This window comes from Toxorhynchites rutilus, chromosome 2 (assembly GCF_029784135.1).
Source record: "Toxorhynchites rutilus septentrionalis strain SRP chromosome 2, ASM2978413v1, whole genome shotgun sequence".
Classification (NCBI taxonomy): domain Eukaryota; kingdom Metazoa; phylum Arthropoda; class Insecta; order Diptera; family Culicidae; genus Toxorhynchites; species Toxorhynchites rutilus.
In genome coordinates, this window is record NC_073745.1 from 5,713,800 (window position 1) to 5,857,978 (window position 144,179).

Genomic DNA, 144,179 nt, shown 5'->3' on the forward strand with positions numbered 1-144,179 from the left:
AAATTATACGCTGGGCACTAGTGGGTTAAGAAAAGTGACATACGATATTTCTCCTGTATATTTCGACATTTTTAGGATAACAATTATTAGCAAAATAATGAAACTACAATTTTTAACACGCAAAATAGCACTGTAGTTTGGAATGGTTACTGTTAGCTTGCTTGGATACTCAGAAAGTCATTAATTGTATTAATTGTAATCATTCACTATTCATTCACAAATACAACAAAGTATATAAAACAATAGCAAAAATGTGTAATGCAATGGTTTTGTATCACAACCACAAATACAAATCTTTCTGATATTATACTAGCTGACCCGCCAAACTTCGCCGGGTCAGCTAGAATAATATTAGAAAGATTTGTATGCGCGTGATAAAATGTGACAAAATCCATTTCCACTTTCGAACGAAGATCAATTTCGTTACTGCAAGCATCAAATGGACTAGCAACGGTTGTCAATATGTAATTGTAGAACACATGCGAATTGAATTCTTCGAATTTTCCCATTTTCCTTCAGAGTTTTCCGAAAATTTTCAATTATCATTTTTGGTTGGAATATGTTTGGTTAAAATATGTGCATTATTATGCTACCCCCTCTTTTTTCCAGAGGAGGAAGAGGTGCCATACCATCATAGAAACATTACTCGTACCCAAAAACCCTCACATCCCAAATTCCGTTCCATTTACTTGATTAGTTCTCGAGTTATGCAGAAATTTGTGTTCCATTTCTATGGCGGCCCCCTCTTACAAAAGTGAGAGGAGTGTTGAACCACCTCAGAAATGTTTCTTGCCCCCTACATGCCATATTTGGTTCCGTTTGCTTGATTAGTTCTTGAATTATGTAGAAATGTATGCTTCATTTTTATGGTGGTCCCCCCCTTCAGAGAGAGGGGAGGAATGAATATTCGCCATAGAAACATTTCGAGTTCCCTAAAACCTTCGCATGCCAAATTTGGCTCGATCTGCTTGATTAGTTTTCGAGTTATGCAAAAATTTGTCTTTCATTTGTATGGCAGCTCCCTCTAAGAGAGGGGAGGAGGGGGGGGGTTTGGTTTTGTTTGCTTGATTAATTCTCGAATAATGCAGAAATTTGTGTTTCATTTGTACGGCAGCCCCTCGTAGAGAGGGGTCTCGAACTATCATAAGAACCTTCACCGACCCCAAAAACCCCTACATACCAATTTTCATGTTGATCGGTTCAGTAGTTTTCGAGTCCATAAGAATCAGACAGACAGACAGAAATCCATTTATACGAGGGTCACTATTTATATTTCGGGAATTGGCAACACTGATGTCATGTGAGTCCATCTGACGGTTCCATCGTAAAGTTTGACATTTTTGACGATATACGTACTCAGAACATTTTGTCATACGGACGCCATTTGTTTATTTTATATTTAGTTGAAAGTTTGGTCCCGGCAAAAAAATGGAACTGAATCGTGAACATTTTCGTGTGATGATTTTTTACGACTTTCGACGTGGATTATCACAACAAGAGTGCGTCAATCAACTTAATTTGACTTTTGGCGATGAAGCTCCATCAAAAACCACTGTGTCTCGCTGGTATAGTGAATTTAATCGTGGTCGTAGTTCGCTGTCCCACGAGTTTCGTGAAGGTCGTCCAAAATCGACTGTAGTGCCAGAAAACATCGATGCTGTGCACGAAATGATTAAGCAAGATTGTCATGTAACCTATTGTGAGATTGAGGCATCCCTAAGCATTAGTTCCACCAGCATATATGCGATTTTACATGAGCACTTAGTTGTGCGAAAATTATGTTCACGTTGGATCCCACATAATTTGACAATCGCTCAAAAAAAAGGCTCGTGTCGATTGGAATAAATGCTTTGAAAATTGGTTTAAGCGCATGCAAAAGTGATCATCGTGGCGAGTGCTTTGAAGAACAATAAAAATATATTCGCAGCTTAACTATTTGTTTTTGTTCCCATTCCCGAAATATAAATAGTGACCCTCGTATATATAGGGTTGGGGAAAAAGAAATGTCGTATTAGAGGCGAATGAACTGCAAAGTTTAAAGCCTCTTAAAAACAAAGAAAGAAAGAAATGTCGTATTACTGATCGAAATTTGACGCTATACTCAACATACTTAAAATTATCCAATTTAAGTCAAATATGCGCCGTTTTGTTCGCAAAATTGCAACTTGCATTATTCCCCCCTTATAAACACCCCCCCCCCCCTCCTTATTTGCATAAAACTCAGAAAGCCAGTTTTCGCAAGCATTTTTTGAGGGCAAGTTAGTATCACCAAGAGCGTTTTGTATGGACCGGAAGAGATGATAATCACTTGGAGGGGCTATACGGTGGGTGCAATAGGACATCCCATCCGAGCTGCCGTAGCTCCATCAAATATGTGTGAGGCCGAGCGTTGTCCTGGTGGAAAACAACACCATTCCTATTGATCATTTCTGGCCGCTTCTGGTCAATCGCCTGTTCGCCGTTTGATCAAGCTGCTCACAGTAGAGAACCGAGTTGAGGGTCTGGCCATAGTTGAGCAGCTCATAGTGGATGATTCCCTTCCAATCCCGCCAAACATACAGCAAAACTTTCCTGGCCGTCAATCCGGGCTTGGCGATGGTTTTGGCCGGCTCAACGCGATTCGACCACGACTTTTTTCGCTTTAGGTTGTCGTACGTGATCCACTTTTCATCACCAGTCACCATCTTCTTCAAAAATGGATCGAGTTCGTTCCGTTTCAGCAGTGCATCGCAGGCGTTGATTCGGTCTAAATGATTTTTTTGCGTCAACTCGTGTGGCACCCATACATCCAGCTTTTTTTGGAATCCAATTTTCTGCAAATGTTTCCAAACGGTTTTATGGTCTATACCCAGTTCCTGGTTCCTGGCGAGCGAGTGCTCACATGCCGGTCTACTTGGATTTTTTTCCCAAAATATATATTTTATTAAGGCACATGTGGCGTTAGCCTGACGGGGCCGGGAGTCCAATATTTTGACAAATTTTTGTCTTACAACTATGTTAGTAATATGTAACCGATTACTCGCGGTTGGCTCGAGGTTAGTATTACAAAGATTCTCATAATTGGGATGTTGCAGTCTTCAGTGTGGCCAACACGGGATACTTCCTATTGGGGTGCAACTGACCATTGATCAGCGACGCCCCCTAGTCTGTACCTCATATCAATCGTGATGCATCTCTCTTGACTCGAGGAATCCAGGGTAGAATGGTCACTGGGCGTTACAATCTTCAGCTCGTGTAGAATTGTCATGAGCGGTACAACCTTTGGCTCTTGTTGAATGATCAGTGGCCTGCACAACCTTCGACCTGTGTATCTGTAAAGAGTATGTGTATGTATTGCCGCGACTAAGTAAAAGTTTATCGATTGGATAGGAGGGATATGATACAGGGATACAACGGAGGAAACATCATTAAACGTTGACATCGGCGTTTCTGAGGAACAGGTATAGATGAAGCAGAAGATCAGAATCACGACTACCTAAGATATCCCGAACGGGGATATCCGATTGTCTGCCTAGTGCCCTCAATGCTCTAAAAAGCTGAGAGCGGGCAGCATGGATGTACTTGGATGATTTCAACAATTTTATCGGTTTCCACGACGATTGGCCTACCAGTACGGGGTGTATCTTCGACAGCCACTACAACAGAACGAAATCGATCAAACCAACGCTGTGCTGTGCGAATCATTACAGTATCGGGTCCATAAACTACACGATTTTTTTCGGCCGCCTTCGTTGCAGTTTTACCTCGCAGGTAGTAAAAACGTAAAATATGGCTTGGTGGACTCCATCTTTGACGCGCTATAACTTGAGACTGAAAAGGACAATCACAACACTGTCAAAACGACACTTGTCACACTTGCACAGATTGTCGTCTTTAAATAGCCGTATAGCAGGGGACAGTAACTTCAAGCAAAACAGTGGGACCGATTCGAGATTGCTTTTATGTAAACAGTGAACTTTTTTTACACTCTAAAAATCGAACCGACTTGCACTGACAACTGAATGATATTGTCAATTTGTGCGAGATGCCTCAAAACAGCTGGGAATAAATATTGTTTATATACAGTAAGTTACATTTAATGCGACGTTTAGATTATTGAACAGACCTTTAATGTGACACTTTTAATTGGACATTTTTGTAAACATCGAGTTCGGGGACCAAATTATGGCGCCACATTAAAGTTGCCACCAGACGTCGACACTGTACCACTCACATCGCCAATGTTCAATTACAGGCCAAAATCGCCTCCAAAGCGACACTGAGTGATGCCTCGGCATGTCGCATTAAATTTAAATTCCTGTATTATGTTGTTATTTATGTCATAATGCATAATGTCATAAGCAATGAACACACATTTATTTTCCACTTGCAACAGTATTCACGATGATTGGATGGATGAATATACGACTCCTACATGCATCTAGTACGACTATTGTCATGCGTATATACGATTTACTACAGACAACCCAAAAACGAATGGCAGAAAACGTTCTTGATAATTATGATAGTTATTATAGATTATTGTAAATACATGTATGTTTGGAATATTAAGTTAAAAATTATTTTTAAGTCAGAATATTTCCGGTTTTGAGAAAAGTGAAAGTTAAAGTTGCTTTTTTTTATTTTTAACATTTAAGAACGAAAGATTATCTGTTTGCCGGTCTTTTGAGTTCTGATAAACATAGTGACAAAAATAAATTAGTTCAACTTCGTCATTCAATTGCAATTAACTCAAAACTGTAGACATGAGATTATGAACTTGACAAACCAAGCTGCCAAGTATGCCAACCCAGCAAACATTAAATCGTATAACTATCGTATATGCGCCCAAATAGCATATACAGTAAGTTACCTCTAATCCTCGACATACCGAGACACTACTCAGTGTCGCATTAGAGGTGATTGGCCTGTAATTGGACATTCACAATGATAGTGGTACAATGTCGACGTCTTGTGGCGACTTCCAATCTGGGGCCATACTTCGTGTACCAAACTCGATGTTTACAAAATATCCAATTAGAGATGGAAGAGTCCTATTATTTGTATCCCATTACAGGTCTGTCCAATTTTCTAAATGTCGAATCAGAGGTAACTTACTGTACATGCAAGGTTATTAGGCAATACCTAATAACATAATAAGTCTGTTGTCATACGAATATACGATTCATCACTGCCATAAAATGGCGGAAAATATTAAAGTAAAATGTTCGGCCCAGGGAATCACCATTTTTGTATGTATATAGAACCTTTATAAACATTATGTTTGTACAAATAGGAATTAATCAATTGACTTTCAGGGATATAAATGTTTGATATGAGTGGGGCCACGCTTATAAAATTGCTTCGATGGGATTTGAACTCCGGTTGTTTGGATTATCAAGCCGTAGCTATCTCATACGGCTACCTGAAATATGATTCTAGGGCAATTAAAGTTCTTACATATGATACGAAAGAGTTGCACTCGGATACTTCATTCCTGATTGTTTATTGTGCTTTAGTGGAAATATCGCTGAATTTATATAGAAATGGTTAAATAAAATTCAGTACTACATGTTTCAAGTAATCAAATAACATGAAGTAAAAAATTTCATTCATATTTTTACAATTTAAAACTGCCTTCGGGCCTGCCCAGCAGACATTAAATCGTAAAAAAAATTCGAAGGGTTGTATCAGAGACACGACCGCTTAGAACGTAGGACTACGAAATCTTTTTTCTTTTGAAATTTGATGGTTTATCATTTCGAATATTATTTGCGAATACGTCGAAATTTCATAAATAACTTTTTAGTAAAAAGTTCCGGGGACCCTGAAAATGTTTAATGGCTTGCGTAGTTTTGTAGACTCATTTCGAGAAGTAACGATCATTTTTTGCCCTTGCGAGAACAATACGCTATGGTCATATGTCGCAATTCGTTTCTTTATATCAATGCACGCATTGCACTGAATATTAACGAGTGGCATCTTCCGTGCATCGCCATCGAAGACGAATGAACTCTCTGAGTTTCAAGTGTCTATAATTCAAAAAAAGAAGAAGTGTATCGCCATTCAACTAGCATCAAACACGCGTCTAACAGATGCATACAGTTTCAGTGCTAAAAATGAAACATCGCAAGAATGACCGTTTATGAAAAATCGTTTCTCGACTCTCGGTCGATACCGTCAACAAAGTTTCTAAGTTCTATGTTTTGCGCAATGAAAACAAGCTACACACACAAAAAACAAACACTGATGGTTAGAAGCGACCTAGAATCACTGTACTCATCTCTTTTTTCGCCTGCTTTGCCATGCCTCGGATGGTTGTGTTAATTGCAATGCCAGATGCACTTAAAGTGAAATATTCACTAACGTTCACAGCTCGAAGGGATACATTAAACACAAAACGAGCAGAATAAGCGACCTTTGTTGTTTCGGGCACAGAAATATTCTGGGAATTTTCCTCAAGGTGGCCGTACACTGTTTGCCCGGAGGTCAAATATTTGATATTTTTTGACAGATAAGGTTTGATTTGATATTTGTACAAGCACTATTTTGTTTGCCACTCTTCAATTTTCAACAGTAGTAAACAATATCAAACACCGAACATGGAAAAAATCAACTGAAATATTCAAGGTAACCTAACCATGTACCGACAGGTTCGAAGAACAGACTGAAAAAATATTTAAGGCATCCAATAATTGAATATTTGCTTGTCGTGTTTTGTGTAGAATATATTTGATCAGTACACGTTGACCAAATTTTATCTGTCAAAAAGAGTCAAATATTTGGCTTTGGTCAAACAGTGTATGAGCACCCTCAGAGGAGATGTAATACTTATACGCTAGCGACAGCTTACATACTATGCAAATTTTTTCTTTTCGCTATCCACCCTTCGTTATTTTTGTTCTAGCGGCTGCATAAGTTACCCGTTATTGACAGCTCTGTTCGGGAAAGCACACAAATGGACAGAACAAATGTATGAAAAAATAAGAATGCTTCAATTTTTCATCAATTTAAACCATATACAGACTATGGGATTGTAATGTATAGCATATCATACAAAGAAAAATCTTAGAAAAATTTCCAATTCGATTGGTATACAAAACGTTTAAATCCGTTCGTAGCAAAAAATAGTTATTAACGTTAACTTTATTTAATCAAAAAGTGACCTGTTTTCTTATTTGGCACCCTTAATGTAAGACGTAGCCCTACGTCAAAAATCGAAAATTGGAGGCGATATACATACATCTAAGACACATTACTTGTATAATGTGTATAACTGGCATATGCATATGAAATTGGAGGCCATATACATGTATATGGGGTATATGATGTAATATAAACGATAATTATATGATTTATTATTTTCTAGGATGTATGTATATCGCCTCCACGTTTGCATGTATGAGCTGGCTAGGCGCATCATATACATGCAATATATATTAATCATACTTGTATGTTTGTGAATATAATCCTCAAAATAAAATAATTACACTAAACCTTCATTTCAAACAACTTATACAGTCACCAAATCACGCAATAAACATCAAGAATTGCTGGAAATCTCTTATCAATATTTGTTCAAATTTAAAAATGTGCTTAACTCCAGTTTTGTTAACAACTTTTATGCATTCAATTAAATCGTACGATAAATCATATATAAACATAAACATTCCCACCTTTCATCCTTCATTAAACACCTCGTAGTAGAAATCTGTCAGTATGCATACACTCTCCTACGAAACATAGTGGAAAAAATATATTCGTCGATGTAAACAAGCAGTGAAAAAGGAGACACTTTTCGACGAGTGATTTGTATGAAGTTCCACTGCCGTGCGTATAGTATGACCCGATGCGATAAGTACAACACAAGATATGTTTAAGTGTTGCCATATATTGACAATATACGACATTTCTTTTTCACCAACCCATTATATAGATGAATGTTTGCACTGGTCAAATGACTCGTTGCGGTAGTTAGGGCCGATTACATATATTTCTCAGTAAAAAAAAATAACACTGAAAATTACGTTTGATGCATGTTTTAAGAAAAGTAGTGTAGGCAAATTATGTTGTGACAATGTAATCTGCAGGAAAATTTTGACTTAAAGTTTAAAATGGGTCATTTGACCCCTCGTGGTAGAGTTAGTATCAAAGACCCAGTGTGTGAATTTATGATTTATTGAGACAAAAGTTCAGCTTCACAGGAGGTACAAACCAGACTTTTTTTTATTGAAAACGGTATGATAAACTCATAAATTCCTGCAAGCCAGATGAATCATTCCGTTTGCAAACGTTATATCTCATCAGTCTCCATTTGTTCCCTTTTCGGCGAAACTTTTATGAGCCGAAAATTCTTCGCTGCCGAATAACTTTTGAAACTGAATTCACCGAGAAAAGATTTCATACAAACGGGAATCAATAAGTAGGTCGTGAAGGAGCAAAAGTTATTGGTGATTCCTGATTGAAGTTCAATCTGTTGTCCGTTTATCAGTTTTCTCTTCATTGATTGGATTCGGATCGAAGATAAGCACAAAAAAGTCACATCGAAGAATACTATCCTTCGCCTCTTTAACATCGTAGTAAACATGTAAAAACAGCATTTTTTACATACCGTGAAACTTTGTGTTATGTTTTATACGCTTGAACAACTTTTCCCATCGATTACTTTCCTCACAAACAACGAATCAGATGAAAATAGTCCCAATCGTGATCGTTATCATTTTATCCGCGTTAACTATTTAACCCCAAAGCGTTGTTCACTTGCCTGCCCTTCAAGATTCGGAAACGCGGGAACTGCACCATGAATCAACTCACATCGGTAACTAGACACCACCGCCTACTGCTGCATCGGCCTACTACTATGGGCACCAATTTCGATTTCCTTGCCACTTAATCAAGATAAATAGAATAATGAGATAATGATCAACCCAGACCCAGGCATCCATGCTCAGGGTTCATGCACCAAAGTTAGCGTGATTCCCTTTAAGGTGGCAGGCACACCCGCGCATTTCGAATGCGCAATTACACTTACTGGGATCTGCACGCGAAAGAGCAGCGAAGGAAAAAACTTTTTTTTTAGTTCAAGTGTAGATAACTCGGGAAGAGTATAAAAAAACCGTTGCCGAAGAAAATGCTCAGCCACACCGTATGCTAGTTGTACCTATGTATTTGCATGCAACGATTACATTTTATTTATACGTGAACCGTAAAGTTACCCCTATGGTGAAAATAAAAAAACAAAACGAGAGAAGAACTTCCGGAAACTTCAACCCGTCTAAAGTATGTCGACGCGATGGAGGTGGGGGTGGATCACAAATCAAGAATAATGCGACACACGGCAATCGGGGTGAAATAGAAGCTGGTAGTAGCAACGGCAAAACGAGGACAGAGCGCAATCAGTAAGTTATTCAATTTTATTCATTGAAGGGATGCAACTCTAGAGAAGCGGAAAAAGTTTTTCGAAATCGAATTTCTTCGATACGCACGGAGCAGATGCTCTTGTATAGGATTTGGTGTCAATCAATATTTTCGGCATCTTCAATTTCAAAGCCAAACGACACAATCACAAGGGTTCACGGAATGGTTAATTTGTTCAATGTTGACTTGACAATATCTATAAGTTTCATTCTCACCGGTCACAACTGTCTACTCTGGTGACCTATGAATAAATTGTTCATTGTTTCAGAACTGAAAGTGACCTTCCATTGTTGCTTTTCGAAGAGTTGCAGGCTGAGGCATCTCATCTTAACTGTGAATTTATTTTAAACAATGAAGTTTGAAATCTCTTGTTTTTCTAAAATAACTCGCTATTAAGGGGGTATTCTAGTGTAGGGATAAAAATTTCGGACGTTTTTTTGAGCTTCGTAAAAATAAAACAAAAAATATTTTACTATTCATTATACCATTATTTGTTCATCTATCTTTTATCAATAAAACAAAAATTGAACGGAGAAAAAATATTCATAACTAGAATAGTTAAGAGCTGATTAAGCGAATGGGTTAAAAAAAAAGTTGAAAAAAAATCGAACAGATTTTGAATCAGTAAAGATCCGCTATCGCGTAAACCTCAGACAAGTAAAAATGCGGTTTAAAAGGTTTTTTCTTGATTTTTTAAAAATTGTATCATTAAAAAAATACCACTTTTTAGAAGTTCATTCGATAGAGAGATGCGTGCAGATTGTATCCATATAAATTCGACATCAATCGGTTGAGTAGAACTTGAGATATCGTGTACGCCAGCATGAAAAAAATAGTTTTGAGAAAAACGCGTTTGAAGTTCAGTGTTATGGCCGTACCAGGTTAGATACCGCATCACTAAAATGGCTCTAACTCGGTAAATAATAGGATTTTCGATAAGTCCTTTCTAGGGTATATTCTTGAATGCCTAAACTGCAGAAATATGAAGGAGAAAAAATTCGATTTTTTTTTAAATTTCTATACTAAAATACTGCCTCAATGTGTTTGTTCAAATCACAAGTTTTCCATCACCATTGGGTCGAATTCATCTAAATCTATAAACATGGCATATGACCTCACAAGACACATTGACTGGAAAAAATATGCGGACGCGATTGCTCTAGCCATCAATTCCAGAGATGGTTTGCCTCCATTGGAGGAGTATAACTTCATTTCTCGTTTGATCTATGACAGCGCGGTTCGCGCTAGCTAGTGTTCGAAGCTTTATCAGGATAAATCGAATGCATTTAAAGCTTTTCGGAAACGTGGAACCATTGAAAATTTTCAGTCGTATTTGAACCTTGAAAATCAATTTAAAAACTTGATCAAAGGAAAAAAACGTGCTTATTGGCGAAATTTTGTGGGAGGTTTGTCAAGAGAAACGTCAATAAAAAAATTATGGAAAGTGGCTCGAAACATGAGAAATCGCTTACGCTTACTCAATTGGCTTACGACGAAAAAAAACAAATGGCTTCAGTATTCTTGGACATAAAGGGGGCCTTTGATTCTGTTTCAATAGAGGTTTTGTCAGACAAATTACACTCTCGGGGTCTGCCGCCTCTATTGAATAATATGTTATAGAACTTGCTTTGTGAGAAGCATTTGAACTTTTCTCACGGAGATTCGACAGTAAGTCGGTTCCCTTACATGGGCCTCTCCCAGGGCTCATGTTTAAGCCCCCTTTTGTACAACTTCTATGTAAGCGACATCGACAATTGCCTTACACAAAATTGCAGCCTAAGACAACTTGCAGATGATGGAGTGGTGTCTGTCGTAGGATCAAATGAATCCGATCTGCAAGAACCCTTACAAGATACTTTGAACAATTTTTCAACCTGGGCCATTGGGCTCTCCGAATTCTCCACGGAGAAAACAGAGATGGTGGTTTTTTCTAGGAAGCATAGACCAGTAAAACCAAAGCTTCAACTTTTGGGTAAACCGATCACCCATGCTATGTCATTCGAGTATCTTGGGGTCTGGTTCGACTCCAAATGTACTTGGGGGGCCCATATTAGGTATCTGAGTAAAAAATGCCAACAAAGAATAAACTTTCTCCGTACAATTACCGGCACCTGGTGGGGAGCCCATCCAGAAGATCTTATAATGTTGTATCGAACAACTATTCTCTCAGTGATGGAGTATGGCAGTTTCTGTTTTCAATCAGTTGCCAAAACACACCTCATTAAACTCGAGCGAATTCAGTATCTTTGTCTCCGTATTGCGTTGGGATGTATGCCCTCAACGCTTACCATGAGTCTCGAGGTTTTGGCAGGCCTACTCCCACTAAAAGATCGCTTCAATTTATTATCTCTTCGGTTCTTTATCCGGTGTAAGGTCATGGACCCATTGGTGATCGGAAATTTTGAGCAGCTGATCGAGTTAAATTTTCACTCTGGATTCATGAGTTCATATCATGAATTCATCTCCATGCAGGTTGATCCTTCTTCGTATATTCCCAACCGTGTTTGTTTACCTGACTAAAGCGTGTGTCACATTAAATTGCATCACGGAAAAACCGCTGTAGAAATTCGCCCAGTAGACCGATCCTTTTGAAAATTTTAGACAGTAAAATAAAAACTATTAAACAACTTTTGGCATTTTCTTTTTATTCATACTCCGAGCCCAAGCCCGTATGCTCGCACCTTCCTCTTTACCCCGTCCATAAGGTTCTGTACAACGTCAGTTTGTAGTTTTTTTTTAACAGAAATCCATTTTCTCTTGAAGTCCGCCTCCGATTTGACAACTTTTGGGTTCTTCCGGAGGGCCTGCTTCATAATCGCCCAATATTTCTCTATTGGACGAAGCTCCGGCGCGTTGGGCGGGTTCATTTCCATTGGCACGAAGGTGACCCCGTTGGCTTCGTACCACTCCAACACGTCCTTTGAATAGTGGCACGAAGTGAGATCCGGCCAGAAGATGGTCGGGCCCTCGTGCTGCTTCAATAGTGGTAGTAAGCGCTTCTATAGGCACTCCTTAAGGTAAACCTACCCGTTTACCGTGCCGGTCACGAAGGGGGCGCTCCGCTTTCCGCAAGAGCAGATCGCTTGCCACACCATGTACTTTTTGGCAAACTTGGATAGTTTCTGCTTGCGAATCTCCTCCGGAACGCTGAATTTGTCCTCTGCGGAGAAGAACAACAGGCCCGGCAGCTGACGAAAGTCCGCTTTGACGTAGGTTTCGTCGTTCATTACCAGGCAATGCGGCTTCGTCAGCATTTCGGTGTACAGCTTCCGGGTTCGCTTCTTCCCCACCATGTTTTGCCTTTCGTCGCGGTTAGGAGCCTTCTGAACCTTGTATGTACGCACGCCCTCCCGCTGCTTGGTCCGCTGGACGAATGAACTTGACAAATTCAGCTTATTGGCGACATCCCGGACCGAACTTCTCGGATCACGTCTAAACTGCTTAACTACGCGCTTGTGATCTTTTTCACTGACGGAGCATCCATTTTTACCGTTCTTCACCTTCCGGTCGATGGTTAGGTTCTCGAAGTAACGTTTTAGTACTCTGCTGACCGTGGATTGGACGATTCCCAGCATCTTACCGATGTCCCGATGTGACAACTCCGGATTCTCGAAATGAGTGCGCAGGATTAATTCACGACGCTCTTTTTCGTTCGACGACATTTTTCCAAATTTACGAAAAATTTACAGTGAAGCATGGTCAACGTGATCTATACACTCTTATCTGATTATAAGCGAAAGCTGAAGATATAATTCCTAAAAATTAAATTTCTACAGCGTTTTTTCCGTGATGCAATTTGATGTGACACACCCTTTACATCAATTCCTCTGTGCATTTTGATCTGTCCATGAAGCAAGATATCCATGGATATTCAGATTACCAACGATCGAGGATCGCTCCAACGATCTTCGATGCAAAATATGGGGGTATCAATTGTGATAATATGTACTTTACTGATGGGTCCACTATAAACGGGTCCACAGGATTTGGAGTGTTCAACAAAATTTCCAGCACCTCCCATAGTCTTCAGTTCCCTTGCTCAGTGTATATTGCTGAATTGGCAGCGATTCACTGGGCGCTGGACAGCGTCGCCTCACGACCTGTTGAACACTATTACATTGTAACGGATAGTCTTAGCTCTGTCGAAGCTATCCGTTCAGTGAGGCCGGAAAACACTCGCCGTACTTCCTTAAGAGAATACGAGAAATTTTGAGTGCTTTATCCAGACGCTGTTATGTCATTACCTTTATCTGGGTCCCTTCACATTGCTCCATTCCGGGTAATGAGAGGGCTGACTCATTAGCAAAGGTTGGTGCAATTGAAGGCGATATTTATCAGCCTCAAATCGCCTTCAATGAATTTTATTCTTTAGTCCGCAAAAATACCATCGCTAACTGGCAACGCAAGTGGAATGAAGATGAATTGGGCCGGTGGCTCCACTCAATTATCTCATACCGTGGTTCAAAAGTCTGGAATTGAGTCGGGACTTTATTCGCACCTTCTCCCGACTCATGTCCAATCACTGTTCGTTAGATGCACTACTCTTCCATTTCAATCTTGCCAGCAGCAATCTCTGCGTTTGTGGCCAAGGTTATCACGACATCGAGCGAGGTGTATCTGGTCGCCAGATCGAATTTACAAAACTCCCTTCGGGCCCGCGGATTACATGTCCCATATATATGTTTTTCTTCTATAACTGTAGAAAAGTTGAAAAGAAATATTAACAAGTTGTTGAAAACATAATGCACACCTTGTGAAAGATAAGTCCAGTTGAAAAAAGTCCAGGAAGCGAAATCCACGGTCGGTATTTTTAAATTTTGCGATCGTGGGTCTCTTCTAGTAATTGGTTCAGTGAATTAACAAACATCGATGATGAAGACTTGTCCGTAGCTCTTGTTGTAAACCATTATACACTGCGTTTCACAACTATAGAACCACTCTTTTTTTTTTGAGTTTCCAGAGATATGTGAGAAGTCGGTTGAATTGAAGTATAATCACAAAAAACGTCGAGATTTACTCTTATCTGAAAAAAAAATTCGTCGGTTTTTCGTCTGAGAAATCGACTTCTCAGACAAAAAACGATGAGTGGATTATACCCATAGTTATATCCGCAAGCTTGACGTAGGACTGCCGTTGGCTTCATTTGTGTTTTTTCAATTAGCATTAATCGCACCTCGGAGGTTCCTCATTGGGCACGGATATCGCTGCTGCGCAGAGCTATCTTTTGTGTATATTGATTGAATTATTGATTAAACTAGTGAATGAATGAAACAATTTACGAATTCAATTGCAGACAAATCCCAATTTAGGTCAATTGATGCATTATGGTAGTGGTTATCGCAACAAATAATTATCAACATTTTGCTAATCATCAAACGGTATGTCACATAATGTGAGCTGAGCTGACGATATGAAGGGATATCTTCCAATGCAGTCTTGAATAACCAGCCAAAGCGATACATTTGTACCCGCTTTTGTAGACCGTGTTAGCAAAACGAATTCTGGAGTGTAATAAAAAAATACTGCCTGTACTTGTATCTGCAACGTTGATTTTCCCAACTTCTTGGTTTCGGAATCTGTGTTGGGAAAACCCATTTCGGTTTGCTAAAATGCAAGCGAGTAGAAAAGTACCCACAGCTTGCATATATTATGCATAGTGATCCCCGATAATCGTTCGATTATTCGATTAATCGAATCCTTCCTACAGAAATCGATTATTAATCGAACGAATACTGCACAACCGATAATCGAAGCGAACGAATAATTTACGTCGATTAATCGATCCAAACTCAGAGAAAAAAAAACGTACGGCCGCTGCAGTTTTATCCTGAAAATCAATCATTATCTTTGATGCTCCCCTAAGTTCGTAAACGATGCTCAATGGCGTCAAAAGCGTAAAAGATGATCATTGATTTTCAGGCGGAATGAACACGTTTTGATTCCATATGGCTTTCTAGCAAATGAGAAATATTAGTCTAACTAATTATTTCTCTCAGTGTGACGATTAATCGATTAATCGATTATTTGGGCCGATTAATCGTATCGAATAACAAACTGCTTAAAACTATTCGATTAGCTGATGAACGATTAATTTCAAAAATCGGGGATCACTAATTATACAATGACAATTTCCCCAGGCTTGAAGTTGGTTTTGAAGTCTGTGTTAGAGAAACTCATTCCGTTCGGCAGAAATGCAAGCGAGTACAAAAGTACCCACTGCTTGTATTTATTTTGCAATGCCGATTTCCCCTGGCTCCATGGTTTTGAATTCTGTGTTAGGGAAACATCCCAATTTGCATGAATGCAAACGAGTACGAAATTACCCGCAGCTTGCATCTATTTTGCAATGCCGATTTCCCCAGACTCCATGGTTTTGAAGTTAGTGTTAGGGAAACATCTATTCATTCCAGCGATCCTACCTCAATCGTTGCGCAATCATAACTGAGTAGATTTCCAAGCGGCACTCGCTTAAATATTATTTAAAAATATTAAATAAAATAATTAGTGTGATTTCAATAGCCTGTTTTGAAAGCAATTTTAAGACTATTGAAACTAGTTTTTGCATCAAAAAGTGACAAGTATATAACACGTAGTCATTTTATCTTTCAAATGAAGTATGTATCATACCATTTCGTTCAGTTGTTCAGGAGGTATTAACGCTCAAAATCTCGTTGCTCCGGCTCCGGTTTGCCATACAAATGAAGCATACATTTCCGTATAATTCAAGAACTAATCAAGCAAACGGAGCTAAATTTGGCATGTGGAGGTTTTATGGGGAAGAAACCTTTCTAAGGTGGTTCGACACTCCTCCCCCCTCTCTAAAGGGGTCTCCCATACAAATTAAACACAAGTTTCTGCAAAACTTGAGAACTAATCAAGTCAACTGAAACAAATTTGTACATTTGGCACTATCATGCAATTGAAGCCAAACTTTTTTTTTATCCCATTTATTTATTTATTAGGCTCATTAGCATTTTAGCTGTAACAGAGCCGGGTTTTAATCGTGTACATGTACATATGTTTATGTTTCTATAAACTGTAAATTACACAGTAGTTAGTAGTAGCCATTTAGGCGTTAAGTTTTTCTGTTCCATTACATTATGGTAAATTACACAGTAGTAGCCATTTCGGCGTAAGGGCATTCTTTCTGTTCTTCCATTGTTCAGCAGACCGGACAGCGGAGACAGTTGATATTGATCATTGTTGAGTTATTTATAGAACAGCAGCCCGATGTTTCTTGCAGAGCAGAGCAGTTGTATGGATGAATCGATCCTATTTCGACCGTGGATCGATTTCTATCGCTGATGATGTTTGCGTGGACGTAGTTATTCTATAACAACACAAAGATGGTCAATTGAGGGCCCTGAGTTTGAACTCACGACCGATCGCTTAGTAAGCGAACGCGTAACCAAGTGGCTACGAAGACCCCCTGAAGGCAAATTTGGCATGTGCAGATTTTAGGGACACGAAACGTTTCTATGGTGAATAGACACTCCTCCCCCCTCTCTAAGGGGAGATTTATACAATCATATTTTCTGTATCAAACATTTATTCCATGTAACGGAGAAACATGTTATTTGCAAGTGGTTGAAAAATCTTGAACGAGTATTGTGTCTGAAAATAATCTGATATTATAATGATGAGTTTTGGTAGAAGTACTAGGAATTTTTTAGTAAAATTTAAATTCAACGGGGTCGATTAGAAGATCCATCAATAAACAGCTCTGCGATGGGCTCATGAACTTGCACTTAGTAAAAAAAACGTGAATGTTGGAAGGTATTGATTACAAAAAACAAATTTTGGGCGGGACGAAGTTTGCCGGGTCAGCTAGTTTATTATACAAATGCTGTATGAGAATGGAAGAGTAGCAATTTTTTTGTTAGTTTTATGCGCATTTAATGTTATAAATCAGGATAGCAAAACATTTGCTAAAATCAATTTTGGGTGTACAATCAGATCGTTGACATCATGATCCATGTATAAATAAAATCCTGAGAGATGTTTTGACGCTTATGTTAATAGTTAAATAAAAATTAGATGTATTATTCAACAAAGTAACGAACCCAAGTACATGATTGAAGAGATATTACACATTAAGTATTAGGAAGATGGAATTTTTTTTAATGTATTTCATGGTAGAATGAACCTGAACCTGTTTCGAAATATGCATATGTTTTCTATCAGCTATCAGTATCAGTTTTCTATGACTTATTATAACCCGTTAAGAAACAGTTCTATGATAACGTATGGTTGATGGTAACAAATGTTTTGCCCAATACTGTAAATATATGTAGGACAGTTTTTTACCTCGTCCGAACTATGATAGAGTAAAACTATTAAAAGAAGTATAAACCGACAGTCCTCTTCATTGAATATTTTCAATGAACTGAAATAGACAGACCGCAAGGGTAAAAACCCCAATCCCCAACCCAAACACAAGACCGGGACGACACTAAGATGACAGAAGTAATTGAAACTCCTCCAAAATGGCACCGGAAAAGGAAGGGTCGCGTGCTCTCAAACATGCCATGGTTTAAGTTGATCTAGCACATTCCAGCACATATTTGCACACAGAAACCCAGAGAAGCACAGCAAAAGCGCAAAAAAAGCGCTGCAATAGAGTGTATTGCAATGCCCTGGCCTGACATCATTTCGTAAACTTTGAAAATGAAATGAAAAGACAAGCGTACCGCATTTGTACAAAATGTGCACAGAAAGAAAACAAAAACAAAACCTTATTTTCAAATGCGCATTGGCCGCCACCGCCTCTGTGTTTCCACATTGTTCTATTTGCACATACCAAACCCCCATCGCATCGTGTTCTCGTTTTCTCGACGCCTCTCGCTTCCATTGAGGCGCATTTTTTTAAGGTTTTCCCTCGCAAAGTCATTCAAACATCGAGGCGAGCGCCAGTTGTCTCGGCTAATCATGTTTAAACCGTTTTGGGCTCGAAGAAGGTCTCACAAACATCAAGAGGAGCTGCTGTTACTATTGCTGTTGCTGCTGCTGCTGCTGCTGCGAAAGAGTTTAAGGTCGTTGTTTTCATTCCCAAAAAGGTAAAACCCTTGTAGCAAACAGAACGTTTCACCTGAGCGAGAGAGAGCGAATGACGGAGACGGTAGAGGATCAAGTTACTCAGACAATTCTGCGTTTGCGTTTGACCGGGCCCTGTGACTTGTTGCATGTATGGGGCTTCCATGATCGGGACCGTGTTTACCTGTTTCGATGTGCACTTTGGGTCCCCCGCCGGGAACTAGGATTGTTTAAGTTTTTCATAAGTTAATTCCCTCATCTTGGACGGTCTTTCTGCATAGGCATCCCAACGGATTCCACCTCCACCACTACATCCGACTCTCACGAAATGGAACCGTCGCTGATGCCTATATTGAACGCACAGACGCGATCAAGACATACCTGCGTACTAACGAGTGAATGAAAAGCACCTTTCCGAGTGCAGATGGAGTCCACCGAATGGTGGTGTTGGTGGGGTTGTCGGGCTAAAGCATAAAGTCAGTTGTGCATTTCATTATGCTGTGAATGCAGCAGTGCCGCAGACGTGGAAACCAGACTAATAAGGATGGCACAGGTCACACTGGTTAATCTTATCAAGTGAAACTAAAAGTACAAGATCTGAAGTTTTGTTGCGTTTGGTTCAATAATTAGGTAAATTTTGCGGTTTATTTGTTGAGTAAGCGCGATTCGTTAAACATCGCATTGGGGCGGTGATGTATTCGTTTCTGCTGTATACACGGGTTCGATTGGCTTCGGCTTCGGTGTTTATCCGGTAACGGCGGACAGTGGTTTGTAGTGGTGATGTGCTGCGTTGATTGCAAGCTGGTTTATCTGTACTTGCAAGCTAGGAACGCAAAACACAGTTTTACCTTGCTCTCTAGTGGATGCTGCCTCTTAGTCACATTATTTATGGATATGTAATCATCACGAAGCGGTCTCGGATAAATGACATAACACAAAATGTTCGCTGAGATGGAAATAATCCAGCTGCCTAAACGACCGTGAATACCAAGAATGTCATGTGAATCGTACTTTATCCTTGGAATCATTAAATGTGGATTTCATGGTTGTTAATAGTGTCGGGGGAGAGATCAACAATCAACTGTAAGAACGAGGTAAGTGAAATTATTATCTTGTTGGAATGAAAACAATCTTCTAGTTGTTTGGTGATGAGTTGGTCCTGCGAAAATAATTTGTGTTTCTGTTTCCTTGTTACGAATTTTCAATACATTTTGTTCCCAACTGAGAATTCTATATTTTAAAAATCTTGCGATCTTTTTTTTTTCACGAAAGATCGTTTTCCATGTCACAATTCCCATCATGTAATGAACATTTCAAGACTTCTCACATAAATGTTCAGTTCTCCCAAAAATTTTCCCGTGAATTCCACTTGCTACAGTCTTATGATCCCTATACCAACAAATTATGATTTAATTATTGAGATATCTATCATAGAGATTCTAGATTCTAGAACATAAACGTTCCTATTAAGGAAAACCCCTTAGTTCCCATATACTTAATGGTACCACAATAGTTCTAATCACAGATCGAGATGAGCGGTCTGCTTCCAGTATGGTCGTGATCATGACTCCATCAACACGATGAACCCATCGGAGCGGTGTTTTTATTCCTGTAAACCGTTGTCGATAATGTTGTGATAATGTCTAGTTATTTACTTTAAGTCACTCTTGCTTTGATCGAGCAACGCCATTATACTATGCTTAACTTATATTACTTCCAATGTTATCGATCAACTGCTAATCTACCGAATTTCTTCGTTTTGTTGACGAGAAATTTCTCAAAATACCAGATGGAATTCACGATGTCTACGTCTCCGTTACACCCTATCATCGGTCATAACTAGTCCACAACACCTTACCATCATTGGCGTTGAGAATAAAAATAGGATAAATCAGGGTATAACCGACATGACCTCGACCAAGACCTCCCATGTTTCTTCGACTTCAAATCGTTATAGAACCTCTCTTAAACTATACATGAACACTTCTACAGTATTTGTTGGAATTAGGAATTTGTATCATTTTTCGAGAAGAACTCGAATTTAATAGAAAGTTGCGGGTAAAACCGACCGACGCAGAAAACTTGTTACAATAATTTCAAAGTACTAAGAGGTTATCCATATATTGGGTTGGGGAAAAAGAAATGTCGTATTTCTGATCGAAATTTGACGCTTTATTTAACATACTTATAATTATCCAATTGAAGTCAAATATGCGCCGTTTTGTTCGCAAACTTGTTGCCATTTAGAAGGCAACTTCATTATTGCGTGGATGCGATCTGGCGTAGCGGTAACATCTATGCTGAAGGCCACGAGTTCAATTCTCACTCCCGACATTCTTCCAAAAATGGAAGTAAAAGTGACGAACCAGCCAAATGAGTTGAAAGTCACTATAATACAGATAAAAAAAAAGGAAAAACAAAAATATTATTCCCCCCCCCCCTCCTTATTTGCATAAAACTCAAACAGCCAGTTTTGAGGCCAACTTAGTATCACCAAGAGCGTTTTGCATGGACCGGAAGAAATTATAATCACTTGGAGCCAGGTCCGGACTATACGGTGGGTGCAATAGGACATCCAATACGAACTCCCGTAGCTTCTGGCGGGTCTTCAAAGATGTTTGAGGCCGAGCGTTGTCCTGGTGGAAAACAACACCATTCCTATTAATCATTTCTGGCCGCTTCTGGTCAATCGCCTGCTTCAAACGGTCAAGCTGCTCTCAGTAGAGAACCGAGTTGCGGGTCTGGCTATAGTTGAGCAGCTCATAGTGGATGATTCTTCTTTAGGTTATCGTACGTGATCCACTTTCCATCACCAGTCACCATCTTCTTCAAAAATGGGTCGAGTTCGTTCCGTTTCAGTAGTGAATCGCAGGCGTTGATTCGGTCTGAAAGATTCTTTTGCGTCAACTCGTGTAGCACCCATACAACCAACTTTTTTTGGAAACCAATCTTCTGCAAATGGTTCCAAACGGTTTTATGGTCTATACCCAGTTCCTCGCCAATCGAGCCGGTCTACTTGGATGATTTCAACGATGGCCTACCAGTACGGGGTGTATCTTCGACAGCCACTATACCAGAACGAAATCGATCAAACCAACGCTGTGCTGTGCGAATCGTTACAGTATCAGGTCCATAAACTACACGATTTTTGACGTAGGACTACGTCTAACCGGAAGATATAGGGGGTGAAATGGAAATCTAGGCACTGAACAAGTAGGAAAAAATGCAAGATTTGGAACGCTTATAACTCGAGCATTTCTCAATAGATCGCAAAGGTTTTTGCATCAATTGATAGGAAATATATCTACGCATCTATCATAACGAATAACATTTCATTTTTCTTGAGATAAATAATTGAATAAATGTGAAATATCAAGCATTGTCAAAATGCACTATGTGCCCATTTTTGATTGGTCCATTTTGTGCTCCTCAAATCGTACCGACCAAAACGGGCAACCAGAGCAGCAGCGAAATAGAATGAAGCACGATTGGAAAGGAAAAAGAAAAAAAATTAACGAAACATTGATCGCAGTCTCACACATGCGTAATTCTCGAGCCAGCCAGTCAGCTTAAAAATCCCCGCTCCGCTGCCGTAACGATCATTCTTTGTGTGGACACCGACTGGACAACATCGTTGCTGGACGAGCTGGACGGCGAGGGATCGAGTGCCTTTCTCAAGGCAAGAGGGCGGAGGTGGTAGCGCTGGAGTAGAGTAGAGTAGAGTTTTCAAAGGGCCTTTCTCAAGGCTAGAGACGAATGCAATAGTTTAAAGTCTCTATAATTCAAGACCTTCCTTCCTTCCGTAACGATCATTCTCATCCAAACCGTACACCACATCGGTTCGCATCACAACACATCAACAAACCAACCCAAGCAGCCATGTCTGGACATGGTAAAGGAGGAAAAGTGAAAGGAAAGGCAAAATCCCGCTCGAACCGTGTTGATCTGGAGTTCCCCGCAAGGGTAGCTAGGCCGAGCGCGTTAGTACCAGTGCACCAGTCCACCTAGCCGGCGTTATATAGTTTCGGCCGCCGAAGTGATCGAGTTAGCTGGCAAAGCTGCTCGCGACGATAAGAAAACCCGCATTCGGAACAGAACACATTCGGTTCGGTGGACATCAAGACAACAGGCAGTTGCAGCGAGTGGCGAGTGGCAAACGCAATCACAAAATGGCATCAGGTAGCAGAAGAAAAAAGTTTGTTCTTTATACAAACTGCTTTGGTGGCAAATCCAGAACAAGGCGGCATCGAGGACGTTCGAAATGGTTTTTTTCAAAACCACGAGTACAAAGTTTTCTAAATTGGAACCATTCCATAAAACAAGGCGCTTTTCAGGGCCATTAAACCTTCCAAAAAAGAGTTTAGGAAATACAGTTCAATGCTTTCTAAACCAATATCCAAAATAATAATAAAACACAAATTGATTTTTTCATAATTTGTTTGCCAGGATATGATGAGTATGTGAATTTGGCAGTTGTTCTGAGCTTATTGATAGTTGGGGACTTTCCTGATTATTCAATTTTCACAAATTCTTAAATTGTTTCCAGATTGAAAGTACAGTAATTTACAATTAGTTCGACATTTAGCTAATTGGACGGACATGTAATGCGACTTATTTAGTTGAACATTTTTGTAAACATAGAGGTCCAAATTATGACCCCACATTGAAAGTCGACACTGTACCACTGTCATCGCAAATGTTCAATTACAGGTTAAAATCGCCTCCAATGCGACACTGAGTGGTGCTTCGGCACGTCGCATTGAATGTAATTTACTGTACAACATGTCACAAAGCTGGATGGGAACAAATTTTCCAACTGTGAAAGCTGTGGCGAGTGGCAAACGCAATCGCTAAACAGAGAGGTTTAGCCGAACAAGATGGGGATATCGAGTGATAACAAAACAATAAACTCTTTAGATTGAAGCTAATTTTGTGATCCTGAAAAGGACCCTTTTTAGCCTGCATGTGAATCCAACGAGCGAACAAATCGTAATGAATGTATTTTTTTGCCATCGCTCCCTTTTAACGCTCATTCGTTCGTCTCGTTGGACTCGCCCCTTTGGCTGAGTCTGCCGATTTGTCTCTATCCTGTGAGTGTGTACCGCTAGAGTACAAAACGCGCGCTGATGACCACCTATGCATTCCCTATCACAGCCATCATTTTGATTGTACGATATGTGCATACGCCAAAAGTTGCCCGGCGTTGATAAGTACAAAGGTTTCAGAAAAAAACGCAAAAACACAACGCCAAAGGTTCTTTTCAGAACCACCAACATGTTCATAAAGAGTAAACAGTAAACTAATCCATTTTTCAGGTAGATAGGTAGGTATTCACGTAGGAGAAGAAAATCAAACAATATATTTAAAATATATATTTAACAAAAGCTGTCCCCTTTGTATAGTCCTACGTCACTCCGGTTATGTCCCCGACATTACCCACCCGTCTTTTTTTTTCGGCCGCCTTCGTTGCAGTTTTACCTCGCAGGTAGTAAAAACGTAAAATATGGCGAATTTCTTGCTTGGTGAACTTCATCTTTGACGCGCTATAACTTGAGAATAAAAAGGACAATCACAACATTGTCAAAACGACACTTGTAGCACGGATTGTCGTCTTTAAATAGCCGTAGAGTATGACCCGATGCGAAAAGTACAACACAAGATATGTTTAAGTATTGCCATATATTGACAATATACGACATTTCTTACTCCCCAACCCAATATAAATAAAATTGTCTTTTTCGTGATTTACAGTAATTTTATAGAATATTTTTACGGATTCACATGTTTGTAAAGTCCACCTTCTGTTGGTATCAAAGCGCCTCTCATTTTAGCTAACTTTCAATCTAACTTAACATCTAACTCATGTAATCTCGATGACCTCAACTCTGATCATGGTTTGTCCAATGTGTGTTCACATGATTTCTATGACAGCCGCTTGGCACGCCGCAATTTGTTTATGGTATCCTTCGCGCATAGCAGAAATAAAGTCTATCTGTACTGAGTGCTGTTCACCTTCAAAATGCCCAAAAACAGGCAATATTCTAATGAAAACCTTAATTATGAATGAATCAATATGATGACAATACAATCAGTACAATGAGAAATACAATATCCACTTGAAAATACGAATATCTACTTTCAAAAACGGTGATTTTTTGAACCGGACAAACGATGATTATTTCTCAGTAAACCATGATCAGAGATGGACAAACCATGATCATAACTTCTCTTTGAAGAAAATCGTTTTGTTCATATCATAATGAAAATTTTGATTTTGAGCAGCTACCATCATATGTACCAAGCTTCAATAAAATTGAAAATAGGCGCGTAAAAATTTGCTGTTTCAACTGATTTGGCGTGGAATTGCTCAAAAGATTCTCGAACAGGCCAAAAAATGTTTTAGATAAAATGGCGGTCGTTTGAAGAAAAAAATACTGCTTCACAACAATGAATATAACTCAGTAAATAATGACAATTGGGGAAACTCCTCCCAAGAAAATCAAAATTTCAGATATACGAAACTTTTTTATTTCAAATTTCTTAACTAGAATATGTGTTTTATTCATGCCATTATGTTCAGGTCTTAAACATCCTCACAGCTGTATATCGCCCAGATAACTGTAATATGAGTGATTACTATACCACCATAACGACACGATCCACAATAGGCTCAACAACTGGCTTAAGAGGTCCCGGTCTGGAAAATCGAAAAAATCGAATTTTTATTTTTTGCATTTTTGGAAAGTTGTTGTCCCAAAAATTTTGTCCTAAAAGGATTTTTCGATATTTGCTTTTGTTTGAAAGTTACAGCCAAAAGTGTGAGGTCACCTCAGAATAATCTATATTTATACAGATTTTTCAGACTTTTTGAAACCAAGAATCTGCAGATACAGATTACAGATTTTTCTGGTTTCCATACAGATTTACAGATTTTCCAAAATAACGATCCATTATTAGTTATGGCTTGATCTCGATATTTTTTTCCCAACTTACCAATTTTATACATATAGCATTCGAATCAGTTAGAATGAAAGTCATTTTGGCATTCACATGTAGCGTGTAGTAGTACTTTCTCATGTTCAATCTAAGGTAAAAAGATGCAAAAGACGCAAAAGTCAGCGTCATCGGCTTGCTTTACAATAAATAATTAACACTGTTTATCTTTTTGCTACTAAAGCGCAGTGAATGCGAATTTTTACGTGGATACCACCAACATCGTCAAATTCATAATTTGACAATCAATGACAATCTATAGCTAAGATTATGCTTCAAACCCCTTTACACTTTGCGGTCGTATGAAATTTCGACATGTATGTCATGCTGGTCGCAATCATTTTTACTTGAAAAAGCAGTTATATATAACTTTGTGAGATTATGGAAGATGAACAAGATTCCTTCTATTTTTTCTAAACTTCTGATAAGTATTTACTAAACAATGTTTATGTTCAAAAAAAATTCTATAATGCTTCTTCGTGTGATATCTTTCGCATGTATCACAAAAATAATTAGTTTGGCGTCTTTCACTTTTTATCCTTCTGTTTGAACATACAGAACAATGCTCTTTACACAGTGCTGCAATACATGGAGTTTTCCATTAATCCTTTCCAAAGCATAGATGACAACTTTTGTTTATACTAAGTACCGTTATCTATCATTCATAGTAGCACCGTTTTGGCTCGTGAATAAGTTAAAATTCGTTTAGAAAAAGTGTGAGCTGATACTTTGTTGCATAAATTATAATATTAGTATACTTTTTATGGCAACCCTGATTGCTGCATGAATTTTTAAACGCGTTTTGCTTCTTAAACTGGTGGCATCGATATATCAGGCCGATCTCGTCCGATTTGGCAAACAAAAATTATCAGCATATAAGAATGAATTATCTAAAGCGTTGATTTCTGATTTTTATCGATTTTTCATTAAAAATAACTCATTTTTAATCAAAATCGAATTTTCAAAAATCCCTATGCAACGCTTTAGATATTGTCCTAAAGTTTCAAAACATCTGTTTTCAGACAGCATTCACGCATCCAGTTGTCAACAGCGTAATAATCATTATTCGTGCACTCAAAAAATGGAAAACACAACTTCAAATATAACTTAAACAAAACCAAAATACCCGAACACTTCTCTTTATTCCTAACAATCGAAAAAAAATTACGAAAATTCATTATTTTCCGACCTTCCAGTATATGTGGCAACCATGGGGGGAAAACCACTCCGCCCCCCCCCCCCAGGGTTGCCACATATGCAGAATATTCTGTATTTCACAGATTTTTCGTCAAATTTAAGATACAGAATCTGTATGTACAGAATTGCAGATTTTCAGCAAAAATACAGAATTTACAGATTTAAAAAAAATTCTATTTCAAATATTAAATTTATTACAGTGCATACATAGATAACTTGACTGATAAAAATGTTGAACGCAACGCAACGAGATACAATGATTGGTAAAAATTGGCCCCAATACTTTATTGGATACGCTAAAATGTGCGATTCTCGGCAAACATTTCCAAATCTGAAATGTAATGTTTAATTGAACAACTTCGCAATGTTTGAAATACTTTCGTCAGTGAATGATGATGGAACAGACGATGAAAATTACAGAAGACCATATAAAAGGAAATTGTACAGCATTTTCAAGACTTTTTACAACAAGTTAAACTTTAAACATATTTTTCTTATATCAAAGAACAAATTTGGGCATGGTTTGAAACGCTTTCCGTCTCGCAGTGACGAAAGTTTCATATCAATTTCAGAACAAACTCATCGATCTACAAATGATCGACTGTTATCCTGATATGCGGAATAAGCGGTACGAGCAGGGTTGCCAACTATAATTTTTAAAAATCAGGGAGAATGAAAATAAAAATCAGGATAAATCAGGATAGCTCATATTGGGTTGTCCGAAAAGTTAATGTCGATTTTTGGGAAAAAAAACTTAATTTTCAATCAAAGCATCATAATTTATTTGTATATCCATCGTTCTGTTTCACAATCTTTCGCTATCTTTCACACAGCTTAAATATTCTATCCTCCCAGAATATGTTTGCTTCCTCGTCGAAAACTGCTGCGAGTCATACATATGAGAAACAGTTTGCTTGGTAGTAGCTCATAAGACAGAATCCATTCCAAATCTCACCAGAAACCGAGTATATCTTCCTTCGGGCGAAGACCGGAGGCGTAAAAGAATTAATAGGCATGGTATAAATCCTCGCATAAGCGGAAATGCTTGTGTGCACTTGATTTTTTGATCGTTTATATTTTTTCCGAAAATCCAACAACATCACTACAGTCAGTTGCAGAGAAATCAATATTCAAATTTTCACTGAATTCTTCATCCATGCTTTGAAAAGAATCTTTACTGGACAAATAAGGAAAGCATAATAGCAGTGGTAGACTTGTTGAATTTTTCCTAATTTTTATGATATCTAGTACTGTTATAGATATATCTATAACATAGTCCCATAATTAAAGCTGATTCTACTTTGAATCAGACGAACAAATTATACATAAAATCTTTTTATATTGACAGTGGATTCGAAATTTTTCTCTTGATTAATTTTGGAAAACCACGAAACAAGTGAGGGTAGAGATAAAAAAAAGTTAATTACAGATTTGCGTCTAGAGAATTTAAATCAATGTATGATATATACAAGTGCGAACCGGAGAACTATCATGACAGAAAACTTTGGCATGGAAACCAGTATATTTACTACAAATAATGTAAAGAGTAAACAAATTAGAAAAAATCAGGATCATTTCAGAAAAATCAGGATAAATTGAGTGTTCGTCAAGATATCGGAGAGTGTGCTAAAAAGTCTGGGAAATCCTGAAAAATCAGGAAGGTTGGCATCTCTGGTTACGAGTGTTGTTACCTTTTGCGTAGAATTTTTGTGAATCTGGAATTCCTACAATGCTACTGATGGGAACAAAACACCGTAACAGAGTGGGTATCGACGACATGAGGTGTGCTTTTCGACAACGTTCTCAAGAATTACGATTTTGGCGGAAATCGTTCAGGCGCAGGTGCCATACTGACTTGCCAAGCTTTATATACCTTTTTTGTAATCAGATACAAGCATAACATCAAATGTGTTGCGAATATAACTTGAAAACCGTTTGTATTCTTACATTACTTTACTGATATACTACATACTTTCTTACAAAATACTGATAGGGGTGAAGCACTGGGAATAATTTTCGTAAAGGGGGGAAATGAGCAAAAAAAGGTTAAAAACCACTGGGTTAAACGATCCTATGACTAAATAAAAAAAAAGTTCTCAATCTTGCGAAATTTATATTGAGACAAGAATGTTATTGTTGTTGAAGGTATCAATGATCACGGCAACACTGCTAACTAACTGTCAATGTGCTAGAAGTTTCTTTCCCTCACTCTGTGAATCATTTCGTTGCGTTAAGACGTTTATATTTTTGCTTAATAAGAAACTATTATTCTATTGTTAACTTTATCCGCATATTTCATTATTTACGCTGGAATCTATTGTACGAGCCCCAAAAGGTTATGGGCCCAGTGTAGAATAGTGAAAAACGTAATAAGTTTGTGAACATTTGAGCTTTTTTTTCCCGTGATCGAGAAGTAAGCCATTTTGTTGCGAGTTGGCTAAAATGGCGGATGCTAGAGTGATAGTAGAAAAAATTGAACAATGAGAATTTCGATACGTGGCGGTTTAAAATGGAACTACTTCTGTTTAAGGAAGGATTGTCGGAGTTTGTGACTAACCCCAAGCCTGAAATAACCGATGCGGCCTGGCTTTTGAACGACGGGAAAGCACGTGCCATGATCGGGTTGGCTGTTGAGGATAGTCAGCTAGTACACATCATCCGGAAGACAGCCGCTAAGGAAATGTGGGATTCTTTAAGAAGTATTCACGAAGCAGCTTCACTTAGCAGCGCATTGTTTATTTTGAGGAAATTGTGTTCCTTACGACTACCTGAAGAAGGTAACCTTCCAGAGCATCTTAATTCAATGACGGCCCTTCAGAACCGCCTGGAAATGATGAACGAAGGGCTCAAGGATTGGCAATTCATGGCGTTGATACTGTCTAGTCTTCCTTCGTCATACGGCACCCTCGTCAATGTCATCGAAAATCGCCCGAACGCCGAGCTTACAGTTGAATTTGTGAAAAGCAAACTTCGTGAAGAGTATCGGCGGCGTTTGGAATGCGGAAGCGGTATGAGTGACGAGAAAGTGTTAAAGACAGTCAGTGGTTATTCGAATACGACCGAAATGAAGAAGAAGAAAGGTGAGTGTTACCACTGTCATCAGGAAGGGCATTTCAGACGTGATTGCCCGAAGTTGGATAAAGCACGACATGTCCAGAAGAAAGAGGCGAAGGCGAATCTTGCTGCGGAAGTTTCGACTGGTATCGAGATGTGTTTGGCTGTTATGGATACTTGTAGCACAGGTCGGTGGTATTTGGACTCCGGCGCCACATCTCATATGACAAACTACACAAATCTTTTGTCCGGTATCGATCCTGCAAAGCAGCCGGAAATTTGTCTGGCGGATGGAACAAAAATTAAATCTGATGGTGCTGGAAACGGAAAGCTAGTATCTATGACTGGCAGTGGTGTGAAGATGAAGGTTCAGCTGAAGGATGTGTACCATGTGCCGACACTTGCTGGTAATCTTCTCTCAGTAAGCAAAATTTGCGATCTGGGATACAAAATTTCGTTTGACAGTGAGGGCTACCAAGTCACGAAAAACGACGAAGTGATGTTGATTGGTGAAAGGAGCGGTGGTTTGTATCGCTTGAAACAGTTTCCGGAACAAGCTATGACTGTTGAAGTCGGCATTCAAAATTTTGTGAACATTTATGGCATCGACGCTTCGGCCATCGAGACTTTGACGCTGTGAAGAAAATGGTACGTGATGATTTGGGATTTGGACTGAAAATGAGGAAATGCAGTGTTAAGTGTGTTTGTGAGATTTGTTGTCTAGGGAAAATGAGCCGTTTACCATTCCCTAAGAAATCGAAAAGTAAATCTTCTGCAGTAGGTGATCTTGTTTATTCGGATTTAGGAGGTCCGATGGAAGTTACGACGCCAGGCGGAAACAGGTTCTATATGACGATGGTGGACGACTACAGTAAATACACGATGCTTTACCCTTTGAAGTCTAAATCTGAAGCTGCAGACAAGGTGAAAGAATATTGTGCTTTGTTGAAAACACAATTTGGGCATTTTCCAAAGGTGATCCGAACGGATGGTGGAGGGGAATTTTGTAATTTAGAATTGAGAAAGTTTTTTAGTGATAATGGTATCTTACATCAATTGACAGCCCCTTATTCACCTCAGCAGAATGGACGTGCAGAAAGGAAGAACAGATACGAAATGGAAATGGCCAGATGCTTGCTAGCAGAAGCGGGGTTAGGTAAGCAGTACTGGGCAGAAGCCATATGTGCAGCAAATTACCTACAAAATCGGCTGCCATCTTCAACGATCGAGAAGACTCCCTACGAAATGTGGCATGATAAGAAACCATCGTACAGCCACCTCAGAGTTTTTGGATGTGAGGCATTTGTTCGTGTACCAAAAGAAATGCGAAAGAAATTCGACATCAAAGCGGTAAAAATGATATTTATCGGGTATGCTGAAGGAAGGAAATCTTATCGTTTCTTAGACCCGAAAACAAACGAAGTTCGTATAAGTAGAGACGCGAAATTTATAAGGCCTATAGCGAGATCGTGCGAGAACATGGAGGTCGAGCCATTTGCTGACACTGATATAGCAGAGGTAATTCCAAATATTGAAACCATGACTATTGAAACTTCGTTGAACAAGCAGGCTGCTAATATAAATAATACTGATGAACCATCGGAAGAAAATTGCGCGACTGATCAACCACAAGAAGAAGGATGCGATCTAGACGAGTCTATGTACGAGAATGCGTCGGATGGAAGTGTTTCGTTCCATGGATTCGACGTTGAAGAAATTGGACGTCGTTCTACTAGAGGATGTAAAGGGATTCCACCAAAGAGACTTATCGAGGAAGCATTTACTGCAAACCGTTTACCTACGGAAGGTCATGAGGAACCGAGAACATTGCGAGAAGCATTGAGTCGAAACGATTGTGCTGAATGGAAAAGGGCTATGGAAGACGAGATAAAATCACATGCTGTCAATGGTACCTGGGAACTGGTGGAACCACCAGCTGGCAAACGACTAGTGGGATCTCGCTGGATATACAAGCTCAAACGGAATGCAACAGGTGATGTGACAAAGTATAAGGCTCGTTTAGTAGCGCAAGGCTATAGCCAGAAATACGGAGAAGATTACGATGAGATCTTCGCTCCTGTAACGAAGTATACCACCCTACGTACATTTTTGGCAGTAGCGAGCAAGCAAAAGTTGAAGCTCAAGCATTTTGATGTTAAGACTGCATACCTTTATGGACAACTGGATGAGAATTTGTACATGAAGCAGTCGCCCGGATTTGAGGTCAAGAGTAGAGAGCACTATGTCTGTAAATTAGCCATTAGCGCTGCTGGAACCACAGACTACATGCTGTATTGATTAGACTTGGTTTTGTTCAAGGTAAATATGATATGTGTCTGTACACTAAAGTAGCCAATGGTAAACGTGTGTATTGCCTAGTGTATGTCGACGATATTCTGGTTGGATGTGCGTGTGTAGCAGAAATCGAATCAGTTCACCAATGCCTTAAGGAGGAGTTCGATATGACAGATCTTGGAGAAGTAAACTATTTCCTGGGTTTAGAAGTAAGCAAGTCGAATGGAAATTATGGAATTTCGTTGCAAGGATACATTGGGCGAGTAGCTGAACATTTTGGATTGAGCAATGCTAAAGCAGCGAAAACGCCAATGAATGAAGATTATAGGAAAACATCGATCGGGAGTCCAACGTTCACTGATGTTTCCATATATAGAAGTCTAATCGGAGCTCTTCTTTACATCGCGGTTTGTGCAAGACCAGACATCACAGTTTGTACATCCATACTGGGAAGGAGCGTTAGTGCTCCAACAGAGGCTGACTGGGTGGCAGCAAAACGTGTAGTACGCTATCTATTGGGCACGAAGAGTTATTGTCTGGAATACGGCGACGTAAACAGCAACTTGATCGGTTATTCAGACGCAGACTGGGCGGGTGACCAGAAATCCCGCAAATCTACAACAGGGTTGGTGTTTCTTTTCTCAGGAGGTGCTATTTCTTGGGCTAGCAGATTGCAAGGCAGCGTAACTCTATCTTCGATGGAAGCCGAGTACATGGCTCTTAGTGAAACCAGTCAAGAAGCAGTGTGGTTGTTGAACTTACTACGTGATCTTGGAGAACCTCATACCGGAGCACTAGCCATACTAGAGGATAATCAGAGCTGTATAAAATTAGTTGGATCTGAACGGGTAAGCCGTCGGTCGAAGCATATTGACACGAGGCAATGTTACGTCAAGGAGCTATGTGATAACAAAGTTTTTCAATTGGAGTACTGTCCAACAGAGGAAATGATAGCTGACTTACTAACCAAACCATTGGGACCAATTAAACCCGTAAGTTCACAAGAATGCTGGGTTTCGCCGGAGTTCGTGATAATTGAGGAGGAGTGTTGAAGGTATCAATGATCACGGCAACACTGCTAACTAACTGTCAATTTGCTAGAAGTTTCTTTCCCTCATTCTGTGAATCATTTCGTTGCGTTAAGAGGTTTATATTTTTGCTTAATAAGAAACTATTATTCTATTGTTAACTTTATCCGCATATTTCATTATTTACGCTGGAATCTATTGTACGAGCCCCAAAAATTGTTTGATTTGATGCATACATTTCTTCAATTCTTTGAAGAGGCTTGAAAAACGAATGCGAGCTACTCAAGACGAATCTCACGAAGCAAAAATTGAGTGACTCAGATATGACATGGTCCTAGCTGTTGGACGACAAAAGGCGTGATGTGAAATTTTTGTATCCATTGCTAAGTTCGTTTTTAAGACTCTTTTTGATATTGTCGCCACAGCACTATCTTGGAATTCGTTCGTCAGTTCAACGAACGAAATTTCCAACGAACGACATGTCAAATAACCAACCGATGTCATGAGCAGCAGGCCAGTCGTTGTGCTGATATTCAGTTTGTTTTTGTTTACTTTCTAAAAAAGCAAAATATTTCGAAGTAGTTTGCGATTAGAAGCATTTTCGGTTAGTTTTGCTCTACAATCTGTTCCAAAAGTCATTATTGAAGACGTAATTGAAGGTAAAATTTGTCTGCTTAGTTGAATGCTGAAATTATTGAACCATTCAAATTACACACATTTCAGATGGCCGATATAATCATTCATTCCGTTCGCCAACAACAGGCCAGTCCTGGAACCGTATACCACGCCCTTTATGGACACTACTTTTTGGGTATTTCCCAAAAGAATTTGGCGATCATTTACGGAAAAAGCCTGTCCACTATTTATGGTTGGATTCAAAAGTTTGAAAGCGAGGGACTTTACCGAAGGAAAAAACGAGCTCAGGTCTTCAAAAAGTTCCAGTCGGAAATGCGACAATGGTTGGTGGAGCTTTATTGCAAGCATCCTCTTTTATTTTTGGACGAAGCCAAGGAGATGTTCCAGGCACATTTCCAGATGACAATAAGTACTTCATCCGTCTGTACTATTCTGCACGAGGCAGGCCTGTCGTGGAAAACCATTGAGAGAAGAGCTATTCAAATTCGTATGGAAGAAATAGTGCGGTTTGTGAATGAGCTCCTCGCCATACCATGGGATATTTTCAATTTAGTTTTCCTCGATGAGGTGAGTATTGACAATAGGGGCACGTTACGTCAGAAGGGATATGGTGTCGTAGGAAAAAAGTTAATTTTCAGAGGAGAATTTTGTCGCCGTGCTCGTTCATCGTTCTTATGTTTCCTTGGCGCTGATGGAATCCTGGATAGTTTCTGGACTGAAGGCACTTTTAACAGGCTAAAGTTTTTCGAATGCTGCCGAGAGTTTGCCTTGCGGAATCCTAAGGTTCAAAGATATCCAGGATTCCATTCAGTATGGATCATGGACGGTGCGAGGATTCATTGCGACGCTAATCTCATTCGCTATCTTCGATCCATTGGGATCATACCCATATTCCTTCCGGCGTACTGCCCCTTTTTCAATCCCATCGAGGTGATCTTTGGCCTCGTGAAAAACCGTCTTCAGAGAGTACACCGGGAAGGTGAACAAATTCTGGCTGAAGTATGTGAAGCTATGAACTACTTCAAAGTTTATCCTTGCCAGAAACTGTTTGAACACTGTGGATACTTCCCTGGAGGATTTTTCAGCCCTGAGAAAGGCTTAACGCAAGATCCAAATGAGGTCGATTTGAATATTGTTCCCAATTAATATAAGAGCAAGTTTTGAAACGTTTACTGTTAACAATAATGAACTATCTGAAACAAATAAATAAAACTCATGAAGACCGTGAAACTATTGCAAATAAAACTTATTTTATTTATTCAAAACCGTAAAATCAAAACAAGAAAAACACTTTAAGAGTGATCAACATCGGGACAATCAGTTACTTTCTCCGCCAACACTTGGCTCACTTCGGACTCTTCTGGTCGGATTGCTGATTGCACTGCGGTGATAAAATCTCCAGCGGCTAATCCTTTTGTTATCATTGCTTCGAGCTTGCGGGAAACGTTGTTAAGTATTCCAAGTGCTGCTGAAATTTCTTCCCTTATTTCAGCCGCTTCTTTCACCCAACCAGCATTCACAGTATGAGCCACTGTGACACCCCGATGTACTGACTGCAGGCGGGCTGCTTCTGACACATTTGTCCATCGGAAGTATTTGGCGAGCTCCAAAGGCGGTGCGGGATCAATTTTCAATTGCTCTTGCTTGTGAGCAGGCGAAGAGTGGATGAAGTTGGCCCACAACATCCACGAGCTTTGATGTCCCTCTAAATCCAAGTGAGTTTCCTTAAGCTCTTTAGCCAAAGCAGCACAATCACGGGTCGAGTGGGCTCCGGCTCGGTCTGAGTTTGTTGGCGTAATGAGCGTCTTCAGTACCATTTGGTGCTGGGCATGCGTCTCCACGTTGGTCGCATATGGATGCACAAAAACTTTGATGTTTTTATCCTTCCATGTAGCAAGGATTCGTGGAGTGATGGCAGAAACATTGTAGGTCTTCCTTTTGGTCGTGTCATGCAGAATGATGAATCGTTCAATGTCTTCTTCATCTGGCATTTGCTTCTCAGACCATGTCGGAACGTCATTGTCAAAATCAACTTGCCGAGATACGTGTTTCTTTGCAAGTTTCCACATGAATCCGATCACTTCCGGCACTGTATCTCCACCGACATTCATGGTTCCGATTTCTCGAGGGCGCATTTGACTGCGAAAAAGTCGTCGAAGAAAGGTCCCTTTAAAGAAGAATTCCAAACTCTTCGCAGCATCATCTGGCAACAAAGTCACATCATTTTCCTCGGATGCACCACTTTCTTCGTTTTCAGCTTCCTCCGTCGTATTATCGGGCAACAATGAGAATTCGACATTCCTCGAGTTCCCATCGTCAGAGACCTGGGTCGTATCCAACAAGGATTTCGAGAATCTGAAAGTTCCCGACGATCCAGCCACCGGAGATCCCGCTGTTTCCTGCTCCAGGAACTCTATTCCGTCGTAGCTGCAAATAGTTCAATTCTGTTGAAGATCATCCTATTTTTTTAATAGTTTGTTACTTACTTGTCCTTGTTATTATCCATGTTAAACTGGAACTGGAGGATTAATGTTCTTCAAGCATTTTTTTTTATTTACCACAACGAGGTGAAACAACGAAAATGTAAACAACAACAATAACGTTGAGGTAAACAACTAACCATGGTGCACCAATCCATGCAGGTTGTTTTGTTTGTGGTAGTCGTCTTTTTATTGTACAAGATCAATAAATGTCAACAGATGAGCATTTCGCATAAACATTCATAGTGTAAAAAGAAGATTTTGCTACGTTTTTTTAGCTGCATGAGTTTTGATTAAAAAAAATCTTAATTCCGTTGCTTAAAAGCAAAATTTGAGAGTAATCAAAAATAATTGCCGTTTTTCATGCTTGAAAGAAGGACTACCATGCATCTAGAAACTATGGAACTTCGTTAGTCAAACGAACGATGTTCGCTTCCAATTTTTCTCCGGATGGCCGATAAAATTCATCAGCGTGTGTCGAGTGAATATTTTCGCTATACAATACCAACAAAACAAAGTCCGGAAATCGGTTGGAGCTCATTCATTTTCATTTTTTCTCTTAATTTTTCGATACAGATTTTTTATACAGAATTTTAGGCTCAAAATACAGATATACAGATTTTTTTAGAAAATTTTACAGAAATAAATATGGTAACCTTGGGTTCCCCATTAAGTAACGTCTACCTTTAGAGCTGTACTTATTAGCAAGATAATGTAGAATATGTATCTCATAGTTTTACCACAACACCTGAATTGGAAACAAAATGCTATATTCAAATGAGAATGAAACATAAAAGCAAACAATTTGCAATGATTCGCCCCAGGTCTAAAAAACACATCTGACCACACATAAAATGCACTTCCGCCCGAAGGGTTAATGATGAAAAGAACACCCTCCAGCAACACCCATAGCCACCAGCATGAAGATACCTCGGACGTTCGTTAACCATATGCTGTGCGATCATTTGAGTCCGTTGCTATACGATGCAACGAACATGCCCTCGAATGTTAGACCCGCGGTGTACGGACTATGAGCGTCGCGTAATTGGAGCAAATGTTGAAGTCCAACATTTGAGCTACATCTGAATTTCGCCATTCTAAACTCCACAACAACCGTTTGAGGAGAGCGACACCATTTGGCGTCGCGCACCAATCCAAAGTACCACAAATGAACCGAAGATGACTTGCTCAAATCTCTCATTCTCATTCTCGCTCTCTCGCTCTCGTAGCACACGTGTTCATTGGTTGTCATCATCGAGCCCGAGAGAGGATCTTTTGAAAACAATTTGGGCTACTTGTTGATGTGCGATGTGAACGGCTGCCGTGTGTAGTCCATATTGGGACACAATTTGAACGTGTCGCCGTCTGCGAAAAACCGCACACCACATCGATAAAGCTCGCGTTCCGAAAAAAAAAACGTTCGCGTTCACGATCGTTTATATGTGCGACTGTGCGACCTGTGGCCCACCCGTTTGTCTGGGTTTCGGTGTTGTTCTGCGGGTTGAGAGACTCTCCGAGGTGATTTTCGCGAGTGTTCAGGCCAGCGACACGAGTTCTGCGAAAGCTCCCGACCAGTTCGGATTAACTAGTGTACCCGGTCCGACTAGTCCTCGCTCGACTCGCTCTTTCTCCATGGTAGTTGTTGACCGCGAGTCAAACAAGGTTCAGTGCGGGTCGTCGTTCCCGGTTTACATGTTTTGTTCCACCTTTCGAGGGCGGCCCCGGTGTACCCTGGCGTATCGTGGAAAGTGCGATTGCGAATCAAAATTGTGACCTAACCGTACCCAACGGAATGTGATCGGGATGGAAAGCAGTGGATTATGACGCGATTATTTTTTCCTGCTTGAACTCGTTGCCTGATTGTGCTTAGTGAAAAGGGGGAGCGGGGTGTACATAATATGCATTGAATGTGTGAGCTCCGGTACAGGAAAGCTAGTTTTCGCGTTAGCTACCGTAGTGAACCTGCCCGGATCTTGAGTGTCAGACAGGACGGGATCGTTTCATCTGCAGTCATTGGCAACGACTATACTCAAAGGTGCGGCGATAGTTGTGTGTAGTGGCGATAAAAAAAATCTTGTGCAGTGTAAGATGTGCAAACAAGTAACTCAAACAATTGGGAAAACAGTCAGAGTCAAGTACACGAGCCTGATAGAGAGAGCGTGCGATAATCAAGCGGTGTTGTGAACTTTCAAGAGCACGGGAAATGTACATTTGTTGTTTAGGCGTGATAATAGCGCTGAGCGAATAGCACGTTGCAAAGGTGATAAAAAACTGAATGCTTATCAAATCTATGGCTGTGTCTGTGTGGTAGCGAATTGTTGTTTCAACGATGATTCCAAAAATATATCCATGAATATTGAATACGTCAGACGAATACGAAGTGAACGTTCAAATCATTTTTGGTCTATGAAAAACAGTGAACCAGTTTCGTAAAATGCACTAATCTCTGTTATTAACGGTAAAGATCACTTTCGGATTGGTTAATTTTCCATTTTCCAACTCCTCACCCACCTCCCACTGTGTCCAATCGGATCTCTTTCACTACTTTAATTGTGTTATTTTATTCGGCGACTCCAATGTTAATGTAACGGGGCCGGGTTTGCGAAGCGACACTATGCGTATGCGAAGGGAACATAGCTGTGTATTGGAGAAAACATCGGCTTAGCGTTTATGGCTTGGTTGCGACATGGCTTTAGATTAGGCATGTTTTGACGCTTCATTATCGAAATCGCCAACACTGAACCCAAAAAAATGCATAAATTCCGATTATTTTGCTAAACTTTCCGCTCCGATAAATTCCAGCTACTTTTACCGGCTATGAAGTCGAAATCAGTGAACCTCCGATTACTTGGGGATCGCTTACAAAGCAGACTAAGTAAGGAATTCACTTAAGATCTTTCCAAACGATCTGGAGAAAGAACTATTTTGTTTACAAAATTCACAGGGAGTGTTAATCTTCTACACTTTCGCTAGTGCCGTAAACCCTGTCCTCACATTTGGGAAAACTTCAAAATATGGGGGAAAAGTATCAATAGAGCATACAATCCAACAGCCGAAAGGCTTCACAGGCGCCGAATGTATGTCAGACCGAAAAGAAAAACGAAAACCCAAATACAGAAACAGAAACGGCGTACTTCACGCGGACGAAGGAAAGCGAAAAAAAAAGGTAATGGTAATCACTTTTAATTCAGATCAAATTATGGTTACCTGGTTCGTCGGCCGGTCGTGTTGTCCGTGTAATTCAGATTCGCGCGATTCGTATCGTTCCATACGTAAGCGCGCGGACTTTTGCGCTCCTATTCCGCCATTTGCCGCAACTGCAACGACACGTGATGAGAGAGCTCTTCCGAGGTGTTATTGCTTACAGAAAATGATGTCATTCTGAGTGCAAAATTTACACACAATTGTTTTGTGTTGCACACATAATGCAGTAGAGTAATGCCCGCGAGCAAATCACAGTAAGCCAGTTTTGGAAACTTGATTTTCGATAAGTGCTCGAAAATTTTGCTTTCTACGGCTTCAACTTTCAGCTTTGCGGGCGGTGGGCTTAATTGAGGCGAACGTGATCATCGTCGTATATATTGCCTCCGATGGCCGTGGCATTCGTTTGTATCGTTAACATTGCCAACGCATTGCTATTAGGTGCGGAGGTCTTGAATTGGGATGCTGTGACACTGGCGAATTAATTGGCTAGTAGCTGGCACGCTTCCGATTTCGATAAAATCTGTAAGCGAAACAAATAATTAACAACGCTGGATTTCATAAACAGGAAGAATTGCTTTAATGGTTTTTTCTTGTACTTCTATTTGATATTCTTCTCAAACAATCCCAAAGACATAAGAAGATTAAACTAGTGTAGTTCTAAACTCATTCAGTATAATGCTTTATTCTGCAAAAAATGGTTACAAATTTTATATTCAAAGTATTGCCCATCGCTAATCACAACGTTTCCCATCTTTCTGGCAATTGACGGATCCCTATACGGAAATAATCAGCCGGTTTGTCGGCTAACCACGAATCGAACCAATTTTTGACTTCATCAAAATTGGAGAAGTGCTGGTCAACCAGGCCATGTTGCATCGTTCGAAAAAGATACTTATGAGACGGAGCAATGTCAGGAGAATACGGCGGGTGGGGTAGGATCTCCCACTTCAGAGTTTCCAAGTATGTTTTGACCGGTTTTGCGACATGCGCCCGAACATTGTCGTGCTGCAGAATAACTTTATCGTGTCTTTGCTCGTATTGTGGCCGTTTTTCCTTCAGTGCACGGCTCAAACGCATCAATTGTCATCGGTAGAGGTCCCCCGTAATGGTTTCATTCGGTTTTAGCAGCTCATAGTACACCACACCCCGCTGGTCCCACCAAATAGACGGCATAACCTTCTGGGCGTGAATATTCCGCGCGGCCGTCAATGATAATGCATGGCTCGGGTATCCATACGTTGCCCGACATTTAGGATTGTCTTAATGGACGCACTTTTCATCGCCAGTAACGATTCGATGCAAAAAAACCCTTTCTTTTATGCCGTTGGAGCAGTGAAAAAACGGCGTTCGACGTCTCGTGGTTTCAATTCATACGGCACCCAATGTCCTATCTTTCGGACCATTCCCTTCACTTTTAAACGATCGGATATGGTTTGGTGAGCTACTTCAAGTGTATCTGCAAGTTCTTGTTGCGTTTGTAACGGATATTGATCGAGTAAGGCCTCCAATTCTTCACCTTCAAACTTTTTTGGTGGTCCGGAACGTTCTTCGCTTCCCAAGTCAAAATTACCTCTTTTAAACTATTAAACTCAGTTGGAGCATGGTCACCATAAACTTCCACCAAAATGCGATAATTTTCAGCAGCCTTTTTCTTCATATTGAGGTAATGTAGCAACACTCCCCGCAAAAACACTCTCGTTGGTACGAAATTCGACATATTCGAAGTGGCAAAAAACTACGTTGTTTACACTTCAACTTTTTGACATATACTGAAAAAGACGCGCAATGACAGTAGCTTTCCAACGAATGTGTGAAATTTCTTATATACAAACAAAGCCACATTAAGGTACATGACGACTTTTACGCCGCAGTATCGCTTGGAGCGTTTTTTTTTTAATTTTAATTCATAATAAAGTCTGCTTCATTTAATATTGGAACACAAACAATTGCGTGTAGTTCAGTCATTTATTAACGAATTCATAATTTGTTTTTCATACAAATGTAGCATTTTCTTTACTCTTTCATAAAAAAAAATTAAAAAAATTATTCATTGCTGTTTCGAAGAAATTCTCGTACTTTTCCCGTAATACGGCACATTAGCCGGCGCACACCCTTTTCGTCCACCGTTTTGGCGATTTGATTCCACCAGTTCTTCATTTGAGTCATGTTCCTAACAAGTTTTCCCTTTGCCTTAAGCCTCCGCTTCGTGATTGCCCAGTATTTCTCTATCGGCCGGAACTGGGGGCAGTTTGGGGGGTTGAGGTCCTTCGGTATTACGCTGACCCCGTTCGTTGCGTACCATTCCATAACCGTTTTGCTGTAATGGCAGCTTGCGAGGTCCGGCCAAAACATTACTGGACGGTCGTGGGCACGAATAAACGGCAGAATCCGTTTCTGTAGGCACTCTTCTTTGTAGACTTCTGATGTCATTGTCTTGTCAGTGAGAAAGACTTTGGTTTTCTGTCCACAACTGCATATCCCCTGCCAAATCATGTACTTGCGGGCGAATTTATCCGCAAACACGAACTTAAATTTTGCAGATACATCCCCCCGAGCCGTCGCCAAATAAAATTTTTGACCTGGGATTTGCCCAAAGTCCGCCTTCAAGTAGGTCTCATCGTCCATCAGAATACATCCGACGAACTTGGTCAGCACTTGGTCGTACAGCTTTCGAGCACGGATTCTGGCCACATTGTTCTGCTTCAGCGTCCGATTTGGCTGTTTGCTGGCTCGGAATGACCTTATTCCTTCCCGGAGACGAATTCGTCGCACCGTACTGTGAGCGGCCTGGAACTTATTGGCCAAATCGCGGTCTGAAAGATTGGGATTCCTCTTGACGGCCTTGATGACTTTCCCACGCAGTTTCCGGTCGACAGTTCCACTCCGACGCTTCGAATGCGGCTTCCGAGCCGTCGTCAATGTTTCCTTGTTCTGCTTGATAACACGCCATACGGTATTTCTGGGCATTTTAAGCTGTTTAGCTAGCTTAGATGCCGACAACAATGGATTTTCAAGAAAACTGTGCACAATTTTATCTCTCCGTTCGGCTTCCATGGCGGTTGTTTACAAAATGCTATCGTTTGGTGTTATGACATAAATACATGGTGAAAGGTAACGAATTTCCCGACACGTGGGTGAAAAAAGTTTCCAAATCCGTCCACTAGGAGCGCCACAATGAGCAAAAGAATTTGTTCCAATATTAAATGAAGCAGACTTTAGTACGCAATCTAGATTCAACAAAACTATGTATAAGCATTATAAAGCACACGAAGGACTTGCAAATGTAAATGTAGTATTTGTAGTAAATCGGGATCGCTTTCCATTTCTTCCAATCGCAATCGACGGTGTTAAATTGAATATGACATCTTCAGAACATTTGCAACATTAACACAACAATGAATACTTATCAGGAAACGAATCATCGAAGAGATGTTTGCCTTGTAGCATACATAATCGATCAACGACAGTTGGCAACAGATGAAACCATGGAACTATGAGTGGAGGACGATAAAAACGCAGGAAGATTTAGTTGCTATAGTGTTGTAGACCACTCCAAACTAGTGAAGCTAAGGTCAAGGACGCGATTGTCTCCATTGATATTTACTCTGCACAGATGAGTCGCATTGAAACTGTCCACAGCGCCATGTCAAATTATTCCTCGGAATGAACATCAGAAACCGTGTTAATGATTTTTAACTATTGCAAGACATACTTAAACTATACAGGAATGTGTTATCATTGATCTTAATTTTTTGTAATGGGTTGTTTTACGATAAGGAAGTATATATTAGCCATATCAAACAAAAAACAAAGCTGCCCATAGTTATTCCACAGTGCTTCCATTAACATGTATTGGAATCAAATAAGATGAATAACCGGAAGCCTAACGATACTCAAACACATTCCAAGTCGGTTATACAAGGTGTGGTTCCGATGGTGAATCTTCTCTGTATAGTAACTGTCCGTGGAGCGTACGTTACGTCCATTAGCATGGGCGTAAACTATCTCCACGAGCTTTGACCCATATAGCTCACAATGTGCACAGAATATTGTAAATGAAAATTCATGTTGAATTTCTCATTTCTTCCAAAATGAAGACAACGACTGAAGAGGTATTATGATGTACTTTTAAATCACAACCCTAATGATACTTTAATATTATACCTGATTTAAATTCCTATGATTCGCTATCCAACACTATTCAACGAAAGCAACACGCTTCGAGCCAATCAAAACAACAAACCGCCAACTAGATTCCACTGCAATCTCCGCAGCCGCCGCTAACAATAAACTCGTAAGCGAGGCAAACTAGATTTCGGTGCTTCGAGATAATCCGAAGCATAAACTTTTGTTATCTTGTTAGCCTAATCGAGAGACACATGAGCACAACGCCACCCCCTCATCGGATCGGATTTTTCCAGATCATTACTTCTGTTATAATGCTATTATTTTTAATTCCCGCCATTCTTTAACTCATTCTCATTTCCTTCCATATTTCGCACTCTTTTTTTATTTTCTTCCAGCCATAGAAGCGTAAATTGATATTCCGTTGTCGCCACCGGGAAAGAGCTACATCATTAAGCCGTAAGCCGAAGTGTCGCGACGCGAGGGGGCGTTTGTGTTCGCGTGAATGATAGCTATTTGCTGTATCGCTTTTTATCGAATATTCAATTCGGATGACATCATTACAGCAACCGTAGTTTACACACGACCAGAAGAGAGAAGTAATAAGCATCCGGGGCGAGAACCGATAGATTTTCGAATTGGCTTCCCCCGCAAGAAACTAGAAACTAAGTTGAATGAGAAATATGAGCGCCGCCGTCAGCGCCGAGCAGCAGATAGCGGCAACCAGAGACGTCGGCGCGGAGAGCAACGGTCGTGAGCCTCCGCGCAACAATGGCACCCACACGTACGGGACCATTTCGGAGTCGACCGTCTCGACGTCCAACTCATCGGCCACCATCCAGTCCAGTAACAGCTCCATCTTCAAGAGCTCCATGACCACCGGAAGCAGCACGAGTCGATCCTCATCATATCATCTGCAGCATCTCAAGAGCGCTTACGGCGCATCCGGTGAGTTGCGATTCTATACTACTCAACTATAAATTGTAGGATCGACCACCAATGACCACAATACTATTTAATTTAGCCCCAACCATTAATTCCCACAATTAGTCATCTCCAAAAAAGCAACAGTGTCTCCAAATGGCAGTGGATATTTACGCACGTCTTGTTGGGGTTAAACACTGAACGATCCAAACACTTTCAATCCTCAGGATATTAGCGGAATTGACTAGCTAGCAAATATTTACACTCATTCCATACCAGTTCCAATGTGATGATGATGGTGATGATCACAGCAACTACTCCTACGGGTAGATTTGTAAACTTTTACGTGTGTTCTCGGTTACGGCCGTGGCCGAAAGTGACCACCACCCTCAACCCCGAAACAGCAACAACAGTAAACAGTTGGTTAAGGTTATGGAAGGGGCGTTGTCTCGAAATGGCAAATGCAAATTTGGCAATCGACGTCGCGGCGTTACCCCGGAACAGAATAGCGTGGCATCGGCTAAAGTCAACAAACTTGCCGCTGTACGCAATTTTTTTCCGAAAAAACGTAGGGAGGGAAATACAATTTGCATGCATTCGTAATATAGTTTAGAGACGGAAAAATAAATAAAATATGGTTTCGGATGGCTTCTCGTTATTACCGAGGGCGTCTTGTTTTTTTTCTGCATGTTTCACACCACCTATTCAAACATGTCAGCACTTTCATGGTATACTTATAAAAAGTTGTTGTTTGGGTGTTTTTTTGACTCCCCGCCTGTTGTCACAAGGAAACAGAGATTGAGATAAACAAATTAGGGAACCAATTTGTCAGACAGGCTTTGAGCGATCTTGCCATGTCTAGTTATAACAACTGACACAAATTTGTCAAACATTTGATAATCGATTTCAGTACTTATAGTGGAATTTGAAATGATTCAGCCGCAGGTTGATAGTAAAGCTTTAACAGCTTCAAAAGTTAAAAGTTCGAAAGCATCACCTTTTCGAATTAAACCCCATCACTCTCGTGTCGTTCTATCATTTGGTCACAAGAAAGAGACAACAAACCAAAAGGTAACAGTTTATTTTGGCTGTGTTTAAAATGCACACGATTCTTCTGCTCTCATCCCAAAAATTGAAGTTTACAGAAAATGATAGGATACTCAAGTAACAAGGGCAGCGAAAGTCAGGGCCGCTATGCTTCCAGCAGGTGAACGCTGACCGCGAAATTAATTTAACATGATTATTAAATTGCCGCATTTCATAGGCCTCATCAGAAAAATTATATTTACCAATTTGCCCAATTCCACGGGTCAAATATGTAAACGCGAAGGTTCGGCTGTGAAAATTAAGATTCGAGCAATATTATTATAACTATGAGCCGCTTTTTTTCTCGCTCATTCGTTATTAACTATTTATTAGTAAGCTCAGTCATTACCTTATAACGCATCAAGGTTTTTCGACTATTGAATATAGTATTATTCTAATACGCATCTAAAAGTGCGGCTGCAAGTCGTCTGCATACTTCTTCTCATCTGCATATAATTCCTCTCATCACGTCATATTAACAAAAAACTGTAAACAAAAATGCAGGAATCAGATTGGGACTAGTCCTCCAATTTTGTGGAACTGGCAAAATCCAACTTCGTTCATTAACACTAAACCTACCGATGTTTCATGTATACCTATTCCTACCACATCGGGTCAAGTGACCCTTTATGAATAGTTAGTGAGCAATGAATCGATTTATATAGTTTTGTTGAGAAACGTGACAAACCATATTTCTCCTGTATATTTTGACATTTTTAGGATAACAATTATGAATGAAATTTAAATTTATTTTAATAATGAAATTGCAATTTTTGACACGCGAAATAGCACTGTAGCTTGAAATGATTACTGGTTAATTCTAATCATTCACTATTCATTCACAAATACAACAAAATATATAAAGCAATAGCAACAATGTGCAATACAATAGTTTTCTATCACAACCACACATTCAAATCTTTCTGATATCATATGAATGTTTGCACAGGTCAAATGACCCGTTGCGGTAGTTAAGGCAGATTAGAAATATTTCTTAGTAAAAAAAATAACAAGAGAGGAGTAAACACTGAAAAATACATTCTAGGTATGTTTTAAGAAAAGTAGTGTAGGCAAATTATGGTGTGACAATGTAATTTGCAAGTAAATTTTGACTAAAAGTTTAAAATGGGTCATTTGACCCTCCTTGGTAGGTTTAGGGTTAAAATAGTATTGGAATCGTAGATTCATTCCAAGTATTTTCTATCATTTTAATTTTTTTTTGTTTATAATCTACGATTAAACTACGATTCAGTTTCGACTTTTCGAATTTTTGAACCAAATTTCCTTCTCTGAAAATCTTTATCTTAATATTCGCTGAAATTCGATTGCGGAAATTGAATTGATTTTAAAAAATTTAATTCTCATTTCTCTTTTCAAATGCCGTGTGAAAAAAATCTAAAAAGTAGTCATGAAATAATTTTTTAAACTTTATAATCTAACTTGAATTCTAGTTAGATTATAGGCCCTATTCCAGAAAACGAGACGAGCAATTCGTCTCGTCTCGTCTCGGCTTCAGTCACTGTCGAGACGAGCAAAATATCCTATTCCAGTACACGAGTTTCATTGAAATGCTTTATTTGGTAGACTGGAAAGACTTCTGTCACTTTTTCTCGATGTGATCAGTGATGTCAGATGTGAAGACATGTTTTTATTTTGAGAAAAACAACAACTATTTTTAAAATTGATCAATCGATTTTTTTTCTCAGTGCCAAAACACTGAAATCATAACAAAAAGGAATTAGATTCATAATTCTTTTGGTTTCATTTATATTTTTTCTACCAGCATATGGTTTCATCACTCAGACGTTTCGTTATTATGGATTTATTAAAACCAATTTTTGTTCACCTAATCAACGATTTATCAAGAAAGGTTTCGAATCTATATGCTTGTATTTCCATTTACAGTTATAAAATAACGTAGTCTAGTTTTTTTCACATTAATAGCAATAAGCTTCGAAACCATTAGGTGCGACGAATGAAACGCATCATTGTAAAATGTGAATCAGTAGAAAAAAATATTGGCTTATCAAAAATGCACATTTGAATTATTCATTTTCGTTCAATACGATGTTACGAGACTTTTCGTGCCGTGTTAATATATTCAAAACAGTCATTTGGAATCCCTGGATATGAGTTCAATGTTTACATTTGATTGTGTTGTTTGGAAGAGGCCCAAAATTTTGCAATTACTGAATTGAATTTAATGGTTGCAGTTGAAAACATACATTGCTTATACAATACTAAGTTTTATTAAAGTAAGTAAGTGAAACAATTTTTGAAAATAAAGGCGGAACAGAAGAATACCGATGCTTTCAATCAACAAGGTGAACAAACACATCAAACAAACTAGACGACTCGACTGATTTATCGGCGAGCGCGGCCAAACGGTCGTCGAGCCAGACGAGCTACTCGTCTGTTTTTAGTCGAGCTCGGCTTCTGGAATACGAAAGCAAACGAGACGAGCGCTCGTCAGTTCATCTCGTCTTCTGGAATAGGGCCCTATGCCAATACAACTATTACTTTTCATGAAAAAATTCACAGGAGGGTTGTGTCTGAGACACGTCCGCATAGTTGACGTAGGATTACGTTAGGCTATCTGTTGATTTAGAATATGTTTGAAGAATTACATCGTTAAACTCTTTGATAATGAGTTGGTGGCCCTGAAAATTGCCGTTTTGTTTGGTTGTTGGGTTGTTGGTGTTGTCTCCACCAGTGTTTACCGAGTGATGATGACAGAAGGATGGTAAACAGTCGTTGGATGGTGCGTATCATATAAAAGACACCGAAGTAGAACGAGATATGACGAAAACCGCCCTTTGTGATCCTAGACGAGATGCTCCTGTGGATGAAATAAAAAAAAACTCACCAATGTAAGATAATTACCAATGCCGAACAAAATTATTATTTTTTCACATCAGTAAAAACATGTTACTTTAATATGGAGAAAACATATTTGAAATGGAAAAGGTAATGTTATTTTATAATTTTTACTTTCTGAGTGTTTAATCAATCCAATGTAAATTTTAATTGGACTAACAACACCTAATACTATATGTAGATCATATAGGGAATATTTTTTCTAGAATTTCTTCGCTTTTCCAATTATTCTCGCCATATAAATTTTGCTTGGGTGAAATGAACACAACAAAACAGACTTAAACCAAATGACCCGTTCTCGAGCGGGAACACACCTTGGATTATATTTATGAAAATTGAAATAAATCGTGTCATATATCAAGTCATTTTTAACACAACTGCTACCATATACAATTTTACACTTACACTTGTGCTAAATTTTTCACAATACACGATCGGTCATTGATCTGAAATTTCACGAAGCAACTAACATTAAAGGTCCAAATTTACCTTACTTGCAAGACATAAATGCCCCCGACTTGCATATATTTGCAATGCCGATTTCCCCCAGGCAGCTTGGTTTTGATGTCTCTGTTAGGGACCTGCCGCATGTGTCGTCAATTTCGACCAATCAGAAGTGGGTATTTCCGTTAGGATAGGGGTTGAGATTTTTCTATTGTTCGATAGTTAATTTTATGACATATAGTTTTTTCTTCAATATAAAAAATTGTTATGGAGTGCCGAAATCGATTGACGCAAAAATTTCATCAATCCTTCATGAAATGACTGAGCAATAAGCGTTTGAAATTGGACAATTTTCACGATGTACTCAATTTTCGATTTTCAATTTGTACCCCAATATGTTCACGAAAGACGTAATCCTACGTCAAAACGCCATACTTTGTAAACTTTCTGGCTATTTTTATTGTTCCTTATTACTCTTCTTCTTTTCAAATGGCACTAACGTTGCTAGAAGAACTTCGCCGTCTCAACGTAGTATTACTTGCGTCATTAGTACTTAGTTGAGATTTCTATGCCAAATAACACGTCTTGAATGCATTCTGAGTGGCAAGCTCTAGAATACGCGTGACCACAGTGCAAGACGGAGGGAATTTCTTTGACGAGAAATCATACTTGGCATATAGTTTTAGGGATCGATAAACGTTTCTATGGTTCGACACTCCTCCCCCCTCTAAAGGGAAGCTAACTAAAGGGTGTGTCACATCAAATTGCATCACGGAAAAAACGCTGTAGAAATTCGCCCAGTAGACCGATCCTATTGAAAATTTTAGACCGTAAAATAAAAACTATTAAACAACTTTTGGCATTTTCATTTTATTCATACTTCGAGCCCAAGCCCGTATGCTCGCACCTTCCTCTTTACCCCGTCCATAAGGTTCTGTACAACGTCAGGTTGTAGTTTTTTTGAACAGAAATCCATTTTCTCTTGAAGTCCGCCTCCGATTTGACAACTTTTGGGTTCTTCCGGAGGGCCTGCTTCATAATCGCCCAATATTTCTCTATTGCGCGAAGCTCCGGCGCGTTGGGCGGGTTCATTTCCTTTGGCACGAAGGTGACCCCGTTGGCTTCGTACCACTCCAACACGTCCTTTGAATAGTGGCACGAAGCGAGATCCGGTCAGAAGATGGTCGGGCCCTCGTGCTGCTTCAATAGTGCTAGTAAGCGCTTCTGTAGGCACTCCTTAAGATAAACCTACCCGTTTACCGTGCCGGTCATCACGAAGGGGGCGCTTCGCTTTCCGCAAGAGCAGATCGCTCTCCACACCATGTACTTTTTGGCAAACTTGGATAGTTTCTGCTTGCGAATCTCCTCCGGAACGCTGAATTTGTCCTCTGCGGAGAAGAACAACACGCCCCGCACCTGACGAAAGTCCGCTTTGACGTAGGTTTCGTCGTCCATTACCAGGTAATGCGGCTTCGTCAGCATTTCGGTGTACAGCTTCCGGGCTCGCGTCTTCCCCACCATGTTTTGCCTTTCGTCGCGGTTAGGAGCCTTCTGAACCTTGTATGTACGCACGCCCTCCCGCTGCTTGGTCCGCTGGACGAATGAACTTGACATATTTTTGCCCTGAATTCAGATTCCCCGGAGCGAAACGATTTTGAGGAAGATTGCTGCCGTCCACGAAGCTCTGCAGCAACGAGCAACTTGAGTTACCAACCCTATAGTAACTCTTCGAGCTACGGCAAAGCTCGCGGCGCCCAGGTTTCGCTCGACAACATCCGGCCGGCCACATCACACTGACATATACACAAATGTAAGTTGAATAAACAAAAAAAAAAGGAATCTATCTGTGTTTTTACTTGTGAACTGAATCCTTGATTTGTGCCCAAAAAGAGAGTGAGCCGATCTTGAGCCTCCGAGTGTCAAGCTCGAGCTAGCCGAGTTAAAAGAGGCAGTTGAAAGCCCACCCTCAATGGTCCCCGTGGCTTAGACCAGGGATCGAGGGCTTTTCTAGGATTAGCCCTTCTGGCTAGTCTGACATAAATAAGAGAAAGTAACAAATGGCTTATTGGCGACATCCCGGACCGAACATCTCGGATCACGTCTAAACTGCTTAACTACGCGCTTGTGATCTTTTTCACTGACGGAGCATCCATTTTTGCCGTTCTTCACCTTCCGGTCGATGGTTAGGTTCTCGAAGTATCGTTTTAGTACTCTGCTGACCGTGCATTGGACGATTCCCAGAATCTTACCGATGTCCCGAAGTGACAACTCCGGATTCTCGAAATGAGTGCACAGGATTAATTCACAACGCTCTTTTTCGTTCGACGACATTTTTCCAAATTTACGAAAAATTTACAGTGAAGCATGGCCAACGTGATCTATACACTCTTATCTGATTATAAGCGAAAGCTCAAGATATAATTCCTAAAAATCAAATTTCTACAGCGTTTTTTCCGTGATGCAATTTGATGTGACACACCCTTTAACCAAGCAAATCGAACCAAATTTAGCATGTGGAGGTTTTAGGGGGCACGAAACTTTTCTACGGTGGTAAGATACCCCTTCCCTTCTCTCTAAGTGGTGGGCTGCCATACAAATGAAACACAAATTTCTGCATTACTCAAGAACTATCAAGCAAAAAGAACCAAATTTGGTATATGGAGGTTTTAGTAGGCATTAAATGTTTTTTATGGTGGTTTGACATTCCTCCCCCCTCTCTAAGGTGGGAAGCAGTATTACTCGAGAATCAATCAAGCAAACGAAACCAAAATTGTGCATGAAGGTTTCAGAGGTGGGAGTTTGCATAACTTTGCATAACACTTGTGGTTCGACACACTTACCCCCTCTCTGAGGGCGTGGGGACTGTCATACAAATGAAACACAAACTTCTGCATAACTCGAGAACTAATCGAGTAAATGGAGCCAAATTTGGGATGAGGGTTTTTGGGTACGAGAAATGTTTCCATGATGGTATGACACCTCACCCTCTTCTGGAATGGAGGGGGCCCCATAAAAATAATACACATATTTCAACCAAACATGACAATTGAAAATTTTCGGAAAACTCTGAAGGGAAATGGAAGAATTCAATTCGCATATGTTCTACAATTACATATTGACAAGCGTTGTTAGTCCATTTGATGTTTGTGCTAACTAAATTGATCTTCGTTCGAAAGTGTAAATGGATATTAATGTGATAAAACGCACTCCTATATCGTCTTCTATCTGTAAAAATAAAAATGGATCGCCGAATGTGTTGATAAGAGCAAAACTCGAGAAAGGAATTGTCCGAGTTAGGACTGTCTTTATTCTATCATATTTTCTGTATCAAACATTTATTCCATGTAACGGAGAAACATGTTATTTGCAAGTGGTTGAAACATTTTCAACGAGAATTGTGTCTGAAGATAATCTGATATTATAATGACGAGTTTTGGTAGAAGCACTAGGAATTTTATAGTCAAAGGTAATTTTCAAGGGTAGATTAAAAGATCAATCAATGAACAGCTCTGCGATTGGACTCATGAACGTACGCTTAGTGAGAAAACGTGGATGTGACAACGAAAATTAAATTTTGGGCGGGACGAAGTTTGCCGGGTGAGCTAGTTTGATATAAAATACTCGAATTTGCAGAGAATTTTGAATATTTCCGTTGACAGTTCAAAACATAGGGTGAGGTATAATATAAAATGATTCGGACAAAATGTTTAAAAATAAAATGTAGATTTTTTTTATTCTTTATTATAGAGACTTTCAGAAAAATGTAGATGATATACTATACAGTAATCGTTCACTAACTGGTCCTGGTTTAACTGGGCGAACGTTAACCTTGGACCAGTTAAAAAGCAGAATTTCGTAAACAAACGACACCATATTCGAATGGATGGTTTGCAGTGAGGGGTATTCGAATGTAATTTTATGACAAAAACATTGATTAAGCTACAGAAAAATAATTTCCTCAAATTATATTTCACACCTGTTGTCGCACTGAATGCGGAACTTACATTGGAATCCTTTTTTTTTAATCCAATTTCATAATCAACGCGAATCAAACAATTCATTGAATTTCCCCTCGATTTGATTTGACGTTTAATATGCCGGACCAGTTAAAACGCGAATGTCGATAACTGATCTTCCCTTTTCGCCCAGTTAGTGAATGTTTACTGTATTAACATTTTTACCTTTTCTTCTCTATTGATTATGTTATCTCAAGTTGTGCAAAATGACAGTTCCTATCACTAAAATACCGAAATAAAACAATATTTTGACATTTTTTTATGTGTGCGTTAATCCAAATCCGTATTGCAAAATCTAGTTGGTGGTTTTCACTAGATCTCTCTCTTGTTTTTCAGTAAGACAGCTTGAACTGACCCAACTTTCAAAGATCCAATCTACTGGTTTCTGCCTGTCTATCCAGGTAACGCCAAATAAACGTCTTTTCAAGCCGGGTTCATACGTTGTCAGTTACTCGGTTGTGTGTAAACGTCAGACGATTCAAAGAATTACGAACGTACCCATATCAAAAAACAAAAAATTGTAAAAAATAAGTAAAATACAATTAGGTGCCTATTCTGTCACATTTGGAAATCTTATTCAATATTTCTGTCCAGTTGAAGGATATTATCGGCAAAAAGAGGGCCTAGGAGATTTTCCGGGGTTAAAACATATTTCTTTCCATTTGGAAAACGATTACGTTTATGCGAACAATCAATCGTTTCAATGAACATTTGTTCGCATAGCTAGACGTAATCACCAGGCTGCTCTGTCTGTAGCGTTGGTATTTACATTTCCGATAATAGTCAAAACGTCTCCGTTGGTAGTTTCAGTTGTAGCAGGTTTTTCATCTCATAGTCTTTATTTTTGGTTTTTCCAAAACAATACTCGGAACATGACAGTTCAGTATAGTTGTATTGGTGAACCCGAGTGCGAACCCGTGAAACATCTCAGTGCGAACCCAACAGCTTTCAGGTTGAACCTGGTGCGAAACTAGGTTGAAACTGAGAGAATAAAAAAAAAACGTTTTGACAGCAGTTAGGTTGAAACGGCGAAATGCAACCGAATAATTGTCAAAATGAAAAAAAATGTATCACCTCCTTCACTAGCAGTCTTTTCAGGGTGTTCAGTGAATCCGGACTTTTTGGGGACCATTCTATGGTTTTGATACGGGATGAATGAACGATCGACTTGGTTTTCACTACTGTGTGAGTGATTGCTGGAACGTGATTTCTACGATAATTTAGTAAACGATGATCATAAACCATAACCAAACCAGAAATATGATTACATTACAACAACATGTTTGATTTAAATTATAAATAGGGTTAATGATCTTGGTTTGTCCGATATGGGGTGTTTTTACGCAACTAGTAAATGCAAATCGATTTTTCTTCATGAAAATCACATATAATCGATACGAGTTTGGGTTTGTTGAAAAGCCCCAAGTCTCTAGTTGCTAATACAGGTCGGACTCGTTATATACAGACTCGATTATATACAATTTTGGACTCGATTATATACAGTTCGAATTTTTTTTTATATTTAAAATATGACTTATTTTAAGAAAAAATGTAGCCTTTCAACGTTGAGGTGAAATTTAAGTGGCTATTACATGTACAGTGGGGTAAAAATCGTGCTTTTTGAAGATTTTGCTTGAATTTTCACCAGGAATTATTTATATCGATATTGCTGCGAAATTAAGAACGATAAAAGTAGGGTGTCGAAGAACAAATTGTAGAGCGGTTAGAGAGCTTCAATTTAATTTATGGAAACAATCAAGGTTAATATAAATTTTGAGGATAAAATTAAAAATATTAACTTTGAAATTTTTCACTTCCAAAATGTTATTTAAATCCACTAATTTGGATGTTCCACTACTATATCCTATACTAAATTTTCTCATCCGTCAAATGAAAGCAACAGAAGCGTCATCCATAGTGTACTTTTAAATGTAGAGCCAGTTTGAGGTAACAGAGTCCGAAACAAAAAAAAACAGTTCTATAACTCTGTCATTGTTGAAATTTCAACATATGCGAAGACGGATTTTTTTCATAAAATATGATCGTCTATTACCTTCTGAGAGAATCTTGTAAAATAAATTTTTGTCATGTGAGAAATGTGTTTTTTCACTTTAAGGGGATGAATCAAAAATCAAATACTTATTCTAAATTCAAAAAACAAAACATACATGCATAAAAAAACGAATAATAGAAAAAAATTTTTTTGTCTCGATTATATACAGGATTCGATTTTATACAGTGAAGATAAATCCGAAACTGTAAATAATCGAGTCCGCGCTGTACTACCATAAGGCGTTGAAACTATTCAAATTTTTATACTTTTCACGATTTTTCTCAAAGAGGAATTATGATCATGGTTTGTCCGTCCAAAAATATGATCATGGTTTGTCTGGCTTTAGAAATCACAAGTAGACAATAAACAAACTGCAGCGCGCCAAGCGGTTGCCATAGAAAACATGTGTACAAAACAACCATCCCCTTTATTCCGCGCGGCGAATGAGGTGAGATGGACCAAGTCACTGCATTCCCGTAGACCAGGGGTTCTCAAACTATTTTGGGCAAGAGACCCCTTTTTCGAGAATGAAGTGATACCTTAGACCCCTATAGCCAAACTTCTTAAATCTGCGAAATGTATAACAATTGAAAAACTTTGCTGTTCATTAACCCTTCCTAAGGCCGTGTAAACTAGGCAAGGACTCAAACTTCAGAGAACATGTGGAAGAACACATTTTTACCTTTGATAAAAAATAAACTGTTGAAACAGTTGATAGCTGCCTTGGAAGCTCACCTTATTGCACCTTTGGTTAAGCAAAAATTAAAACAATATTTCAAGTGCAGCGAAAAAACTTTGTTTTATATAGACTTACAAAGATCGACTTACAAAGAATAAATTGAAAATTTTAATTTTCCATCAAATACACCATTTATTGAAAAACTGCATGAAAATTGAAAATGACAGCGAAAAACTTATCAACATGTTGCATTTTCAACGAAATTAAACAGAAATTGTTGCCGGCAATGTTGGTGATTGACGAGAGAATCGACGAAAGCAACCAAATTTTTTCAGCAAGTGAAAACAGCTTCTTCAATCAACGTGTTGGTCTCGCATCATACGATACCACTCAGTGAGTGAGCGAATCCAAACATGTGGAAGACAAGTTCATTCTGTCTCGTAAGTAGAAAGAACAGCAGTTCTGTCGACCAATGATTCACTCTCCATCGATCGGATTTGTGTGTGGATGAGACAGAGAAGGATCGCCAAGCGATAATTTTCCCGTGATTGCACTCATTTGAACAATTATCATACCGACAGCAAGCGTTTTAGGGGTCAATGCAGCAAATTTCTGTATATTGTGATGCATACCGTACAAAAATTTATAAGCAGGGAACAAAGCTGCGATTTTTATTCGATCAGTTGTTTTTGAATGTCCCCTACTTATTCTTAAAATTTATCAGGTGTAATACATATTTTAGATTAATGTGGACTAATTGTATATGCGATAAAAGATGTTATATTTTGTAAATGCTTGTGGTACAGTAGTTTGTTTTTGTGGTACAGAAGTCTGTTTTTGTTTGTTTGCAGCATTAAAGGAAATTGGAAAACCGCCAGTAGGTAACTTTTAACGACAAATGATCAGGACCACATGGCTAACGTAAAGAAGAAAACATCGAATAAAAAAGTCTGGTGCATGCGAATATACACACAGATGTGATATGAAATTGATAGCAAGAATTTTTCTATTATCCGGATGGTCAATATTTATCAGTTTTCGCATGGAGTATAGCGTTTCACCAATCGATGGAAAATAAATACGATACAGTAATCTTCCGAATATACATATTTCAGTTTTTGCGGAATGTTTCTTCAGAAAAGAAATGAAGTTCTAATGTAAATCCGAAAGAACTTTTCACACAATCAAATAACGTTACGTTTTTAACCCTAATATACTCGCGCAAATGGTCGCCCAGACCGACAATCAATCATTTTGTTTTAAAGAGGATTAATTAATTGACTTTAAAAACTGAGTGGAGATGAAGAACACATATTAACAGAGTATTACGTTTTCTGCAAGGAATATTGAACAGATTTTCTTCTGTTAAGAACTTAATAACAGAAAAGGTTACAATTATGATTTTTTGGGGATATATTGAAATAATTTTAATCCGGAGGCTCGATTATCGGGAATTTTAAACTCTATCATCCGGAGTATTTTGGTTTTGATTTTTTTTTATCGAAAATGTTGAATAATTTGTTAATATACTTTATAAATATGATTATTTGAACAAATTTGTACGAAGCTAGATAGAGGAGAGGACTGTAAAAGGGGTTGGTCAATACAACTAGTTTCGATTATCTGCAGTAGATTTATATACGTTGGAAATTCCAAATTTAAATGAATACATCGATTTAATATTTAAACATACGTAATATGATAATTTAATGCTACATCCATGTTGATGAGCAGGGTCTGTTTAGTATGTTTTAATTCGGTTATCCACAGTGCATCATATATAATATGATCTTTCGAATAATCATGGATGTAGTAAAGAAAAGTAAAAGTTGGGGTAGGAGTGTTGAGATTGTTGCAAAGAATACAAAATAAGTGATAAATCTTTGAATCCGCTTGGATAGTCCTTTGATTTACTGGATTCTCAAAAGATGTCTATTTAGCATCTTCATATGTTACGATATTATCGCAGAATAGATTTAATTTAATTTAATTTTTTTTCTTTCAAATTATTATTTATTTCGGTTTAGAAATAAATTCATGAGTAACGATGTGCATTAGAGTTCCAGTGAGAATGGTCATCTCAAATTTACGAATGGGACTTCCTGAAAAGTATTGATTACCTCGAACAAATACACTATACAACATTTTAGCTCATTCAGACTTTACTTACTATTGTCGTAAAGACGCCAAAGTTTGAGTCTTCCGAAAACCATAGAATCACCGTTAATGCGTTCATGCGTTCTTTTACAGTCAACAATGGGATATCAACATTTTCCTTGACTTCACAATGCAATCAGTCGGTACCTCGTCCAAAGCCTCGGCCACCCAAAACATAGCATCCCTAATGTTGATTCGGTTAACCATCTTATCGAACTCTCCTTGGCTCCTGGATGCCAAGCTTTTGCTTGTATTTGGACTTAATCATTTGAATAATATTTCGGTTCATGAGCTGTAACAAGGCAATGATTTTTTTTTCGAATTTCAAAACATTACTCCTCCCTCATGAGGCGCTAGTCAATTTGTGGCTAAGATATTACATTATACAAATAAGTCAGTGCAAATCATAGTTATTTTACGTTTACCGGGAGATTTCCTCTTAATTTTTTTATAATTCGATTATCCGGGAAATTTTATCATCCGGAGTTAAAATAAAATCAACATTCCGTTTCATCTCTAGTCGAGAGTGAGCAGTCTGAGAAACTGATCATCCATTGCAGACAATTGGACAAAACGATTTCTACGAAGATTTGGTGTTTCTGCGAAAGCCATAAAAGTCCAGCGTGGATACAACCAGATTACAAAACTAGAGGGACGAGATCTAGCTTCATGAGGATGCATCGTATACCTTTTCGAAATTTACAACAAATCAGTCTAGCCAGCAAGTAATCAACTACCCATCCCCTCTTAGATGGTGCCTACACACGCTACTAATGATAAATCATTTATTTTTGATACAAGTTTATTTCAATAAGTGCGATCGTTTGCTCCATAGGCTACGAATTTGTGCCGAAAAGTCCGCATTTGACAATTTGTATTATAATAAATATTGGACAAGCAAAACTCGAAGTATTTATAAATTGCGTTTCGAAGGTTATATATAGTTACTATTTGGTAAGCAAACTGAACCCTATTGGCTTTCCTTTTAAAAGTTATTAGACGACAACTGTTAGGTGCGTACCTGCGAGCATTAGCACATCGAAAAGCTAAAAGATTCAATTCTTTTCTGAGAGCGACACCACTCTATCACAAAGCGATTCGATTCAAAGCTCCGAGGCTAAGCACCCAATCGGATCAGGAAACGAAAGTAGAGCGACAGCAAAAACTAACGAACGAATCATAAAATGATACAGGCGAGCATCGATGAACACGCGCACAGATACCAAACGATGACTCTCACGCTGTGTTCATCCAGTGTTTTCGTTGACACGTCAGTTTTCTGTTTCATGAGTGATTTAAAACATATTATTGTGTGCGTTGAATGAATCAAATAAGAGAATGTAACGAGCGCTCGTTGATACGATTGGAACCATCCTTGGTTGCCGGTGCTCTAAAATCGCGGTTTTCCTAACGGGTGTTAAATAAAAAATGAGAATTTTTTCAATCACATATAAAAAAAAATATTTTTTTTTCATCGATTTCAGTATTTTTTATTAATAACATAATATATTTTCTTCAAAAAAATGTCAGTGAATGTTTGAGTAAGGGCCGTGGTCTGCTGTTCGACGCAACTTTGTCGCGATGCTCTCACAAGAACGTTGTACGGTTCTGCGAAACGCATTTCCAGCAAGGAAAAAAGTTCACGGTGGCACATTTTAAGGAAGAAAATGTACCTGTCAGTACAGTATATCGTATCCTGAGTTCCCTGAACGTAGAGCAGAAGGTCGGAAGTGGTCGTCCGGTAACGATAATGACAAAGCAGAGGAAGACATCGTTAAAGAAGCTGTTTGACAACAAGGACGCAACCAGCCTGCGTGACGCCAGTCGGAAATATGGCTGCTCCCACGTATTGATCCATCGGACCCTCAAGATGGAAGGAATCGTCTGCAGGAAGAAGACGAGGTCGCCGGAGTACACGGAGGAGCAGATTGAGACGGTTAAAAAACAGTGTCGGTGAATGACCAAAAAATACCGCGGGACGTCTTTCGTTCTGGACGACGAAAGCTATTTTCCGCTGTCCAAAACGCATATTCCAGTAAATGATAATTACTACTCCAGCGACAAGTCATCCACACCGCCTGAAGTGAAATACAAGTTCAAGCACAAGTTTGAAAAAAAAGGTTATGTTGTACATCGCCATTTCCGACCGAGGCATTTCAAAGCCTTGGTTTAAGCCGAGCGGTCTGGCAATCAACCAACAAATCTATCGAGAAGAGTGCCTCGATAAAATCCTGCTGCCGTTCCTGAACGAGCATCACGCGGATGAGAAGTACGTCTTCTGGCCGGACAAGGCGTCTTCCCAGTACGCCAAGAAGACGCTGGCGTATCTTAAGGAGAAAAAGATACCGTTCGTGCCGAAAGATCGTAACCCAACAAACTTGCCCCAGTGCCGCCCAATAGAGAATTTCTTTGGCTCACTCAGTGCCAAGTGTGTATAAAAACAATTGGAGGGCCAAGGACACGAAGCAACTGACTATAAGAATCCGGAATTGTATCCGGAAAATGGACGTAAGTGCCGTACAACGTTCTTGTGAGAGCATCGCGACAAAGTTGCGTCGAACAGCAGACCACGGCCCTTACTCAAACATTCACTGACATTTTTTTGAACAAAATACATTATGTTATTAATAAAAAAAACACTGAAATCGCTGAAAAAATTCTCATTTTTTATTTAACACCCGTTACATAAAAATGACTCGCAAATTAATATCGTAAATTTTGAGCAACCTCAAAAAGTGGAGTATTGCCAGATACCTTTAGAAGTCTTTGGGTAAGCAAAATATTGAAATAATATTCGAAGTGCGGCGAGAAAAATATTTTTGTGGGTGACAATATAGTTGCCACGGCTTTATAAAGGGCTAAGTGACCTTACCTTAATTTTCTCAAAGTACCTAAGTGCAAACTTGTTATACAGTAAAATAAAAGGACCATGTTTCGACTTATATTTGATCATGACTGCCTCCTATTAAATCGAGTATATGTGTCAAATATAGCACAAGTCAAAACGTGCCTGAAAGACTTGTACACTCAAGCACATTATTTCGCACGAACTAGTTCACGCTTTTTTACTTGCCGATTTTCCAATCTTGTACGAATTTATGAACGATGAGCCTTGTTAATATGTAATAATATTGAATAATATTTCCATCTGAGAAGCCTTTATCAAACGGAATCAAATAGACCCATTTCTTAAAGTTAAGACTCAAACGGATGAAAAATGGGTCACATACGACAGTATTGTGCGAAAACGATCGTGGTCAAAGCATGGCGAAGCAGCTCAAACGGTGGCCAAACCAGGACTAATGGCCAGGAAGGTTTTAGTGTGTATTTGGTGGGACTTAATTATCATTTGTTCATGAGTTACTTCCGTATCATTGTTTATGAGTTACTTCCGTATGGCCAAACACTAAATTCAGATCTCTACTATCAACCAGTGTTGCAACATTTTAATCTGTACCAGAGGGGTATATAAAAGAGGGTATAAAAATATTTCTCATCTGTACTTTTCCTTCCAAAAATCTGTACCATCGAAAATATTCCTTATAGTGAAAAATCTATTTTAAAAGCATGAAAAAAACACTCATTTATTTACTGCAAACACTATATCCACATTTGCAAGTCATTCGTGTGTTTGATGATGATTATACATAGGGCCTGATTCTCGAATACACTTCACGGTGGGAACGAAATAAACGGCACGCCATTAAACTACGTTTTACGAGTTAGTGAAGTGTCGGAGATAATAATGAGTTTTCAGGCAGAATGAGCACTTTTCAAATGAAAATCATTAATGAAAATTAACTTTTTCGTATCAAACTGGTGTTCAATGTGAGTGGAAAACTTTGTTTTCTTCATGTGGTATAATAATCTCATACAAAAATTTTATCTGAAGATAATTTGATCTTATAATGATGAGTTTCAGAAAGAAACTAATTTCGTATCCAGATGTCGACACCGTACTGTTGGAATGGCGGATACATTTGAGATTTCGATACGATTGCGATTGCGATACTGCTGCCTAAATGTAGTATGATACCTTAATGTTGCATTGTTCAAATGTAAGAAATTCCACACGCGGAAAAAATCTGTACCAGTCTGTACTTTTTGACGAAAATTTGTACTCTGTACCGTACAGAATATGTACCAAAAATAACGAAAAAATCTATACCATTCCAGTTAAATCTGTACGTGTGGCAACACTGCTATCAACAACTGGACTGTTTGAAGCTAGCGATTGACCAGAAACGGCCAAAATTGGCTAGCAGTAGAAATGTTTTGTTCCATCAGGAAAACGCAAGGCCCCACATGTCTATAGTTACTCACCGGAAACTCCGGGAGGTTGGCTGGGTAATAAAATCTAGTCCTAACCTGGCACCAAGTGATTACCACCTGTTTCTCGCATTGCAACATTTCCTGAGTGATAAGAAATTGGAATCAAGAGAAGATTGTGAAAACGATTACTATAGTTTTCGCCAATAGGAACCAAAACTTCTATGAGAGAGACATTATGATATTACCTTTAAAATGGCACCACAAAAAAACGATGCATATTTGACCCAAATCGGACAGTTCTAAATATCTCAAATAAAGTTTTGAGTTATACGCAACAAAAACGGATTACTTCCCCAACCTAATATATTCTACTAAAATATTAGTCATTCTTATAACAAATTGATTCGCGTAATACAACTTAGGCAGTATTTTGAAAGTTTCGAATGAGAACTTGCGTTATTTAATAGGAGTTGATGTTTTGACCTCGCCGACCCCCAAAATCAGTTTTCGTTTGTATCGACCCCTTGGAAGCCGAAATATCGACCACTTTGAGGAACCCTGCCGTAGACGAATGGCGTGACGATAGTTTGTCACTAGGTGAGATTTAAAGTCGTGTCCTCATATGTTACCGACTCGGGTATCAAAAAGAAGTTGAAAAATAAGGTAGCTTCCACAATGGAGCGAGAAACTTTGCTATCTCACGTCACTCGCCGCGTGGAATAAGGGGGATTATTAAATTGGACAACTCATGATCAGAATTGAGTTCATCTTCTTCTTGAATGGCGTTAACGTTCTCTGTGGAAATTTTGCCGTCTCAACGAATGCTAGCGTCATTTATTAATACTTAGTTGAGATTTCTTAAGCCAAATAACACGCCTTCATTGTATTCCGAGGGGCAAGCTCTAGAATACGCGTGACCACAGTGCAAGCCGAAGAAAATTTCTCATACGAAAAATCCTCCGGCCAGAACGGGAATCTAACCCGAACACCCGGCATGATAATGTGAGACGCTAACCACTCGGCCACGGGTGCACTGAGTTCATCAAAATGTTAATTTAATTTTAATGGTTTAGCTATGTAAATCTGATACAAATGGTGTTCAAGAATGATGTTTACAATATTTGTAAGTGTTATAATCCGGAAAAGGTCTGAATACGTGCGAAATAATCATCTGGTGATCGATTAAAAATTAGCTCGAATGAGGGACGCATTGACACCAATAGATGGTGTATTTTATAACCCTTTAAAACATGTGATTCTGTAAAAATATACCATAAAACTACTGTAAATCATGAAAAAGACGATTTAATTTATATGTTTTGAAACATTCGAATACCTGATTTGACAAAGGTGTGCTGAATTAGAGCATTCAAAAAAGTGGACAAACCATGATCATATTTTCGACTGAACAAACCAATTACCAAATTACCTTACCAAAGTGAAGCAAGATTCGAACAGTGGTTCACTTGTTTTTGATAAGCAGTATCAATGACCCTGAGTACCTATGTCTTCTTATCTGCATTCCATCTGCACGCACATTTTTGCAAAAAAAAACTTTCTGATAACGATTGCAGCTATTCAGTCAGTCCCTCTATCAGCCCGGATGCTGCTCATTGTAATCGATAGCTCAAACACTGCCCACCGATGATACCCCGGACAACATTGTATATAAATATCTCTCCAGCTGGTGGAAGGCCAACTAAACTATTCATGCGTCGCAATTTGTGTCCCGTCTGGCTACCAAGACTTGCACGTAAGAAAATCGAACGATCTCGTTCGATACCCACACCGGTCAGTCGGTCGAAGACGACGAGTGTTTACCGATAGCCAGCCAATGTTTATATGATATCGGTACAGAGATAGAGGAGTGCGGTGTGAATCACATTCACACGCCAATTCCCAAAGCTCTCGGTTTTGTCGCCCCCCGACGGTGTGCGATAATGCCGGAGCACAACACATTCCAACGCTTGCGCAGCTCTGTCCCCGGTGCCAGTCGCGGTGGCCCTGCTGGCTCCTTGACAGGCACTACTAGAGCTACCACCGTCTGGAGCCGTTTGTTCGAGCGTAGTGTTGTGTGTTTTTGTGTCCCTTCTTGGGCCGATTTGTTATCCATCGTTTTTTTTGTGTTATAGAATTCCAATTGTTTGATGATTGATTAGTAGAAGTTGATTGTTTTGCCTTTCGTTGTTACATTAGCCAAAATTGCGATAATGTGCGGTTGTTTTGATCGATGAGTTTCGAGGAGTGTGTGTTAACAAGTACAAATTTAATTTCACCGAAGCAATGGCTGCTGAAGGGGTATCGACGGTGACTTCAATCGAAGCCTCATCCCCTTTGAAGGACGTTTACGATATTCAGAAAGGATGGCGTAATAATGCTTTTTAATTAATTATCTACCAATCGATACAGTTGGCAAGCACTGAACGCTTCGTTTTTATTCATGTTCTCCTTGCAGAAGAGATGCTTGCGACAGAGAAGGCCAGTCTGGTGGAACGAGTGAACGACTTGGAACGGGTGGTGCTAGAACAGAAAGATGAGATTGTGTGTCTCAAATCCACACTGGCCGATGTTCTCCGGCGGATGAGTGCGATTGATAACACATTTGACAACAGCAAAATGACAGAGGGAAGCTCGCACAGTGGTTCGACACTGTCCAGCAAGAGCTTTCGATTCTCCCGCAATACCATTACTCGGTGTAAGTATTTTGCTAATAAGTTGTACACACACTGCGATGATAATATAATCACTCCTTATAGTAAATTCCACTGCGGACGAGAAACGCTTCGGTCGGGTCCCGGCCCGGGTTACCAGTTCTCCCTCGCGCAACATAGGAACCGCAAAGGCTAGCAGTTTAGCCCAGAAGGCGATTCATCATTCCAACGGATCTCTGCATTCCGACTCCATGAGCAGCCACTCGATATCGCCTGCACCGTCACCTTCGCCTAAGCAACCAAACATGCAAAATCTAAGCGCCTCAGCTATCGGAATCGGCGGAGGAATGAACGGCAGCGGGAGCGGCATGGGCAAAAGATGGAGCTCCACGGGAGATTTCGTTAGCGGATCGCCGGGCCCATCGGTCAGTAGTACAAGGTAAGCTTATACCCATCACTAGCCGACACGGCGAATTTCGTTCCGCCGAAAATTTATTTTTTGATATGAATACTTTCAAACATTCACGGTTTCTTACTGAGCGAATGATCGTGGGTTCAATCGCAGAACTCTTCATACATTGATTACCCTTCAACTCTTTACAATTTCCTTTTACCATAAATTTTCTAGTACCGTTTTATCTCAAATTCCAAACACTTCATTTTTAAATGTGAATTTACAAACTTGTATGTTATAAATAATTGAATAATGAAAACAAGACAAACAAGCATCGTTCATTTTTCAGTTTTTGTAGTTGTTTCAACTTTTTGGTTTGCTGTTAACATGAGAGAGAGTGCTAGAGAATGTAAAAACCTACAATAACTGTGAAAAAAATTATACTTTATGCAGAAATCTTCATTAAAAATTTTATTGAAGTAGTGTTCGGAATATGAATCAAATTTCTACGCATGATTCAAATTCCGAACGCTTCATTTTCAACTGTAAATTTACTGAACTTTAATATCATAAATAATTTAATAATCAAAACCAGTGTTGGAAAAAAATCATCTTCCCTAAGATCAAATGCATAGATTTTCGGGCTAGGTTGCATCGAAAACCTATGTATTCCAAACGAAAATTAAAATGACAGATCCAGGCAACCAGTGAATATGAGCAAATGAACTTTTGTCCTTCAATATGTTTTGATGTTTATTTTTACCACCCAGTGTCATTTTCATCTTGATTATCGGAACTTATTAGAACTGAATTTCATTTCAACCAAATGAATTTCAGCTGTTGTTAACTTCTATCCTGAGGCTGCTGTGTGCGGTTGGGTTTTGCAGCTGCCGGATGCCGTATTCGGAAATACCTTATGAAATTCCCGATGTCGCAAATGACTTGACGGTAGCTAAAACCACTCGTTGTATCCATTCTGCATATGCCGTTGCTACCGTCCCGGCAAATAGAATTTATTTTGAACTTACATTCACTGCCAGAACGAATATCGTTTCGGATGTGATGAATATCAATTTGTTGCTTTTGATATCCAAAGTATAAATAACAGCGAAGTTAAGAACCCCACTCAATGTCGCATTCATTTATAGCAAATTTGTTCAAGCAACAGCGATGTGAACAAAATGAACTCGTTTGTTATTGTCATCAATATAATGAGGGCAGTGTGTTTCAAGCTGAAAAAAAGTCATCTACACTGAAATAAAATCATGTTCGTTACTCGTGAATATTTGTTGATATTCTAAGACACTGATCAAAACCCTGACACTCTTTGGGTTATAGACGCCCTTGGTCCCGAAACCATGTAAACTGTAAAAAACAAATACAAAGAATAATTACGAAAGCAAAATACAATGTTTTGCGAGTATAACATTTTTCCAAAAAAGACTAGCTAATTGACTTTAATTTGATATATCGATCATATGAATCTGTTCAGTAGTTCAAAAGTTCTGATTTTTTACAAAAAATTGCATTTTTGCTGCTCGTAATTTGAGACAAAATTGTTTGGAATATGAGTCAGTGACAAGAATGGTGTTCGGAATTTGAGACAAAGGTGATTAAACATATTTTTAGTTTTTCACCATGAATATGTATTTGTAAATCAATTTTATTGTAGTCAAATGAAAATGAAGGCTCTATTGTATCCAAAAATCAATTTAATTTCGATAAATAGTACCATTTTGAGTAATGAGACACTGTTTAATGGCCATCAAAGCTTAAGTTTTCGGAATGTGAGACACTTAAAGGGTGTGTCACATCAAATTGCATCACGGAAAAAACGCTGTAGGAATTCCCCCAGTAGACCGATCCTTTTGAAAATTTTAGACAGTAAAATAAAAACTATTAAACAACTTTTGGCATTTTCTTTTTAGTCATACTTCGAACCCAAGCCCGTATGCTCGCACCTTCCTCTTTACCCCGTCCATAAGGTTCTATACAACGTCAGGTTGTAGTTTTTTTTTAACAGAAATCCATTTTCTCTTGAAGTCCGCCTCCGATTTGACAAATTTTGGGTTCTTCCGGAGGGCCTGCTTCATAATCGTCCAATATTTCTCTATTGGGCGAAGCTCCGGCGCGTTGGGCGGGTTCATTTCCTTTGGCACGAAGGTGACCCCGTTGGCTTCGTACCACTCCAACACGTCCTTTAAATAGTGGCACGAAGCGAGATCCGGCCAAAAGATGTTCGGGCACTCGTGCTGCTTCAAAAGTGGTAGTAAGCGCTTCTGTTGGCACTCCTTAAGGTGAACCTGCCCGTTTACCGTGCCGGTCAACACGAAGGGGGCGCTCCGCTTTCCGCAAGACCAGATCGCTTGCCACACCATGTACTTTTTGGCAAACTTGGATAGTTTCTGCTTGCGAATCTCCTCCGGAACGCTGAATTTGTCCTCTGCGGAGAAGAACAACAGGCCCGGCAGCTGACGAAAGTCCGCTTTGACGTAGGTTTCGTCGTCCATTACCAGGCAATGCGGCTTCGTCAGCATTTCGGTGTACAGCTTCCGGGCTCGCATCTTCCCCACCATGTTTTGCCTTTCGTCGCGGTTAGGAGCCTTCTGAACCTTGTATGTACGCAGGCCCTCCCGCTGATTGGTCCGCTGGACGAATGAACTTGACAAATTCAGCTTATTGGCGACATCCCGGACCGAACTTCTCGGATCACGTCTAAACTGCTTAACTACGCGCTTGTGATCTTTTTCACTGATGGAGCATCCATTTTTGCCGTTCTTCACCTTCCGGTCGATGGTTAGGTTCTCGAAGTATCATTTTAGTAATCTGCTGACCGTGGATTGGACGATTCCCAGCATCTTACCGATGTCCCGATGTGACAACTCCGGATTCTCGAAATGAGTGCGCAGGATTAATTCACGACGCTCTTTTTCGTTCGACGACATTTTTCCAAATTTACGAAAAATTGACAGTGAAGCATGGCCAACGTGATCTATACACTCTTATCTGATTATAAGCGAAAGCTGAAGATATAATTCCTAAAAATTAAATTTCTACAGCGTTTTTTCCGTGATGCAATTTGATGTGACACACCCTTTATACCAGAACTTTTCATTATTAATTAAAATTATTTTCAGGCACAATTCTCGTTCAGGAAACACTTGCAAATAACATGTTTCTCTGTTACATAGAATACATGTTTGATACAGAGAATAAAATAAAATAAAGACAGCTCAAATCGGACGATTCCTTTTTCGAGTTTTGCGCTTAGCAACACATTTGGTGATCTATTTTTTTTAAATAGATAGAAGATATAGAATGCGTTATTCAAAATGAAAATCTATTCCCACTTGCGAAATAAGAGCAATTTTACTAGGGCAAACATCAAATGGATTAAAAATGCTTCTCGCAATGTAATTGTGAAATATATGGGAATACAATTTTCCGATTTTCACAGTTTTCCAAAAAAATTTAATTACCATGTTTGGTTTAAATATGTGTTTTATTTGTATGTAATTTGTATGTAAGCTTCAATCTAACTTAGTAATAATTTAGACGAAAATGTCAACTTATCCAGATCAATATTTTGAACAAATTCTTTGAATACACCCAACCTCTAATGTGTAAGGTAGGAAAAGAAGAATTTGTTGAGCGACTTTTTTAGAACGGATATTTCATAAACATTAAACAACGAAATCCTGCCATAGGTATTTCATTACTAATTTTGAATTAATATTTCTCAGAATGCGGGATTTTCATGTAGATAACTCCTAACATTTTTCAATTGTTCGATGGTTAGTTTCATAAAATATATAATTTTCTTCATTGTATTAAATTATTAGGGAATACCTAAATTGATTGATGCAAATTCATCGAAAGTCCATCCGCAAATGACTAAACAATGAGCGCTTGAAATCGGACAATTTTCGCGATGAGGCAGATTTTTCGTTTTCACATTGTACCCCAATATGTTCCAAATAGACGTAATCCTACGTTAAAAAGTTTTAACCCAAACAAAAATTACATTTCTTTTTAAATTATTAAGTTAGACGATTTCAAAACAATAAGATGAAAATGATTTTTTCAGTTCTTCCTTTCTCTTCAGCCAAAATCGTTTTCGATCGTGAGTATTCTATACTCACACTGAAACATCGTTTCTTCAATTTCGTTCTCTTCAGCTGTCGCTTCCTTTGAATTTGAAAGCAAACGTTTAACTTGAAGATTGAATTGATGAATCAATCGTATAAGTAGCGTATATACAGCATCATATATTCAATATTTTTGGTGGAATATGGTGCGCCTAACTGGCATATACATGCAAAAGTGGAGGCAATATACGTATAAGGCAAATACTTTCGAATTAGTTTGTATAGTCAACTTATATGTGACCTGATACGACTATTGTCACACGCATATACGATTTATTACACACAAATGAAAAATACGAATTTCCGCCATTTGTATATATGATAATCTTTATATTTGTAGAAATAGAAATCATTTCATTGACTTTCAGTGCAAGGAGGACATAAAAGTTTAAAATGCGTGGTGGTGATTGCTTAAGAAAATTTCTCCGATGGGATTCGAACTCCGGTTGTTTGGATTATCGAGCAATAGCTATCTCGCACGGCTATCTGAAATATAATTCTGGAGCTGTGCTATGATACAAAAGAGATGCAGGTACAAGCTACTTTTGGGCCTGCTGGCGTCTAGCAGATGGTAGAGACTAAACACGTACATATGATACAAAAGAGATGCAGGATAAAAAAAAAGAGATGCAGGTACAAGCTACTTTTGGGCCTGCTGGCGTCTACCAGATGGTAGATACTATTTGCGTCCCTAAATTTGAATAACCACCAGTCATCGATACTATATATGACTAGCTGACCCGGCGAACTTCGTCCCGCCTAAAATTATTGTTTTGTTATAAATTCTTTAGAACAAATTTCTAAACTTTTTCTCATTATAACATTGTTCTATGGTCAGAATACAACAAATACAACAAAATGAAGATGTCTACGGGTAGAGACGAACACATCAAAATAAAGCTGCCTCAAATCGGTCGATTCCTTCTTCTGGTTTCGCGCTTAGCAAACACATTTCGCCTTACATTTTTATTTATATAGATGATTTATCGCAGTTATATATTGATTTTAGTTATACGTTTATGCGACTAACGAACTGCATCTGCCTGACATGCGTGTATATTTTTTTTATCCCATTTGCTTATTTTTGGCTCATTAGCATTTTGAGCTGTAACAGAGCCGCATTTTGATCGTTTTGATACATATCACATCTATAATTAGCACATTACACAGTTGCCATTTTTCAGTGTAAGAGTATTCCTTCTACACCATTGCACATGGTACATTTACACAGTAGCCATTTAGGCGTAAGAGTATTCTTTCTGTTCTTCCATTATCCAGTTAAACCACCGGACAGCGGTGACAGTTGATATGATTGTTGAGTTATTAATAGAACAGCAGCCCGATGTGTCTTTCAAAGCAGAGCAGTTGTATGGATGAATCGATCTTATTTCGACCGTGGATCGATCTCCATCGCTGATGATTGTTACGTGGACGTAGTTATTCTGTAACAACACAAAGATGGTCAATGAGGAGCCTGAGATTTGAACTCACGATCGATCGATTACTAAGCGAACGCGCAACCAATGTGGCTACGGAAACCCCCGACATGCATATATGATGTAGTGTATATCATAGTAATCGGTTCTATGATATACACTACCGTAAAATAAAATTGTTATATTATTTTAAATATACACGATGTATACTTTGATCGATATTATATATGATTGTAGTTCGATCCCACTTTATACGCAAATTGGAGTATGTAAAGTTATACGATTGAATGTTTGCTGGGAAGAGCAGCATTACTTTTACCCTGCATGTGTTTGCATTCAAAGGTGATAGACATATTAGGCTAAATCGGAGCGCCCCAAAAGCATCTCAAAATTAGGACATATCCTGCTAAATCAGAACAGTTGGTAACCCTAGACATGAAACAAGCAAAACAGAGCGCTCGATGGATTTTTATGTGTATCGTGTCACTTTATCGACCACCATTCACTAAGTACCGGTTTGGTTTCACGCGCGTTTACTCCCAGTACCGGCTAATGTTTCGTTACATATCGTGTTATGTTCATTACTTTTTGTTTCAACGGAAGGTAAACTTATTGAACTTATACTTTATTTTACATAAAGAAGTCGATAGCTAAAAGTCGATTAACAGGCTATCGGTCGATAAAGTATTATGATGATTCGACACGGTCAATCTACGATGTCGTGAGCTGTGTTAACAACTCATGGTCGAAATTGTGACATGTCCCACTGTGCGTTCGGGTGGTTCAAATCTCTGTCCCCTCCTACGGTGCTTAACATCTATATATTAATGGTACATAGAGGGAGAACACACGGACATTTCTACGAATAAAGCTAGCTAGAATATTCAAAAACCAACATATACTGAAAGAAAATAAAATCTAAAATTACATTTAAAATGAATAAGAGAAGGAATAAGGATAGATTTAAATGACGGCACAGGGCTAACACCACACAAACCAGAATGTATAAACAGCCAAGACAACACTACACGACACAATTCACATCACAACAGTTGGCAAGATTGTATCAGAGGCGGTGTAACCCGACCCGAATGTAACCTGGCGGGTTTGAGAGAGTTCCGCCATACTCGAGGCGGACACTTTTTCTAAACCATCGGACAAAGACGCACCAACTTGAAGACGTTATACGATACAGTCGATACAGTTCGCGGAAAAGGGTAACATTAAATCCCAGAATATTGAAGTGGAGATTCCCTTCCGTTCCTTCCGAACAATCCATACCGTTTCCGGAGGAAGTTTTACTGCTTCGTCGTCAATAACCATTGATGTGTCAACGGATAGTGAGGCGGACTCGTAATTTACACGTGTCCTATCCAAACTTCCGTCTCCTGTGCACCGGTCAAGGAGCGGAAATAGGACGAACCAACACCAGCAGACTGAACCAGTTTACTGTGATTGAGCCGACCCTGGGAAGGATCAGAGAGTCCATTGGGGCTGCTAGGGCGTAACAGAGCCTTGTTACGAAATGTACGTGAAGCTAAAGAGCGATTTAGTGCGATTTCTATAACACAACAAACAGGAGCGGTGCGAGAAAAAATACATTCACTTGCGCGGCGCTATCATGAGCAAGGCCGACACAGCCTTTGCTATTACCAGATCAAAACGCAATGCATAGTCAGTGCATTACAGCACGTGTGTTTTACTAGATTGCACGAATTCGGTCCCACACGTTCGACATAGACGACATTGAGCTCCATTTCTGTGAAGTGAAAATGGAAATGGATTTTTGGGTGGAATAAACACGCTTTTAAAACACATTCTCTATTACTGGGAGAAAATCTTGAAACAGAAGATGCGTCTTATAATGATTTTATATGATGAATAAAGAATTAACGGAAAAAAACTAGGAAAATAGTTAAGGTTAGGACTATGAGATACAGGGTGGGCCATTTAAAGTGGAAGGATTTGTTTTTGCAAAAGCAAAGTAAAGAAGTGGAATTTTAAATTTTTATTTTTTTTGAAATTCATTTATTTTGGTCCAAGGAGATTTGTTCTAACTACTTTTTGATTATGATATCTCGTAAATGATCGCCTCTGGCCTTGACCGCAAAATGTGCCCTTTTTTCGGCATTTTCCATCACTTTGCCCAATGTTTCGGCCGATATGGCAGCAATTTCTTGTCGGATATTGTCTTTCAGCGCATCCAGGGTCCTTGGTTTACCAGTGTATACCTTGGATTTTAAATATCCCCATAAAAAAAGTCAGGAGGCGTCAAAGTAGGTGATCTCGGTGGCCAGTCATAATCGCCGTTTTTCGATATTAATCTTCCGGGGAACATTTCGCGCAATAATTTGGTCGTGGCAGCCGCTGTATGGCATGTAGCGCCGTCCTGTTGGAACCAGTAATTGTCCAATTCATTTTCACGAACAAATGGCAATAAAAAGATGCCTAACTCTTGCGAACGATGGCGACCTGATGTCGATGGAGTTTCTGCAACACTGACTCGAACGGCATTAATATTCTCGTCGAAACGTCTTGGTCGTTGTCTGGACAGATGACTGGCATTACCAACACTACCAGACGATATAAATTTGGCATATAATCGACGTATAGTGTTGTCTCCAGGCGATGTTTTAACTTTATTTTTATTTTTCCACGCACGTTTAGTTAACACAATTGAGAAGCTATTTTGAATGTACAGCTGAACAATTTCAGCGCGTTGTTTAGGTGTGTATTGTTCCATGGTTAAAATTGTACTGAAATGACGCTTCCAACGCGGTATGACATTTGTTAATCTGACATCTCTGTCAAAAGTTATGGAGTTGCCAGATGCTTCCACTTTAAATGGCCCACCCTGTATTTGAAAAACAAGGAGTAATAATCTTGGTTTTTTTATATTTTACATTTTCCACTTACATCGAATTAAGACAATGAGCGATTTGTTTGTTGTCATCGTCTATAGCACTTCATTTCTCATTATGCCATAATGTTATTTGTATGGGAGCCCCCCCTCCTCCAGAGGAGGGTGGTATGTCAAACCAACATAGAAACATTGTTCGTACTCAAAAACCCTCCATTTGCTTGATTAGTTCACAAGTTATGTAGAAATTTGTGTTGCATTTGTATAGGAGCCCTCCCTTCTGGGGTCTCGAACCATCATAAGAGCCTTCCCGGCCCCAAAAACCCCTACATACAAATTTTCACTTCGATCGGTTCAGTAATTTCCAAGTCCATGAGGATCAGACAGATAGACAGACAGACGGAAATCCATATTATATATATATATATATATATATATATATATATATATATATATATATATATATATATATATATATATATATATATATATATAGACTAAATTTAGAATAAAATTCTTTCAATGCCATCATTTCAGTAACAGCATTTCCCGTTTCTCCGCCAAGTCCCTGCTGAACCTGAACAGCAACATGAGCGGCAGCGGCTCGAGACAGGGTCACTCACACGCATTCGTCCAGCGTAAGGATGAAGACGACTATCTGAAGCTTTACATCAGCGGCCGTCCAATAGTGTTACACATTCCAGAAGCTCAAATTAGTACGTACGACACCACGAAGGTTCAACCGGCACCGAACAGACGTCTGCGTCTGGACTGGGTTTACGGTTATCGCGGGAAAGATTGCCGTTCGAACCTGCATCAGCTGCCAACGGGAGAGATGGTGTATTTTGTGGCCGCCGTGGTGATTCTGTACAACATGGACGAACAATCGCAACGACATTACACTGATCACACGGATGATGTGAAAAGTTTGGCGGTTCATCCAAACAAATTACTTGTAGCGACAGGTCAGTGCGGGGGGCATGACGGCAGGGATACATTGCCACATATAAGGGTGTGGAATTCGGTTTCATTGGTGACGATGAATGTGGTCGGCCTTGGTGAGTTTACCGGAGCGATCAATTGTTTATCCTTCAGTCGGGCCGACAGTGGAACCATCCTGGCAGCGATCGACGATTCGCCGGATAAAATTATCTCGATTTGGGACTGGCAGAAGAAAGAGAACGGCAGAAGGATCACGGAAACCAAATGTTCGGTGGATACGATTGTGGCCGTTGAGTTTCACCCACTAGACAAGGGTCAGATCATCACCATCGGTAAGAATCACATCGCTTTCTGGTCGTTGGATCAGAATGGAATGCTGTACAAGCGGATGGGAGTGTTTGAGAACCGAGAGAAGCCTAAGTACGTGACAGCGATATCGTTCACCCCATCCGGAGATGTTGTGACCGGGGATTCGAACGGTAGTGTTTCTATTTGGCCCAGAGGAACCAACGTGATCAGTCGATTCTTGAAAAAACTTCACGATGGATCAATTTTCTCGATTTGTAGTCTCCGAAACGGAGGATTCGTTACCGGTGGCAAGGACGGGCGATTAGTGCTGTTGGACGATTCCATGAGAATGAAGGCAGAGCAACTAGTTGAGTCACATTTCGGTGCTGTCCGTGTGGTCGCACAAGGCAAGGGAACACAGCTGCTCATTGGCACAACCAAGAATTGTATTCTCTCGGGCGATTTCACGCTAGGCCTCGCACCGATTGTGATGGGTCATACGGATTTGCTGTGGTCACTTTCGACGCACCCGCAGGTGGCACAATTTGTGACGGGAGGACGAGATCGATTACTACAACTGTGGGATTCACTTTCACACTCCGTGGTGTGGAGTAAAGATATAGGAGAGCCCATTCAGTCAGTGCAGTTCTCGAACAGCGGTAATACGATCATCGTTGGAGGTACCGCCGGTCGATGGATGGTGTTCGATACGACCACACGGGAATTGTTGGCAGTTTACCAGGATGGGCAGGATGTAATCCAGACGATCAAGTTTTCACCGGACGGAAATCTGCTCGCTCTCGGATCAAAAGATGGCAGCGTTTATATCTATCAGTGCGCCAAGGCGATCCATCGATTCTCTAGAATCGGAAAGTGCACTGTAAGTACAGCTTGATTCATTCAGAATACGGAATCACAAAACCAGTTGTATCTTGAAATTGGTTATAGATATAAACAGTGTTTTTATATTGAAATGCAGATAATTGTTCTTTTCACAAAAAAGTATTCCGTACCAGTTTTGATGAATTTTCATAGTTTTCTTCGGAAACCTCCATGAAAGTTTGAACGCACTGTTGATCAACTTTAGTTCACGATCTCTTCATGTCTGCCGCATCCCGAGTCACTTTGGCACCCTTCTCCAATTTCCGCTTGACAATTGCCCAATATTTTTCGATTGGACGGAATTGAGAGGATTCAGGTCTTTTTCAATGTAATCGACCCCATCGATACACTGAAGCACCTATCGGCTGTAGTGGCAGCTTGCCAAATCTGGCCAAAGCTTCACCGGCCCTTTGCGAGCCTTAATAAACGGAAGTAAAGGTTTATGCAGACATTATTCCCTATACATTTCCGAGTCCATTGTCTCATTTGTGACGAGAAATTTGGTTTTCTGTCCACAGCAAATCCCTTGCTAAATCAAGAACTTCCTACAAATTTATCTGCGAAAACGAATTAAAATTAGCTCTTCTCTGACAGCGGCAATGACATACTCCTACTACGACCGCTACTATAGAATGACCAGTGATTCCGAATTCTAACTGAATAAAACCTTATAACGATAATTTCGGCAACATTTTTGATAATAAATTTATGTTTTTGCTAGGGTCACTCGAGCTTCATATCGCATATGGATTGGTCCAAGAACAGCCAAGTGTTGCGAACAAACTCCGGAGATTATGAACTCCTATTTTGTAAGTGAGAATAGTTTTAAGCGTTTACATATTCTTCATCAAGCCAATTCCCACAGGGAATCCTACTCTCTGTCGTCAAATCACATCTCACGCCACGGTGAGAAACCTCGAATGGGCGACCCAATCCTGCTCAATATGCTTCGAAACGGTTGGCATCTGGCCGGAGAACTTTGACGGAACGGACATCAACAGCGTGTGCAAGGATGGCGAGGAGCAATTCCTGGTCACAGCCGATGACACGGGAAAGGTTCGTCTCTTCAGCTATCCGGCATCGCAACCAAAGGTTAGTAAACTTTCTGTCACAGCGAAGAATTTTTGTTTGCAAACAAACCTTTTCTCGCCCCTTGCAGTCACTATCACATTCCTACCGAGGTCACAGCAGTCACGTAACGACGGTAAAGTTTATGTTCGATGGCGTGCGGCTTTTGTCGGGCGGTGGCCTAGACACGAGCGTACTTCAGTGGCGCGTTGTATAAGCGGGCGAGCAGCATAGGCGCGTAGGCAACGGCAACACAAATGCAGTACTAATTGTTACATTAGTATTTAAATTAAAACAATTTATTTATTGTTTGTTCACTCTTCCAATTCAATTCGAATGAACGAAACAACTGCAAGTTTACTTGAATCGTTTACTAAGTGATACACAGTCGTTTAATGTAACTCTAGCGATACACCATTTCGCAAACAACTGAAATAAATTATTAAACATTTTTTATCACTCGACTATAGTATAAGGATAATGTCAATATTTTATTACTAGAAACGAATTGCCAAAAAGATATTATGGTTAAAAAAGAGAATGTTATATTTTACATGCATGAAAACCTTTTAAACTAGGGAGTTCACTACAAAACTTCAGAGCTGAACTAGGTTCTATTCTCAGGGAGTCTGCTACCTCGTTTGCAACAACGAAACATAGGGTGGCAAAAATTTGAACGAGGTAAAAGCACAGCCCACACAGAAGACCAAATCGACTCCGAAGATGACTAAAAGAATTCTGCCTAGGTGGGTAAGTAGATCGGGGATTGGGGAAGTGTGCGGGATGCGTTCATTGATTACTTTGAATGAACGAAGATACTCAACGACGATTATGAGAGTTTCGATTAAATCAGACCATGACAAACAGCAGAAGTATCTAAGTAGAAAACATTATTAACCAGTGTCCAAAATAATTAGGTCTAAGTCTCTAGATTCGACCTGCTCTTATAGCCCCCGCAGACTGCAGACTTTTCATCGGCCGATAGTTTGGTCGGGTTGGCCTGCTAGTACATAAACCGACCCACTTTTTTTTTATTCATTTATTCATTCCTTTAAACATATTCAAAATTTGTTTTTCTTGAACTGAGATTTGGAATTCCTTTCAACAGTATATAATCTTCCTCAATATGATGGTTATCTTAAGTATTTACTAGAGCAAAATTAACATTAAAGGAAAACTAAGTTACATTAAAAAAAACTTTTACATGTTATAAAAAGTAAAATGGATAGTTAGAAGGAAAAAAAACACATCAGAGACGAAGAGATGTTCTGCAGTAAGGGGTTCGGAGATGAGTTGCAGCTTGTCCAGAATTTAGGCAACAGACTGCGTATCCAGTCATCGATTTGACTGATTCCTGCTAGTCTATGAAGATCCTCGGTCGGATGGAAGGGGTCTAAGTTTAACATCATTTTCAGTAAACGATTTTGTTTGATTTGTAGTTTCTTGCGATGAGTTCTTGCACAGTTGCACCATGCTGGGAAAGCATAGGTGATGATTGGACGAATTATAGCTTTGTACAACAGAAGTTTGTTGACAATGTTCAAGCGGGAATGACGACAGATCGGTGGATATAAACTTTTGACAAGTCTATCGCATTTTTGCAGTGATTTCTGGATGTGAACTTCAAACTTTAGTTTTTCATTCAGGTATAGTCCTAAATATTTTACGTCTTTGGACCATTCTACTGTGTGCCCGCAAGTAACAACACTACGATTCAGTAGGAATCTCGAGTTTCGTCGATTTGTGAAAAAGATTGCCTGGGTTTTGGTAGGATTGATTTTAACTTTCCTTTTTTTCTGGAACTCATCAACGGCATTTTGAACGGCTTGAAGATTGTTTATAATTGTATCCGGATCTGAATCGGTGGACAAGAATGTGGTATCGTCTGCAAATATGTAGTAGTGGACACCATCAACCATAACTATATCAGCTGTAAAAATAAAGGGTGTGTCACATCAAACTGCATCACGGAAAAAACGCTGTAGAAATTTAATTTTTAGGAATTCTATCTTCAGCTTTCGCTTATAATCAGATAAGAGTGTATAAATCACGTTGGCCATGCTTCACTGTCAATTTTTCGTAAATTTGGAAAAATGTCGTCGAATGAAAAAGAGCGTCGTGAATTAATCCTGTGCACTCATTTCGAGAATCCGAAGTTGTCACATCGGGACATCGGTAAGATGCTGGGAATCGTCCAATCCACGGTCAGCAGATTACTAAAACGATACTTCGAGAATCTAACCATCGACCGGAAGGTGAAGAACGGCAAAAATGGATGCTCCGTCAGTGAAAAAGATCACAAGCGCGTAGTTAAGCAGTTTAGACGTGGTCCGAGAAGTTCGGTCCGGGATGTCGCCAATAAGCTGAATTTGTCAAGTTCATTCGTCCAGCGGACCAAGCAGCGGGAGGGCCTGCGTATATACAAGGTTCAGAAGGCTCCTAACCGCGACGAAAGGCAAAACATGGTGGGGAAGACGCGAGCCCGGAAGCTGTTCACCGAAATGCTGACGAAGCCGCATTGCCTGGTAATGGACGACGAAACCTACGTCGAAGCGGACTCTCGTCAGCTGCCGGGCCTGTTGTTCTTCTCCGCAGAGGACAAATTCAGCGTTCCGGAGGAGATTCGCAAGCAGAAACTATCCAAGTTTGCCAAAAAGTACATGGTGTGGCAAGCGATCTGCTCTTGCGGAAAGCGGAGCGCCCCCTTCGTGATGACCGGCACGGTAAACGGGCAGGTTTACCTTAAGGAGTGCCTACAGAAGCGCTTACTACCACTATTGAAGCAGCACGAGGGCCCGACCATCTTCTGGCCGGATCTCACTTCGTGCCACTATTCAAAGGACGTGTTGGAGTGGTACGAAGCCAACGGGGTCACCTTCGTGCCAAAGGAAATGAACCCGCCCAACGCGCCGGAGCTTCGCCCAATAGAGAAATATTGGGCGATTATGAAGCAGGCCCTCCGGAAGAACCCAAAAGTTGTCAAATCGGAGGCGGACTTCAAGAGAAAATGGATTTCTGTTCAAAAAAAACTACAACCTGACGTTGTACAGAACCTTATGGACGGGGTAAAGAGGAAGGTGCGAGCATACGGGTTTGGGCTCGAAGTATGAATAAAAAGAAAATGCCAGAAGTTGTTTAATAGTTTTTATTTTACAGTCTAAAATTTTCAAAAGGATCGGTCTACTGGGCGAATTTCTACAGCGTTTTTTCCGTGATGCAATTTGATGTGACACACCCTTTAGCCATTTAGGCGTTAAGTTTTCTGTTCCATTACATTATGGTAAATTACACAGTAGTAGTCATTTAGGCGTAAGGGTATTCTTTCTGTTCTTCCATTGTTCGGCAGACCGGTGTTGTTCGAGTGAATTTGATGGTCTCAGCCAGGTTTCTGTAACACTCGCAACATCGATGTTATGACGGGTTAAAAATTCGAAATATTCTTGCTGCTTACGAAAGATTGATCTACCGTTCCAATTAAGCATTCGATGTTTGAGCTGGTCAGTCATTATAAATATATTTCATCATAAGCTCCGATAGAGCTAGAAATTGTTGTTGTTTATTTCTGCATTATTGCAGTCGCTGAAACATGTCACGTGCCAAACAGAGGAACTCTGAGATTGAGAATAATTCCGAAGTTATTTCTCCATGTAGCTGTTGATTTTGCTTGCGAATGACATCTGAATAAAGAGGTTTGTGCTTTTGGAAGTTTGCATCACTTTGTTCCAAGCTTCCTAATTGGACCTCATGATAACTACTTCTATTGATTTCGTTGCGACGTGATTTCGGTTTGTAAACAAAGCAAACTTCACGGCTATTGCAAAAATATCAATGCCGAAAAACAAATTTAATTTGATATTATATTAGAATCGCGATTAAAAGAAAAGATCGCGAAATATTTTTTTACGACAGCGATAGGGAAGAAGAGAGCACGCTTATCCCACAGAGGCGGGAGTTGAGGGATAAAAGTGACTCTTTTTCGTTATGTGAAAATGAGTGAGTTTGTCTTGTATACGTTTACGATATAAATGATTATAATTATCTTTTGTTTCAAGGTTTCGGCGGTATATCAGATTTATTCGAGAAACATTTGTTCCAAACAAATTTCAGAAGCACTGCTACTCCTACAGCTTTGAAATAAGCGGCCGTTTTTAATCTTATGGCGTCTGGTCGTACCAAATTAATGTAATGAAGGAAAAAATTTGTTACTTGGTATGGCTCAACAGAAAATTTGCACCGTCGAAAGATACAGGTTTTCCAAACAATTTGCTGTCAAAAGATTTAGGCTACGCCTACTACGTCCATTGCTATAAAATGAAGAGCGTATCCGGATTCTAACTGAATTATCAATTAACCCATTAAGGACCAAGCTGAAAAAATCATTTTTTTTAACAAAAGCCATTGTTGAAATTTTGATTATTGCCGTTACAGAAACCCCAATTTTCAAGAATTGTTTTTTCCGTTCCTCCGTTTTCCGGAAAATGAAAAAAAATCAGAAAAGCGCCAAACAAAAACATTGGCTAAAACCTACATTGTTGTTCCTGTAGGAAGTTCAATCCAATGGTTTTTTTTCCTACACCACAATGTGTGATCTTCATCAAAGTAACATTGTAGAAAAGTTTACATATTTTTAAATTTTGTAAGGTTTTGTTTTTTGTTAGGTTGTATTTTCCGCGCATTGTAGCTTTAAACCGATTTTTATGCCCGATAAAGTGATACAAATTTGAATGAAACCTTTAGTGGGTGGTAGCTAACAAACAAAGCTATCATTTGATGCCAAAACCTTACCATATTGTTGCTTTCCAATGCCATGAAAAATTATCGAAGTTGCTGTTTGTTTCAGCCCGATAGTGTTTTAGGAGCAATTCTTTCCTTTGAAAGATGTACATTTAGTTCATTGCACAATCGGTTTTTGTTCAATGAACTGTGGATTTAACGCCTGCGAATACAGTAAACATTCAATAACTGGGCGAAAAGGGAAGACCAGTTATCGACATTCGCGTTTTAGCTGATCCGGTATGTAAAACGTCAAATTAAACGTCAAAAAAAAAAAGTACTTCAATTAATTGTTCGATTCGGGTTGATCATGAAATTAGGTAATCAAAAGGATTCCAATGAAAGTTTCGCATTGAGTGCGACAACAGGTGTGAAATATAATTTCAGAAAATTATTTTTCTGTAATTTAATCAATGTTTTTGTCATGCGAAAATAATGTCAATTTTCATAACATTTCAAATTACATTCGAATCGGTCCAAGGACCAGTTAACGTTAGTCCAGTTAAAAAGCAGACCAGTTAAGCCAGGACCAGTTAGAGAACCAGAACGATTACTGTATTGTGTAAAATCGAAAATACATCATTTTTATGTTGGATTTTTAAGTATGAGTTAATCGGTTTTCATATACCATAAGCGACTGCTTTGTATTCAATTTAATCATCAACGGGTCAAACAGTTCATCTTCAAACCTGATCGTATCAATAACTTTTTCGACTGTAATAAATTCTATCGTAGTTGTTTTATTTAATATTATAATCGTTACCTGGATCCACGGCGCTTGTTTGTCCCACGTTATTTATATTATGACACTCTCTGTGATGTTTTAACAGCGCTCCTCGTCGACAAAATCTAAGAGTGCAACTCGAACACTTTTTAGAATGATTGTCCAGAGAGCTTTTCCTAGTGAAACAGTTTTCGCAACTCTCACATTTGAATTCTTTGGATCCTGGAAACAAATTAATCAACTTGCAACCTTTCTGATGATTTTACAAATCACATACCTGTATGTTCCGTCATGTGTCTCATCATGTTCCCCTTAGAGCTAAACATCCTTCCACAAGCGTCACATTGGAAGTGACTCTGATTTCCGTGCACCCTAATCTTGTGGCTCCACAATGTGCTGGCCAGAACGAATCGTTTAAAACAAACGTTGCATTCATGTTTTCCGTTGTGTACATTCCGATGCTCTGTCGCCTTCGCCTCGGTTAGAAACATCTCCGGACATTTATCACACCGAAAGTACGGATATTCTTCCTCGTTGTGACTCTCTTTCACATGCGCTCCCAAAGCAAATATCCCTTTCTGCTCCTGCCCACAAATTACACACGTGGTCTTTGAAAGCTTCCTACGCCGTGGCACATCCAGCTTATGCGCGTCCAACCGATGTTTCTCCAGCTGGAGCTCTGTACGAAAGATTTCTTCGCATATTCGACACTTGACCAACCCTCCCGGTCCGTGCGTTGCCACGTGTCGCCTCAAGTTGGTGCTGCTGGAGAATTTTTTCCCACAAATGTGACAACTCGGAACATTGATAGTTTTTATCCCGTGCGTTAAACCCATGTGCACCTCAAGGAGATGTTTGCTCCTGTAAATGTTGCCACAGTGCTCACATTGGTGCTTTGTTCGATGAGACACACATGGACTCATCTTGCCATTTGCCCTGTGGTGAGATTTCTCGTGTCTTATTCGGCTTTGCACAACAGCGAAGTGTATACTGCAAAAGCCACACTTGAAGGGTCGATCTTCCGGGCAGTGGTAACTCAAATGGAAATTATACAAATCTATACGAGCGAAACTTTTCGGAGGATCACACTGATTGCAGAGGAAAACCTCGTTCTGATGATGACTAGAAACAAGATGCGAAAGAAGTTGGTCAGCTGATTCTTGGACGGATGGACATATGTAACATTTTCTTCGGGTTAGTGATTTTATGTCTTCTTGTGTAGGATTTACGTTGTTAGCACCGACAGCAGTGTTACTCTCGCTGTATTCTATTTTAGGAAGTTCCGCTTTTTGTCTTCGGTTAATAATAGTGACTGTTTCATATTTTATATACTCACTTAGGATTATGAATCGAGCATTTGTTTCAGTGGCTTCATTTATGATCATTCTCATGGTGTTGAGTTTCTCTGAACAAGAAATGCAAGTTGATTTCAAGAAGTCCCCTTCTAGCGGATGGATTCCCAGAAGAAAACCGGTATCACTTGCTAAATCATCCATACTGCTGGACTCTGTAGTAAACTGGAGGCAAATCCGACAGCAGACAACGTACGAATATTGGTTTTTACTGTGAATTGTAAAAATGTTGAAAATCTACGCAATACAGCAGGTTAACCAAACTTACACTCCATTCCAAAACCTGCATGGTTCTTGATAAAAGTTGATCCCTCCTGAAGCATTTTCTTTGAAATGTGTGTTGCAAATAGTGGCCTCTTCCAACCGTTCAATATTGTCCAGTGCGTTTCCGGTGCCCAATTCGATGGCGATTTTCCAGCGTTCAGCGAGTTTAGAATTGCGGGGGAAACGGACAAAAAACTCATCCCGATTAGGCGGAACACAGAACGGAACGATACAAACCATTAGCAATATGTTATTTTGAGGAATTTAATATTTAAATTTCTTGTACCGGTGGTCGAAATGTCAATTAAATTTTTAATTTCATTCCAGAAAACATTTTGAGTGTAGCATGACATATACACTGAGCCAAACATTTTGTTACTCCAGCGAACTCAAAAACATCAAAAACAGGAAGTGGGTTATATCTATGGTATAACCGCAAGGGTGACGTAGGACTATCGTTGATTTAGAGATCATTTGTATGAAGTTGAATCTGAATTCATTCTGAATGAATGAATATTTGGAGAACTTCGAAAACGAGAGCGTTACGTTGGAGGCACAAGGTTTTATGCATCCAATATTGGATACGGAAATATCCTACTGATGGGGAAGAATAATCTTCAGAAGCTATCCTGTTGATTGCGATTGATTGAAAAATCACAAAACCTAATGTATTTGGTCACAGTGTTACATGGATAGAAAACATTAAAATAAACTCTTTCATATGAATGTAACTTTAAATTCCTAGAGGAACTGGCAGATTATTTTCCGGATCTTTCTCGATCCAAACGGAAAGAATTCCGTGCGTGTATGTGTGTGTGTAGCGGCTGCTTCGAGATCTTCCCGGGGAACCGTTTGTAGCATCACTCTCCTCCTGATGGATTCCCTTCTGGCCTAAGGTGCACAAACAGGCTCTTGGTGACACCGTTCATCCGCGCTTTCATGATAAATGAAGAGCTTCACCACAACAGCGACAACATGCTCCAATCGCTGTTCAATTAGAACTGAGTGGATTTCCGAGCGGCGCTCGCTTATATACCGATTGGTGATTTCAATAGCCTATTTTGAAAGCAAATTTAAGACTATTGAAACAAGTTTTTGGATCAGAAAGTAACAAGTATAGAACGCGTAGACATTTTATCTTTCGAATGAAGTGTTTATCATACCATTTCGTTCAGTTGTTTAGGAGCTATTAACACTCAAAATCTCGGTCTCCGGCGTAACGCTTTCGTTTTCGAAACTTTGATTTTCACCCCGGTATAGAAATGAAAGACGTAGTCCTACGTCAAAACAATTTTCGTATGAGATTTTTTCACCAACTGCAAAAAAAAGTGTTTTTCATCTAAATAGAATACTAATTTGATACGAAGAAGTTCATTCATAATTTTAACTTTATGAACGTGTTAATTCCGCCTTAAAATCAATTACTATCTTTGACGCTCCCCTAAACTAGTAAACGCGAACTGTGAAGCGAAAAGGACATTGGATTTTCAGGTAAAAGTAACGTACTTTGACTTTCGTTCGCGTTCTTTTCATGTTGTTTGTAATGAATTTGAGTTTATGATGACAAGAAACGCGTTTAGAGCTAGGATAAGAGAATTAGAATAGTTAGTTTTAAATCAATCTATGCGACATAGTTGAAGATGGTGCTATTCTGTAGTCCAGACCAAGATGTGTGGAATAATGGTGTGAACGTGTCGTCAATAAGTGCGCGAGGGGAAACGGTATAAATATACAGAGGACTGTGGAAAGGGATTTGACTGCAAAAGGAGATGTCTAAATTTTTCGTTTGTTCGATTGTCGAATAATTGTGGGGTCATTTTTGAATATTCGATTCATTCGAATAATTGTCTTTCAGTATTCGATTAATCGAGCGAATATTTATTTCTTGTAATCAAAAAGAACAGAACAGACATTTATGATAAAAAAATATGTCATAATTTTAAAAGTTACATTAAACATAATTTTGTAATAATTGGTGCAGATGGTTTGTAATGGTGCAGAATAATGGTTTTTGAATGAAATGGTATTTCAGTATATTGATAAATTTGATTGATTTTTTGAGGACAATTGAATGAAGAGCACACCATGAGAATGATGCACAATATTTTTATTACACCAACATAATTTTTTTTCTGTTCAAAATTACCTATTCTTCGAATGTTGTTGAAATAACTGATTTGTTTGAATATTTTTACTTGGTCCCTATAGCTACTAGTTCAAAAGAAGTATATTTATAGAACCATTGACCACTAGTATAGTATATTTTCCATGGCACTCTGAATTGGAATACTATTTTAGAACGGGAGCTGAGGCTACCTTCTTCAAGTCTTCACTTTACTCCTGCAGGCCCTGAATTCCACCACCAGGCAATCATTTTTATGCTTCAATCGTAAATGGTTCAGCATATTCGATGGATTTTGACGAAACACCATGACGGTTAACACTTCTTTACTCGCGCATAGGTCTGAGAGACCGAGAAATCATTTCTCAGAAAATATCAACACTATGACATTGCGATTTTCTCTAGTTTCGTCACTCGTTGTTCGTCATCGTTTAGCGTATCGTATGAGTTGGTACGAAGGGGACGTGTATCACTTTTTCATCACTTTCGGTCTGAGACACCAACACGAGTACAGGAGTAACTTTTTTGGACAAGTGACTTTTTTGCTATTTTAGAATATTGTTCAATGAAATGTATAAATTAATGTCAGTGGGGTGGAATACTTATTAAATAAAATGCATAATATCATTTTCGGACTATTATTATTTGATTTTAGTCCTTTTTGTCACCGGATTGAACAGATTCATACATTATTTGTCGTTAGATTCATACGTGCAAAAGTAATGTACAAATGTTTGACATTCGTATAGTTGTTCACTGAATACAATAGCCACACATATACACACTTGTGAAAGAATTACACTTGCGAAAGAATTGTAAACTGTAAACTATAAATTAATCGGTAGCTTATGGTTATTTTTACAGTTACTACTTCGGGCTTCGGGAACAATATCGACAAAAAAACAAGTCGCAGGAAGTTTCTAGAAATCCTCTATTAACTATCTAGAAGGTACATTATTCTCATCAAAAAAGACCCTAAAAACACGCTACAAGAAATTTTGCACTGAATTTTTAGAAAAAATGGTTCCCTTTTTCATTAATCGCGATTACTTTAATAATTATTCGGTGTATTCATATTTTGATTTTTCATTATTCGATACAAAACTCCTCGAATAAAATTGCAGATATTCGATTATTTGCATCTATCGAACGATTAACCGACGTCTCTAACTGCAAAACGCGGGAAAATTATCTCCATCACCAGCCGATACCGAGAGTCGATTTATTCTCTTGAGCTGAAACATATAATAAGATAGAGTATATTGAAAACCTAACTTTAATCGTAAAAGACTTTCCTTTCAACTTTTGAATGCTCTTATTGCCACCAAAACAATTCCACACACAAGAAGCAAAAAAACATATTGCAAAATATTGCAGATTGTTTACATACAAAATCGAAGATGGCTGAAAGGCCTTTCTTATAAGTCGCGCTACCGTATTGTATCTATCGTGGTCCAGACATTCGAGAATATTGTTAAAAGATAGATGAACAAATAATGATATGATGGATGGTAAAAATGTGCTTTGAAAAATCTAGGGTCTTTTTTCCAGTTTATTTGCTTATTTTAAACAATTGTTGTTTTTCCCGATAGAAAATATCAAACAGCGACGGAAAACAGAATGCGGTAGCAAAAAGCTAAAGCACTCAAATGTTGACGAATTACCGATACCGAGGAACTAATATTACACTACTGCAGATCAGTTTTATGTACTGGAGAACTACAAAAAACATAAATTTAGTTTACCAAAAAAAATTACAGATTTGGCTGCGCAAAAGATAACCTCACTTTTTGCGACAAAAACCTTTTAAAGGGCTGGTGTATTTAGAAGAATGTCTACAAAAATGACTTCTTTCACTTCTGAAGTCACACAACGATACAGTGATTTTCTGGACAGATTTGACTTCAGGCTTTCTCTCGGGAGATTCTCTGGAGATTATTTTCATCCATGGAGCTGCGACCGATTGATAAGTACTAAGCTGATATGAATCAGAGCCATCGTAAACACCATATAGCCAGAACAGAGCAGTTGTATAAATGTTTCTTTTACTGCCGTGTGTTTGGTCCATTCAGCTGTGAACTGCAGAATATTAAAACGCAAGTCAACGATACATTTTACAGTTTTGTTTTTCTTCGATAATGCCGAAAATGCCCCGGCCTCAGAGCCTGACATTGCGTATTTTACGGATAGTACTCTGTAAGAGTCAGTTCTTCAGCTATCAGTGGGGACCAAAATTGTTTTTGGTCCTCACTAACAGCTGATTCGGCTTTCGAGTCTAGTTATATTTTTGAATAAACCACTCAAACCAGCGCATTTTTTGGTGCCAGTGATGATTAAAGCAACTAAGCCATGTTGGCTTCGTATCAGAGAGCTAGCTAGACATGGGCAAGCCGTTCATGAACTGTTCAAAAGAAAAAAAAATCACCAAAAAGAGTGGACGAACAATCGTACAATCGTGCAACAGCTCATATGAACTGTGTACACCGTCACCGTCGCCCACCAGCCAGTCGAACACCAGATGCCATCCTAGATCCTAATGCACAACGCTACAGTGCGTGTGGCAACTCTCAGTTGAGACAACGTTACCCAATTTCCATATCCCAAACCTGACCAATCCCACAAAATTGTTGCCCCTTAACCTTGAGTAAATCGCGACTAATCGATCAAATCCTTCTAACCATAGATTTAAGATTAAATAATATAAACAAAACTGAATTAGTGGCTCCGCAAAGCTTTTGATTGAGCCTTACAAATAAATGACTTGAAAAAAAAAGAATAATCCGGCAGCTTTGGAAAATCTAAATTACTTGTAAAATCCATAGATAAAATCTGCGTAATCTATACCTAAAGAAAATCGGTGATGATTTCAAAGCTAATTTATATTTAAAAATAGCATTCTTGAAACAACTGGCTTTTGAACAAATGCAAAAACTTCCACATCGACGAAACAAATGACGACAAGAACAAACTTTGTTGAAAATTCCCAAATGAAGACTTGTATAAACATAGTTTTAGATCTAAATAACTGACCCAGCAAGCATTCAATTGCCATATGTCATATTGTATACGTATAAGAAGTAGTATGTAACAATATTACGATACTTGTTACACTGATATGCGATTTGACTTGACAATGTTACATTAAATTGACATTTTTCATTGAAATATGTGGTAAAAATTGGCAAAAATTTATGATTGTCATTTTGTCATGCGGTACAATGTACAACCAAAGTATGTCTGTCATGCTACGATGGTACACTTACAATGCTAATACAGCTGTATGTCTGTCCATGATATAAGCAAGTTGTGACTGATTAATCTACGCAAATTGGTTTGTTGTTTTGAATAAATCCAATGATAAATTTTATGAGAGTTCTTCAGAATCTATACAGTAACCGCCACTTCAAATGAACATCACAAGCATCACACACACCTATCAGCCGTCAATGTCCGCTACCAGATGGCGCCACGCCATAACATCTCCTGTCTTGACAATTTCTTGCAAACACCGGATCTGACGTACGTTTGCTCGGCAAACTTTTTTCTTTCGCCCGAGCCGTCGCTCTCTCCGCCGCTCTTCTTCTCTTCGCATTCTCATTTCGGCTTGATACGGGTTCGCACTGAATTTAAAGAAGTCTCTCGGTTCAGCGGTGTTGTGCGTGAGTTTTTAAAAATCTTCAAATTTAATCATTTTTCGGTGAAAATTGTTGCGGATTTCTATTGTTTAGTTGCGTCTTGTAAGCGTGAACATAATAAGGTTACAGTATTCCCATTTTTATGTGGGATTTCCAGCAAGAAAGTGATTTTTCCTTCAGGCTAGGTTCGGCTCCGGGCGAAAGTTTGATAGCTTGGCGTGGTTTTCGGCTCGCTCCTGACTCATCTTCAATTATACTAAAAATGCAAGTGATTTTCAGGAGAAAATTTGTACCAATTCGATGGTGGTCGCGTTGTAAACGAAGAAAGCATAGTTTAGCGATCTTTGAAAATAGCTTAATACATGAGTTTGCCGGAAGCTTGAAGACATCTTCGCCGCATCGCACCGCTTGGAACGCCTTTCGCTTTGCTAGCGCTCTGCCTGTATATGGCAGAAATAAGGGGAGAAAAACGTGCTTTTCGCTGCAAAGTTGTCTCGCCCCTGCGAATCGGGATCCAATAATGCGCTGTTTCGCAGTATATTCTTGTGGCTTGGTGGATTTGTAAAGCTCAAATCACAGGAGTATACTGTGAGACATCGCGGGAATCAGCATTGATGGTTTGATTGGCCGGCTAAAATCGATACTAACGGGTAAGGTTTCAAGAAATCGAATTCTAACCTACAATGAATTGTTTACTTAGCCATTTTTCTTTTCGCTTTTTCCCGTTCTAGATTGCTGATCGTACCAAGCAGGAAAAAAACAATTCCGCATTATAGAAAAGGTGAGTAACTTCTTTTCTGCTTTTGCTATCTTGACTTGATTCCCCTCCCATCCTACAATGATGATAATGAATTAAGAGCCAATCCAATGATCGCTCCGTGCGGTATGATATAAAACCATTCGCATCCCGTGCTTTTACTGATACATGTTGGGTTGCTGCTTTGATGCAAGCAAAACGCTTCAAAGCACGTTCAACCCATCATATTCCTACAAAAAAAAAACCCGTACCGCGCCGCATCAAAGTAGGTTAACAGTTTTGTAACGCTTTCCCTCTGCCATCTTCCATCCTTCGACAGAGAGCGAGAGAAGGAGCACGCAAATACCCAAATACGCATCAATGACGGACGGATTCCAAGTATCAGCCAGAAAGTCAATTAGAGTGAAGAAGACGGCACAAACAAGAACACGTGTTACGGCAAATGGCGGGATTTAGAAATCTGGCAAGCGCATCATCCTATCGAAGCAAGCGGAAAATCGCGATGGCGGATCAAATTTTCCTGTGGCAATCTTTGACCATCCATTGCCAAGGGTAAGTTCTTTCCCCTTGTAGAAAATTAGGTCAAATTGAAACTAAGAAAAAAAAAAATTATGCGAAAATAAAAGTGATTCTGCTTCGTAGAAGTAGAACGAAAAAGGAGAACCGAGTAAATGCGTGTGTGTGGATTCTGATTATGCAACAATGCCGAAAGCCGCGTTTTTTTTTTCTTTTCGCCCCATTCATTCTCTATTTTCTCCAGCTATTAGTGCATTGCTTTTCAGCCGCCTATCCGATCATGCGACCGGGAGACATGTGTTCGGCTTAAGCCGGTAGAGTAGAGTCGCTGCGGTAGACTCTTTATGCTGGCGACTTTGGTGATATCATCATCTATTTTTGCCTCGCGCAAGTATCATGTGCGATTGTCGTCGATAAGATGATGCGACATCAAACCGAAATAAGTTCTGTATTATGGTCCGAAAATCGTTTGGCATTGTCATGGGGCTAGCGATTAAATTGGAAACATTATCAGCTGTAAGATCATGTTTTGTTTCACTAATAGTACCGGCACTTGATACGCAATATTTTGAACATTCAGAAATAGTTTTTTAAACTCAATCTAAACTGACTGCAGATAGTAAATTCTAAATTACAGTCTACAATTGTATTGATAGATTTTTTCCCTAGATAGTCACATTCGCCATTGTATTAACAACTAGAAATTGATTTTTTAATGTTTCATTTGATCGAAAATTCTGATAAAACAAACTTGAAACTGTTTTGGTATTGCATTTTAAAAGAAGAATCATACGCAAGCCTTAAATTCGACATTAACCATTTAGTTGAAGGATTACATAAAGTGTATCTAGCTCAAGCTAACACGTCTTGTTTAGTATCAAAAACAAGGAGTATTTCTGGAAATTCTATTGTATTATTTTGTCATAAACAAACTGCCGCTCAAACACACAGATGATGAAAACGCTTTGCGGCCATTTTAAATTTTGTCTGTAAACAATATTTAAATCGATCTCATGCGATGCAGATGTCAAACGTTCTGTTTCTGCGATATCTTCGATATAAATGTTTATAAGTTATTATAAATATCCCGCTTCCCAAAAAACAAAAAAAAACATCGTTTCATATTGATTCGCGGAAACGGTATTACAAACGCATGTGATTATTTCATGCCAAAAATTTATAAGCAATCCTCTTGTCATCACATATATCGAAAAGTAGTGGTTTGAGTGGTTTGTTCACAAAATATAACTAACCAACAGCCGAATCAGCTGTCAATGGGGGCCACAATCAATTTTTGTTCTCTACGGACAGTTAAGACATTGACACTTGGCATTTACTGAGGATATTGCACCACCACCTGTGTATACAGTAAGTTACCTCTAAATCGACATACCGAGACACCACTCAGTGCCACATTAGAGGCGATTGTGATATGTAATGAGTCGTTCGAAAGAAATTCAGATACGACCGTAAACAAGAATAAAGCTGATTATTTATTAATTCAGTCTGTTTTAGTTTAGAAAACACTTCTAAAACTCAGAGAGGGATAAGCTCGCCCATGAGTAGTTGGAAGGACGTTTTAGGCTAAAGTTTCTGACACTACCAGCACAGCAGTGGAACTCCATACAATTCACTGGCTAGAAAGTGTCCACATTTTCATCGCTTGTTTACGTGAAGAATATAATTTTTTCAGGCACACTTGATTTGAGAGTGTATGGATTTCTAGCTGTCTTGACGCAAGGTATTTAATGATGAATTATAAGATGGGAAGGTTTATATAAACATGTTTATAATTACATAAGTTTATTCAAATATTAATATAGCTCTTCTTTAACTATTCAGTGCAATTTTATCAAAATTGTAAGAGAAATTAAAAAAGGAATTTTTTTTTCAATATTTTTTTGAGATGGTTTAAAAATCCATTTTTAACTTTTGCTTCATTATTACAAACTCATAAACGACACAAAGAGTCTTCGATTGTATATTTTTTTTTATATATTTTTACAGTTTTACAGTACACATTCGCTTATTGGCGCTTTTTTAGTTGGAGTGCTTTTTAATTGGCGGGTTGCTAGTTGGAGCACGCGCCAATCAAAAAGTAGCCATCCGTCATAATTGTATGTCAGTTTTACTCTGTTGTTTCAATGCCATTTTTATTGAAGGGTCCTTGAATGTTACATCCAAAAAATTAAGGACAGTATAAAAGTTTTTAGTTTTGCAGTTTGTTTGACAAATGATTTCGTTTAAATATATATATATATAAATATATATACAAATATAAAATGAATTATATCACATCCACTATTCGAGGAAGTTAATGATATTTATATTTTCTAGCATCAATCCAAATGCAGTAATCCTAATTATTATTATGGCCGCAATGAAAGACATGAAAAACAACAAGAAAAACTCGAACTTTGAAATTTGTGAACTATTGCAGTATTACTTCAGCCATTCCATGCCAAACTGATCTAGTGAGTTTCAGATTTTCGTGAAAATTGGTAGCTTGGTTTCGTTGTGGTAAAACATTGAACCTGTATTATTTTTTTGGGTGATTCCATTTTTTTTAACTTTTCCCAAAAATTACTTTTATCAAAAACTCATAACTTTTGAACCACTAAGCCGATTCAGATGATTGACACATCAAATTGAGGTTAATAAGCTAGTCTTTTTTGGAAAAATATCAAACTTGCAAGAAATTTGAATTTTGTGTTCGTAATTAATGACTGTTTCCATTTTTTCTTTGTTTACATGGTTTCGGCACCAAAGGTGCTATAATTTTCTATATTTTTCCTTGAAAACTGAGGATTTTTATACATTTACATTTTTTACTCAAAAAGCAGATGTGTTCGTTTTTTCTTTTTGGAGTTATAATTTTAACCGAGATGATCGATATATCAAATTATAGCCAAAGAGCTAGAATTTTTTGGGAAAATATTGCACATGCTTTCGGGACAAAGGGTATATATAAAGATCAAATACGATCAATAATTAAGAAACATCGCTTGTTGAATTCATTCAATCGGTTTCTGGAGCATAATATTGTTCCAGATGATTGGAGACAAGTACGAGTTATAGCTATTCAAAAACCCAGAAAACCCGCGTCCGACTTCAATTCGTACCGCCCAATAGCAATGCTGTCTTGTATACGGAAATTGTTGGAGAAAATGATCTTGTTTCGCCTTGATCGATGGGTTGAAACGAATGGCCTACTCTCAGATACACAATATGGGTTCCGCAGGGGCAAGGGGACGAATGATTGTCTTGCGTTGCTTTCTTCAGAAATTCAAATGGCTTACGCCGAAAAAAAAAACAAATGGCTCCAGTATTCTTGGACATAAAGGGGGCCTTCGATTCTGTTTCAATAGAGGTTTTGTCGGACAAATTACACTCTCGGGGTCTGCCGCCTCTATTGAATAATATGTTATATAACTTGCTTTGTGAGAAACATTTGAACTTTTCTCACGGAGATTCGGCAGTAAGTCGGGTCTCTTACATGGGCCTCCCCCAGGGCTCATGTTTAAGCCCCCTTTTGTACAACTTCTATGTAAGCGACATCGACAATTGCCTTACACAAAATTGCAGCCTAAGACAACTTGCAGATGATGGAGTGGTGTCTGTCGTAGGATCAAACGAATCCGACCTGCAAGGACCCTTACAAGATACTTTGAACAATTTTTCAACCTGGGCCATTGGGCTAGGGATCGAATTCTCCACGGAGAAAACAGAGATGGTGGTTTTTTCTAGGAAGCATAGACCAGCAAAACCAAAGCTTCAACTTTTGGGTAAACCGATCACTCATGCTATGTCATTCAAGTATCTTGGGGTCTGGTTCGACTCCAAATGTATTTGGGGGGCCCATATTAGGTATCTGAGTAAAAAATGCCAACAAAGAATAAACTTTCTCCGTACAATTACCGGCACCTGGTGGGGAGCCCACCCAGAAGATCTTATAATGTTGTATCGAACAACTATTCTCTCAGTGATGGAGTATGGCAGTTTCTGTTTTCAATCAGCTGCCAAAACACACCTCATTAAACTCGAGCGAATTCAGTATCTTTGTCTCCGTATCGCGTTGGGATGTATGCCCTCAACGCATACCATGAGTCTCGAGGTTTTGGCAGGCCTACTCCCACTAAAAGATCGCTTCAAATTATTATCTCTTCGGTTCTTCATCCGGTGTAAGGTCATGAACCCATTGGTGATCGGAAATTTTGAGCAGCTGATCGAGCAAAATTTTCACTCCGGATTCATGAGTTCATATCATGAATTCATCTCCATGCAGGTTGATCCTTCTTCGTATATTCCCAACCGTGTTTGTTTCCCTGACTACATCAATTCCTCTGTGCATTTTGATCTGTCCATGAAGCAAGATATCCATGGATATTCAGATTACCAACGATCGAGGATCGCTCCAACGATCTTCGATGAAAAGTATGGGGGTATCAATTGTGATAATATGTACTTTACTGATGGGTCCACTATAAACGAGTCCACAGGATTTGGAGTGTTCAACGAATTTTTTAGCACCTCACACAGTCTTCAGAATCCTTGCTCAGTGTATATTGCTGAATTGGCAGCAATTCATTGGGCGCTGGACAGCGTCGCCTCACGACCTGTTGAACACTATTACATTGTAACGGATAGTCTTAGCTCTGTCGAAGCTATCCGTTCAGTGAGGCCGGAAAAGCACTCGCCGTACTTCCTTGAGAGAATACGAGAAATTTTGAGTGCTTTATCCAGACGCTGTTATGTCATTACCTTTATCTGGGTCCCTTCACATTGCTCCATTTCGGGTAATGAGAGGGCTGACTCATTAGCAAAGGTAGGTGCAATTGAAGGCGATATTTATCAGCGTCAAATCGCCTTCAATGAATTTTATTCTTTAGTCCGCAAAAATACCATCGCTAACTGGCAACGCAAGTGGAATGAAGATGAATTGGGCCGGTGGTTTCACTCGATTATCCCAAAGGTTAGCCTCAAACCGTGGTTCAAAAGTCTGGACTTGAGTCGGGACTTTATTCGCACCTTCTCCCGACTCATGTCCAATCACTGTTCGTTAGATGCACTACTCTTCCGTTTCAATCTTGCCAGCAGCAATCTCTGCGTTTGTGGCCAAGGTTATCACGACATCGAGCACATTGTTTGGTCGTGCGAGGTGTATCTGGTCGCCAGATCGAATTTAGAAAACTCCCTTCGGGCCCGAGGAAGACAGCCCAATGTGCCGGTGAGAGATGTGTTGGCTCGGTTAGACCTTGATTACATGTCCCATATATATGTTTTCCTTAAAGCTATAGATCTTCGTGTGTGATTGTCCCTACATCCTTATACCCTCCTTTCCTTCCTTTGCGGGTAATTCGTCCCCTTGCTATAAATAGTAGAATAAGTTGAAATGTAAATACACTATAGATATACGAATAGATTTATGAAATGCGTGTTCATCAACATTGTTACAATTTCCTTATATCCCATCCTTCTCCTAAAAATATGTCACCCTCCTAAACTCGAGTACACCGCGAGTAATCGGTTTTCCACCTTACTAACCATAGATGTAAGAAAATTGATTATATATATAGTTTTAAAATTATATTTAAGAATTCGGCTCCTTTAAACTTAAGTAACTGAGCCTGTAAAAATAAACGAAATAAAAAAAAAAAATAATTAAGAAAACAAAATTATTTTTTTTGCAAGTGCAGTATTTTATCAAAAAAGACTAGCTAACTGGCCAATTTGATATGTCGATCACCTGAATCAGTTTAGTAGTCCAAAAGATATGAATTTATGCAAAAATTTATTTGAAATGGAATGGGTTGTAATATTTTGCGAAAAGGAACAAAACTTCCCATTTTACACGAAAATCTGAGAACAACTATATCGGTTTGGCATAAAATATATATAACACTAAAAAAGTATAGTTTGTGGTCATTTCTCCGGCAACTAAATAGCTGAATACTAGAAACTAATTGATGTTAACGTTTCATTACCTTTTAAATTCTAGATACAATACCAATAGAGGGTATTTAAAAAAAATAAACTGCTTTTACGAGGTGTGTTCGAAACTGAAAAAAAAATAAATTCATCATATTTGTTTTTTAAGCGTACATACATTACCTAGTCGTATTGTATCATTCAATTTATTTCGATAAGAATGCTTGAACAAATTTCAACTGATGCTCTTACCACATTTTAATTTTTTTATTCAATGTCCAGTTTCTATGGCGAAGCTTCATTCGTAAATTACACATTTGTCATCATTGGTGGAATACGATCATGAATGTTGTTATGAATAGCAGAGCAAGTTATGATTACAATACATATGGGTATATTTTGATAATGCAAATATTAACAACATTATACATAAACCGATAAAAATGCATTATAATATTTGTCTACAGCACTTCCAGCGTCTATATATATATTTTATTCAATTTTCAGTTCGTAATTATTTCTATTCCATTCGCCGTGTTTATCATGATGATGCTAACATTAATAACATTTTATACGAACCTCCCACCTTATATATGACGTCTCCCACCGTTTTAGAGACATCTTAACATTATGTTCAATTTTTAGAGCGTAAACCATCTGTCAATTTTTTCACTGTTTACATTTTCTTGCCACAAATCGTTGCCACTTTTTTCTCTCATGTTCCACTTCTCTTCTCTGCTACCAGATTGCTTATACGGGGGAGCGAGCCGCCATAAAATACCTGGACAGAAACAGTTGGTTCAATATGTTTCTAATGAGTAAGGGTAAATGATTCCTTCTCATATATTTCATATTCCATTAACTTAGTCGAGCTGAGATTTCATCACACCAATTTTAGTAAACAGAAATTGTCGCTCTCATTAACCTTGTGTGGATGCACAAATGGATGCTGATAGCACTGCTGGTTACCGGTAGCTTATTGTTCCCACCAAGATAGGTCTACGGCACTAGGTGAGGCCGTTTCGTCACTAAGTTGGTTAGGGGCGCGGTGTATGAAAACAGTATGGAAGAAAGCAGAATGGGAATTATTTGCTTGAAGCGTGAAAGAGACAGACTGATCACGAGCAAGCTTGGGCACCAGCGTATTGTGTTTTGTTTACAAACCAAACACAGTAGACTTCCAAGATGACTGAAGAGTGGTTTTAGCAAGTTGGCCCACCTTAGGATATACTTCTAGGCCCATCCAAGATGTGTAGAATAAAGGTGTGACCGTGTGGTCAATAAGTGCGCAAGGGGAAATAGTATAAATATACAGAGGATTGTGGGAAGGGATTTGACTGCAAATAGAGATGTCTAAACTTTTCGTTTATTCGATTGTCGATTAATCGTGGGGTCATTTTTATATATTCGATTCATTCGAATAATTGTCTTTCAGTATTAGATTAATCGAGCGAATATTTATTTCTTGTAATCAAAACAAACAGACATTTATGATAAAAAAAATGATGTCTTAATTTTGAAAGTTACAATAAATATAATTTGGAAATAAACATGATGTAACATAATGGAGAAAAATGGTATTTCAGTATATTGATAAATTTACCATTTCATGATTTTTTGAGGACGATTGAAAAAAGAGCACACCATGAAAATGATGCACAATACAGGGCGGACTCGGTTATATACAGTTTCTGATTTCTTTTCACTGTATATAATCGAATCCTGTATATAATCGAGTAAAAAAAAAAGTTTTTCATCGTTTTTTGCATTTTTTTTTCATTTTTTGAATATAAAAGAGGAATTTGAATGTCAGAAAACACCTCTCTCGCATGAAAAAAATAAATTTATCCAGATTCTTTCAGGAGACGATCATATTTGATGAATAAAAATCCTTCTACGCATATGTTTGAATTTCAACAATGAAATAGTTATAGAACTTTTTTTTTGTTTCGGATTTTGTTGCATCCAACTGGCTCTTCTTTAAAAACTACGCTACGGAAGACGATTCTGCTGCTTTCATTTGAAAGATAAGAAAAGTTTGTACAGTATATAGTAGTGGAATATCTAAATTAGTGGATTTTAATAATATTTTGGAAGTGGATAACTTGAAAGTTAATAATTTTTAATGTGTTATTATTAATTTTATCCTGAAAATTTATATTGAACTAGATCATTTCTATCAATTAAATTAAAGTTCTCTAACCGCTTTAAAATTTGTTCTTTGACACCCAACTTCTACTTTTTTAATTTGACTGCAATAACGACATAACTGGTGAAAACTCAAGCAAAATCTTCAAAAATGACGACTTTTATCCCACTGTTCAGGTAATAGCCACTTAAATTTCACCTCATCGTTAAAAGGTTACCTTTCTTCTTGAAATAAGTCATACTTAAAATAAAAAATAAAAAAAATTCCAAACTTTATATACAGTTCGGAAAAAAAATATCGAGTCCAAAATTTTATGTAATCGAATCACATATAATCATATATTTCTTCTTGAAATAAGTCATACTTAAAATAAAAAAAAAATATTTTTTTTCCAAACTTTATATACAGTTTGGAAAAAAAATATCGAGTCAAAAATTTTATATAATCGAATCACATATAATCGAGTCTGTATATAACCGAGTCCGACCTACATTTTTATTGCACCAGCATCAAATTTTTGCTGTTCAAAATTATCTGTTCTTCGAATGTTGAAATAGCTGATTTGTTTGAATATTTCTGCTTGGTTTCTATAACTACTAGTTCTAAAGTATATTTATAGAATCATTGACCACTAGTATGGTATATCTTCCTTGGCACTCTGAATTTGAATACTACTATTTTAGAACGGGAGCTTAGACCATCTTCTTCAAGTCCGCATTTTACTCCTGCAGACCTTGAATTCTTCTTCCCAGTTTCCTTCACCACCAAGGAATCATTTTCATGCTTCAACCGTAAATGATTTAGCATATTCGATGAATTTCGACGAAACACCATGACGGTTAAACAAATTTTGCACTGTGTTTTCTGAAAAAATGGTTCTCTTTTTCATTAATCGTGATTACTTTGCGTGATTATTCGATGTAATTATACCTTGATTTTTCATTATTCGATATAAAATTACTGATGCAGATATTCGATTATATGAATAAATCGAACGATTGACCGACGTCTCTAGCTGCAAAACGCGGGAAAAATATCTCTGTCACCAACCGACACCGAGAGTCGATTTATTCTCTTGAGCTGAAACATATAATAAGATAGAGTGTATTACAAACCTAACTTTAACCGTAACAGACTTACCTTTGAACTTTTCAATGCTCTCATTACCATCAAAACCAATTCCACACACAAAAAGCAAAAAAAAATATTGCAAAATATTGCAGATTGTTTACATCAAAATCCAAGATGGCTGAAAGGCCTTTCCCATAAGTTGCGCTACCGTATTGTATTTATCGTGGGCCCATCAAGGCGCCTAGAAGTATATCCTAAGGTGGGCCAACTTGCTAAAACCAAGGGTATGACTAAAACGTCAAATCCCTCATATTGCCAGTGTACCCAATATTGCTGCGGTTCACTAACATTTTGGTTCTGCCAATCACTGTTGTTTACAACTCGGTCCGGTTATATAGTCGAATAGTGGCTAACTTTAAACTCCATGTTAAATGTGAACACCCCCATGTGAAACCGAAATATGAAAATCGCACATGCAGTTAGAAATAAAGCAGCGTATTTTTCTTTATTTTTACTATCTTCGTGATTTCAACGATTTCAATCCTCGCAAATGATATGTTGGTAAACAAATGTCTAACCCCTGGCTAAAACCACTCTTCAGCCATCTTGGAAGTCTACTGTGTTTTGTTTGTAAACAAACAAAACTAGGCGCCTTGGTTCCCACTATACGACTTTATGGCATCCGCCCCAGTGTATACACCCTGACTATCCTCTTCTTCAACCTGATAATTCAGAACGATTGATAACACTTGCCGAAAAGGCTAATGCAATTGGCAACCATTTCGCTAGTTCACACAATCTTGGCCAGAACGTTACAAGCCCATTTGAAGCTTCGGTGAATGATACTGTAAGGGCTATTGGCAATATCCATTCTGCACCTCATGAGAATGAAATCATCTCGACTGAAGAGGTTATCTCGGTTATACGCTCGTTGAAGAATATGAAGGCCCGCGGTTTCGATAGTATATTTAACATTGAGTTGAAACATCTTAGTAACAACTTATATGAAATTATGACTTCTGTATTCAACAGATGTCTATCACTTGGCTTTTCCCCTCGAGTTGAAAGTTGGCAAAAGTGATCCCGATACTAAAACCCGGGAAAGATCCATCTTCTTCGAAGAGCTATCGACCAATTAGCCTCCTTTTCGCCAGCATTTTCGAAAGTATTCGAAAAAATAAGATTGACGCGCATTCTTGCCTTTGCAGATGAGCACAATATATTTTTGGATGAGCAATTTGGATTCCGAAAAGGCCACTCCACCATTCCCCAGCTTCGTAGAGTATACAACATAATCAGACGAAACAAGTCAGTTTCAAAATCATCTGCCATGGCACTTCTTGATGTTGAAAAAGCATTTGATAATGTTTGGCATAATGGTCTCATTTACAAGCTTCAGAACTTTGGTTTTCCTACATACTTAATAAAAATTATCAAAGAAAGATAATATCTGATAGAGCGTTCAATCTATATATATAAAAATCTCGTGTCACGATGTTCGTGGCCGAACTCCTCCGAAACGGCTAGACCGATTTCAATGATATTAAGCCAGCGCTACACGATGCTACGAACACCCTCGAACGCTGGACGCTCGATGATTCGACGCATCGTGTAGTCGACTGACGAGCTACGAACCTCCAATGTCGAGTGTCGAATATTCGCGTTGGAAGGTAATCCGTTCGTTGTGGATTACCTTCCAACGCGAGTGGCACGAGTCAAAGGATTTTTGTCATTCGTTGATTCGACACTCGATGACATTCGATCAGCCTGAGGGCATCCGTATACTAGCACATAGGATTTGACAGCGTCAAACATGTCCGGGTCGCAAATGCAATTTGCGACCACTATCACCCGCGAGAACTGCCAAAGTCTCAAGCTGGTGTAAAACAAGGCACTTAACATACTACCAGGTGGGTCAAAACGTGAAGTGGTTTTCTGCAGCCATTTAAAAAATACACAAAAGTAAATTAAGACGATTGAGCACAATTTGTGGAATATACTGATACTTTATGAAATACTCATTGCTATATTCATTATATTCATTACGTTTTACGCTGCAAGCGTTTCATTTATTGTCTTTGCGTTGAAAGCACCATAATACACTTGTGCACGGTTTGTGAACTCTATTCAATAGAACGTTTTATTCGGCAAACGCTTCATTTTTTCCGCACGCAAAACGCAAATTTTCGAATAAAGCATGAGCAGCAGCTAAATACAACTGAAATTATTGAAATAATGCAGAATTCATTCAAACCCTTTTATTTCACTTAAATTCTTTCAATTTCTTAAGTTGGTTTACATTATAATATAATACTACATTTCAAGTGATCAACCTAGGGTTCTACGTTTTATATTATCATTCAGACCCTTGTGATCATCATGATCATTACATTTCACATAATTTTTTTTTTCAAAAAACAATTCTTTTTTTAGTTAGCGAATGGGCGCACCTTGTTCCATAGATTTGCCTTGAGTTCGCCGAGTAATTTGATAGGTTTGGCAATGACAGCTAAATTTGTAGCACATCTTGACTCGCGGATCATATCCCCTTGCCCGGGGCTTGCATTCGATACACCGCTACACGATTCGTCCGAATCTATCTTTGACAGATTGGTTTGTTTACAAATTTTAGATGAAGGAACTATGAAATTGATTCATAAAATTCAAAATATTGCAGTTTAATAATGTTGATTTCAACCATTTTTAATTTACAGCCCGATATCAGTACAATTGCTACGGCAGCAATTTCAATACTCGCATTGTCATCCAGTTTCCTAACGTTTTTAATGGTAAATAAAACAATAAACATTCGATCCAAATACTCGCCGATTGTTTGAACCGATTGTATTGAATCGAACATTCACTTCACCGTGTAGCAGCACATTCGTCACAACATTTGTCGATTCATCGAGTCAAATGTTTGAGTCCAACATTCGAGTGAAACGTTGGACGAATCGTGTAGCGCCCGCATTATACTCAAAAAACTTGGTAGGCATGAGAATAGGTCGTAAACTATATATGATACCGCTGGGATACCGATTTCTTTATATTTAATATCGATTAGGGTGGTCCTATGCAAAAAAAAAAATCTGAATAATTTTGGTTTTCGTATTTTTTTCATAAATTTGGCCTAATACATATAACCAATTTTTAGCCCTATCTCTTATTTTTAATCACGATATTTGTATTTCTGTATAAACAATATAAACAATACCAAATAGTTGGTCCATCGTTCGTTTTTTAAACAGGACAAATTTAGTTACATTGTTAAATGCCAAATGGCACTTCGTCCTTGCCATGCGATTCGACATTGAACTATTTCTGTGAAGCGCAAATGGCAAAATATCAACAAATATCATTGACATCCCAAATCGTGGGATAGCCTCATATTCATTCAATGTTCATATGTTCATATGGCTCTGCTGTTTGGTGAAGAGCAATAAATACATTTGCAAGTCTGTGAAAAAAGGAAACAATATGGATGTGTTTAGAATTCAGAATACCGATGTGAATACTTCTTGGTTGAATCACTTGGACGAAATAATGAGGTACCGAATTGGCCTGTACATCAGCTCCAATGAAGTTGTCTGGCGTATCTTTGGTTTCCGAATTCATGAACGAAAATGGTGTGATGAAATGAAAATGAAAATGTTTTTTTTTTAGTTTTTTGTTCAATTTTTGTTGATGGTCTACACGATGACCGCTCCATTTTCTGAATATCATTGATCTCATCTCCATCTCCACCTCACACTCGGGTCCGGACGTCCATTTTCCCACGGTCCAATGCAACACACGGTCAAACCTTCACGTATCTGCTCGATATTCACGTGGAATCTATCCTTCATCGATCACAATCGATTAATTTTAAGGATCGTTAAAACATTTAAACACGCTTACAATACATTAGTTATGTTTTATTCAACAACCAAAATATTCACTAGAAGTAATTTATATGGTAGAACAACGTTTGCCGGGTCAGCTAGTGTTTCTATAAACAATATTTCATCAGAGAAATTCACCGTGAATGCAGGTGTTCCGCAAGGATCCATCTTGAGATCAATTATGAATCAATATCAACACTTCAGATATTCCCGCACTCCCATCTGATGGGAAACTGTCATTATTTGCAGATGATATTGTCACCATTTACAAGCGTTGAAGTATCACAGAACTAAGATCTAAACTTCAAAGAGGATTAGACGCTTTGTCTGGATATTTCAATAATTGGAAAATATGAATAAATGTAGCAAAGACACAAGTCATATTGTTTCCCCACAAGAACACTCCGAAGCTTGTTCTTCCTCATAATGCGACAGTCAGTCTTAATGGCAATAGTATTGAATGGTTTTCAGAAGTAGTGTATCTGGGTCTAACTTTCGATCGAAAGCTTACCTTCAGAGCACACATTGACAAAACAGACACAAGATGCAACATTTTAATCAGGTCATTGTATCCCCTGATCAATAGATACTCTCGACTATCTCTAACGAATAAACCTGCAGTATACAAACAAATAATATTTCTATTTATCGCATATGCGATGCCTATTTGGGAGTGCTGTGCTCCAACTCACAAATTAAAACTTCAACGCATACAAAACAAAATTCTTCGTATGATTCTAAGCTCTCCACCCAGAACGCGAAATTCGGAGATACATCAGCTGGCCGGGATTAAAACCATGGATGAAATTATCAATAACAATTGTATGAAATTTGAACAGAGTTGCGCTCTCTCAATACACGGAATAATACAAAATTTGTATGATTATGCTACCTGACCTTCTAGTCGTTACTTTGGATTAGGGTAGACATATTTATTTCTAGTTAGATAAGTAGTTTAAGTTGGGACAATTTAAATAATTTGGGGAGGGTATCTTATAAGTTAGATTTAGGTATAAAAGAGGTAAAAAAACTACAAAAGTTTAGGCATGATTTTACAATAGGAATATGGAATAGGAACAATCGGATAATGTGTATGATAAAAATCATTACGGAACTTGACATTACAACAAAGATGTAGAACCCTAGGTTGATCACTTGAAATGTAGTATTATATTATAATGTAAACCAAATTAAGAAATAAAAAGAATTTAAGTGAAAAAAGGCAAACTTTCATTCTTCGTGAGGAAATCGACTGAACAACATTGTTGCTGGGCGAGCTGGATGGCGAGGAATTGAATGCCCTTTTCAAGACAATGGGGGTGGAGGAGTAATATGATGGATAAAGTTTTCCAAGGGCCTTTTTGATGGTTAGAGACAAATGAACTGCAGAAGTTTAAGTCTCAAGCGAGTAAGGAAGGCAAACTTTAACTATCATTCTGTATTCAAAGCAATGAATATCACTTGTTCTTCCTTGTTTTGCATCATCACATGTCTTTGTTTCGGATTGAGCTGTGGACGTGACCAAATTACTCACTCGTTGATGTCTCTGGCATTGCTGTCAATGCATTAAACTGACGCCATTGCATTAAGATTCTGAGCTACACAATTGTGATGGGAATTGGTTTTGCTTGCCAGTAGCAAAACATTCTCCACTAAGCATGACAGCTGCGCTTATCTCGAGCATGTATTGTTCTGCGAGCACAAGAACGAATCATCAAACAATTATTGTCAAATGATTCTACAATGAAAAAACATTTCAGAGAAACCAAACCGGTAGAATTTTAAAATTTTCGTTGCATTATAAAATAATATCCGCGGGTAAAACCAAACGACTTGAATTAAACCACAGCGTAGTTCTACGTCAACAATGCGGTCGTGTCTTTTACACAACCTCCTATAATTTTTTTGAAAAAAATGGTTCCCTTTTTCAGTTATCGCGATTACAGTGATAATTATTCGATGTATTCAGCTTTAGATTTTCCATTATTCAATACAAAATTACTCGATTAAAATTGCAGATTTTCGATTATTTGAAATAATCGAACGATTAATCGACGTTTCTAGTAGTATCTACCAAAATATTCATCATATATACCTTCTTTTTTTTTTGACGTAGGACGCACGTCTTTCAGTTCTCTACTGGGGTATAAGTTCAAATTTTCGAAAATGAAAGTGTTACGCTGGAGAACGAGATTTTGCGCGTTAATAGCTCCTAAACAACGGAACGAAATGTTATGATAAACACTTCATTCGAAAGATAAAATATCTACGCGTTATATGCTTGTTACTTTTTGATCCAAAAAATCGTTTCAATAGCTCTAAAATTGCTTTCAAAACAAGCTATTGAAATCACACCAATCGGTATATAAGCGAGTGCCGCTCGGAAATCCACTCTTTAGAGACGAATGAACTCCCAGAGTTTAAAGTCTCTCTAATTCAACATCATCATCATCATCAAATCCACTCAGTAATGATTGCGCAACGATTGAGGTACGATCGCTGGAATGGATGGATGTTTCCCTAACACAGACTTTTTTGTTATGTATTATGCCTAATATAACAATACAGCCATTCCATGCCAAACCGATATAGTGGTTCTCAGATTTTCGTCAAAAGTGGTAGTTTTGTTCTTTATCGCAAATCATGTGACCCGTATTTTTTGACGTAGAACTACGTCTTTCATTAAAGGTGCTAAATCAGAAAACAGGTCACGTTTTCATGAAATAAAGATAACGCTAATTACTATTTTTGCCGTGAACGGATTCTGGCGATTTACATACCAAACGAATCGGAAATTCCCTAAGATTTGTTCTATCCATTTGTGTGCTTTCCCGAACAGAGCTGTCAATAACGAGCAACTTGTCGACGAGCAACGAAGGGGAAATCGTAAGATGTAAGGTCTTCGTGAATAAAGGAAAAGAAGAAGAACGAAGGGGAATATTTGCCTAGAGTATAAACAGTAGATCTTGCTGAGGCAAACTTCATTCTTCGTGAGGACACCGACTGAACAACACCGTTGCTGGGCGAGCTGGACGACGAGGGATCGAATGGTTTTCTCAAGGCAATGGTGGTGAAGGAGTAATATGAGGAAAGGGTAGAGTTTTCTAAGGGCATTTTTGAAAGTTAGAGACGAATGAACTGAAGAAGTTTAAAGTCTCTTTAATTCAACAAGGAAAGGAAGGAAAGGCAAACTTCCAGTATCGATCTAGATACGAAACAATGAACATCGCTTGTTCTTCCTTGTTTTGCGCCATCACATGTCTTCGTTTCGGACTGAACTATGGACGCGACCATATAACTCACTCGCTGATATCTCTGGGATTGCAATCATTGCATCAAACTGACGCCATTGCAATAATGTTTTGAGCTACACAATTGTGTGGGCAATCATCAAGTTAGGCTATTGTCAGCTCACCAAGAAAATAAATGTTCTGGAATTTTTTCAGTGACTTGGTTTCGCATGATGGTAGGAAAACTCTCTCCACAAAGGATGACAGCTAAGCTAATCTAGACTGACAATAATAACAGAAAGGGCTTCTGTTGAAAAGAGCGCCAAACAAAGATAAGTGTGTGTATATTTAGTTGCTTCAAGCCATCGATATATGGATATTTGTGTGCGTACGTGCGTGCTTCATAACCCGTACGTAAAAATAGTGCATCTTCGCTACGCTGAAATCCCATTTGTAATGATAAATATAAACAATGAGGGGAGATAGCGGGAGGGAATTATTTGCGCTAGGGTAATAGTAATGAATTTTTCTATGTATTTTGTATGTTACAAGTAAAGTTAATGACAGTCCTTTCACGGTTAGGTATGATGCCTAGGACAACATATGTGAACGGAAGAATTATCAAACGATTATTTTATTTTACATTTCCCTCTGACGTTTGCATCTCTCAAGTGCACGTACTTCTCGAACCGCGAATTTGCTTGATTTGATGAACTTCAGGCACTCAGTGCCAGAAATTCAGTGAGCAGAAGATATGAAGGCATATCCTTCAAGGCATTCTTGAATAACCGAGCCAAAGCATTGTGTTGAGATAACGCTTAACATTTTACAGTTGTTCAATTATTTATGTAATGAAAAATATATTTCCTATCAATTGATGCAAACATCTTTCCGATACAGTAAGAAATGTTCGAGTTATAAGCATTCGGAATCTTTCATTTTTACCTGCATGTTCTGTGTTTATGTTTTCATTTTACCCCCCATATACTCCGGTTAGACGTAGTTCCACATCAAAAACAGGAAGTGGGTTATATCTATGGTATAACCGCAAGGGTGACGTAGGACTATCGTTGATTTAGAGATCATTTGTTTGAAGTTGAATCTAAATCCATCCTGAATGAATGAATAAATAAATATTTGGGTGACTTCAAAAACGAGAGTGTTACGTTGGAGACTCAAGGTTTTATGCATCCAATATTGGATACAAAAAACCTTGTTCTGAAGAATAATCTTCAGAAGCTTTCCTGCTAACTGCACTTGATTGACAAATCACAAAACCAAATATATGTGGTCGCAGTATTATATGGATAGAAAACATTAAAATAAACTCGCTTGAATGTAATTTTCAATTCCAAGGGGAACTGGCAGATTATTTTTCAGCAACGATCATTTCTTTCCAGGTTTCCTCTCGATGACCAGCAAACGAAAAAAGTTTCGCACGTGTATGTGTGTGTGTGTGGCGGCTGCTTCTATGTCTTCCCGAGGAACCGTATTTCGATGCTGATACTCTCTTGGTCACGAGAGTATCAGCATCGGCTTTTCTGCGCTCCCTCACAGTTAAAAAAAAAGACGGGTGGGTAATGTCGGGGACATAACCGGAGTGACGTAGGACTATACAAAGGGGACAGCTTTTGTTAAATATATATTTTAAATATATTGTTTTATTTTCTTCTTCTACGTGAATACCTACCTATCTACATGAAAAATGGATTAGTTTACTGTTTACTCTTTATGAATATGTTGATGGTTCTGAAAAGAACCTTTGGTGTTGTGTTTTTGTTATCACTCGATATTCTCATCTTGTTCGGTTAAACATTCCTGTTTAGCTGTTGCGTTTACCACTCGCCACAGCTTTCACAGTTGGAAAATTTCTTCCCATCCAGCTTGTGACATATTGTTCAGTAAATTACATTTAATGCGACGTGCCGGAGAAACACTTTGCCACTCACTGAAACTAATTGTTGTCTTGATGAGCGCCGAACCGAAGCTGCTCTGTTCTTGATGCGGGTTTTCTGATTGTCGTGAGCAGCTTTGCAAGCCAACTCGAGCACTCCGACGGCCGAAACTCTATAATCGCTGTTCGGTATACTGGTGCTCCGGCACCAATCCGTTCGGCCTAGTTACCCTTGCGGAGCAATCAGTGAATGCGACCAACAGGGAACTGGAGACCTGCACGGTTCGAGTGAGACTTTGCCTTTCCCTTAACTTGTCCTCCTTTGTAACGTCCACGATGCCAAGCCGTACAACCACACGGGTTTACGGTTTGAAAGAAAATAAGATATTTTTTTGGGATTCGCGTGTTTTATACTCTAGCGGTACACACTCACAGGATAGGGACAAATCGGCAGACTCAGCCAGAGGGGCGAGTCCAACGAGACGAACGAATGAGCGTTAAAAGGGAGCGATGGCAAAAAAATACATTCATTACGATTCGTTCGCTCGTTGGATTCACATACAGGCTAAAAAGGGTCCTTTTCAGGATCACAAAATTATCTTCAATCTAAAGCGTTTATTGTTTTGTTGTCACTCGATATCCCCATCTTGTTCGGCTAAACCTTCCTGTTTAGCGATCACTTCGGCAGCCGAAACTAACGGCGGCTAGGTGGACTGGTGCACTGGTAGTAACGCGCTCGGCCTAGCTACCCTTGCGGAGCAATTGGCGAATACACCTACGGGAAACTACAGTCCAAAATGGTTCGAGCGGAATTTTGCCTTTCCCTTCACTTTTCCTCCTTTGCCATATCCAGACATGGCTGCTTGTGTTAGTTTGTTGATGTGTTGTGATGCGAACCGATGTGGTGTACGGTTTGAATGAGAATGATCGTTACGGCAGCGGAGCGGGGATTTTTAAGCTGACTGGCTGGCTCGAGAATTACGCATGTGTGAGACTGCGACCAATGTTTCGTTCATATTTTTTCTCTTTCCTTTCCAATCGTGCTTCATTCTATTTCGCTGCTGCTCTGGTTGCCCGTTTTGGTCGGTACGATTTGAGGAGCACAAAATGGACCAATCAAAAATGGGCACAGTGCATTTTGACAATGCTTGATATTTCACAATTATTCAATTATTTATCTCAAGAAAAATGAAATGTTATTCGTTATGATAGATGCGTAGATATATTTCCTATCAATTGATGCAAAAACCTTTGCGATCTATTGAGAAATGCTCGAGTTATAAGCGTTCCAAATCTTGCATTTTTTCCTACTTGTTCAGTGCCTAGATTTCCATTTCACCCCCTATATCTTCCGGTTAGACGTAGTCCTACGTCAAAAACTGATTGCATTTCAGGTCAGGTCAGGCCAGGTAATGAATCCCTCGATCCCTCACCGTTCAGCTCGTTCAGTAACGATGTTGTCTTGTCGATGTCCTCAGGCGTCGTGCACAAATTACGTAACGCTAAAAATCCGAATTCTGAACCACCTCTCCGCCCCCCTTTCGTAACGCAATTTCCTATCTCTAATAAACAGAAAGTAACGCAACATCTACCCCCTCCCCCCTTATCGCGTTACGTAATTTGTGCACGACACCTCACGAAAAATGAATCGGTTTCACCACCACAATATCATTTCAGTATGCTTTTCGTGCGTGATTGAATCGAGAGAAGGTGTGGTTTACGATGGCAATTTGGAAGGCAAACTAGAGGAGAATGAACTCTCTGAGTATGAAAATTTCGGCGACTGAGCAATAATCGATTGAAAATTATATAATTTTCGCGATACGAAACATTTTCCGTTTTTCATGTTATGCATCCAATATTGGATACGAAAATATCCTACTGATGGGAAAGAATAATCTTCAGAAGCTTTCCAGCTAATTACGCTTGATTGAAAAATTACGAAATCAAATGTATTTGGTCGCTGTGTTCGCCATATAATTAGAAAACATTAAAATAAACTCTTTCGCATGGATGTATTCTTCAATTCCCACGGAACTGGCAGATTATTTTTCAGCAACGATTAGATCTTTCCTGAATTTTCTCGATGCTGTATGGCATCCACACGAAAATTCTCGTTTCAGTTTGGCCTGTAAAAACTTTTCTAAACTCTAATCCATCAAATTGGGAGCCCTGAAAAGGGCCGTTGATTATATGCTAAGCTAATATAGCACCCTCTCCTTGGATTCGATGGGCCAGCTGAATGTCCTTGGGCATGATGTCGTCACATCACGTTTCACGTTTTGCGTGGATAGCACACAAATTTGTATCTTCGAATAAGCCTCCTGCAGCGTCATAACAGCGGAACTTTGGAAGCGCAAGTCGGTTTTGAAGTCCTGAGCAATTCCACGATCCAAAAGCTGCAAAGGTAGCTTGCGGATTAGCAATTCGGTCGACTTCCGATAGCGATGAATTTCACGCAAAGTTCCCGGTCGATAGCGATGTGGCTTCTTCACCTATCCTGCGGCTGGTGCGCTTATCCGAGCTGCTTTCGTGTGCCTTACCACTGAAAGACTAACTAGCTATCTGCTTGGTCCCAAACAAACGAGTCGTCACGGTGCGAGAGTAGAGTAAGAAATGAACGAAAGCAAAGGAAGCGTAATTTTATAAACCATAAAAGTATAGAATCTAAACCCCACCCTTAAGCCGGGTTCAGACGGTGCGAGTAAACATACGAGTCGGTCTAGTCAGTTACTGCAGTGCAGCTACTCACACCGTGTGAACACATCATGCCAGCTAGTGTCATGTGTGATTCGGTGTGCGAGCTACTTCAAAGTTTTTTGAATTTACTCGCACTCGCATCCCTCAAAACGTCAAAAACAGATTTTAGCGCTCGAATCAGGGATGCCAAATCTTGACATTGTCTTTACATTTCTCTATTTTTAAGATATTTGAAAATATGCGAAGATATTTATAGACTTGAAAATTATTGGAAGAACAAATTAAACCCTCATAGTTTCTAAACGGAATCGTTATTATTTAGTTTTGCACGCTGACGGGGCACGTTTTTTAAAAATAGTTTTCTTGGGGATCTAAATATAAAATCATTATCGGGCACGATTTTAATTCAAAATTCACTCAAAACTTGCAAAAAAGTATTGTTCTAAGAAACAGAATACATATTCGATTTAGAAAAAGTAGATTTTCATTCATTATTTTAGTTTTTGAGGCGTATTAATTGCTCCTGCAAATCTACTAACATTTTTATTTCACAAATTGGTACACGAAGCTGCTGTCAAGGCGAAATAAATCAAATTTTGAAAAATCTTTTAGACTGCCATTTGGAGCACCACATACTTTCGGAATTATTTTAGCTATGGATGCTTTCGAGATTTTAAAAAATTTCGACAATAATCTGAACGATATTCCAGAAGAAAGGCACATCATTTCTAGTTTCACTCTTGTAGGTTTAGCATCCTTCATGAGTGTATCTTGGCGTTATATTTGTGGAGCAATTAAATCCAACAGTTTTCTCACTTTTTCAGGTGTTATTCTCAACACTGCTCTGTACTCTCGGAGATCATCATTGTAGAGTTACTTCAATATTGTATTTGTTGCTTCTTTTCTTTGCATCCAATTTCTGGCCCGAATCCTTTTTTCTTTCTGCTTTTTTCGGATAGTACCTTCAGTATAAAATAAATTCAGCACAAAGTATTTTTAAACACGGCCAGCGTGTGTTTCGCTATAAAATTGTGTAATGATAAATTCAACTGAAAACCTAAGATGAAAACTGCCAATAAAGAAGCCGATTTCGGATCAATCATCTGACAAATTCGGACCTGATTGCTGTTTCTGACTATTTGATGGACATTTGAAAAATCGCCTGGCATCTCTGGTAAACCCGTGTCGTGGTATCTGGTTTCTTGTCAGCAGCTCACATTGTGTGAACGGACAAGGCGAGTCAACCATTTGTCAAGCGAGTTCACCGGGTCAGTAGCTGCTCATTGTGAAGTCAGCTACTAGCAACGTATAAATGGGCCTTTATTATATTCGTTGCTTACCCTGAGAGAGAAACGAATAACATCGAAGTAAGTATACAGTAATGTATTTGAATCCGGACACTTTGCGTTACATTTAATACCATACCGCAGCCACAACATTTTCTGCATGTTGAATTAATGCGATTGATTAGTAACTATCAAGAAACTATCAGTAACTATATTAGCAACTATTAATCGCATAAATTCAACATGAAAAAAATGTTATGGCTGTGGTATGATATTGAATGTAATGCAAAGTGTCCGGATTCAAAAGCATTACTGTAAAAAAGAGTTAACTCGACTGAAATTTTTTCGGTTCGGCCTGCAAAAACGAAATTAAGGGCCCCCGCCGACTGCAGACTGACTTGTCGACCGATAGTTCGGTCGGCTTCTTAATCAGTACGGAGAAAAAAAGTCTGTAGTGTACAGCATAATGCATAGACGTAAGTATAAGCTTCCCCATCTCACATTCCAATAAGATTAATGGGTTTCCAAGTGGGCGCGCTACATACGGATACGAATGATTTCAATAACCTGTTTTCGAAGCTATCATTAAGCTATTGAAACAATTTTTCGACTCAATAAATAGCAATCATATAACTCTTGGACATTTTATCTTTTGTATGGAATAATTATCATACTGTTCCGTTCATCCGAAGCAGAATGAATCACGCTTAAAGAAGGAATGGATTTTTTCTTGGAATTTAGTCAGCAGAAATAATGCCCTTTCCCAACAATTAAAAACGACAAACGGTAAACAGTTTCATCAAAGTGATTTCTTCGATATGGGGATATATTCACTACATCATGTCATATATTTCATATTTTGACGTAGGACTACGTCTAACCGGAAGATATAGGGGGTGAAATGGAAATCTAGGCACTGAACAAGTAGGAAAAAATGCAAGATTTGGAACGTTTATAACTCGAGCATTTCTCAATAGATCGCAAAGGTTTTTGCATCAATTGATAGGAAATATATCTACGCATCTATCATAACGAATAACATTTCATTTTTCTTGAGATAAATAATTGAATAATTGTGAAATATCAAGCATTGTCCAAATGCACTATGTGCCCATTTTTGATTGGTCCATTTTGTGCTCCTCAAATCGTACCGACCAAAACGGGCAACCAGAGCAGCAGCGAAATAGAATGAAGCACGATTGGAAAGGAAAAAGAAAAAAAAAGAACGAAACATTGGTCGCAGTCTCACACATGCGTAATTCTCGAGCCAGCCAGTCAGCTTAAAAATCCCCGCTCCGCTGCCGTAACGATCATTCTCATTCAAACCGTACACCACATCAGTTCGCATCACAACACATCAACAAACCAAACCAAGCAGCCAAATCTGGACATGGCAAAGGAGGAAAAATTAAGGGAAAGGCAAAACCCGCTCGAATCGTGTCGGTCTGGAGTTCCCCGCAAGGGTAGCTAGGCCGAGCGCATTAGTACCAGTGCACCAGTCCACCAAGCCGGCGTTATATAGTTTCGGCCGCCGAAGTGATCGAGTTAGCTGCCAAAGCTGCTCGCGCCGAAAACAAAACCCGCATTCGGAACAGAACACATTCGGTTCGGTGGACATCAAGTCAACAGGCAGTTGCAGCGAGTGGTGAGTGGCAAACGCAATCGCAAAACGGCAGCTGGTAGCAGAAGAAAATAGTTTGTTCTTTATACAATCTGCTTTGGTGGCAAATCCAGAACAAGGCGGAATCGAGGGCGTTCGAAATGGTTTTTTTCAAAACCACAAGTACAAAGTTTTCTAAATTGGAACCATTCCATAAAACAAGGCGCTTATCAGGGCCATTAAACCTTTCAAAAAAGAGTTTACGAAATATAGTTCAATGCTTTCTAAAATAATATCCAAAATAATAATAAAAAACAATTTGATTTTTTCATAATTTGTTTGCCAGGATCTGCTGAGTATGTGAATTTGGCAGTTGTTCTGAGCTTATTGATAGTTGGGGACTTTCCTGATTATTCAATTTACACCAATTCTTAAATTGTTTCCAGATTGAAAGTACAGTAATTTACAATTAGTTCGACATTTAGCTAATTGGACGGACATGTAATGCGACTTATTTAGTTGGACATTTTTGTAAACATAGAGATCCAAATTATGACCCCACATTGAAAGTCGACACTGTACCACTGTCACCGCAAATATTCAATTACAGGTTAAAATCGCCTCCAATGCGTGGCGCTTCGGCACGTCACATTGAATGTAATTTACTGTACAACATGTCACAAAGCTGGATGGGAAGAAATTTTCCAACTGTGAAAGCTGTGGCGAGTGGCAACAAATCGCTAAACAGGAAGGTTTAGCCGAACAAGATGGGGATATCGAGTGATAACAAAACAATAAACTCTTTAGAATGAAGATAATTTTGTGATCCTGAAAAGGACCCTTTTTAGCCTGCATGTGAATCCAACGAGCGAACAAATCGTAATGAATGTATTTTCTTCTTCTTCTTCTTTTTGGCTTTAAGAGGGTTTAAACTTTTCAGTTCATTCGCCTCTAGCTCTGAGAAGAGCCATTGAGCACCAGTCTTGAGGAGACTGGTGGAAAAAGAAGAAAAAACCATATTCAGCGGACCTGTCTGCTCAGATGTAAAACCGGACGAAGGCAGGAAAGGATCCTATGCCATATGAGATGTTTAATATAAGCTGTAACGTAATTGTATTGTTATTAATTAGTACCAAAGCGGCGACGAAGCATCGTAGGACCAAGCTCTAGAACAAAGGGAAAGGGAGGGAGTGGGGTGGGGGGTGGGTGAAAAGGAAAGGAAAGGTAAGGAGAAGGGGTGGGATGGAGTGGGAAGGAATGATGTGATGTTGGGTGATTTATAAATGTAGTTAGTTTAATGGTGTTAGTAAAATGCTGGATAAGTATGAATTAGTGTGGTTAGAATTGAGTAAATAAAATAATAATATGTTTAAAAGGTATGCTGTTTGATTATATAGTACTGCTGCATATGCTGGAAAAAGTTAATTTGTGAGTTATATATGGAAGATGTTTATGTTTATATATTTTTATTTGTTTTAATATTTTTGTATGTTATATGTTTATAGATGCATACACATACATACGCCATTTTTGTTAGATTTGTAATTTTGTACATAAACCTGTGCATGCATGCGCATGTACATGCATACATATATATACATTTTATTTACTTATATCTACATGTATATGCATACGCGGCGGTGAAGTGACTAACTGAAATAAGAGTGTATTTTAGATTTTACCAAAGAAGCCGGTTTCTTTCAGAAACGCAATCAAATTGGTTTCCTGTGTCTCGTCTCTACTGAGAATGTCTCGGAGACTCTGACCTATATTGTGTCGGACACGAGCATCTTTGGTGTGTTGGCATTCTAGTAGAAGATGCCTAACTGAAACTTGGGCTGAGTTACATGCGCAAAGTGGTCTTTCGGTTTTCTTCATTAGGTGTGAGTGTGTGAAAAAAGTGTGTCCAATTCGAAGACGGGTTAGCACCCGTCTTTCTTTGCTGTTGTTTTGATCAAACCAAGGAAGCGTGGTATTTTTGATTTGATGGAGATGGGTGGGAGGGCTATTTAACCAGCCTATGTTCCAGCTTTCGCGAATTTGCTGTTTGACCCAGCGAACTATATCAGTTCGAGGACAGGGTATAACTGGTGGTTCCATTTTGCTACCCTTACCGGCCAGTTTGTCTGCGGCTGTGTTTCCGAGGATTCCGGAATGACCAGGAACCCAACAGTAGGAGATGTTTTTTTCTGAAGCAGCCTCTTCTGTCTGTATTATCCATGGGTGTTTACTGTTTCCACTGAGCAGGTCTTGAAGACAGCTGGCTGAATCGGAGAAAATTACCGTAGGAAGGTGATCATGGGTACACTCTTGTGTAGCTATTAATAGAGCAAAAGCTTCCGCACTGAAGATGGAGCATTGCGGTGGAAGAGAAAAGCTACCGGTGTATCTGTTCTCGAAAATTCCACACCCAACTCCATCGGAGTTAACAGAACCGTCTGTGTAGACCTGGTGTTTGTTTTGAAAGTGAGTAGCCGTGAGATGGTTGAAGCAGGCTTTAATTTTTGGTGGAGGGTCGCCTGCACGGACAGTCTTGAGAAGATCAAGATTCACGTTCGGCGGTATGACGTTCCATTTTCTTCCCGTGGCAGTTGAAAGTGCGCATATATCGGGAAGGTCCTGATTTGTGAGGTCTTTGAACCAGTTTTTAGCTCGAATTACTAATGGTACATGGGGGTCATTGTCAGGAAGTGAAAGTTGTCGGATGGCTTTACCTGTGATAATTCTTGTCACAAGGTATTTGAAAGGTAGATGGCCACTTTCCGCCATGACGGCAGAAGTGGGACTCGTGATGAAGGCTCCTGTTGCTAGCTTTATTGCTTTGGTGTAGATGGGTTCAATGGCGTTGAGTACTCTGTCCCCACCACGGCTGAAGATGCCTACTCCGTAGAGAATTTGGGGGATCAACCAGACATTGATAATTTTCAGCAATGTTTCTCTGTGTCCAGAGGATAAACTTCCTGTAATAGACTTCAGGATATTCATTTTACCGTTCGCTGTTTTTTTGACTAATTGAACATGATGTAAAAAGTTAAGCCTGGTATCGAAGGTTACGCCCAGTATTCTTAGTGTTCTCTTCTGAGGGATTTCGGTTTGATTAAGCTTTAGGGCGGATTTCTTTTTGAGTGTTTTGCCAATGTGAATGAATCGGGATTTTTCTGGCGAAAATTGGAATCCTATGTTTTGGGCCCAGTTTTGTATGGAATCAATTGTACTTTGAAGTCTCTTTCTCTGTGCTAGCCCAAAGCCACTGACAGAAACAAGAGTGATATCATCAGCATAAACAAAAATGTTTATACTGTCGGGAATTAATTCAAAAATAGGTTGCATGGCAACATTGAACAGTGTTGGTGAAAGGACTGAACCTTGGGGAAACCCGTTTTCAAAAATTTTCAATGAAGACATGTGATTGTTGATGATTGTTTTAAAGGTTCTGTTTTCCAGAAACCCTTTGATGAAGAAGCCTAATCTACCACGAACCCCCCAGTTGAAAAGATTTTTCAGAACTGGGTACCTCCATGCTCGATCGAAGGCCTTGCTAAGATCGAGTGATACAACATCTGCATGCAGATTACTTTCAGCGGCGTCGTCTAGGACTTTTTCGAGAGCTACGAGACAGTCTTCTGTACTTTTACCCGCGCGGAAGGCAAATTGTCTAGGGTCGAGCAGCTTGTTTGACTCTAAAAAGGTCGTTAAGCGCCGGTTGATAATTTTTTCCATGATTTTACCGACGCAACTCAGAAGGGTAATGGGACGGAAGTTGTCCAGCAGGTGATTATTCTTGTCTGGTTTAGGCAGAGAGACCATTAGGCCCTCTTTCCAGCAATTTGGGAAAATTCCACTGTTCCATACATTGTTGTAAAGTTTTAAAAGAACTTTTTTCCCAAGATAGGGTAGGTTTTTCAGCATTGGGTAGCTGATGTCATCTGGTCCAGTGGAGCCGCGTGTTGCTTTGTTTAAAGCCCATTCTAGTTCTTTGAATGAAAGATTTCTATTGAAGTCAAAATCTGCATCGGTGTCAAAATCAATGGGGATTTTTTCGCATTCTGCCTTGCGAGTTTGGAAGGTAGTATCGAAGCTTTGGGTAGCTGAGGTGGAGGCAAAGAAATCTCCGAAGGCCTCTGCTATCGTTTTGCGATCATTTGTGTACTGACCGTTGATTAGAAGGTTGTATTCATTGTTCCTTTTTTTCCCATGAAGCCTGCCAATTTTGCTCCATAATTCCTTTGACGACGTGTTGGGATTAATATCGTTGACAAATTTAATCCAGCTGTTATGCTTGGCTGTTTTAATAATAGCTCTAGCATTTTTGCGAGCCCTTTGGAATTCCTCTAGCAGAGTGTGCTTAGATGGGTTATCCGGATGGGCCTTTCTTAGCTTGCGTAAGGCTTTTCTCCTGTCTTTGATAGCTTTATTTACTTCAGGTGTCCACCATGGGATGCATTTTCTACCAGGATTTCCGCTGGTTCTAGGAATGTGCCGAATTGCAACCTCAAGGACGGCTTGGGAAAAGTCCTCGGGTGTCCAATCTTGTTTGGCTGAGAGGCAGCTTTCAATGTCACATTGATAGCCAGCCCAGTTTGCATATTCAAATTTCCATCTAGGCCTTGTTGAAACTTCTGGAGAAGGTTGGCCAAGGGAAATACATATTGGGAGATGATCGCTGTTGCAGCAATCATCGTGGGTGTTCCATGAAAGCTTTGAACAAAGTTGAGGGGATACGATGGTGAGATCTATGGCCGAAGAAGAGCCAGAAGCAGAATTGATTCTGGTGTGTTGGCCGTTGTTCAGAAGAGTGAGAGTATTATCGGAGAGAAAATCCTCTAAAATGGAACCTCTTCGATTGAGGTATGAACATCCCCAGGCGTATGAGTGAGCATTGAAATCACCCATAAGGAGAACTGGGGAGGGAAGTTGGTTAAGAAGATGGTCCAGTTGATTCCGTAGAAGAGCCGGGTCGGACGTAGGAGAAATGTATATGCTGGCTACTGTGATTGGAAAAGGAAGGTTTATTCGTATTGCCACTGCTTGTAGAGCGGTGTTAACGGGGAGAAAATTGTGGGGGATGCCGATTTTTATTGAAGTTGCAACCCCGTTGAATGAAGGGTTGGGTCCTTCTTTGAAATAAGTGGTGTATCCTTTGATAGAATCTTTGTGAAAATTTCTTTGCGTCATAGTCTCTTGAAGAGCTATGATTGTGGGATTATATTTATGAATTAATGTTTGTAATTCCGGAAAATTTCTTTGGAGACTTCGAATGTTCCATTGAATAGCTAGTTTGCTCGTTGGAGTGAATGTATTGACGAGTAAGGTGGATCTTATTTCCCCTTTGAAGGGGTGCTGTTCTTTCCGGATTTCTTGTCTTTTTTGTTTGGGGTGGAGGAAGTTAGTGTTTTTGTCGTTTTCTTGTTGTTGTTTTGTGTGTTGTTGTTTTGTGTATTGTTATTGTGTGTGTTGTTGTTTTGTGTGTTGGTGTTTTGTGTGTTTTGGTTTTGTGTGTTGTTTTTTTGTGGTGTGGTTTCCGTTGATTCCTGATTGTTTCGTGTCTTCTTTCTTTGTTTCTCTTTATTTTGTCGAAGTTCATCTTCCGAGGTTTTTAGCTCCTCTGAAGATGTGTCTTTGGAAGATATCTTCCTTTTGGTTTTCCTTGGAGCCTCAGAGATTGCCATAGAAACATCGGAATCATATTCTGATTCGGTGGTCGAGGTATCGGTTTCCGTGATGGTGGTGTCTATTGAAGATGGAGTGCTTTCGCGACTCGCGTCGGAATTTGTCATGGCGGAGGTGCATTGACATTTGCATTTACTGCAGCTAGCAGTGGGTGTTTCAGTTTGAAGGGTGTTCAGCCTGTTTTGCAGGACACTAGAATAAGTTGGTCCATTGTTTTGAATATTGAATAGATCTTTGGCTTCTTTATAAGAGATGCCTTGATCTATTCTAATTTTTGTAATGTTGTTTTCTTTGAGCCATACAGGGCATTTCCTGCTAGAAGAGGAATGGTTCCCTTGGCAGTTAATACAATATGCGATATCATTGCACGTCTTAATTTCTGTTTCCGATTCGTGTTCTTTACCGCAGTTTCGACAAAGTGGGTTTTCACGCTGGCATCGTTTTGATGTGTGTCCAAAACGGAAACATTTAAAACACTGCATCGGGTTCGGGTAAAAATTCCTAGTCCCGATGCGAAGATATCCGAAGGAAATTGTTTCTGGGATTACTGTGCCACGAATGGTCAAAATCAGTGTGGCTGTAGGTATGATTACGTCGTTCTCTTTCCTAGTGATCCGCTTGACTTCGATCACTTTTTGGTCGGCAAGTTCGGTAAGAATTTCGGTTTCCTTTAAATTGATTACTTCTCTGCAGGTGACAACGCATTTGCGTTGATTTAGTGTTGGGTGATAGATTACCTCGACAGGTGTCTTATCAATTAATTGGGTAATAAGAAGTAGCTTACCTATAGTGTCTTCATCTCTGGATGTTAAGACATATTGCATCCTCTTCTTGTCATCTCGTGAAGGCCTCGCGCTATCGAAATCTTTAACGGCATTGGTGATTGTTTTCCTAACAATGAACGGGTTGGTTGGTAGCACGTTCTCTCCGGTAGCACGTAGGAGCAAAATTTGCAGGTTCCCGTTATTAGGATCGGCCCACTTTGGAGCGGTGCGTTGGGTCGGTTTCCCTTGATAAAAATTTGTAGCTCGGCCTCCTGGAGGCCCAGAGCTACTGGATGCCATGGTGTTGCCTGGCTACACCGTGGGTATAGCCGGCAGAATGGTTCTGGTAAGCACAAGAATTGGTAAGCACTATTCGGATATGTGCCCGAAAAAATATTTTTAACAACACTGGTTCGGGGGATAAACACTCCGAAGAACGCCAAAAAAACCACTATAAAGCGCAGTAAAAACAAGAGAAATACACTATGGAATTTATGTTGTTTACAACTTTTGGTCCTGAAGGGCTAAATCACTTCACCGTGCGTATTTGCGAGCATATATTTCCACTAATTGTATGGTAACAAATTTATTTATTCACTGAAACAAGCGCGAAAGAGAACAGCGTCGGTGACGCCACAAAAGCGCGCGCTTTTCCGGCTGGCCGGTAAGCGCACACTCTCCACGGTCGGAACGAGCTGATGCCCCTTCTTATTCGCCTTCTGCTATCACGCCAAATGAATCCGCTTCAAAATCGCCAACGGGAGACGTCCCAGTCTGCTGTCCAAAACGCCAAAACGCCGAGCTGAAAAAGACGACCTTCTCGGTCGGAGGTAAAAATCAGTATGTGAATGTATTTTTTTGCCATCGCTCCCTTTTAACGCTCATTCGTTCGTCTCGTTGGACTCGTCCCTTTGGCTGAGTCTGCCGATTTGTCTCTATCCTGTGAGCGTGTACCGCTAGAGTATAAAGCGCGCGGATCCAAAAAAAATATCTCATTTTCTTTCAAACCGTAAACCAGTGTGGTTGTACGGCATCGTTTAGCATCGCATCGCATCACATCATAAAAAGAAAACAAGCAGCAACGTGGACGTGTTGACGTAACAAAGGAGGACAAGTTAAGGGAAAGGCAAAGTCTCACTCGAACCGTGCATGTTTCCAGTTCCCTGTTGGTCGCATTCATTGATTGCTCCGCAAGGGTAACTAGGCCGAACGGATTGGTGCCGGAGCACCAGTATACCTAACAGCGGTTATAGAGTTTCGACCGTCGGAGTGCTCGAGTTGGCTTGCAAAGCTGCTCACGACAATCAGAAAACACGCATCAAGAACAGAGCAGCTTCGGTTCGGCGCTCGTCAAGGCAACAACTAGTTTCAGCGAGTGGCAAACGCAATCGCAAAACGGCAGCAGGTAGAAGAAAGAAAAAGTTTGTTTATACAGACCGCTTTGGTGGCAAAACCAGCCACCGTAAAACACGGCGCTTTACAGGGCCATTAAACCATTCAAAAAAGAGTTATTAAAAGTTTTTCACAATACCAATGCATTCTAAAGTGACATAATATGACATATAATATAAACTGTTTTGTTTTGTTTATGCTTGTTCTTGAACTGGTTGGGGTTTTTTAAATTGATCATTCAGTTTTCACAAACCCATGTATAGTTTCCGAATTAAAAGTGGCTTCAAATTACAACACATTGTATGCAGGATGTCATTAACGAATTTTCTCGGTAGCAAGAACTGCTTTCTTTGGTTGACTGACTGACGTTACATCTGCTTTGTATAGGAAAATAACTAAGGAGCAACATGATGAGCTATGTATTTCCTGCTGCTCTGTTCTTATTTTAAGTTCTTATAGTTCGTTTATTTTTCAACAGATCGTCTCCAAAACCTCAGTTCTTTTTTATTTTTATTTACTTTGTTTACGGATACTACAAATCTTACAATTCATTCGTCTCCGAAACCACAGTTTAAGGTACGGTAATGTGCTCAATAATGAAATATATGATAGTGAATGAGTTGATGACTACCTATGCATTCCCTATCACAGCCATCATTTTGATTGTACGATATATGCATACGCCGAAAGATGCCCGGCGTTGAGCATTTAATAAGTACAAAGCCTTTAGAAAAAAATCAAGAACCAAGTTTGTAAAAAAAAACGCAAAAACACAACACCAAAGGTTCTTTTCAGAACCCCCAACATGTTCATAAAAAGTAAACAGTAAAGTAATTCATTTTTCAGGTAGATAGGTAGGTAGAAGAAAATAAAACAATATAATTAAAATATATAAAGGGTGTGTCACATCAAATTGCATCACGGAAAAAACGCTGTAGAAATTCGCCCAGTAGACCGATCCTTTTGAAAATTTTAGACAGTAAAATAAAAACTATTAAACAACTTTTAGCATTTTCTTTTTATTCATACTTCGAGCCCAAGCCCGTATGCTCGCACCTTCCTCTTTACCCCGTCCATAAGGTTCTGTACAACGTCAGGTTGTAGTTTTTTTTTAACAGAAATCCATTTTCTCTTGAAGTCCGCCTCCGATTTGACAACTTTTGGGTTCTTCCGGAGGGCCTGCTTCATAATCGCCCAATATTTCTCTATTGGGCGAAGCTCCGGCGCGTTGGGCGGGTTCATTTCCTTTGGCACGAAAGTGACCCCGTTGGCTTCTTACCACTCCAACACGTCCTTTGAATAGTGACACAAAGCGAGATCCGGCCAGAAGATGGTCGGGCCCTCGTGCTGCTTCAATAGTGGTAGTAAGCGCTTCTGTAGGCACTCCTTAAGGTAAACCTGTCCGTTTACCGTGACGGTCATCACGAAGGGGGCGCTCCGCTTTCCGCAAGAGCAGATCGCTTGCCACACCATGTACTTTTTGGCAAACTTGGATAGTTTCTGCTTGCGAATCTCCTCCGGAACGCTGAATTTGTCCTCTGCGGAGAAGAACAACAGGCCCGGCAGCTGACGAAAGTCCGCTTTGACGTAGGTTTCGTCGTCCATTACCAGGTAATGCGGCTTCGTCAGCATTTCGGTGTACAGCTTCCGGGCTCGCGTCTTCCCCACCATGTTTTGCCTTTCGTCGCGGTTAGAAGCCTTCTGAACCTTGTATGTACGCAGGCCCTCCCGCTGCTTGGTCCGCTGGACGAATGAACTTGACAAATTCAGCTTATTGGCGACATCCCGGACCGAACAACTCGGATCACGTCTAAACTGCTTAACTACGCGCTCGTGATCTTTTTCACTGACGGAGCATCCATTTTTGCCGTTCTTCACCTTCCGGTCGATGGTTAGGTTCTCGAAGTATCGTTTTAGTACTCTGCTGACCGTGGATTGGACGATTCCCAGCATCCTACCGATGTCCCGATGTGACAACTCCGGATTCTCGAAATGAGTGCACAGGATTAATTCACGACGCTCTTTTTCGTTCGACGACATTTTTCCAAATTTACGAAAAATTGACAGTGAAGCATGGCCAACGTGATCTATACACTCTTATCTGATTATAAGCGAAAGCTGAAGATATAATTCCTAAAAATTAAATTTCTACAGCGTTTTTTCCGTGATGCAATTTGATGTGACACACCCTTTATTTAGCAAAAGCTGTCCCCTTTGTATAGTCCTACGTCACTCCGGTTATGTCCCCGACATTACCCACCCGTCTTTTTCATTATGAAATTCATATCCATGGCACCTATCGGTATCGAATTATCATCGACACTACGATTTTCGCTAAATGCTCCTTTCAGTTCGGCCTGTAAAAAACTTTTCTGTACTCTAATCCATCAAATTTGGAGCCCTGAAAAGGGCCGTTGATTATATGCTAAGCTAATATAGCACGCTCTCCTCGGATACGATGGGCCAGCTGGATGTCCTTGGGCATGATGTGACGCGTTTTGCATGGATAGCACACAAATTGGTATCTTCGAATAAGCCTCCTGCAGCGTCATAGCCGCGGAACTTTGGAAGCGCAAGTCGGTTTTGAAGTCCTGAGCAATTCCACGAACCAAATGCTGCAAAGGTAGCTTGCGGATCAGCAATTCGGTCGACTTCTGATAGCGACGAATTTCATGCGAAGTTCCCGGTCGATAGCGATGTGGCTTCTTCACGCTTCCTGCGGCTGATGCGCTTATCCGAGCTGCTTTCGTGGTGCCTTACCACCGAAAGACTAACGAGCTGTTTGCTTAGTCCCGATGAAACGATTCCTCACGGTGCGAGAGTAGAGTAAGAAATGAACGAAAGCAGGAAGGAAGGAAGGTATTGAATTAGAGAGACTTTAAACTCTGAGAGTTCATTCGTCTCTTGCCCTTGAGGGCGGGAAATTTAACTAAAGGAAAACTAAGAAAAACTATTGCAAAATTCGTTATTCTCGCTCGACTCAGTCTTAGTAACCGCTATGGACGTATGTCGTATCGCCGCACCCTACACGGCTCTGGGGCCAAAAACACAACCAAACAATTGGAGCAGGGAAAAAGCCCATTTTAGTGTGCTTGAAGAGCTTGCTTCTAAAATGGGCGTAAAAACCTGCTCATCTTTTGCTGAAAATAAAAGAACAGAAAAGGAAAATACTTTTAATGTGTATTCATTTCGATATTATATTATTAAATTTTGTCGAGTAAACCTGTATCCTTTAAGAATTTTATGGTCCGGTCCTCTTCGATGTCGTCTCTTGCTAATGCAGTTCTGATGCTGTCTCCAACCTGAAATTTTGTTCTAGAGATGTTAAAAACTGGGCAATTGATTAACAAATGCTCTACTGTGAGCCTTACATTGCACCATGTGCAGCGCGGTTGATTTGCGATCAAGAAATTATGTGTTAAGAGAGTATGCCCGATACGCAAGCGTGTCAGGCATACTTGAATGGGGCGCTTAGTACTGTCCATCCAAGGATGGGTGGTATTCTTTATCTTTCTTAGAAAGAAGTCATTAGAGGTGTTCCAATTTATATCCCAACACGATCGTAGGTTGTTATCAACCCATCTGATGATGTCTTCGGACGGGGGGATATCAGTCCATAGTTCAGAATTTCTTCTTTCTTTGGCAAGACGATCAGCTAATTCATTTCCTTGAATTCCGCAGTGTCCCGGGATCCAACAGAAAATGATGTCCTTTCCCTTGATTCCAGCTTCAATGCTTTGGGTTCAGGGGTGCTTATTTTCGCCACTCTGGAGTGCAAGCAGGGAGCTGTAGGAATCGGAGAAAATCACCGTTTTCGTGTTATCATCACATAGTGATATCGCAACGAGGAGGGCAGCTGTTTCTGCTGAGAAAATTGAACAAATGGATGGTAATTGGAATTTTATCTGAGCATTGTCGGAAAATATGCCAAAACCTACTTTATCACCATCAACAGATCCATCTGTGAAGATTTTGCGATGGAAGGGGAACTGTTTATGTATGTGATTGTTGAAGATAGCTGTGACTATACTGTTGGCTTCACCAGCTCTAACAGAGTTTTTAATAGTCCAGTCAAATTTTGGTCCTTGGTCGTACCATGGTCGAGGGCCTTCTCTAGTTAGAGGAGCGGCTCCCGGGAGAGTGATATTGCAAATGTCTTGAAGCCATTTGCTAGCTCTCGTGGTGGTTGATGTGAGATTTGGATATTTCTGTGAGATTCGGATGGCTCGATTGGCCAAGGCTCTGGTGATGAACATTTCGAAGGGAACTTGGCCAGCCTCCACAAGCAAAGCTTTTATTGGGCTGGACTTACAGGCTCCTGAGGCATATCTGATTACGCTATGGTAGCAAGGTTTTAAATGATCAATTGATTTCCAGGATGCACTGCTGAAGAGTTCAATCCCGTATAGCATTTTTGTGAAGACGATACTTCTACCGATTTTATAAATGGTTTTACGCGCGCTTAAGCGGCTGCGACCACTTATTACCATCGTTAACCGGATACGGCTTTTGATATCTGCTTTTGTCTTTTTGATGTGGTCTGTGAATGAAAGATTTTTATCTATTGTAACACCTAGAATTCGAGCTGATTTAACTCGTTTCACAAGTGCACCATTAATTTTGCATGGTTTGAATTTTTTCTTGTGACCTTTTAGACTGCAGCAATGAAGTATATTGGATTTTTGTGCTGAAATTTTGAAACCAATTGAATCTGCCCAGCTGCTGATAGCAGAGATTCCTATCTGGAGTCTTCTGCGTGCAAGTTCAGTGAATGATGCTCGGGCCATAAGCAGTATATCGTCAGCATATGCCAGTATTTCGATGTTTGGTGGAATAACATCGAAAACTGATTGCATTGCTATTAAGAAGAGAGTTGCCGAAAGAACAGAGCCCTGTGGTACTCCGTTTTCTTGAACTCGGCTTTCAGATATTGACCCTCCGAAGAAAACTTGAAAACTTCGGTTGAGGAGCAAACTTTGAATGATTTCGAAGAGGTAACCTTCGAATCCCCATTGGTGGAGTTGATCTATGATATTATGCTTCCAGGTGGTATCGAATGCTTTGGAAAGATCAAGCAAAGCAAGTTCATTGTGTTGTCTCTTCTGTGTGGAGTCATGAAGAAATTGATTGAGATGGCAGAAATATGTACTTGTGCCTTTTCCTCGACGGTAAGCATGTTGTCTGGGGTCAAGTAGTTGTTGTTCTTCGAGGGTTGTTATCAGTCTTCGGTTAATCATCCTTTCAAAAAGTTTCCCTAAGCAGCTGAGGAGCGTGATAGGGCGATAGCTATTCACATCACGTTTGTCCTCCTTTGCTTTGGGGATCGGGATTACCATGCCAGCTTTCCATGAATCTGGAAAGTATCTGTTTGTCCAGCACTCGTTGAAAATCTGCAAAAGCAGGGTTTTCGCATGGTGGGGCAGGTGTCTTATCATCGGGTATTCGATATTATCCGGGCCGACTGACTTACCTTTGGACCTTTTAAGGGCCCAGAGCAGCTCGTCCATGGAGAAAGGTTTGTTGTATTCGTGCTGTTGACCTGTAGCAGAGGGAAACACTTCTAGTTCTGCTTTGGCTTTGATATTCTTAAAGGCATTGGTGTAATTCGAAGTGGATGAAGATTTGGCGAAATGATCTGCCAGATGTTCGGCTATGGTACCAGGGTCTTCAGTAGTAATACCGTTGATCTCAATGGAATAGCAGTTAGAAGCTTTCTTGCCACTGAGAGCGTTGACCTTGTTCCATAGTTTTTTTGAAGATGTTGAAGGATTAAATTCATCAAGAAATTCAGTCCAGCTTTGGATTTTTGCTTCGGCTATTGCTTTTCTGGCATTAGCTCTAGCTTCCTGAAAATTGGATAAAGCAATCCTTTTGCTGTTGTTTCCATCTGGAAGACGTCTGAGAAGACGAAGCAGTTTTCTTCTTTTTTTTGATGGCAAGTGCTACTTCGTTATTCCACCAGGGGACAGCCTTACGACCGGGGTTCCCACTTGTTCTGTAGATATTTACTTCTGCAGCGGAGAGAATGGCTTGAGTAAAGTCATCAACAGAGTAGCTTATGTGTGCTTGAAGTAAGCTGTCAATTGTAGATTCGAAGCCTTCCCAGTTGGCTGATTGGTATTTCCATTTTCTGCGAAGAGTAATATTGGGATTCCTTGTTAATGTTCTGATGTGAATTGGGAAGTGATCACTTCCTCTGAGGTCATTGTCAACAAACCAATTTAGTCTGGGTGCCAGTTCCCAAGATGCGATCGTGAGATCGAGGGCAGACGTTGATCCAAAACGTGGATCGAGTCTGGTATGTTGATGATCGTTGATGATAATGAGGTTCAGTTTTTGGATGATTCTAAGAATCGTATGACCTCTTGCGTCACATTTTTTTCCTCCCCAGGAAGTATGGTGTGCGTTGAAGTCACCCATGATAATAAATGGGTGTGGTAATTGTTTGAAAGCATTTACCAAATCAACTTCAAAATCATTGATATTGTGCTGAAGGGATATGTATATTGAAGCAAGGGTTACCTGGAAAGGTCCCTTGAGTTGGACTGCACATATTTGTAGTGGTGATGTTATGGGGATCACAGTATGAGAAAGGTGACTTAGGACAGCGAGGCATGTTCCTCCTTGTTGTGAAGATAGTCCGTCACAAAAATACCATTTGAATTTGCCTCCTAGGGCACTATTCATGTCTGTACCAGTCGGTACTTTAGTTTCTTGGAAAGCTAGGGTTAGTGGGAGATGTTTCTCTTCCGCTAACATTAATTTTATTTCGTTCATTGAACTGTAAAGCCCACGCAAGTTCCATTGAATGGAAAGTTTGCGATTAGGGATAGGGTCTCGAGACGATGGTGTATGATTAGGTGGGGGATTGAATGTTAAGATTGGAAGGAGGGAAGTGGGCTGAGGTGTGGAGGATAAATTGGAGATTGGTGGAGTAGAAATCAGTTGAAATTAGTTGTGGTTGGGTTTTTCACCCTTGGATTGTTTGAGTTTTAGTCTCGGATCATTTTTGGAAACATTAACAATTGGTTTGTTGGTAGTAGGATTGGGTTTGTGTTGGGTAGTTGGTGGATTGGATCCAATTGGTTGGGTTGAAGTGCTGGGTTGTGATAGGTAGTTCTGGTGGGATTGGGTCTTCTGTAGGGTTGGGGTCGATTTCTTATTTTTAGGTTTCATCCTAGAAGATTCCTTCTCAATTGGTTGTTCATCTTCCGATGATTTGAATTCATCTGAAGTTGTTGTTTTCGAGATGATTTTTCTTTTATTTGAGTAAGTTGATTCGATTTCCATTGGAGATTCAGAATCTTCCTCAGAGTCAATTGGAATGATGCTGGATCCCTGTTCAGATTTTTTATTGGCCTGAATAGAAACAGTCTTATTCGATTTAATAGGAGCTGACTTTGTTTGTGTACAGTTGCACTTGCATTGTTGGCATCCTGTGTTTTGGATATTGTCGAGCCGCTCTTTCAATTTACTAGCGAAGGAAGAACCATTATTGTTTTCACAAATGGATTTAGCTTCCTTGTAGGAGATTCCTTTATCAATCCTAACTCGTGTTATTTTGTCCTCGGCGATCCAAGCTGGGCACTTCCTGCTAGTGGAGGAGTGATTTTCCTTGCAGTTCACGCATGAGGCAGGTGCAATGCATTGAAACTTCTTTGCCTTTTCTTTATCGGTTTGGTTTAGTTCTGGGTGTGCTACACCACAGTTACGGCATAACTGTATTTTCTTCATACACTTCTTGAAAGTGTGTCCATAATTATAGCATCCGAAGCATTGCATCGAGCTTGGATAGTAGTTTCTGGTTGGTGCGCGAATGAAACCGAAGTTAATCGCTTCGGGAATGACTGTTCCGTTGATGGTTAGGATTAGGGTAGAAGTTGCTACCTTTTCCTTTTTAATTGTATCGTATCTAAATATTCTTTTGACACCGATAACTTTTTGCTCAGAGAGTTCAGTAAGAAGTACATCCTCTGGCATGGAAACAACATCCCAGCAAGATACAACACACTTGCGTTGATTAAGAGTGGGATGAAAAATTATTTCAATTGGGGTCGAGTCAGTTAGCGACTTCATACCCAGTAAAGGTTCAACCTGTTTGACGTTGCGTATTTGTAGAACATATTGAAGGCGACCTTTATCATCGCGTTGAGGTTTTGCATCTTTAAATTTATCTCCGATCACACCTTGGATCGATTTCGATACAACGAAGGGGTTGGGTGGAAGAATATTACCATCAGTTGCTCTTAACAATAAAATTTGCAAATTTCCGCCAAAGGGATCAGCCCATTTGGGGGAAGTGTGGGTGGTGGGAACACCATTGTATATATTTGTTGGCCTTCCGGCGCCGGAGCTGCTGGAAGCCATGTTCAAGGCTGGCTATACCTAGGTACAGCCAGGTAAAAAGTTTTTAAATTTTCTTATTCTATGTACGTTGTGCGTCGGGGGACAATAACAGCGGGGACGAAAACGGCGGAGGACGGTAACGGCGGGGGACAATGCCAACGCAGTTACAAGGACGAACACCGCAATCACTTGGCTGAAAAACACTTGGGGCAGAAAAGCACTGTTTTAAAAACACTTGGAAAAGTCACTTTTAAATATCTGTTATATAAAATTAATTTGGGATATGTAGTAAAAATTTCCTAACCTATACCCTTTGGGCGTCCTATCTTTCACTAACTCCTGGTAAAATGAAAAGTTTGGTCACTCACCGATCGTGTTGAAGGACCTGCTCGAAGATCACCACCTAATGGTAGTGGGGTAGCGGGGAAGGGACCGGACACCGCCGACGGCAGGGCAACAGCCGCAGCGGCTCGAAACGACGAAGCGAAAATAACCTCCTTTCACACCTTACACCTCCTGAGCTGCTGATGACTGATGAGAAGAAGATTGCGCCAAAATCGCGTGTCACTGGCAGGGAAAACGCCGCTGATGAAACGGGCGCAAACAGCGGGACACGCAAGGGGCAGTGAAAACTGCCGGTCAAAGTGGCCAATCCGACCGAACCAACTTCCTGAATGGCTGTTGGGGGCTTCTCGGCTGCTTCCTCCTTTCCTGATGTCCGGACAACTGTTGCTGAAAAAGAACGCTTTATTTAGTACCGAAGACAGCTTTGAAAAAAGCTATGCATCCGGTTGTAGGAGAAAACTTTTATTTCTATGCTTCTCTTTTAGAATGGCGCTAAAAACGTAACCGTTGCGGTCGAGTGTCAGTAGCACCATGAACGAAAGCAAGGGAAGTGTCATTTTATAAAACATAAAAGAATCGAATGTAAACCCCACCCTCTTTATTGTATAAGCTTACTGTATACTCACGAATATAATAAGGGTGGGATTTAGATTCTATACTTTTATGGTTTATAAAATGACGCTTCCTTTGCTTTCGTCCATTTCTTACTCTACTCTCGCACCGTGAGGACTCGAGCTCGTTAGTCTTTCGCAGACAGCTCGTTAGTCATTCGTCGGTAAGGCACACGAAGTCAGCTCGGATAAGCGCACCAGTAGCAGGATAGGTGGAGAAGCCACATCGCTATCGACCGGGAACTTCGCATGAAATTCGTCGTTATCAGAAGTCGACCGAATTGCTGATCCGCAAGCTACCTTTGCAGCATTTGGTTCGTGGAATTGCTCAGGACTTCAAAACCGACTTGCGCTTCCAAAGTTCCGCGGCTATGACGCTGCAGGAGGCTTATTCGAAGATACCAATTTGTGTGCTATCCATGCAAAACGCGTCACATCATGCCCAAGGACATCCAGCTGGCCCATCGTATCCGAGGAGAGCGTGCTATATTAGCTTAGCATATAATCAACGGCCCTTTTCAGGGCTCCAAATTTGATGGATTAGAGTACAGAAAAGTTTTTTACAGGCCGAACTGAAAGGAGCATTTAGCGAAATTCGTGGTGTCGATGATAATTCGATACCGATAGGTGCCATGGATATGGATTTCATAATGAAGAATATGAAATATATGACATGATGTAGTGAATATATCCGAATAAATTACTTTGATGAAACTGCATTATAAAATTATTTGTGTACGAATGCCGGAATCGATAGTCGACTCTAATTTGCGCTGGGTAATTTCCTCGGAGGACTCAATTCCTCCTTTGAGCATTAAGAAACTCTTTCTGGTAAAACGAAGTGGTACGAATCACATTATTTGAATGATAGAATGAAGAAGTTTTCTGCCAATTTCCTTCAACCTCCAAACGTATCTTTCTCCCGTTTGTCGTTTTCGCGTTCGCTAATCCTTTCTCACAACACCCATTTCTCGTTTGAGAAATTGTTGAGTAAACATTGTTTGCCAGTGCGCGTAGAGCGGGAATTCCTAAAGATTCATTGCACCTCTAATAAATTGCCGAAAGACGTGGTCTTACGTTGATCGCACTTGATTTAAAAAATCAAAAACGAAATGTATTTGGTCGCAGCATTATATGAGTAGAAAGCAAATAATCGCTCGAAAATGACTTGATTTTCGCGATGTGAAACATTTTCCGTTTTTCATGTTATGCATCCAATATTGGATACGAAAATTTCCACTGATGGGGAAAAAAATATTCAGAAGCTTTCCTGTTAATTGCGATTGATTGAAAAATAACAAAACCAAATGTATTTGGTTGCAGTGTTATATGGATAGAAAACATTAAAATAAACTATTTCGCATGAATGTATTTTTCAATTCCCAGGGGAACTGGCAGATTATTTTTCAGCAACGATGATAGCAACGAGAATTCCGCGCGTGTATGTGTGTATGTGTGGTGGCTGCTCCGATGTTTCAAGCGGAACCGTGGCATCACTCTCCTCCTGATGGATTCCCTTTTGGCCTTAGGTGCACAAACAGGCTCTTGGTGACACCGTTCATCAGCGCTTTCATGATAAACGAAATTAGCTTCACAACAACAGCGACAACATGCTCCAATCGCTGTTCAATCATAACTGAGTGGGTTTACGAGCGGCGCTCGCTTATATACCGATTTTTGGTTTCAATAGCCTGTTTTGAAAGCAATTTTAAGACTATTGAAACAAGTTTTTGGATGAAAAAGTAACAAGTATATGACGAGTAGTCATTTTATCTTTCAAATGAAGTGTTTATCATACCATTTCGTTCAGTTGTTTAAGAGCTATTAACGCTCAAAATCTCGGTCTCCGGCGTAACGCTTTCGTTCTCGAAACTTTGGTTTTACACCCCGGTATAGAAATGAAAGACGTAGTCCTACGTCAAAACGTTTCAGGGCGACCAAACTGGTAGAATAGTTATTTAAGAATTTTCGTAGCATTATGAAATAATATCCGCAGTTATAAACAAGTGACTCGAATTAAACTACAGCGTAGTTCTACGTCAACAATGCGGTCGTGTCTTGAACATAACCTCCTATAATTTTTTTTTTTTTTTTGTTAGGGTGATCATTTCCATTTTAGGGTGGTCCAAAAAATCTTTTTTCGGTTAACTTTGAAAAATCATAACTCTTAAATTTGATATGTCGAACTTCTGAATCGGTGGAGTAGTTCAAAAGTAATGAATTTTTGAAAAAAGGAATTTTTGACAAAAATGCGGAAAAATGTTTTTTGGACCACCCTAAAATGGAAATGGTCATGCTACCAAAAAAATAAAAAAATACGGGTCTCATAATTTGCGATAAAGAACAAAACTACCACTTTTGACGAAAATCTGAGAACCACTATATCGGTTTGGCATGGAATGGCCGAATATTTATGTTTTTGCAGGTAATTGTTCCAGGTGACAAGGTAAGTGGGGATGAATATTATTGAATATATAAAACCATGGAGCCAGGAAAAATCGGCATTGCAAAATAGATGCAAGCAGCGGGTACTATTGTACTCGCTTGCGTATCTGGAAATTGGAATGTTTCCCTAACACGGACTTCGAAACCATGAAGCCTGTGGAAATAGGCATAGCAAATTAGATGCAAGCAGCGGAAACATTTGTACTCGTTTGTGTTTTTGCCAGGCCCCGGCGAAGAAGATGTGATCCGCGAGACAAGATGTGTTGCAAATACTCGGTGAGCTCAAGGCAGATCTATGGAACAAGGTGCGCACATTTTGACCCTCCTGGAACGCGGGCTTCAAAACCACGAAGCCAGAGGAAATTGGCATAGCAAATTAGATGCAAGCAGCGGGTACTTTTGTACTTGTTTGCGTTTCTGCAAATCGGAATGTTTCCCTAAGAGCCCCCGCACACTACAGACTTGTGTGCACATATAGGTATAACCCATCCATAGTTTATCTGGGAGTGTACACTGTTCGTGCCGAAAGAGAAATTGAACATCCCGAGTGATCATGATCAGCAACAGTCAAGTGATATTGGCGATCTAACGTACAAATCTACACCTAGGCGGCGCTGCGGTGAAAGTGATGATGGTTTTAAATTTTGCCATGTGAGCCTATGGAAGGTTTGTAGTTCTTTCCATAAATTACAATGTTTGAATCATTGAAAGTTAGCGTGGTTATGATTTGATTGTAAGAAATTTTATTCTGAACATTTTTATATATAACATATTACTGTTTTTTTTCTTTTTCAGTTGTGTAAAAGATGTCAGGGTTAAGAATGACTGATCCAATGAAGCAAGTTCGGAAGCATATTCTAGAGAAAGTTACAAAATGCATAGTTCCTGCATGCAAAAACTACACTGGAATGCCCGAAAATAAGATTTTCTTCCGTGTTCCACTCACTAATTGTACGGTGTATCAGAAATGGACCCGTTTTGTACACCTTTCGGGAAATTGAACAGAAAGGATTTGCAGCGATCATTTCTGCGATGCGGATTTTATTAAATGTAAGTAATTGATTCGATTTGGATTAAAACATGCACCGCAAGAAATTTGTATTCAACAGATACCCTGAAACTGAAGAATCATGTAGTTCCTTCTGTGAAGCTTACGTCTTGTAATCACGAAGTGAAACTTGGGAGAGTATGCTGTGTAGCCGGTTGTCATACTAAAAGACGAAGCTGTTTGGAAACATTTCCAGTGTTGATAAGGAAACGCGCACTTGGGATAACAGTCTCTTCAAGTACGGTGGGCTGGATGATTTGCCACCATCACTTCATGAAAACTGACTTTCAAAAAAGTAAATTTTCCACATTTCATAAGTAGCAAATAAGACATTAATGATTGTGTATTTTTACAGCAATTTCAACGTACCTCGAGCCAACTACAGTTCCATCTAAGAAGATTAAACCATTGATACGGATTCAAAATTGTTTAAACTGCAGGATTTCATCTTATTCTAACTACAAATGTCGAAGAACGGTCAAGTTTTTAGTGGGAGTAACACCTGCTGGTTTAATATCCTTCGTAAGCAAGGCATATCGGAAAAACTTCCGATAAATTTATTATTTTAACAGCGAAAGATTAATAGATCGGTTGACGCCACATTAAATTTCATATGCCGCCATTCATGAGAGATGGGAGGCTATCTCCATCAGAAGCAAGCAGAAACGAAGCGATCGCACGAGCCCGTATACACGTTGAACGAGTCATCCAGCGTATCAAACTATTTGGTATTCTGCGATACTATCACCACTAATATTCTGGCATTTATAAATGATATAATGGATATCATTTGTAGTATTGTGAACCTAACCCCACCTGTACTGAAAGATGATAAATTTTAAAATAAATATTACTAGCTTCCATTTCATTTCAACGTTGTTATTTCAGAAAATAATAAGTAATTGTATTTTAAACAATATTTTAGTTACGAAAATAAGTGCATTCATTCCGTCGACCCCAAGAGAGAGCGACACATCTAAATCTCCATCTACAACCAGCAATCCTAACAATATATTTCCTAACATTCGGTGTGCCAAGGATCTCATTCAGTGACATGTCCGGGGTTCCTGGACATTTTATTTCAAGCACCACATTCCCAGGAGCATCTATTCCATCCGGCGACGCTCCAAACCAGGATTCTTCGGGGTGAATAATCAGTCCGCATTGTTTCATCAAGAGATTCCTTTTGACGTAGGACTACGTCTAACCGGAAGATATAGGGGGTGAAATGGAAATCTAGGCACTGAACAAGTAGGAAAAAATGCAAGATTTGGAACGCTTATAACTCGGGCATTTCTCAATAGATCGCAAAGGTGTTTGCATCAATTGATAGGAAATATATCTACGCATCTATCAAAACGAATAACATTTCATTTTTCTTGAGATAAACAATTGAATAATTGTGAAATATCAAGAATTGTCCAAATACACTATGTGCCCATTTTTGATTGGTCCATTTTATGCTCCTCAAATCGTACCGACCAAAACGGGCAACCAGAGCAGCAGCGAAATAGAATGAAGCACGATTGGAAAGGAAAAAGAAAAAAAATTAACGAAACATTGGTCGCAGTCTCACACATGCGTAATTCTCGAGTCAGCCAGTCAGCTTAAAAATCCCCGCTCCGATGCCGTAACGATTAGTGATCCCCGATTTTTGAAATTAATCGTTCATCAGCTAATCGAATAATTTTCAGCAGTTCGTTATTCGATACGATTAATCGCCCCAAATAATCGATTAATCGATTAATCGTCACACTGAGAGAAATAATTAGTTAGACTAATATTTCTCATTTGCTAGAGAGCCATGAAAACTCAAAGAAGTGTCATTCCGCCTGGAACGCGTAAACGAAGTTCAATTCGCGTTGACGGCGTTGAGCTGCTTTTACGGGTTTAGGGGAGCGTCAAAGATAATGATTGAATTGCAGGATAAAACTGTAGCGGCCGTACGTTTTTTTGTTCTCTGGGTTTGAATCGATTAATCGACGTTAATTATTCGTTCGCTTCGATTATTGGTTGCGCAGTATTCGTTCGATTAATAATCGATTTCTGTAGGAAGTATTCGATTAATCGATTAATCGAACGATTATCGGGGATCACTAGTAACGATCATTCTCATCCAAACCATACACCACATCGTTTCGCATCACATCACATCAACACACCAACACAAGCAGCCATGTCTGGACATGGCAAAGGAGCAAAGAAGCAAAGGAGGATCGCGACGATAAGAAAACCCGCATTCAGAACAGACCACAATCGGTTCCGTGGACACCAAGACAACAACAGGCAGTTGCAGTGAGTGGCGAGTGGCAAACGCAATCGCAAAACGGCACCAGGTAGCAGAAGAGAAAAGTTTGTTCTTTATTCAAACTACTTTGGTGGCAAATCCAGAACAAGGCGGCATCGAGGGCGTTCGAAATGGTTTTTTTCAAAACCACGAGTATTGAGTTTTCTAAATTGGAACCATTCCATAAAACACGGCGCTTATCAGGGCCATTAAACCTTTCAAAAAAAGAGTTCACGAAATACAGTTGTATATAGAGGTGTGCAAATCAGCTCATCATGATGAACAGCTCTGATCATATCAGCTCATCTAAATGAGCTCTTCTTTATGAACAGCTCTTCAGCTCAGTTGTCAGTGCCGACTTTCAATTTGGGTCCCAAACTCGATAGCCACGAAGCCAGTTTGAAAATGTTAAAATTCAAATGAAATTTTTCACACCATATTATTAATTACTTGAAACACGTATTCCAGACTATTATTTACAACAGACTCGGCGAGTACAACATTTCCGACATTTTTACTGAGGCTTTACATTACAATAGAAAGTTTTCTTCAAAAAAAAAAAATCTTATGAGATTTTTGCACCGCCTGCAAACAAAGTGTTTTTCATTGAAATAGAATACTCATTTGATACACAGAAGTTAATTTTCATTAATAATTTGAATTTTAAAAACGTGTTCATTCTGCCTGAGAGCCAATTATTATTTTTGGCGCCCCCTAAACTGGTAAACAAAGCTCAATGCCGTCAACGCGAATATAACAGTTGAAAAGACGAGGGACAAATGAAACTAAACTGATGTCTTAACACGAAGAGCGAGAGACGGTCAGTTCATTTGAATCTTACAGCTCACACACTCTCTTCAATTCTACAGCTCTTTTCTCTCCTTCATCATCATCAAAGTGAGCTGAAGAGCTGTTTGATTTTTTTTTGCGAGCTGTTCCGCGTCAACTCACTTCAAAGAGTCGATTCTTCGGAACAGCTCATGAGCGGATGGCACATCTCTAGTTGTATAACATGCATTCTAAAATAATATCCAAAATAATAATAAAACACAAATTGATTTTTTCATAATTTGTTTGCCAGGATATGATGAGTATGTGAATTTGTCAGTTGTTCTGAGTTTATTGATGGTTGTGGACTTTCGCAATTATTCAATTTTCACCAATTCTTAAATTGCCTCCAGATTGAAAGTACAGTAATTTACATTTATTTCAACATTTAGCTAATTGGACGGACATGTAATGCAACATATTTGGTTGGACATTTTTGTAAACATAGAAATCGGGATCCAAATTATGATCCCACATTGAAAGTCGACACTGCACCACTGTCATCGCAGATGTTCAATTACAGGTTAAAATCGCTTCCAATGCGACACTGAGTGGTGCTTCGGCACGTCGCATTAAGTGTAATTTACTGTACAACATGTCACAATCTGGATGGGAAGTAATTTTCTAACTGTGAAAGCTGTGGTTTAGCCGGTTTAGCCGAACAAGATGAGGATATCGAGTGATAACAAAACAATAAACTTTTTAGATTAAAGATGATTTTGTGGTCCTGAAAAGGACCCTTTTTAGGGTTTGCTTCCGGATCAGCAGTCGGAAAACGCTCTTTACTTGGAGCAGGTATACTTCGTCACCGCTTTGGTACCTTCGGAAACCGCATGCAAGTTCACCGGGCAGCAACAGACTGATTGCGATCTGAATTTCCCACGCAGTAATGGTTGACCGCTTATTGTAGTGGATCAGACGCGGAGCTTCTGCTACGATACGCTCAAAGATGCATTGACGCTCATCACCTTTGATGAGAAACCGGTGTCGGAATGATCCTGATTCAGCACCTTATGATGTAGATAGCATATGATTCCTTCTCCTTCTTCTTGTCGGTTTCCGAAATATTCTTCTGCGCCGTGCCGAACTTTTTGGCGGCTTTTCCACTATTCCACTAGTCCTCGGTGCCTTCGTGTTTGTTAGAAACAACTGCATGTGAATGCAACGAGCGAACAAATCGTAATGAATATATTTTTTTGCCATCGCTGCCTTTTAACGCTCATTCGTTCGTCTCGTTGGACTCGCCCCTTTGGCTGAGTCTGCCGATTTGTCTCTATCCTGTGAGTGTGTACCGCTAGAGTACAAAACGCGCGGACCCCAAAAAAAATCTCATTTTCTTTCAAGCCAGTGTGGTTGTATGGCATGGTTTAACATCGCATCGCATCACATCATAAAAACAAAACACAACACCAAAGGTTCTTTTCAGAACCACCAACATGTTCATAAAGAGTAAACAGTAAACTAATTCATTTTTCAGGTAGATAGGTAGGTATTCACGTAGGAGAACAAAATAAAACAATATATTTAACAAAAGCTGTCCCCTTTGTATAGTCCTACGTCACTCCGGTTATGTCCCCGACATTACCCACCCGTCTTTTTCTTTTGTAACAGTTAAACGCCAACAATTCAGTTTCTTTGCCATACCTAGTGGATGTAACGTTCAAAGACCGCATGCTCCAATACTGATTTACTTTCTTATCCCAGTTTGGAGATTTGTTTTTCATGTAGGTGAACAACGAGTAACAGTTGCTGGCAGTTATTCTAACTAATCGTTCAATTTTCCATTCGTTCGTATTTTGTTTTTTTTTTTGTGGCAAAAGCTATAGCGATGGATTCATCCAAGTTGACCTCTACGTGCTTCTTGAAATATTCTGCTTCCAATTGTGAATCAAACTGAACAGGTCCTGTTTGAATGTAACAGGTTTTTCTCGTCAAGCATTCAGACACTTCTTTTGTCGAGCAATAGCTATCGGATTCGCATTCACTATCAAGTTGCAGTGCCCTGTTCGGATGCAGTTTTAGTGGATTCAAGAATCTTCCACTAAGATGTTTTGCTAAGGCGGATCCACTGGCAACTAAAAAGGGAACAAATCGATAGCTTTATATACATTTATACACTTTCCAAACATCAAATGGTTTATACCACTAAGAATTCTTTTATAAGAATCTGCCACTATTTCCTGTGTATCGTCACTTCCACTGTACTCCTCTCTCGGCTTCTTGACGCAACATAAATCTACTACACGTTTGGCTTCCCATGTTTTGTTTTTTTGGGATTTCGATATTTCCCAAGCCTGTATCACATCTGTGCAGGATAAGTACTCCTTGGTTTCTGTTATAAGATATATGATATAATTTTTGATTTTTCTTACTTGGTAATATACTCTCCATTCCAAAAAAACTTGGATTTTTCCGAAAAAAAGCAGCCGAAAGATTTATACACACTCTGTTCAACGGTAATTGACGGATTCGGTTGATGTTTGCATCATTTTCATAGTTCGAAAATTAAACACAGATGGCGCATCGAGCTTTGCGTTAGATCGCCAATTGTGTACCTGTTTACTCGCACAGTATTGGCGATCTAACGTACAAATCTACACCTAGGCGGCGCTGCGGTGAAAGTGATGATGGTTTTAAATTTTGCCATGTGAGCTTATGGAAGCTTTGTAGTTCTTTCCATAAATTACAATGTTATAATCATAAAAGATTATTTGATTGCGATGAGTTTGTAAGAAATTTAATTCTGCGCAATTTTATACATAACATGTTATTTATTTACCTCTTTCAGTAGTGATAACTATAAAAATGTTGACAATGGTTGAATTAAAGAAGGAAATTCGAAAGCACAATCAAACACAAGTAGAAAAATGCACGATTCCTGCTTGTGAGAACTACCTTGGAAAGCCCGGAAGTGAAATATACGTGATTTGTTTTTGAGTTTTAGGTTACATTAGCATCATTTTCTTAGTTCAAAAACAAAATCCAGATGTCTCACCGATCGTTTACGTTTTGCGTTAGATCGCCAATCACTTGGTATGTTTCGTATTGAGCAATAACTCCAAATATAAAATCTCTCTGGAGAACAGAGTCTTGGATATTGCCACGGCAGTGGAACTTCATACATAACACTCGTCGAAAAGTGTCTCCTTTTTCACCGCTTGTTTACATCGACGAATATATTTTTTCCAATATGTTTCGTAGGAGAGTGTATGCATACTGACAGATTTTTACTACGAGGTGTTTAATGAAGGATGAAAGGTGGGAATGTTTATGTTTATATATGATTTATCGTACGATTTAATTGAATGCATAAAAGTTGTCAACAAAACTGGAGTTAAGCATATTTTTAAATTTGAACAAATATTGGTAAGAGATTCCCAGCAATTCTTGATGTTTATTGCGTGATTTGGTTACTGTATAAGTTGTTTGAAACGAAGGTTTAGTATAATGTAATTTTATTTTGAGGATTATATTTCCAAACATACGAGTATGATTAATATAATTTGCATGTGTATCATGCGCCTAGCCAGCCCATACATGCAAACGTGGAGGCGTTATACATACATCCTAGAAAAAAATAAATCGTATAATTATCGTTTATATTATATCATATACCCCATATACATGTCTATAGCCTCCTATTTCATATGCATATGCCAGTTATACACATCATACAAGTAATGTGTCTTGGATGTATGTATATCGCCTCCAATTTTATATTTTTGACGTAGGACTACGTCTTACATTAAGGGTGCCAAATCAGAAAACAGGTCTTGTTTTTATGAAATAAACTTAACGTTAATAACTATTTTTGGAAATATCGAATTGGAAATTTTCTAAGATTTGTTTGATATGCTATACATTACAATCCCATAGTCTGTATATGGTTTAAATTGATGAAAATTGGAAGCATTCCCATTTTTCCATACATTTGTTCTGTCCATTTGTGTGCTTTCCCGAACAGAGCTGTCAATAACGGGTAACTTATGCAGCCGCTAGAATAGAAACAACGAAGGGGGATAGCGAAAAGAGAATATTTGCGAAGTAAACTCCACCCTTGCATAGTAAGTAAGCTGTCGCTAGCGTATAAGTATTGCATCTCCTCTGAAGAAAATTCTCAGAATCTTTCTGTGCCCGAAACAACAAAGGTCGCTTATTCTGCTCGTTTTGTGTTTTATGTTTCCCCTCGAGCTGTGAACGCTAGCGAATATTTCACTTGAAGTGCATCTGGCATTGTAATTAACACAACCATCCGAGTCATGGCAAAGCAGGCGAAAAAAGGGAATAATACAAAAGATTATAGGTCGCTTCTAAACATCAGTGTTTGGTTTTGTGTGTGTTGCTTGTTTTCGTTGTGCGAAACTTAGAACTTGTTCATTTCCTATACATGTGAATTGCACACCTTCGATACTTTTAGTTGCCATTCGTATTTGGTCTCGTGCGCATCGGTTCTGTCCTCTTAGCTTTGTTGACGGTTTTGACCGAAAGTCGAGAAACGATTTTTCATAAACGGTCATTCTCGTGATGTTTCATTTTTAGCATTGCAACTGTGTGCATCTGTTAGACGCGTGTTTGATGTTTATTGAATGGCGATGCACTTCTTCTTCTTATACTTCTTTTGACAAACATATGCTTCTTTTGACAAACATCAAGTTTGGGACCCAAACTATGGCCCCAGATTGAAAGTCGCCACCAGACGTCGACATTGTACCACTATCATCGTGAATGTCCAATTACAGGTCAATCACGTCTAATGCGACACTGAGTAGTGCCTCGGTATGTCGAGGATTAGAGGTAACTTATTGTATATGCTATTTGGACGCATCATATACCACCCAAAATATCAGATATTCAATGCTTGTCGCAGCGTGCGGTTGCGACGCACCTGCTCCCAAACACCTTGAGAGAAATAAAACGTTCCCACTTTCGGCGCGCTACTGTGTTTCACCGAGAATCAAAAGAAAACACAACAATGATTCAATGATTCAAAAACAAATAGTCAGAAGTGAAAGAAAGTCCTAAATTGATTGTTACAAAAGCGTTAAGCCTAATTATTCTTAATTGTATATCCTATATTATTGTAAGTAAGCTAGTAAATCGATTGTGCTATGTCTAATGCTAAAACTAAATTTACAGCTGCAAATCGAGAGAACGAAGATTCTTAAAAATAACCCCACCTCCAACGAACTATACAAACGAGACACTAAACGTAAGTTCTCTAAATCTAAATCTAGCTGCAACACAGAAAAACTTATGATAGTGTAAAAATCCTTAAAATTAATATGTACAGTTTAAAACTACTTCTATTCCTAAAACTACTATGTACAATAGAACCATTTTAATGTATTGATTTATACCTACGGTAGGGATTTTTTAACGTCGTCGTCATCGCCATCGCCATTGTATTGCGTATTGAAATAAACGTTTAAAAAACCGGAAAATTGTTTCTCTTCCGTTGCGGTTGCAACATTTTAAAAAATCCGTTCAGTTCGTGATCGGGGAAGCTTTATCGAGGTTGCAATAATGCCGAGAAATAATCGGGCAAAACCAGGTGTGAGTTGTGCGCTGTGCAAGGATCTCGACAACAGCCGGATGGTTAGTTGTAACGAATGCGGTAAATGGTTCCATTTCGTGTGCGTGGGTGTAACTGAGGGAATCGAAGAAGTTGATTGGAGCTGTTCAGAGTGTGAGGCGAAACGAGCAGACCAGATCCCATCGGTCATCACTACAGATCATGCACAGAGTGAAGCGGAGCCTAGGCCAGTGGATAACCAGGGGCAAGTTGAGCTACTCAGGGAATTCCAGAGGAGAATGGACCAAATGCAAAGTAGGTTCGAAGAACAGCAGCAGGCATACGAAAAGCTGCTTCGGGAAAGAGACCGCGAAATGCAGAATGCGATTAAGGATTTGCAGTCCCAGTTCCAGCGTCGTATGGAGAAAAGA

General features: G+C 39.3%; 4 protein-coding genes and 2 long non-coding RNA genes across 15 annotated transcripts; 3 read left to right on the forward strand and 3 right to left on the reverse strand.

The window, feature by feature from the left end:
- The first annotated feature begins 18,869 nt into the window (after positions 1-18,869).
- LOC129767283 (echinoderm microtubule-associated protein-like 2) lies at positions 18,870-77,077 on the forward strand. 7 transcript variants are annotated; one of them, XM_055767992.1, is made up of 8 exons: positions 18,870-19,523; positions 43,840-44,389; positions 64,405-64,644; positions 64,706-65,039; positions 73,982-75,548; positions 76,272-76,359; positions 76,416-76,642; positions 76,710-77,077. In XM_055767992.1, exons 2-8 carry the CDS (start codon positions 44,116-44,118, stop codon positions 76,833-76,835), a joined length of 2,856 nt encoding a protein of 951 aa, XP_055623967.1. In that variant the 5' UTR covers positions 18,870-19,523; positions 43,840-44,115; the 3' UTR covers positions 76,836-77,077. The 7 variants fall into 7 exon arrangements, with proteins under 7 accessions (XP_055623967.1, XP_055623963.1, XP_055623969.1 ...); XM_055767988.1 differs by having other exon boundaries at positions 18,878-19,523; positions 73,976-75,548; XM_055767989.1 differs by lacking the exon at positions 18,870-19,523 and adding an exon at positions 37,540-38,147 and having other exon boundaries at positions 73,976-75,548.
- Positions 33,447-36,177, forward strand: LOC129767288 (uncharacterized). Of its 2 annotated transcripts, XM_055768001.1 has the most exons (3): positions 33,450-33,655; positions 33,720-34,199; positions 34,674-36,177. In XM_055768001.1, exons 2-3 carry the CDS (start codon positions 33,720-33,722, stop codon positions 34,776-34,778), a joined length of 585 nt encoding a protein of 194 aa, XP_055623976.1. In that variant the 5' UTR covers positions 33,450-33,655; the 3' UTR covers positions 34,779-36,177. The 2 variants fall into 2 exon arrangements, with proteins under 2 accessions (XP_055623975.1, XP_055623976.1); XM_055768000.1 differs by having other exon boundaries at positions 33,447-33,655; positions 33,720-36,177.
- Positions 34,705-36,294, reverse strand: LOC129767286 (uncharacterized). The gene is made up of 2 exons (XM_055767999.1): positions 36,119-36,294; positions 34,705-36,059 (listed from the first exon to the last, which is right to left on the reverse strand). The coding sequence occupies exons 1-2, from the start codon at positions 36,136-36,138 to the stop codon at positions 34,925-34,927; spliced, it is 1,155 nt and encodes a 384-aa protein (XP_055623974.1). The 5' UTR covers positions 36,139-36,294; the 3' UTR covers positions 34,705-34,924.
- Positions 39,304-84,089, reverse strand: LOC129767285 (zinc finger protein 677-like). Of its 3 annotated transcripts, XM_055767998.1 has the most exons (5): positions 83,736-84,089; positions 83,452-83,678; positions 82,393-83,400; positions 82,155-82,337; positions 39,304-39,836 (listed from the first exon to the last, which is right to left on the reverse strand). In XM_055767998.1, the coding sequence occupies exons 1-5, from the start codon at positions 83,969-83,971 to the stop codon at positions 39,751-39,753; spliced, it is 1,740 nt and encodes a 579-aa protein (XP_055623973.1). In that variant the 5' UTR covers positions 83,972-84,089; the 3' UTR covers positions 39,304-39,750. The 3 variants fall into 3 exon arrangements, with proteins under 3 accessions (XP_055623973.1, XP_055623971.1, XP_055623972.1); XM_055767996.1 differs by having other exon boundaries at positions 39,305-39,836; positions 82,393-83,678; positions 83,736-84,088; XM_055767997.1 differs by lacking the exon at positions 39,304-39,836 and adding an exon at positions 48,184-48,290 and having other exon boundaries at positions 82,393-83,678; positions 83,736-84,088.
- A 5,932-nt stretch (positions 84,090-90,021) lies between these two features.
- Positions 90,022-90,908, forward strand: LOC129769917 (uncharacterized). The gene is made up of 3 exons (XR_008741997.1): positions 90,022-90,138; positions 90,220-90,269; positions 90,565-90,908. It is a non-coding gene; the product is annotated as an uncharacterized LOC129769917 (long non-coding RNA).
- An 8,328-nt stretch (positions 90,909-99,236) lies between these two features.
- On the reverse strand, positions 99,237-100,087 carry LOC129764417 (uncharacterized). Its single transcript, XR_008741134.1, has 3 exons — positions 99,979-100,087; positions 99,769-99,918; positions 99,237-99,702 (listed from the first exon to the last, which is right to left on the reverse strand). It is a non-coding gene; the product is annotated as an uncharacterized LOC129764417 (long non-coding RNA).
- Positions 100,088-144,179: the final 44,092 nt, after the last annotated feature.

Coding starts and splice junctions, on each gene's coding strand:
- LOC129767288 (XM_055768000.1), top strand. CDS start 33,720: ATGGCCGATATAATCATTCATTCCGTTCGCCAACAACAGGCCAGTCCT.
- LOC129767286 (XM_055767999.1), bottom strand. CDS start 36,138: ATGGATAATAACAAGGACAA. Junction 36,060..36,118: donor ATGGATAATAACAAGGACAA/GTAAGTAACAAA, acceptor AACTATTTGCAG/CTACGACGGAATAGAGTTCC.
- LOC129767283 (XM_055767988.1), top strand. CDS start 44,116: ATGAGAAATATGAGCGCCGCCGTCAGCGCCGAGCAGCAGATAGCGGCA. Junction 64,645..64,705: donor CCGCAATACCATTACTCGGT/GTAAGTATTTTG, acceptor CACTCCTTATAG/TAAATTCCACTGCGGACGAG. Junction 76,360..76,415: donor AGATTATGAACTCCTATTTT/GTAAGTGAGAAT, acceptor CAATTCCCACAG/GGAATCCTACTCTCTGTCGT.
- LOC129767285 (XM_055767996.1), bottom strand. CDS start 83,971: ATGGTTTGTATCGTTCCGTTCTGTGTTCCGCCTAATCGGGATGAGTTT. Junction 82,338..82,392: donor ACACATGACGGAACATACAG/GTATGTGATTTG, acceptor ATTTGTTTCCAG/GATCCAAAGAATTCAAATGT. Junction 39,837..82,154: donor AACAAGCGCCGTGGATCCAG/GTAACGATTATA, acceptor TTTCGCTTACAG/ATTTTATCGAAATCGGAAGC.